This window comes from Penicillium cosmopolitanum (assembly GCF_028827165.1).
Source record: "Penicillium cosmopolitanum strain IBT 29677 chromosome Unknown utg000003l:1.0-3747932.0:1.0-3751027.0, whole genome shotgun sequence".
Classification (NCBI taxonomy): domain Eukaryota; kingdom Fungi; phylum Ascomycota; class Eurotiomycetes; order Eurotiales; family Aspergillaceae; genus Penicillium; species Penicillium cosmopolitanum.
The window spans coordinates 1-124,870 of NW_026622673.1; the positions used below are offsets into that span (position 1 = coordinate 1).

General features: G+C 47.4%; 24 protein-coding genes across 24 annotated transcripts; 11 read left to right on the forward strand and 13 right to left on the reverse strand.

Annotated features, from left to right (window-relative positions):
* Positions 1-4,649: 4,649 nt before the first annotated feature.
* On the forward strand, positions 4,650-5,079 carry N7509_000237 (uncharacterized protein; the record flags this gene model as incomplete). The annotated part of the gene is made up of 3 exons (XM_056624884.1): positions 4,650-4,667; positions 4,707-4,843; positions 4,935-5,079. The coding sequence occupies 3 exons, from the start codon at positions 4,650-4,652 to the stop codon at positions 5,077-5,079; spliced, it is 300 nt and encodes a 99-aa protein (XP_056493466.1).
* A 5,696-nt stretch (positions 5,080-10,775) lies between these two features.
* Positions 10,776-11,511, reverse strand: N7509_000238 (uncharacterized protein; the record flags this gene model as incomplete). The annotated part of the gene is made up of 2 exons (XM_056624885.1): positions 10,776-11,158; positions 11,313-11,511. The coding sequence occupies 2 exons, from the start codon at positions 11,509-11,511 to the stop codon at positions 10,776-10,778; spliced, it is 582 nt and encodes a 193-aa protein (XP_056493467.1).
* Positions 11,512-13,462: 1,951 nt separating this feature from the next.
* Positions 13,463-15,089, reverse strand: N7509_000239 (uncharacterized protein; the record flags this gene model as incomplete). The annotated part of the gene is made up of 2 exons (XM_056624886.1): positions 13,463-14,372; positions 14,584-15,089. 2 exons carry the CDS (start codon positions 15,087-15,089, stop codon positions 13,463-13,465), a joined length of 1,416 nt encoding a protein of 471 aa, XP_056493468.1.
* Positions 15,090-17,714: 2,625 nt separating this feature from the next.
* N7509_000240 (trehalose-6-phosphate synthase) lies at positions 17,715-18,940 on the reverse strand (the record flags this gene model as incomplete). The annotated part of the gene is made up of 4 exons (XM_056624887.1): positions 17,715-17,783; positions 17,873-18,192; positions 18,252-18,622; positions 18,687-18,940. The coding sequence occupies 4 exons, from the start codon at positions 18,938-18,940 to the stop codon at positions 17,715-17,717; spliced, it is 1,014 nt and encodes a 337-aa protein (XP_056493469.1).
* Positions 18,941-20,485: 1,545 nt separating this feature from the next.
* N7509_000241 (oleate hydratase) lies at positions 20,486-22,168 on the forward strand (the record flags this gene model as incomplete). The annotated part of the gene is made up of 3 exons (XM_056624888.1): positions 20,486-21,033; positions 21,092-21,437; positions 21,467-22,168. 3 exons carry the CDS (start codon positions 20,486-20,488, stop codon positions 22,166-22,168), a joined length of 1,596 nt encoding a protein of 531 aa, XP_056493470.1.
* A 2,793-nt stretch (positions 22,169-24,961) lies between these two features.
* Positions 24,962-25,883, forward strand: N7509_000242 (FAD-binding oxidoreductase; the record flags this gene model as incomplete). The annotated part of the gene is made up of 3 exons (XM_056624889.1): positions 24,962-25,099; positions 25,153-25,630; positions 25,651-25,883. 3 exons carry the CDS (start codon positions 24,962-24,964, stop codon positions 25,881-25,883), a joined length of 849 nt encoding a protein of 282 aa, XP_056493471.1.
* An 11-nt stretch (positions 25,884-25,894) lies between these two features.
* N7509_000243 (uncharacterized protein) lies at positions 25,895-26,577 on the forward strand (the record flags this gene model as incomplete). Its single annotated transcript, XM_056624890.1, is given in 2 exon segments — positions 25,895-26,399; positions 26,417-26,577. The coding sequence occupies 2 exon segments, from the start codon at positions 25,895-25,897 to the stop codon at positions 26,575-26,577; spliced, it is 666 nt and encodes a 221-aa protein (XP_056493472.1).
* A 3,842-nt stretch (positions 26,578-30,419) lies between these two features.
* N7509_000244 (BTB domain transcription factor) lies at positions 30,420-31,582 on the reverse strand (the record flags this gene model as incomplete). The annotated part of the gene is made up of 2 exons (XM_056624891.1): positions 30,420-30,660; positions 30,726-31,582. 2 exons carry the CDS (start codon positions 31,580-31,582, stop codon positions 30,420-30,422), a joined length of 1,098 nt encoding a protein of 365 aa, XP_056493473.1.
* Positions 31,583-38,446: 6,864 nt separating this feature from the next.
* N7509_000245 (uncharacterized protein) lies at positions 38,447-39,335 on the forward strand (the record flags this gene model as incomplete). Its single annotated transcript, XM_056624892.1, has 2 exons — positions 38,447-38,871; positions 38,963-39,335. 2 exons carry the CDS (start codon positions 38,447-38,449, stop codon positions 39,333-39,335), a joined length of 798 nt encoding a protein of 265 aa, XP_056493474.1.
* Positions 39,336-42,532: 3,197 nt separating this feature from the next.
* Positions 42,533-42,934, forward strand: N7509_000246 (uncharacterized protein; the record flags this gene model as incomplete). Its single annotated transcript, XM_056624893.1, has 1 exon — positions 42,533-42,934. One exon carries the CDS (start codon positions 42,533-42,535, stop codon positions 42,932-42,934), a length of 402 nt encoding a protein of 133 aa, XP_056493475.1.
* A 4,480-nt stretch (positions 42,935-47,414) lies between these two features.
* N7509_000247 (uncharacterized protein) lies at positions 47,415-48,275 on the reverse strand (the record flags this gene model as incomplete). The annotated part of the gene is made up of 1 exon (XM_056624894.1): positions 47,415-48,275. The coding sequence occupies one exon, from the start codon at positions 48,273-48,275 to the stop codon at positions 47,415-47,417; it is 861 nt and encodes a 286-aa protein (XP_056493476.1).
* Positions 48,276-53,401: 5,126 nt separating this feature from the next.
* Positions 53,402-54,511, reverse strand: N7509_000248 (NAD(P)/FAD-dependent oxidoreductase; the record flags this gene model as incomplete). The annotated part of the gene is made up of 1 exon (XM_056624895.1): positions 53,402-54,511. The coding sequence occupies one exon, from the start codon at positions 54,509-54,511 to the stop codon at positions 53,402-53,404; it is 1,110 nt and encodes a 369-aa protein (XP_056493477.1).
* A 377-nt stretch (positions 54,512-54,888) lies between these two features.
* N7509_000249 (uncharacterized protein) lies at positions 54,889-56,883 on the forward strand (the record flags this gene model as incomplete). Its single annotated transcript, XM_056624896.1, has 4 exons — positions 54,889-55,836; positions 55,896-56,185; positions 56,248-56,373; positions 56,703-56,883. 4 exons carry the CDS (start codon positions 54,889-54,891, stop codon positions 56,881-56,883), a joined length of 1,545 nt encoding a protein of 514 aa, XP_056493478.1.
* A 3,180-nt stretch (positions 56,884-60,063) lies between these two features.
* Positions 60,064-60,270, reverse strand: N7509_000250 (uncharacterized protein; the record flags this gene model as incomplete). The annotated part of the gene is made up of 1 exon (XM_056624897.1): positions 60,064-60,270. One exon carries the CDS (start codon positions 60,268-60,270, stop codon positions 60,064-60,066), a length of 207 nt encoding a protein of 68 aa, XP_056493479.1.
* A 1,026-nt stretch (positions 60,271-61,296) lies between these two features.
* N7509_000251 (uncharacterized protein) lies at positions 61,297-62,129 on the forward strand (the record flags this gene model as incomplete). The annotated part of the gene is made up of 3 exons (XM_056624898.1): positions 61,297-61,498; positions 61,584-61,877; positions 61,924-62,129. The coding sequence occupies 3 exons, from the start codon at positions 61,297-61,299 to the stop codon at positions 62,127-62,129; spliced, it is 702 nt and encodes a 233-aa protein (XP_056493480.1).
* Positions 62,130-64,355: 2,226 nt separating this feature from the next.
* Positions 64,356-65,430, reverse strand: N7509_000252 (uncharacterized protein; the record flags this gene model as incomplete). Its single annotated transcript, XM_056624899.1, has 2 exons — positions 64,356-65,287; positions 65,367-65,430. 2 exons carry the CDS (start codon positions 65,428-65,430, stop codon positions 64,356-64,358), a joined length of 996 nt encoding a protein of 331 aa, XP_056493481.1.
* A 4,564-nt stretch (positions 65,431-69,994) lies between these two features.
* Positions 69,995-71,637, forward strand: N7509_000253 (uncharacterized protein; the record flags this gene model as incomplete). Its single annotated transcript, XM_056624900.1, has 3 exons — positions 69,995-70,316; positions 70,363-70,482; positions 70,535-71,637. The coding sequence occupies 3 exons, from the start codon at positions 69,995-69,997 to the stop codon at positions 71,635-71,637; spliced, it is 1,545 nt and encodes a 514-aa protein (XP_056493482.1).
* Positions 71,638-94,142: 22,505 nt separating this feature from the next.
* Positions 94,143-94,523, reverse strand: N7509_000254 (uncharacterized protein; the record flags this gene model as incomplete). Its single annotated transcript, XM_056624901.1, has 1 exon — positions 94,143-94,523. The coding sequence occupies one exon, from the start codon at positions 94,521-94,523 to the stop codon at positions 94,143-94,145; it is 381 nt and encodes a 126-aa protein (XP_056493483.1).
* A 15-nt stretch (positions 94,524-94,538) lies between these two features.
* On the reverse strand, positions 94,539-96,555 carry N7509_000255 (flavin-containing monooxygenase; the record flags this gene model as incomplete). The annotated part of the gene is made up of 2 exons (XM_056624902.1): positions 94,539-95,554; positions 96,516-96,555. The coding sequence occupies 2 exons, from the start codon at positions 96,553-96,555 to the stop codon at positions 94,539-94,541; spliced, it is 1,056 nt and encodes a 351-aa protein (XP_056493484.1).
* Positions 96,556-97,412: 857 nt separating this feature from the next.
* N7509_000256 (indoleamine 2-3-dioxygenase) lies at positions 97,413-98,897 on the forward strand (the record flags this gene model as incomplete). Its single annotated transcript, XM_056624903.1, has 2 exons — positions 97,413-97,676; positions 97,728-98,897. 2 exons carry the CDS (start codon positions 97,413-97,415, stop codon positions 98,895-98,897), a joined length of 1,434 nt encoding a protein of 477 aa, XP_056493485.1.
* A 2,664-nt stretch (positions 98,898-101,561) lies between these two features.
* N7509_000257 (cytochrome P450) lies at positions 101,562-103,602 on the reverse strand (the record flags this gene model as incomplete). The annotated part of the gene is made up of 7 exons (XM_056624904.1): positions 101,562-101,804; positions 101,860-102,040; positions 102,179-102,282; positions 102,334-103,138; positions 103,199-103,294; positions 103,350-103,389; positions 103,440-103,602. The coding sequence occupies 7 exons, from the start codon at positions 103,600-103,602 to the stop codon at positions 101,562-101,564; spliced, it is 1,632 nt and encodes a 543-aa protein (XP_056493486.1).
* A 9,106-nt stretch (positions 103,603-112,708) lies between these two features.
* N7509_000258 (uncharacterized protein) lies at positions 112,709-113,251 on the forward strand (the record flags this gene model as incomplete). Its single annotated transcript, XM_056624905.1, has 1 exon — positions 112,709-113,251. The coding sequence occupies one exon, from the start codon at positions 112,709-112,711 to the stop codon at positions 113,249-113,251; it is 543 nt and encodes a 180-aa protein (XP_056493487.1).
* Positions 113,252-113,316: 65 nt separating this feature from the next.
* N7509_000259 (uncharacterized protein) lies at positions 113,317-114,408 on the reverse strand (the record flags this gene model as incomplete). Its single annotated transcript, XM_056624906.1, has 1 exon — positions 113,317-114,408. The coding sequence occupies one exon, from the start codon at positions 114,406-114,408 to the stop codon at positions 113,317-113,319; it is 1,092 nt and encodes a 363-aa protein (XP_056493488.1).
* Positions 114,409-118,093: 3,685 nt separating this feature from the next.
* N7509_000260 (uncharacterized protein) lies at positions 118,094-120,989 on the reverse strand (the record flags this gene model as incomplete). The annotated part of the gene is made up of 5 exons (XM_056624907.1): positions 118,094-118,707; positions 118,757-119,501; positions 119,563-120,273; positions 120,331-120,785; positions 120,938-120,989. 5 exons carry the CDS (start codon positions 120,987-120,989, stop codon positions 118,094-118,096), a joined length of 2,577 nt encoding a protein of 858 aa, XP_056493489.1.
* Between the last annotated feature and the right edge of the window lie 3,881 nt (positions 120,990-124,870).

Here is a 124,870-nt window from a genome sequence, read left to right on the forward strand (position 1 = left end):
ACCAAACCACATGGAAGTTGCCTAATGACAAAATTCTTGGGGTATTGTGAGGTCTCGGGTCGAACAAAGGTCAAATACAAGCTGTCAATCCATAACTTGTCAATGCGCATCCAACCTGCCAAAGGACGATTCCATTGAACGTGCCTATGGTCTATATACTATTGTGAATGCTTCGTCAATCAAGTCTTTTCATATATCCTGTTACTATTCATCGCTGTCTGTATGGCCTCGAGATCACAAAGCGAAAGGCGCTTACGAGTGCTTGAGAATTTGATTGATGCCAGGCAAAAGTTGAGATCATGAAACGAAAGTGTGTATTCTCTCCGCAACCTCGACCAGCTCCTTAACTCGGGAATGCCTTTATCCTGTAGACTGCCTACATAGCACATTGGCTGAATTCAATAGTGCATTTGGTGATCAATTTCACCTGGACCAAACCATCCTCGGAACACCACCGAAATAGCGCTCGCGCTTCCGATCGTCAGATAGATGTCCACGTTTCCGACTCGGGTTTAATTCAACAAGTTGAAAATCCTCCAAAGCCGCAGCAATCGCTCACCTGGCCGTTCTGGTTATTTGAAACAAGCACGTATGTCCATACACTTCCCCGTAGCTTCTGATCAGTCTAATAACGTCTAAGCGCTTCGTTTATATTTCGCATACAAAGAGGCTGGGTATTTTGGAGACGATGACACTCATTCTCAGTCGATTAAAAAAAGTGGATTATAGCATTTGCCAGCGCGTGTGCGAAATCATCCGCCAATTATGCGCAGGTAAAAAAGAAAGTGGTTGCGAAGTCAGATAGAACGATGGCCCTGTTGGATAATGAATTTGTGAAAAGATTAATCACTGATCAAACCCTGGATATCCATTTCATACCAATTTCTCGGGGTTTCAATACTGTAGCTAAAAGAGCCCAGCCCCGGGAAATGAGAACAGGGATTTAAAGATTCCAATATTCGAACTCTGACATATCGTCATTATGTTCCAGAGAGTACCGCTTAGAACATGGCAAAAGTAGCAAGGGATTATATATTTTCCAGTACCTCTATGAAAATTACGAAGTCCTGTTACCTCAATTTTCTTGGAGCACTAACACAGTTGGACTTTTCCCCGGCCAAAGAATCACTGATAATATCTTATCATTGCCACTGTTACAGTCTCGCCGACATGGGGACTGCTAGGTTACCCTCGTAGCGGAGACATGTCACCGTTTGCAGGAAAGTTTTATGGTCTCTCTGCTAAAAGGATCATAGACACCACGAACCATTATTGTCAGACAGTTACGCACACCCGGTTGTGATATGAGGCTGGCGCAGATCAGGAACCCAGCCGAACTATCGAAATTAAATTCTAGAGACATCATACGAAGACCAAAGATTGGTTCATCAAATCGGTTCCTTCTTGTCGCGTGAGACAAGCGAATGTTTCCCTTGAGGAAGCGACAACTTCGCGACCTGGAAACATCTCATGACCTCTGACCTCAAAGCGAGGCAAGTCTGGGATGTCGTGTTGGGCGACCTTGAGCGTCCTGACTGCTCATTCAAGTACGCCAAACCCATTACGGCGGATCTACCCGTTGTGGTACCCATTAACGGGGTGGCGCAGGACGCGCGATTGAGGCGCGCCTCGAAGTGGAGGTCGGGATATCCCCAGCGCCACCGTGAATGGTCGCGCCGCGAAGCCGAGGCCTACCACACTATCTTCCGATATCTGTCCCCCCATATCAGTATCCATGTCGCGGGGTGCAGGAGATATCCTGGCCACTCCTGGAATGAACTTGAAGAACGGTATCGGCGAATAGAGCTCGCCATGTTCTGGCGAGCTGCCTTCGCCCAGCTGCGCGAGAGTGCTGGCCGAGCGTTGAGGCAGTGCACGTGAATTCGTCGATCGTGTACGGATGCTAGTCCATCGGTTGAATGCGATCGCCCCTGGGTCCATCGGCGACAGAGCGCACATTGCAATCCTACCGATGCAGATCGGACCGAACACATCCTGATTGGAGTATGCGTATCGAGAATGATAAGGATCCTGCTAAATCCGGCAAATATTGGCAACCGTCCACAAATGCCGAGCAGACGGTGCAGCGAAAGGACGCTGCAACGTTCCCCAGAGAGTCCCCGCGGAACAAGCCACCCCTTCATCAACACGGTGCAGAAAACACCAAGAAATGCAATTACTGCAAGAAGCGCGGTCATGTAGCTGCGGAGTGCTGGAAGAAGCAGCGCGGCACAATAGCCGCCGCTGCCATGTTCTGAAGGCGAAACGAGCGTTTCCGGCTCACCTTAAAATAATTTACAAAATATACCATCAAGCCAGATGGAAGACCGTAGGGCCTGCTACTTCCAAGAGACCGAGGATCAATATCGTGAGGGCGAGGGTGACGACCCTCCTTACCTACGCACCGCAACCCCGGTGGATCCTGGACTCGGCTGCCACCAGCCACACCCCGGCTGGACCGGAGCTGCTTCAGCAGTCTTCGGATCCATCGCGAGATGTTGGACACGGCGGGCGATCCAGTGGAAGCTGAAGGGATCGGTACGGTGAAGCTCACGCTCCGGGGGAAGTTCAACCAACCTCCGGCGCTAAAGAATGGTACACCTCGCGCCACGCGTCGGGATAAACCTGACCCAGCGTACCGAAGCTACTACGAGAACGCTATTCGGTGGTGGCGCACCCGCAGAATGTCTTCGTGCAACGCCGGATACGGACGGTAGGGACCGCCTACCACGCGGAGGAGGATCTACCGGATCCTGCGGTGCCATGTGAGCAGCAGATTCCGACACCAGTTGACCCTCGGACGGGGCCTGAACCCAGTGACCAGGCCGGAGGATCCCTGGAACCGCAGGCGGTGGCCATGGACGTTGATGACTTTGAAAGTCAAGTGACGTAGAATGTACAGTGTGTACCTTTGAATTGGTGGTAAAGCTCGGCCACTCGAAGTAGATGCGGGCACAGGAGGGGGGACTGAAGCTTCGGAAGCGTCGTGATACGCTCGGATGGATATCTGAACCGGGTGAGCCAGGGTGGCCCTCCGGCAGACTGGCACTCCGTACTCGCCCGCTGACGCTGGCGCAGCTGCAGGCAATGTGCAGTGCCCGGCGTGTATGTCGGGTAAGCAGCATCAGAAGAGGAACTCCCGTGTATGACGGCCACGTCCGCATTCAATGGGAGCAATATTCGAATTGATTCATTCGGACATCATGGAGATGCCAATGGCCAAAGATGGCTCCAGGTACGTGATCACCTTTACTGACGATTATCTCCAACCCGTGCATACGCCATGATGGAAGCATGGAGCGCTCTAGAAGTTTCGGGCTTCCAGGCTGGGTGCACCGACAGTTTGGTGCCCGGATAAGAAAGGGTTCTTACCGACAACGGGAGAGAATATTTGCCCATTGCAGCACTTCTTGAATTGAAGGAGTCGAATTTATACCTTGCTGCCTTGACTGCAGGGGCAGAATGGACTGGCCGATCGTATCGAATCGCACCATCAGGAGCGGATCAACACGCCCCTGTCCAATGCGAACCTTCCTCCTTCCTGGTGGACTGAGCTCTTGCATGCGGTGGTCTATCTCGAAGCTGCGCGCTGCAGGCATCGATCTTACAGAAGAAGGCCCCGTATGCAATCACGACACCGGGAGCCGCCGTCACCGCTGCATCTGACGGATCGGCCCCCCTGCATGGGTACCGATACTTAAGGAGCACCGAGCAAAACCCGGGCCCAAATCATCCGACTGCCGATTGCCGGGTTATCTCCGAATCAAACCCGTACAAACTTTATGAAGTTCATTTGCGAAAGACAGTCCTTTCCCATTATGTCGAGTTCGACGAGGAGGATTCCTGAGCATCCACTCCATCGAGGGGAAACAGGTGATAACCTCCCAAAAACTGCTTCTCCATCTGCCGGTCTTTCCAAGAGCGGTCCGGTCGTCATGTACCGAACTAGCGTACTGTCACCTGTAGTGATTCAGAGGAACATTTGTTGTCTCGTTTCAGCGGGCATAGAGAAGGCCAGCAGACTGACTGTTGGTAAACATCTGCACGACCATAAAGGAACACCATCCTAAGCTCAGCCAGTCAGTGGCCATGATGGGCCGCTGTGAACGGTCGAAACCGCTGTGGCACAGCCCTGGCATGGTGGGGCCCTGCTGCGGCCCCTTTTGCTTTGAAATCGATCATCCGAGTGCCGCAACAACGCAGCGTCAGTTACTCAAGCGCTAGGCTCTTTTCATCTCCGTATGGGCAGATACGCTTCAATTGAACCGCGTACTCAGAATAGGGCCAAGTCTGCGTCGCGCAGAGATCCGCCTCGAGATCCGCCGCAGGATCCCTTCCCAGTACGTCGAGTTCAATGAAAATGGAGAATTCGCCCTGCTGCGTTTAAACCTTTCTTCGTATCTGTCCTAGCTAGCTGGCACGGTCTGCCGCGTCCATGGTTTCCCCAAACGCGGGCCGTAGGCCAAGCGGAGTCAGGTGGGGCAGGCGTGAACACTGCCGAGACTGGCCGCACTTCATGGAGGAGATCGGTTTAATAGAGGTTTAGGATGTGATAGGTCTTAAGAATTTCGAAAGAACGAAACATTCTGAGAGGACAATTGTGACTTTTCGACGCATGTGGTGCCCCATTAGAGACAGCCGTCATAAACATGTCACCTCTCCTCTCGGTAAATAGCGCTCATCTCAGGCCCTTTTTCGATCTTTAGATCGTTAATGCTACATTCGTTACTTGCTCAGGCAAACAGTTCCTCCGTTTCAGAACCAGAACCTATCGTGTTGATCATGGCCTCTTCTTGTTGTTCCAGCAACACCTCCATATCCAAATTCAAGATGACGTTGGGAAGTATGACATCCGCATTGAAATGTCGAAACTTTGCCAGGCATCTTCAACCACTCCTTAGTATTCAAGGCGGTATCGTCTGACATATACGTAGCGGCCAGTTTTACAATGAGCAGCGAATACAAATGAGCGATAACCTGACTTCTGACGATGTTGACGACATGATTATTCGACATAACGGCGGTATACGGATGGTCTGCTCCATGTACGGATCTCAAGGAAGAATCGATCCTTGTTGACGATGTAAAGGATATAAGGATTTGTAGTTTATCCTGAAGAGCCTCTACGCAGCCTGGGTCGTCGAATGCATTTGAGAGTTTAACGACGATGCAAGTTACACGAGGTTGAAGTTGGGACGTGGAACGAATCTGGGACTATGGGAGCGGCTCCCGTTACTATCAAGGAGAGATTTTGATCACAATCGCCGTAGCTCTTGTCTCAATAGGCGTTGTGATCATTTCTCGACTTCGAAGGTCCTTGTTGGTACTCGTAGGCTGGGGGGATTCTCGTCTCTCCCGGTAGCACCTCGGGATATGTCTCTCCGTCCATACGGGGGCCGCTTCACGGACAGTCTCCTTCGGGCCATTCTCGCTGCTTTTGTTTCCTTGCTGACGATACTTTGAAATCGTCCTCGTCCTTAGGTCAGATGTCCCACATCTTTTCCTGCGAATTCAATCGAAAGCGGGAAAGTTTTGCGGATTGAAAATGCTCGATCACGACGATATTTGGCTAAGAACTTGTGAAGCTCCATTAGATTACCTGTTGAATACCGCTCGACTAGACAATTCAAATCACGAATTCACCTTCAAAAAAGCGCAACCCCAGATTCATGCTCTGCAGTCCACTTGTACCATCATATTTGGCTGTAGAGATGCAAGATTAAATTTTTTTAATCTGCCATTCTCGATGTGCCTGCTCGTTCTTTCGAGTATGGATGCACGAAACAGTGGCTCGATGCAGGGTCGATGCTCGATCTCAATGATCGAAATTTCGATGGAAACCAGCTTGATCATATTGAATACATAGCCTCATTTTCCCCCTTGAATATTGATCCATCTTCCTTTGAACCATACCCAGCTGCCAATCCCGACCTGGAAGTCTTTCGAAGACATCACTTGATGTTTCACTGAATTGGTCGTGGTGAGCAAGCAGCCCGCATGGACACCTCATGACATTTTGCTTCTACATTTTGCTTCTCCGACAAGCGGCTCATCGCGAGTGAGTTTTTCGTATCGTCTCCACGGAACGCAACCTGTCCGCTGAGCGACCGTGTGGCCTCAATCGGCTACGTTCGACCGCTCGAAGTTCCCTGAGTACCCTCGTATCTGCGTTCAATTAATGAAAAAAAATGATACGTGACCTGATAGAATTCGTCATTCTTCCGAGTCATCTGGTTAAATGGCCAAGACGCAAAAAGATTATTGCCGTGGTTCGGAGGTATGGAAATGATTATTATTACTCGGAGGGAATTTTGAGGGTTTATATACACGATAAGAACAAGTTGATTTTCAATCAACATGTTTCTTCGCGTATAGATATCCCGGGATCAATTCCGACTGTTCGGCTCGGTTCCTGATCTGCACCAGCCTCATATCATAGCAAGACCTTTAACGCTTAGTAATTGTTGATGACCAAACCGTGGAGTCCCGAGCCAACCGATCCCCCGCCCACCGCGATCGACGTGGCAGCTGATCACGGCCAATCCTCGACGCGCAGCTGTCTGACCCAGCTCTTCCCAGATCGCCCCATCCTGAACGGTCACCGTCTTAGACCTTAGATCGGCAAAGAACTTTCACATTGCGGACAGCACGATAATGATGCCCCCACGGGTCGGTAAAAGGGTAATTCCTGTACTGCTGCCTAATTAGCACCGATCGCTTTCAAATGAAACCCCTTTCGCTTACCACAACAATCAGAAATTCAATGGCCCAGACAAATCAAGGGAGCATTTGTCTTTTCATGAGTCGAACTTGATCAAAATAATGCTCATAAGTCTTCAAGATACTTCGCTGCTCTCTTGAGATATTGGTGGGCAGTGAGATATCTCGACCTATCCGGCACCATCTCATTGTATTTGACGAGGATTCTTTTAGGAATATCGAATTCATCAAGCTATTGGATGAGACTTGATCGCAAGAGATGCTGAAGTGATTGGCAGTGTCGGGCGCTGACATAGATAGAGATGGGCGCATCAAGAAAGAACGGCATACATCACAGCAGAAAGGTCCTTGCGATGTTTTGCTGTCGCAGGTCAAGCATATCTCATACCCCAAGGGCATATCTGGAGAGATTATTGGTGGAAATAGAAATGGTCAATATTTTCTCGCACAGTAGCTGTTGCAAAAAGAAGTTTTATTATATCCCTTGGTTACTGACTGCATCATGCATTATAATAGGTAGGGTGGGTTCAAGCGATCATTTTGATTTTATGGGTCTCTGGGTCTTCCTGAAGAGAATGAATCTATGGATGGAATAACGACGGATGACGCTTGGTTCTCTGAGTGCTACGTAAGGACCATTAAATTTCATTGGTCGGAAACGAATGCCAGTAGATTACGACCAGGATGAATATATGAGAAAGTCCACATGAGCCATCTACAGTAGGTGGTTGAAGAGTCCTGAGAAGCGCCCTATTGGAAATGCTATTGGCTGGCTGGTAAGAATGCGGCAGAAGTTTTGTAGAGAATTTGGGTTATTAGAAGTCATGCGATTGGTTGGGTAAATTAGCCGCGCATTCAACAGCTGGGACTAGGCCTCGCTAAACCCGACGTCAGGCCTGCGAATTTCAAAAGCGGCCGATCTCCGTGTCCCATTTTCACCACTTATTTTGAATTCAGGGCCAAGCGGTGTTCAATGTCCCAGAAAGCTTTTCCAGCCAAAACCTGCTTTGCGTCAGTATTATTGGATGCAAATGGAGATCCTTGTGGTACGCATACCGCGGCTAAGGAATTAAAAGGTGGTGGGTATTTCAAAACCTCTTGCAATTTTCTTAGTTCAACTTACTACTAAACTACCAGATTACGACGGCTGGCACATCTTATCCACCTATCGACACCTTATTGACTCAATACATCAAATTATTAAAGATACGCATCTTTCGATCGTGCAAATTCGCTCATTCAATGCTATACCACTGATTTCAATGCCATGGCATCAAACTCGGGAGCACACCAGGAATTTGGGGAAGGTCCCCGCCTACAGGATAATGCTGCCTATCAGGACGACAGTGCGCTGAACATATATGCTCTTCGCTTGGGAGCGTCGAGCCAGGGTAGCATGGAAAGACGCTGATGCAGCAGAGGCACAAGAACAGTGGGAGGACTGGGATTACTATGTCGATCTAGCCGATCTATGTGAAGGGATGGCCTGGAAAGCTCGCTGTCAGATGGAAATCCACGGTATCACCTGAAGGTTCGGTGAATGACGGTCGATCGAACTGAGATTGAATTTGACCTCTGAGATTTAGGATCTTACGTGAGTTTCTGGACTGTTTGGGATAAGATTGGAGTATAAAAGTTTAGGCAGGGAGCTTTGAGATCGGTTATCCTGAATGTTTCTTAAATAGCCCATGCTAAGAACTTGATCATACGGGCGCGATTGCCATATTAAACATGGCCTTCTCTGCGAGCTAGCCAGCATAGTACACCATCTCATTGTTGGGGGCAGGAAACGCCATTTAGAACTCGAAAACGGCTTTTCATCACGAGGATGGCAAATATAAGATGAAAAAGGCCCAAACGCAATTAAGAGATTTTCATAATCTTGGCCACAGGAGAATTCCAGTAAACGCTGGACTTTACAGCGACCATCAATCAAGTTCCGTCCAACGTTCACCTAAAATGGATGTACTTTCTTTGTAGCTCTCCCAAACCATTCTCGCATCACAGCAAATATAAAATGGACTCCCCGGATAAGTTGACTGTGTGTTAATCACCCTTCGCGTGGGTCGTGGGTCAGTCTTCCCAAGTCATTTGCGTGGAGCTTTATTTGGCTCCCAGCTACGACCGTTTGGTAGATTTAAATGACATTGAGCTCACTTGAAACCTAGTTTTCAACCTGATATAGGCCGGAGACATAGAAGACATATGTTTTATGACCGACCATAATCCATGTTTGAAGGCAATGATCGTGAAATACATGGCGACATGGTAGAGGGTGTATTAATTGTGACTTCGAGACCTGGTTGAGGCAAATGGGACTAGTTTATTCCCTTAGCTTCTATAGAAAGATTATTCGATTTACTAGTTGAATATACGATCAAGGTTTCTTAAACTATCCTGCTCGGTTTTCATGGATGCCCACCATACTATCAGTGGTTTGGGTAAGGCTTTCTTGAATTGTGCTAATCTTTGAAATCTGCATTCATCCATCGGGAGTTGGCAAACAGCTCACGTTTCCATATATGGTGATCAAGCGCTCAGAGTCCTGGCGTTCCAGGTTGCTCTATTGCCATTCATTCATTGATAGCGACAAAATTTAGAAAGGTATACTCACAGCACCATATCGACCGTACACATTACAACGATACCGTATAAAGCTGGCAAAAGCAAATGCGTATCTTCACGGGAACCGGAGATTGGCCTGTCCGTTATTAGGTCTCGTATTGGACTTCAAGATAGTAATGCAATCATTTACCGAACTTATTGGAGATACCTATATATTTGCTATAGTATTGTATGATATTTCATCCATTTGGGGAGAAAAATAACCGAAGCTTTAGTATCCGTCGGTTTTCATGGGCTCTAGCGAAAATTGTACACCAGAAATTGGATAATCAGGTGACGAACTAAGGTCATATCTTATTGTCAGCGCATCGAGTGGTATTTTACCACTAGCAAGCGATTGATCACCCAGGAACCCACATTTCTTTGTGTTTTGTATGGTAAATTGGTTCAACTAGCAACCTCGGTGTAATAACCACCGAGTATACGCACATACCGGGGGGGGGGATTTCAACCTGCCTCGATCGCATGCTTATTTCGATTCAACCAATCATTTTATCCTGAATTGGTTCCGCTTGATCTCATTCGTCCTGAATGCATACCAGTCCATACGCTTTTAACAAGTGCTGATAAGCTAAAACTCAAGCTAGGCTACGTATCGCCACGAAGACATAATTGGCCCAGTTCTGGAAACTGTATTTACGGTAATTTTGATGATCTATTAGAAATACATCAAGAAAAATGATGGGATTTTCTTTGACCATATTAGGTTTAGCGCTAACTTTGTGGGGCGCCAGAAAAGAAGGCGCGAGTGTCAAGGGGGTAATCTGCTCTCGAATTTACCGTATACTGATTCGGTCGTTAATTTATCTTATGTCGGAACAGAAGATGTACGTCCAATCAGGTCCATGGATTGTTGTCCGGTTCTCGTTATGTTTGCTCACATACTAATTTGTATGCGACCGACCATGACTAAGACTCTGGCTAAGTTACAATGATACATACTGACCATGCCTTACATATCAATTCCCACTGATACCGACACTTTAATTAATAATAATTAGTACAGATTTTTAACTATACAGTATGGAAAATGGGTCTCATGAACTACACTGAAAAGATGCGAAGACCTATATCCTGATCTGCAAGACTTCGTTAGATTGGATCATATTATTGTACGGTTTACACTCTGACGTCTTAATTGTTGCACTACGGCTAACATACTATAATGTTGCTTTTGTTTCTTTTCTTTCCACTTCTTTTAGATTGTCAAGTTGACATACCATCATACGGAAGCTACCAGTATTAAGGAATGTGTGAGAGTTTCTAAGTGTGGACATTCCGAATTCTTCTCTCGCTGTCTACAGTTACTCCCAAATGCAGTAACGAACGTATTCCACACCAATATATCCAGGCTCTTCCTCGCTTCCTTCACAGCTGCACTCCCAAGTACTTTCTCTCTCATCTACAATCCCAAAGTCAGCCAACTGTTCTCAACCACCAACAAAGGTTAGAAGATATTTCAAGCTCACCTCACTACCCTCCCACCCCAACACACCAACCCACCTCTTCTCCTCTAGATTGAGACTCGTCCCTTGAATACTATCGCCATTCCCATTCACACCACCCGCCTCTGCAACCGCACTAATAAACTTCTCCCATGCTCCCCTCGCCTCCACTACTTTCTCATCCCCCTCCCCGATCTTCACCTGCCACACCTCCGTCAGCGCATTCCCAAACACGACACTCGGCCCGAGATCCGTGTTATAGAGCTGTGGGACTGGCGGGGCAACAGAGTGAGGCTTCACGATGGATTTGAAGTTCTGGAAATTGGCTGATGCGACGAAGGTGTTGAAATGTGAGGCGTCTTCCCACTCTGTCGAAGAATCAGGATCAGTCTATGTTCGAATTTGCGCGAGCGCTGAGAGGAGGGAAAGGATAGAAGTAGGACGGGAATGGAACATGATGACATCAAGAGAAAGGAAAGGAGGAAAGGGAAAGAAACGGGGAAGGAAGAGGAAATGACGAACCAAGCCCAATAGAAAGCCTGAAGTCCCCCTGACACATCATTGCCATTCTCGAGGAGAATCTTCCCGAGTATTTAGACTTAGGAGGAGTGGCATGTGTATCAAGGATTGTGATGAGAATAGGTGCGATCTCGGTGGTGAATGTTGCTTCCGTTACGGGATCTGTCTTCAATGTTGGGACAACCAACTCGGTGAAGGGCATTTTTGCTGTTGTGTTTAATCGGGGAATTAAAGGATGAGAAATTGTATGTGAGATTGAAGAGATTGGAACTGAACTTCTTATATATATTCTTCCTCATCCACTTTCTATCTCCTGCCTCATACTAATCATTCAAAAACCCAACGGCCGAAACTCACAATTCGTCCCAAAACAAGTTATGTATTATGTCATCTTTTAATAAAACCTCGGGCCGAAGCCGAAATCTGCTCGCATTTATAATCCGGTAAGCTCTCATTGTTGAAATTTTCGTGCACTCAGGGTAATTCCAGTAAAATTCCCGCAGCAAGAAAAGCGATCCACCCTTAGCAGCGGGCTTGCTCTATCTAGTTGATGAGAAGTCTGAGGAATCCGCAAACCTTACCCAGACCTTTCTGTCGAGCGGAAAGAGTGGTCAAATACCACTAAGACGCTTTTGGGTGGGATGTTCATTGTCCGCCTAATTCCCCACGTATTCGTGTGGTATTCGGTGTAGACTTGGAGTATGGTGTCGTAACACACCGAAACGAGATGATACAGACTCTTACGAGTGTTCAACCACTCTCATCTTTAATCAATCAATCATATGATTCTATTGGACATGTTCAGTACTAGCCAGTACATCAATTCCTTATCCTGACACTTTCCTCCGTGAGAGTGGCGGTGGTGTGTGTCTGGTAAGTTTCTGAAGGGTGGTATCAGAGAGCAAACTTGTAAAACAGGCCCGCGGCCCCATCAGTCTCGTAATAATTCTCGATGGCTCCTTAGAATCGCTTATAAAGGTGGTTCTTTTGATGAGTGATCAAAACCGTGCTGCGTGCTGGTCCAGTAACAAGCTGGCATAGTAATAAGGAACCGGGAACAAAACAGATCGACGCTAGTTTTTCGGCCTATCTGCCCGGATGAGTGATCATTGATTTATCAGCCGAATACCGCGTATAGTGGTGGGTTTCGCCACTAAACGTCAGATCATATGGGGCAGATGGATTAGTCAGATGAGCACCATCAACTAAGTTAATTAACTCTCACGACAGCGACCAAAATCTCGCCACCACCACTGCGCAGAGTACCAGCATCCGCCTAGAGTAAACATGCAGCGATCCAAGAGTAATAACATGATCAGTGTAAATGTTTCGTCTGCGGAACGAATACCGAAGCGCATTACTGAGGTATCCGTTTCTGGAGATGGGTTTAAGAGAACTCAGACAGTACACTCTTGGCCAGCGGGACCTTGAGAGATTATAGCACCGAAGGCTACAATTACGGCTAGCACAGCGAGCCTATCGCTACTGCACGGAGACGATAACCTTGTCTTTGCAGTACCGACTCGAAAATCTGCAGACACAGATTCAGAATCTACATCGGACATTTCAAGCATTGGCTCCGCAGACAGAAGACAGAAGAGTGTGAGGAAGAAGTTTCAAGTGAGGTTGGCCCTGGGGACGAAGGGGGCGATGGTGACGTTGTTTGAGTTTTCCATGTTTTTGTGCCCTACGTAGCCGAGTTCGTCTCATTTGTAACCCATCATTCTTGAGCGACCATTCAAGGGTTGAAACTAGTCGGCGCTCTGGTGGTGGTCTGGTTGCTTGCTATGCCGTGGATACAATCCCTTGTGACCCCAAGAAACACGGTTAGGCGTAGGGATCCGAAAGGAATATGATTATTCATGAATAGTCATGAACATTTGCGAATATGAATAATATGAATTGAATAATATGAATATGAATAAGCCCTCTATTCATATTCGCAATATTCATGAATATATGAATAATTCATATTTATTCATATAATAAGATACCATACATAACCATTCATTTCATTACATCCCAATACATTAACCAAGCTGCTCCTATACTCTGGTCCATAAAAATTGCATACGAAACTTTACTTCTAAACCACTCAATTTACATGCATGCACCTCTGAAAATCTATGACTGAGACTTTCCTCTTAATAACATCAGCCATCGCATAGTCTCCGCGTCAGACGGTGCCTTCGGAGGCCCAAAACATCTCGAGCATTGCTGAACTCGCGTTCAATCCCGACCTCTGCTGAAGGGATGGGTAGATAATCGCGAGCGGCTTTTGCCATCAGTGGGAAATTAAACGCGTTAGCCTTCCACCACTTTAAGACCCATTCTGCGTCTGCATCGCCGATCATATGATGGGACCAGTTGACCTGCGGGGAATCCAAATATTTATCAATATCCGACAAAGAGACCTCTTTGGATGGCTGGACTTTGCGCAGAGTCTTCCACATTGTTTCTGACATCCCAGGTGGACGTAGATGGTCAACTTCACGCGACACGAATGGCTCTGGAGGGTATTCTTTTTTTAGAAATTCCCGCACTTGAGAGACAATAAGCCCTGAATCTTGCTCGCTCATTCGAGACAAAATCAAAGACGACTTGATGCGCGGATCTAGCACGGAAGCCACATAATAAAGAAGGTTGTCGTCCATTTTTCTAGCGAACTTGTTCATCTTCCGAATCCCTCTTTCCACCGCATCGCGAATTTCAATGTTCACATCTTCAAAATCTCCCTCCGCATTTCGAACGTCATTTAACAAGTCATCCAAGCTCCAGTAAATCGGTAGGCTTTCCACAATTGTTGGGCATGCCTTTGAAACCGAGTTTGTGTGGTCCGAGAACGGCTTCAGAATCTTGGCTACTTGCTGAAGTGTCGACCATTCGTCATCGATAAGCTGGAGGGCCTGAACTTCTGGATGTATCTGCACGAACTGCCCCAGCTCAGTTTGTAGCCGAAGGGCATCTTGAATCATGAGATATGTTGAGTTCCATCGGGTGTCAACGTCATAACTGACTTTTTTGCTTGGTGATACTTCTTTCCATTCTTGGTGGTGCCGTGGGCTACGGGCGATCCATAGCGTCAGCAATCGGATTTTCATAATTGCTCCTTTCGTGCTGTGAAGAGAGTTGAATGCTGGGCTAGTATGAATGGCCATATCGTCCAGTATCGCCTTCGCTTCTCGAGCTGAACCAGCCTTTAAAGAAGCTAATACATCTTTGCAAATTAGATTGAGGACATGGGCAAGGCAAGGAATAAAGCTCTGTCGTCCACGGGAACCGCATCAGAGGCCTGATGCGAAAGCGGTCATCGTCATTATCATACTTCTTGAGGAGCTGGTCATGCAGGCTATCGCAGAGTGTCCCGTTATTGCCCGCATTGTCCCCCGTGATGGTCAGGAGCTTAGGCGCGATGTCTAGCTCGTCGAGCATCTTCAGTACAACTTCCGCAAGGTTCTCTCCAGAATGGGGTCCATTAATTTCGGTGAACTCAAGGAGCTCTTCTCGCTTTTCAAAATCAGGGGATATCCAATGACCAATGATACCCATTATCGCAATCTGATTTTCTGACGTCCACACGTCAAGAGATAATGCGAGTGTCCGGCTACTCCTGGCAAGTTCATTTTTCACGTAAGCCCTACCCGAGTGGAATTCCTCCTTAATTCGGTTAAAGAGAGTATCAGCGGTTTTGATGGGCAAAGAAGTCCTGTTGCTTCGATAAGTGCCCTGAAAGCCGGCTGCTCCACCACTGTGAAAGGCTGTCTTGTTTGAATGACCCATTGGACTAGCATTTCTTCAACGCTAGCCTTCTTTCTCGGTGACGCCAAGAACCGGTCGAGGCTTCCTTCGACCGCGGGTAAGAAGATGGAGTCCGGCCCAGACTTGATACGATGCTTGGTCTGGAGATGCACCAATAAATTCGAAGTGGAACCGTAGCGTGCTGAATCTCTGGAGGACCAGCTGCAACGCTTGCAAATAAGCAGTCGGTCTTTTTTCGGTGGGCCACCCTGCCGACACCAAGTGTTATCCAGATCTGTGGTCCAAAAGTGCTCAATGGTCCAACTAGAATACGACTTGGGTTTTCGTCTTTTATACGGGTGTGGACTACTCGTATTGCTCCTGCTCTCCGAAAACGCAGGATCAAGCGGGGAGGGCGAGGAGCTAAGCAAAGAGTAAGATCGCTTCGAGTGAGGTGTGTCTTCTGGGTCCCTAGATGGGGAGAGCTCAGGAGAGTAAGGGTGTCTTTCACAGGCAGATTCCTCAGATTGCTCTGAAGGCGAAGAAACCAAGCCATTGTGTAGAGCATTACAGTCCCGACGTGGAAGACCGCGCGTCCTCCGCATGGACGGATTGGGTGAAGATGCCATGCTACTATTTCCTGGTATCAGTATATCAAAGTGGTATCGACGGTGATGCATAACATACCTTGAGCTATCTGGGCTGGGGTTAGAAACTGACAGGGGGCTTGAGGATAGGATGATTGTTGACAAGCCCATCATGTTCGCGCTTTATATGCCCTTCTTGACGTGGAAAGTTGATAGGTCTCCTTTGTGTTTTCTGCAACGCGATATCGATGATTTTGAACGTAAACAAAATGCAGCCAGGGTCATCTGAGGCTCTGGCTTGTGAGGCAAACGCGTTTTTCACGTGCCATTTCTCAGGACTACTTTATGGACGGAGTTTGAAATGGATTGAACTTGAACCGGGAGAATGAGCAGATCTATTCAATTCATTGCCCAAGTTGGTTCGCAATTGCACTGTTAGATATATATAACCTTCACGGATCTTTGTGGTCGTGTCAAGTTTCTATGAATAGGCACTTACGAATGAGTATCATATCTCAAAAAGATCAACTACGGCACATCATACCGGTCAAATCCTACATGAGCGGGTTGTACCTTCCAACAGATATTCGCAATGGAGATTCACAGTCCAGCGTTGCTGATGAAGTGATGGCATTGTGAAATCGACATCTAAGCGCATTTTGGTAATACGATAACCGCTTTACCGGACAAAGTATTAATGCGGAGAAATTTCACGATATGAATAATATGAATGCGAATATGAATACGGCGTTTATTCGCGCGAATAAAAAATTCATATATTCATATTCGCGGAGTGCGAATATGAATATGTCGTATATTCGCATTCCTTTATTCCTTTCGGAACCCTAGCTGCATTATTGTCGATATAAGGGGAACTGTGTCGATACCGCATAGAATGCAATCACTATAGGCCCCACATATCAGAATGCATTACGTGCCAACCGGATACCCCCAGCTTGTGTCTGTCTGATTTCGTTGGACCTCACCTGCAGAGTCGATTGCTCGCTGGATTGGTAGCTCGACATCATCAAGGCTTTGTAGGTACTGTAGTACAAGGAGGCACTTCATAACGCACTATTCTCGCAGCCTGTATTGGATTTCCAAGCCTTGGCAAGGTACGTCGATTGGGTTCGTGAGGGAACAGCCGAAACAGGGCTGATCCAAAGTATCTTTCACACCAGCATCGATTCAAGTGACTGACAGCTACTATTACCTACCATAGGCGTTGTTTTTCATTGAGAATAGACAAGCCAGAGGCGGAGCAGCAGGCGTCAGTTCGGTCATAGGTACATATGAGAGTTCAGGCTTAGTCCATAACAGATAAAATGTATGTGGATGTAGGCGCATCATAAATTCTAATGTATATCCTGGTGAAGCGGGGGAGAAACTTATTATATTTTTTGCCCAGGGTGACCAGGGCTGACTAGGGAATGTTTCGAGAGTGGCTTGTTCAGGTGGCAAAAGAGATCTACATGGAATATTTATAGTGCTGCGGCCTGCTTTGTCGCTGGCACAGCTTCGATCACCCTTGAGTATTGTGAGGCCCCAAAAGACTGGCCCTCAGGTTATGCAGTGTATTAATCATTTCACCATTGACATTATTTTGCTTTTGTTGGCACCGCAATTTCGCTCTTAATGATCAATTATGCCAAGGTCGATTTTTTCAGTGTCACCATCGTTTCAACATCCGCGGCACAGTTACCAGAGGTCAACACATCAACGATGCGCCGTGTCAACTTCTATAAACATGGCTCTGAGCTAGGCGAGATACGTGGTTGCCATTTCTACAAGAACCTCCACTGATATCTATTACATATTGATTAGCGCTATGGAAGGGGCCAATAAAGGGATCAGGTGAGAATGAGAACGGTCGGCTGCTCTGGCGTCAGTTCAACCTCGGCTATGGGGTTCAAACCCAGATATAGGGATGTACATATTAAATTGAAAGTATAAAAGTCTCGCACCAAGGAAGTTCCAGCTGAGACAATTCGCTACCTTTAATGATAAGAATATCAGTAGTAACTGACCCAGATTATTCCTTCCTCTCCTCAAAGCACAATGCTCACTCTCTCTGGTTCATCTACCACTTACCACCTATGTTTTTCATGCTTTCTTGAGGCAATCTGTAAACCTTTTGCCCCAATTTGCACTAGTTATTGTGTTAGAAGAGTGCTTGGGTCAGCTAATATCCAGAATACAGAAAAGCATAACACTCACCTAGTGTTTCGCATTACATACCTCTTCTAGCCTCTTAGAGTTTTCGGCTCTTTCTTTCTCTCCCATAGTAAGTGCTATATGAATAGCATCAACAGATTCGTCAATATCCCATGGATTAAAGATAATACTTCCGTCGAGGACCTCCGCCGCACCAGCAAATTCAGATAGTACTAGGCATCCGTGTTTCAAACGTTGGGATGCAATATATTCCAATGATACCAAATTCATACCGTCACGTGTAGATGAGACTAGGCAGACATCTGAGACGGCATAGAGTGCCACGATCTCCTCGAAATCAAGTGAACTGTATAGAAAGTTGACTGGCGAAAATTCAATTGAGCCTTGAGACAGATCAGCGCACTTCACATCCCTTGGGCTCCAGGAACTCAAACGAACTAACCATAGTTTCCATTTAACCTGCCTACTAGTTCATTGACTTCTGTCTGGAGACTCTGAGACTCTCTAACATCTTCTCTTGTTGGCACAGCAACTTGCATCAAAACGAGCTTCCCAACCCATTCAGGATAGCGACTCAAGAAGGTTTCCAACGCGCGCAGTTTCTGTGGCATGCCTTTGATATAGTCCAAACGGTCGACACTGACTATCAATCTCGCCCTTGGTATCTCTGCTGAAAGCATCCGGATTCGATCTTGGACGTTTCCTTTTTGGAGCGTTTCTGCGAAGCGCTCAGGTTGAATACCGATTGGGAAGGCATCCACAGTTACACTCGCTTCGTGAAACTGCACGTAGCCCGCGCAAGTAGGAGTTTCCCTGATAAAAAATAACTGAACATCAGCGAAAATGGATTACGTTGGTGGATGCAGCGGCAACGCACAAGATTTCAGAGCAACTGTTCAGGAAATGCCTTGCGTAACTGGTGGTGTGAAACCCAACAAGATCGCAATGTAACAAGCCTGTGAGGATCTGTTTCCTCATCGGTAGGATTCTAGAGACTTCACTACTTGGGAAAGGGGTATGTAGGAAGAATCCGATTTTGACTTCAACACCTGACTGTCGTGTACCTTCGCGAAGGAACTGCGGAAGGAGCATCAAAGTGGTAATTGTGAATCCAGATGGAATCCCCGTCATGAAGCTGTGGAATGATTACTTTGGCGAAAAGAGGTTAACGTCATAGTAGGCATCCCAGGCAGCCTTTTCAATACGACTCATTTCATGTAGTTGGTAATGAAGAGTGGCCACAAAGTGGAATCTATGCATAAAATGTCAACACAAGCATCTATATAGTTTATGCAGTCGCAATCGTCTAGCAGCTGACGATCTGCTCATATAAACCAGGGAAAAAGTGGAAACTGACTTGAAAATCCGTTGTAGTACTTGTCAGCCAAATCACTATCCAGGAATATGGGTAGCACATTGTATTCCGCTACCTTCTGAGTTACAAGCTCCTCGTCCTTCCGAGGTATCCCAAGCCCTGGCCATCCAAACCAACGGAAGGGCATCGATTTCGTTAGGGCCGCTGCGCCAGTTGATTGAGAGCATTCGTAACTTCCGCTCTCTGAGCTTCTTCATTTTAATGGGTAAACGATTCGAGACAACGATAAGACATGGATGTGAGGACATCTTTCATAATACGCCTTTCATAAATATGGTCCTGTGTGGAAAGCTAACATATACTAATTTCCTGAAATCTTGCTACAGGCTGTCAGGGAATAAAAAGGTGACCTGATGACTCTGGTCATGGCCTTTACATAAATAATCCTGTAAGTTAACTCAGATCTAGGAGAATACGTCATCACTCGCCTACCAACAAAGTACAGATAGTGCGACCAAATATGGGTCCATCCATTAACTAGGCCTGGACATCACGGACAGCTCCGGCTATACTTTCGATCGCGAGTGTTCTCAAGCATCTTCCAGCCATTACCTAATTACCCAGTAAGTGAACAGAGGGATAAGCCACTACTTCATCTGGGATCGATATCAATCCCCCTAGTTGGCTTGGGACGTTGGATATTCGGAAATTTGAGTTTGAGCCGATGGAATGTCAGCCGCCTATGGATAGAATTGAAAATTCGAGATATTTACTTGAATAAAGGCAAGTATAGAGCGGTCTAGTCCCTTCTAATCAGGACTAGGGGGTTAGGGGTTCCTACTTTGAATATCATTGTACTGTCTTTTCGCCCTGTTACGCAGTGGTGTATTTACGTTACAACAATTATAAATACAAATTTCGCCACTTCCTGCTCCATTCGGTGAAAAGCCCAAATTAGAGACCCGAGCTACCATGTTCCCTCTCCATGTTGATATACCTATCCCGTGGTTGACTACAGTCATGTCGCTAACTCAGCCCCTGGTTGCCGCAACATCAAGCGGGGGCTTGAATTCGGGTTGGTTTGAATTCGGATTCATCCACTGAGCGGCTCAGCTTTCGGCTTCGGCAATCCAGGTCGCTTGCTGATGTCACCACCTTCATGTCATGCCACTCCCACAAGTTTAGTAGATTTTGATTTACCTATGGCTTGGTACTAACTGTTCATTGTGATGTAATCGAGGGAGCAGTACAGCTGTATTGAGTAAGCATGGGGCGGGGAGTGGGCATTTTAAATTGTGCCGTGATATACCAGTCATATTGTTTTTATTCAATCCTCCTAGGACCATCACAGCAAAAATACAATGAATGCTAAAAGTTTACCTGTTCGTGACTCTGAAAGTACGCAAGCATGGCTGGTTGGCAGTGGCATCGCTTCACTTACTGCTGCCGTTCATCTTATTCACGATGCGGGGTTACCAGGATGCAACATAAATATTCTTAGCCACCATGGCGAGACAGGAGGAGGAATCAGGAGCTCTGGAGATGCCAATCACGGCTTCGTCCTGCACCCCGGATGTTTACCATACTTCAATGATGAATCGGTAGAGAATTTGTTGTCTCTGGTCCCGAGTGCTCGAGTTTCAGGTAAATCTCTATTGGACGCAGTCGGAGATTTTGAATTGAGTGAAAGATTCTCGCTTGGAATGGAAGCCCAGACTCGTTTTTTGAGAAACAAAGAAGGAAAGTGTGAGCGATCCGGTGGTGCTCACCTCTCGATCGGGCCGTATAATCGGCTTCAGCTCCTCAAAGTCCTGGTGGAAAGCGAAAATTTGTTAGGACATAATCAGATCCAGCACTTCTTCGGTAATGACTTTTTCGCTACTGACTTCTGGGTCTTATGGTCCACTACGTGAGTTTGCTGGGTTATGATGAACAACCTCCATTCACTGACTCACGCTCACTGGTAGATTTTCCTTGCGACCTTCGTACAGTGTCATTGAATTCCAAAGATGTCTTCGCAAACATCTTCCCAATATTCATTCACTCAATGATGTCAGGACATTGGATCGCACTCGGTTTAATCTATACGAATCTATCATCTTGCCAATTTCGACATACCTCAGATCGAAAGGTGTTAATTTTAATTTTAATGCAAAAGTTATCGATATTCGATTTGACATGGACGACAATTCAAGTGAACCAACCACTGTTACTGGTATCGTTATCCGCCAAAATGAGAGAGAACGAATTGTCATTCTGAATCCCAATGATGTTGCGATTGTCACTATTGGGTCACCCCACTCAGGCCACCAGGTGGGAAGCAACTTGGATCCCCCCTTCAGCCTTCTGTTCCAAATGATTTCAACTATGAGGACTGGTCACTATGGATCCATCTCGCGCAGAAGTCTACCAAGTTTGGTGTTCCTTTAAATTTCAATTCGCACCCTCAAGAGTCTACACTAGTTACATTCACTGTAACACTGCATGGCTCAGAGTTTATGCGTCTCTATTGCGTGCTGACCCATGATGTTCCTGGGTCTGGTGCGCTTCTTTTGTTCCCCGATAGCAACTGGCTACTTAGTATCAGTATTCCTCACCAGCCAGTATGTTCGACTCAGCCGCCAAATACTCATGTCATCTGGGGATATGGGCTGCGGCCTGAGAAGATTGGGAATTTTGTTGACAAACCAATGACCAAATGCGCTGGAAGGGATATCATGATTGAGTTGCTCTCCCACCTGAATTTTCCGATCAAGAATCTCCTTCCCAAGTCGATTACCATTCCTTGTTTTTTCCCCTTGGCAACTTCAGCATTATTGCCTAGGTATCCAAAGAATCGACCAGAGGTCATACCGCCTGAAACTACCAACATTGCACTTGTTGGTATATTTGCTGAGATTCCACACGACCCAACCTTCAACTTGGAATACAGTGTACGGGGAGCTCAGACCGCAGTCTACCAATTAATGGGGCTCCCAAAGTCACTGCCTGAAGCAAAGCAAAGTCTTCTCTTGGATGTTTTTGATTTGCTTGTAGATAGCTAAGTGAATTGAATTCAATTTGTTTGTGTTTAGGTGGTGCGGATTGTATCTGCCGAAAACGGTCTCTTTACTCCCATCCATTCTGCCTTTTGTCTCATGTTTGTCTGGCAAAAAGTTCTCCGTGCTCTTTTATTCATCGGCTGAAGAGTCTGCCAGCGCTAATCTAACTGATACAGGTTCTATGTATAGGGCCCAGAGTAAAACCGTTGTCTTTGATCAATTATAAACTGTGGAGCATTCACAGGAAAGATTTACACAAAAGTAATACACTTCATATTATCCTAAACAAGATGCATTCTTGGGCATCCTGGTCCATTTTCAATTAGCCGAACATAATGTCCTAGTCAAGGTTGAGGCTTTTCCTCCAGAGTCCAAAAACAATCGTCAGTCTTGTTGTAGTTCAGAGGTATGGATTGATTGTTGTTATTTCAAATGGAATACGTGAGGCTATATATATTTTGAGAAGATCAAATTGATCATAAATTACAATCAATTAGATACTTCGTATAGATCTCTCGTGAACTAATTCCGATGGTGCGGCTTCGTTCCCGATCTGAACCAGCCTCATATCACAACAATGAATCTCCTTCGAGAATGCTAAGCCCGTGATATTCTTTAGATAATCTTACAGTATCTTTCCAATTTGACTATAATAGAATCACAGATGGCAGAGCCTGATACCGGTACTTCCTGATAACCAAATTCATACTCAAGGTAATCGGCTAGGTAGGCTACATCCCGAATAACGATTGCTATCCTGGGCTGAGAGTTTTCTAAAAGGCCTGACATTCCGACTTATATACACTAAAGTGATGTTAGTGGTTCGAGTTCAGTTACACTGTACTGTACCCACAAAATGGTAACGGTCGAGGTGTTTGTAAGTCGAATTATTGTCCAGGCAGGAATTTGTTCTCAAATGAGGCCGATAACCTGCAACTGTATGTCGAGAAATAAAGCTTTCGTGTGGAGGCGGCTGAAACATATGAAAATTGCGTTAGTCTGTAATGGTATTGAAGCGAAACACTGGAATATATGAGGGAAAGTTTGTGGGGACGGCCGTTCTGAAGCGAAGTTGCATGCAACCCAATTTATAGGGAGAACGATCAAGAACGAGGCCTGTTGTTTGGATATATTGGGTCCAACTTTGCTTACCGTGGAATCAATGAGCGAAGGGTTGGCGACGATGTTCGTGTCTAAAGGTAGAATGTTGCGTGTATTGGGAGGGACAAACGACCGAGACCAGACCTGCTATCTTGATATATGGGATCTAATACCTGCGTCCGTGTTAGAGAAATTTCAGGGTTCTGTTTTTTCTTGTAGTATATGTATGATCATTGTATTGCTGTCAGTCTGCGCAGTCACGACTCAGTAGATATGTATAGTCTAATCCTGATAGTAAGCCTTAACCATTGAAGGTCGGCTAAAATTGAATTCAAGTTATTGACATTATCTATTCCAACCATTGCTACACTGCTACAAATGGAGACGAGTGAGATATTTTTGGCCCATACGGGGCACCTGCAGTCTGAACATGGTGGTGTAGGTCTCCTTGGCAAAAGGCTACAGCGTCGTGAGGGCTGCAGGCGGGCCCGTAGCACTCCGTATATTCTTAGGAGGAAGCAAAACTATGCGGAAGCATACTTAGTACATAATGAGGGGTTCTGCGGTGGGCGGGAAGAAAACCGTTGCGAAGAGAGCGCAACTCCCCCTCGAAAAGGCGATATTCCTTTCGAAGGAGAGGATATACGAGCGATATCTGTGTGCGATCATAAGCACGGAATATCGTGGACCCGACGCAAGGGGGGGGCTCTCCGCAACAATCCCGAATAGAACATATCATTTGACATGTTGAGCGAAACTGGGCCATTGAAAACAGACAGGGACTATCCCTATTGAACTGAATCATATACACGAGGAAAGAAAGAAAAATCTCGATGGCCAATATTAATACAACCAGAGAAAAACATATAGAAGAGCACAAAGTTCTTGGTGTCCATCACGTAGGGGAAAATAATGGTCGCTCTTTAGAAACCGCATGTCTCTTCACTGCCAGCGACAAGTCAGGGCCGACAGAAATTGGATTAATCCTGAGATCAACCAAAATACTTGTTGGACCTGGCTGGAACGTCATGGATCAAACCTTCTGGCGATGCAAATAGGTTATTTAAGTAATCCAGAGCCTTGAGGAACTACCTGAAATTGTCAGTTCCATTTATGCCTTCATGAAAAACCTGTCATCGCTACGTCATTTGTCAGCCATCCCACGGAACTCTTGAGCAACAGTCATACACAATCATAACCCACGTACAATAAGCCCCCTTACCGGATTCAAGGACCTGTTAATTTGATAAAAATCATAAAGGCCTAGTTAATCAACTACCAGTCTCTTAATTAAATAGCACAGCGAATTTTTCAATGAGGTATTATTGTTGGATAACAAGGGCAGGGTGCAAAGGTCATAGGGCCCAGTTCAAGCAGTATTTATGCTTCGACTCCAAAAGGAACTCGCCAGGAAAACAGAAAAAAATAAAAAAATGAAGAAATTCAATAAACAAATGAAAATGAAAATGTATTTTCAAGCAGAGAACGGTTGATTTCCGATTTTTGTCATCACATCACATAGAAACTGTAACCTCAGTGTCATATCGCCTCCTTAACCAACGGCTGGGAACGAACCATGGGATGGTCTTTTTGCCACTCACGTCATTCCGAAATCATCTGATATACCTCACTCCCGCGCAACGAGACTAACAAGCAGTTCGGTCTACCATAATTAAATGCAGATCAATCTTCGTTATGCCCTTCTTACCATTATCTACTATCCTGAGGTTAAGAAAGGAACTGGAAGGAACGGCCGCCGAAATCTTGACGTGGGGAAGTGACGGATACGGTGACGGCATTAAACAATGGAGTGATTCTTGTGATGAACAAGTTGTGAGTTGTCGTTACCAAAATGATACTGAAATGCAATCACTGATACTTTTTAGGGTGCCGTAGTTCGGGTCACATCCGCCGGCGAAGCAGCTGCAGTCGTCCGCTTTGCCGCATGCCATCAAATTCCCTTCGCAGTCAGAGGCGGGGGCTACTCCACCAGCGGAGCCTCCACGACCCGTGGAGGTATCGTCTTGGACCTTTTCTATCTACGAAGGGTCCACGTGGATCCGGTATCGCAAGTACTTACTGCCCAAGGCGGGGCTCTGTGGGAGGATATCGACGTTGCAGCAGCCCAGCACAGGCTAGCAGTTGTCGGAAGTACACTGAACCACATTGGGGCAGCAGGAGCAACATTGGGAGGAGGTTATGGATGGTTGACTGGCCAGTATGGCCTGGCGATTGACAATTTGCTCTCGGCGAAGATGATCCTTGCTGATGGCAGCGTGGTCACCGCTTCAGAAGAGCAACATTCGGACCTCTTTTGGGCTATTAGAGGTGCCGGTCAGAGTTTTGGAGTGGCTATTGAGATGAGTTTCCAAGCCCATCAACAGAACCACCCTGTATTTGCTGGGACTCTTCTTTCTCGGCGGACAAACTACCCAGGATTGTTGATTTTGTGAACCAATTTGAGACTCTCACCGATGGTATGCAGGGCTTCTGGTTTGGGTTCACCTCGTCGCTCTCAATGGGCGAGCGCTCCATCTTGGTGGTTGTCTTCTATAATGGGAATCAAACTGATGCAGAACAATTCTTTTCCCGGTGCTTTCACTGGACCCGATGGTGAACGAGACACAAATGCTTCCTTACGATAGTCTGAACGGAATGTTGAACGCGATGGATACAATGTCGCGCCGCAGAAGCCTTGAGGGATTTGATATTACGTTTCCTGTCGATGAAATAGTGGGTCCTCGGAAAAGCTTGCGAGGATCAAATATCACTCTCCCTCTAGATCCTAATTTTGTCGTATCGATATACCACGAGTTCGACGGCATCTTGAGGGATTTTCCGCTGGCCAGGGACAGCGTATTACTTTTTGAGCTTCTGCCAAATACACAGGTCGCCAAGATTCATAACGATGCCACCGCGTTTGCCAGTCGTGGTCCTTATTATAATGTCAGTTCTCTATTTAGATGGCACGACTCTCATCTGGACAAGAAAATACACTCGCTGCAGACGGATCTGATGAGCCGGATTGGAACACGGGCAGGAATCCGAGTCCGCCCCGATTATAACATAACCAGGCACGGAACAGGAGTATATGCGAACTATGCGGGTATTTTGACGCATCTGGCACAAAAAAGTATCTCAACTAACAAGATCGCAGGAATGATTTGCCCAATGAGGAAATTTTTGGACATAACCTCGCACGACTTAGGGGGCTGAAGAAGAAGTATGATCCTGATAATATATTCAGAAAGTGGCACAACATTAAAGCGCTCTATCGACACTCCAGGATAGCCTCTGAACAGTATGGATAGCATATGGAACATCAAACCGATATGTAAATTACAGTGGGCTTTAGTTAAAGCAGGTATGTGATGCTGGTGTTTATTGGTTCAGGCGTTGAAAGCCAAAACTACCCTTTGTTTCTTTGACCCTGTGTATAATCGGCTCTACGCCAGAATTGAGAGTATGAACAGGGTCGTCCTATGTCATATCGAGTTCTCTGCAGGAAAAGCTGTTCTTTACTATCAGAATGGGTGAATTGCAGCATCTCTCGAAACGGAAAGGTTTAGTAAAAAAAGTCTCCGCCATCTTGGTTGAGAATAATTTTTCTTTTTGGTGTGTCACGTCTGTCTTGACACCAGGAAGATCCATCAGTGTCTCTTGCCTCCGAGATTAAATGCCTATCATGTTTTGAGTCCAAGATCCTAGTTCAGCCCTGCCCAATTGAAGTTGCTCATCGGAGGTTCTCTCTCCTTATAGAGAAGCCACAACCGAACCCATTATATACTCGTTATCCTAAAAGATGTATTTCGCCTACACGGACGGTTGGTATCTGCTGTTATATGTTACCCACAAGTAAACAATAGGCACCGTGATATTAACACTTAAGTACCCTCTGTTATGTCAGCGCAAACCAGCATATTAGACTATACAACACACATAAGCCCGTGAGACATCTAATCGACTGTAGTGACATCCACGGCAGATGGTAGAAACACGAGTGCCTAGGAATTAAAACCAGCAACCATCTGTCGAATAGGAGATATTAAAACACTTCTGACAGCCCCTCGTGGTGCAACTTCCTGTTTCTCCGGTTGGTTCGTTTCTGCTCGCTGTAAGACGTCGAACAGTTCAGCAATGCGGAGGAACAGGTGTGACTGTATCAGACGCTGGTTCATGGGTCGTAAGCTCTCATAAGTTCGGCTGTGCCTCAAGATAAGACGGTCTTGTCGTTTCGATCGGTAGCTGAGATGACAATGTTAACTTATGAGGCTCAAAACGACGGGAGTTTTGCCCTACTTTCCCTTGTACGCGGACTTGGACTGATAAACTGGCCGCCTGCGAAGTTACGGCTCACTTTATAAGATAGAAACATCAACATTAATCCGTGGTTTTCTGATTTCGAAGCTCGGAAAGACACCAGATCCCATCCCAAGGGAAAAAGGATCACCCAATGGAGGCCCAGAAATCCAAGCCATAAGGAGGCTATCCATTGAGGGTGTTCGAATGCTGAGACGCAGACAGTGGTATGTGCTCATTGAGGCGTTGGTCTTGCACTAGGCAGGCACATCGACGCATGACTTGATGCACAAAATCCACTGGGACAAAGGGCCGAGGTAGACAATTTGTATCCACAGGCGACTCATCTTCGATGCCACCAGTAGTCGTGTGGAAGCTATAGACAGCATGCAATCTTGCTCGCTTCGCATTCGACTCGAGTGATAGGAATATGAGGGTGTTCTCCTGTTGTGCGATCCGAGTCAGCAAAGATTGATCCAGTTGGATGAGGTGTTGTACCTTACCTGTACATGAAGAATCCCGCGAGTGTACGCTTGAGACAGATGATCAATTAGGATTGTGATCATACCAGCTTACCAACTATATCTCTTCCAATTCTCTTCGGCAATCTGGGCACCATTCATGCCACGTTGCATCAAGATTCGTCGCACTCTTCGGTTGTTGCTTCGAGGAAGCTGTGCTGGATGCACCACCTTGGTCTAATCTGACTCTGCGGAATAGTTTATAGTTTACTCGCCACAAGAGTTTTCGCGGTTCGTGATGGGTTGCTGCTATAACGGCAGGAGAAGTCGATAGTGTTAGTGCTGTGGCACAGACTCAGCACAAATCATCGGACCTGATGCAGCAGCAGGCGCGATATTCCACTCACTTTATTGTGGAGAACGAACTTCTCGAGCTTATGCGTCCTGTTGTTGGCCCGCGGCCTTGGGTTGCAATATTTAATATAGGACATACTGCATAGGCCTCTTTCAATCGACAGGGCCAGAAATATTGTGTAAGTCGGTTTTGCGCGGAGCACTGACGGCGCCGCTGGTTCTACTATCTCTGGTGCGCTGTCAACGGTTTCCTGCCCGTCATTAGCTTGTAGACCGGAGAGGTATTCCATGACTCACAACACACGGGAAAGGGCTCCGTGGCTTTACGCTGTGTATATTGGACGAAATGCACGGATCTGATTGTTTCGTATAGTTTTTGTAGTTAGTCTAGTTTCGGATAGGGTCGCGCTGAGATCCACCTACCTATGTGAAAAGTCGCCCTTTTGCATCTGGGATAGATCCAGGGGCGGGACAATAGATGAGCCCAGTCGGTTGCTACGGCGGAGAGAGATGTTCGCAAAGAACATACGCTAACCAAGCTTTTTTCTCTTTGATCGGCTGTTATGGGTAGCAGTGGTATAGGGTGGTAATCACATCCTCACGGGTCCTGATTCAGGTCCCCGATGTATCTATTGATGTCAGTGCAAATTCCAGTAGGAGTCCAAGAGAAGAACTTATCAGGTACAGCAAACGCACGGCTTGCTCTCTGCGTAGCCAAATGATAGAATTGTAGAGCAAATTGCCGGGGTAGAGGACGTACTTATTGACTTCTCGGATCATCCTATCACGTACGTGCTCTGCTAGGTAGCAAACGTTGGACACGGTGCCTATCCTAAATGAGGCCTGTTGAAGTATTTGCACCGACATACTTTTAGATGCCCACCGAGAGACGTGTTAAAATTGTGCTGAGAATGAGTGAAGTTGAAACGGTTAAGAAACGTGTTGGCACACTGTCAAACCTACGGTGTTCTATATTGAGACACTGGGAGCTATTCAATCTTTGATTCCTGTTTTGATAATCTCAAGCGTGAATGACCCAACGTTGAATCACCAAAGAGCGTTTACTTCTTTATCCCTGAGAATCATTAAGTTTTTTTTTTTTTTTTTTTTTTTTTTTTTTGCTAGCCTTGCTTGATGTTGGGCTGTCTGAACTGTGTGTGGTCTGCCTGTTCAGACTGTGGAAAACGTCAGGTCGCGGGCGCGGGTACTCAACCCGTCAACCCGTTGAAGCTTGGCTTTTGTCGTTGGCTCCGTCAAATTTTGAACTTGTGACCATCGTTGAGAGATATGGGGTCTTGCTTTCACTTCTCTTTCAATTATTTTGACTTCTAAAACCTTTTAATTGTGGAATTACTGAGGCTTTCAACGAAAATGGAAAAAGTATTGTGATTAAACATGTATCTTCTGAAGGAGTTCACAGTGACCCACGGCATACGAGACACACTAACGATCAACACCGAGAGGCTTGATCACTGTCATCATCAAATAGACTACCAACAGCCCACTGAAAGATACCATTCAGTATACGACTGCTTCAATTGACCGTTAAGGTGATCGTAAAACTGCATACTGAAGTGGGGGATATGTGAGACGTCAAATAGCGGTGTGATATAAGATAGGACATACGCGATGTATTTAGTGCTGGCATTCGCAGAGAAAGCAATTCAGACACCTCTCTCTTCAAAATAACCTCTAGGTGTTCTCTCTCCATTACCTACTACCCCCAGTGGCTGTTCCTGGTTCGCAGACAGGACTGGTCGGGGCCATCGGCCCCTATTTCAGTACCTAATTTGAGGATTGTCAGCAATATCCAGGAAGATTATTTTCCATAACCTTAAAACTTGGATCCACCGTTTGAGTTGAGTAAATCGAAGATATTGATTGAATGATAGCGGACAAATGAGACTATCAGTAAGCCCACGCCGTAGAAATTCTCGGGACGTGAAGGACCTGGAGCCCCAAGTCTCCATAAACTGGATCAACTCCTAGACGAAGCAGACCTTAGTCATTCGGTAATTCAGAGTTGCTCAATAACATTGTTAATGGTCACGAAGATTCAATGAATGGTTACCTCGGAAATCCTTTTCTCTCTCGTCATTCCTGCGCGCCATTTCCTCCAATTCTTGATCCGCTCTCATCCTATCCTCACGTCGCCCTTCAGGTACAACGGAAAAGGCTTCTTTACGAGACCGGCCGATTAGGAGAATTTGGGCATTGGGATAATCGATGAGCTCAGGTTTCAAAGGCACCCAGCGATAGAAACCAAATATTTCTCCAAAGCTGCATGTATGGTCAGGTAAATAGAACGGGAATAGCAGATGGCGCTCTCATAAACCAACACCCACCTTTCAGGACAGTCCGGGCCCTTAGGAAGACTAACGTATGAGGGACTTGACAGTTTCGGATTTTTGGACTGCACAACCCAACTCCCTTGCGCATGGAGACCAAAGTCTTCCTGGACTGGACCAAGCGTTTTAGGATTTGTAAGAATATATGAAAGATGGGAATTCCGCTGCGTCGAGGTGATGGTGTAGACGCCTTTTGCAAACAGCGTCGCGTCCGGTGTGGTTCTTGTACCGTAGGTCTTGGTATTATACTCTTCTCCAGCAATCAAAGTCTTCTCAAGCTCTTCCAGGGTTATCCCAGCCCTCTCAACGAAGCCCATTTCCTTTATCCTGCCTGATGTTGGAAAGACTTTCTTGGGGACCACAAGTAGTCGAAATTCGGTGCCGAACTCCGTTGAGCCGTCGCTTTGAATCGAAGCTGCTTCCGAGGGTGTTGGACGGAGAACAATGAAACTTCTCGCAACATCATTTATGCCACAAGGCCCGAGGACATCAACCCGGGATCGGTAGAAGAAGTAAATTAGGCCCCCCTCAAGGGTTTTGAATGACTTGATATCTTCTCTTCCTTGGTATTTGAGACCCTCTGTTACAGGGATCCTAGCCCTGAGACTTTTGTTTTCGTGTTCTTCCGGAGAGAGCAAGGCCTCTTCGAGTTTAAATGTAGGCTCAGAAGCCTCCTCGTCTTTCTCTTCAAGGTGATTGCTCACGTGTTGGTGAATCATCTTCTGTGAGGATTTCTTGGCTTTCTTCGGTCCAGAGCTTCCCAAGGTCAATCTCTCTCGTTTGGTGCTAGACTCTTGCTCGCTCTTGATATTGGATTTGCCCAGACCAGTGTGATCAAGTCTCCTATTAGCCATCGTCACGATGGAATTTTTGTGAAAAGTTTCCTCTTCCAAGCAATGTCTCTTGGTTAAAACAAATGCGTAAAAAGACCTTTCTGAGTAGAAAATATATCAAGGGGCCAGAGGCTTTGGTCTGGTCTCCAATATAATCCCTGTAGGAGAAGATAAATATTTAGGGAAACAGGCCTAGTGTAGCCGGCTTTGATGAGATGGATTGGAGTTGACGGAGTCAAAGCTCTCTGTTTGGGGATTTATACATTTCATATAATGGCTATTTGTATTCAAAAAACGGTAACGGTAGACCTGGATGTGTCCATGACATTGTCCTAGAGATATCTCCTGGGAGTACCATTGTGGGTAATTACTCTCATCCCTGGATCCTGCGGATATGGCGGAGATAATGGTAGGAAAGTCAGAGCACTACTCCAATGAACAAACTTAAGTTGAGAATATTTTGAAATTACATAGGGCAGATTTGGTGACAATTCCTTTCCTTGTGGAGCAGTAGCTTCACGCGTAAAACTTTGTCCGGTAACTTTGCCACCCACCATGCATCACCTGCAAGGGCTAGGCCGTTCTAGACCCGTAGCTCCCTACCGGACCCCATTATGCATTGGGAATCGGCATGAGTCATTGGCTCTTTACATAATTTATCGTGCCCGGTAGTTTCGTCTGTCATTGCTCGGTTAGAAGCGGTTGCTTGTCTATACCTTGGCAAAAGAATTATATGTGATAATATGTGGGAAGTGTTGATTGCCGTAGGCAAGTCTTGGATTTAGATGTGGGAGAATCATGATCACATTCTAGAAACGTGAAATAACATTGCATAAAACGCATTCGTAGGCATCTCATATAATACAAAATAGTACTATCAGACCGGTATCTCTACGCAGCAGTGTGGTTAACTTGATCTGGAGCATTTAGTTGACATAGAGTATCGGTATGACTGAACTCTGAACCCTATGACCTGAAAGCGTGCTTTTTTAGATCACCTCAAGCTTTGTACCTCAAAACTAGTTTGGCAATTTGCCGTCGCGACCGAAGAACCACTGATCATGACGCTCTGTGGGGGACCTGTAACATGTGGGCGGAAACAGACAGTCGAATATTGGAGAAATGTCGTTTTAGATGTCAAACGTGCGCAGGCTGCGATAAACTTGGATAATTCGGCATGGTACGAATGCAACATGGGGGCAGCATCTCGCTACTGTAGATATTTGAAGGCGACTGCGAGATCAGTTTTTAGCTAATCCTCTTTTCGAAATAACCTCCATTACTTCTGTCTAAAGTATAATTTATCCTTCTTGTGGGCACTGTTATATCCAGACTTCTTGTGAGCGGCCTTGGCGGATATTGAGACATCGTTGGCATCTGAGGGGCCCGGTACTGAGATATTAACTTAATCTATGTGTTTCAAATTCCTAGATTCTGCAAATCATTGCTGCAAGCACTTGGCAGCGGGCTTTTCAAACGCTTGGACTTGATTTGAGTCTCAATAGCTTGAGAGATGCCCGAATATCGCTTAACCTGATGTACTGCTTAAACATTACACGTTCTGGTGATACTGTCTGTCGCATGAGACCCCCTTACACGCGATTACGAGGAACCCGCGAGCAATCAAGCCTGACGCGTTATCTCAGGGGCCTATATTAAACTGATCAGCTGGCCAGAACCGAAATTTAGTTTTCCAGTGGTGTTAAATGGTGATTGATGCTTATGATTTGAAGTGGCATGATGTGCGGGGTAATTGGCAATTCAGCACTGGTCGCTAAAAGTTTCGGAAGGACGAACCCTTTTTTCAACTTTCAGTGGCGACTTTCAATGCAGCGACGCTTCTAGCGCGCTTTTTCCAGCCGGATCCGACTGAACGTCATGATTGCAGGTTGAGACAACCGCGTTTTCATTAAAAAAGCGGAAAACACCCCACATGACAAGAGTTGGACTGGGCAGTACTTCTCTTGGGAAACTATTGTCAGGATAAGGAATTGATGTACTGGCTAGTACTGAACATGTCCCAAAATTAAATAGAAAAAACTCAATCGAGCATATAGGAAGTCATAACCTAAGGAGACTGTAGCCATCATTAGTAGAACAATTACGCCACCCATAGCTCATGTTATTGTTCTCGGTGATTTATAAGATCCGTATACCTCGATGGGGATCTGGACGGCTATGTGATACTTTCAGTGCGATAACTGCGTTCAGGAACCTGCCTTGCTTGTCACTACGAGTGTTCTGCGGGGCTTTTATGCTGCATGCCAAGAGAAAGGAACTCAGCTAGTCCATGTCAAGTTTGCAAATGATTGGCTGGAAAGAATCACAAAAAGCATAGCTCACCGATCAGTGGGTAGTGGGGCCGGGCGTTCGTAGTGATAACACTAAGCCCCACCCAATGCGGTTACGGCAAACTTAAAACGGGGCAATCCGGTCAGCAAAGCTACCAGGAGTCTGTCATTTGTGGAAGGCACTTCCGCAGTCTCTGGTGACTCTGAAGTGGGCTCTGTTCATTTCAAAAACCGGATACGCCAAATCTCAAACTACTGCTGGTTGGTCCATGTGTGGATCTCCAGGGGCATAGCAGGTTCCAGGCTTTCTTAACCTGGGTAGCCTTCTCTTTGCTCCCCGCATATTTGTACATTTTTCATTGCATAGATATACGATCCAGACCAAAGAGTTTCTCTTCGCCATGCCTGGATTTAGCCATTCCAAGCCCCTTCGTCTTTTTGAGTCCGAGTTCATGCGAGGAGGTGTAATATTATGCAACTCGCATTTGACATCACATACTATGTCTCTTCATATACATGACGGTTCATCACGTAGTATATGTATAAAAGGAGAAAGAGGCCGGTCATGCTATATGGGTCCTGTTCGTTCTCTTATCACTTAACGGTCCTGATGAGCAAATTAAGGGGCCGGAAATCACAGATATTACTGCCAATGTTCCATGCAAGGCTCAATAACTTGTACTTTGCTTTCTAGAGGAGCCTACATGTTTTATTTTATTCTTTTATTTCTTGAGCAACTTTCAGGTGGAGACCAGAACGGCAAAAACAATGCCATGGTGTAGTGAACATTCAGGCTGCTTTTCTGGAAACGAAACAAACATGGTGTTCACACTGGAGCCACCCACCACAATCCAACAGGGTGATACTTTCTCTGTTTGTGTGAGTGTGGTTCTGGGTAGTTCATATGATCTTACTGAGACACAAAAGCAAGCATTTGCTGTGAACATATCTCTCGTTGACGAAGACAATCCATGTCCCAGAGATGGACTGAGAGGTAGCTTGACGTCTTGTCTACAGTTTCATCCAGGCTATCCTTCACACGGTTTTGCTGTATTCAATTATATTAGCATCCACCGAATAGGTCTGCACCGTCTCCAAGTTGTACTGGGAGCTCTCTCGCCTACTGGAATGATGATCGAGGCACGTGTGGTGTCTAAAGTTTTCCATTCCAGTTTGGGAACATAAATCCATGCAAATACGGCAGGCCAGGTTCCTTTACCGCCTCGGCTTTGTGCCCGAATTCTGGTATCTGGCACTTCCTCGGCCGATAAAGCCCACACCCTGCATCAGCTCTTGCTAGTACTAAGCTACCTATTCGTCACTGCAATGATTCCTGAGAGTGCAGGTGCCTTAGGGGCCATCATCTACCGCAGAGTCCAGGACTGGGAAAAAAGCTTCTTCCTGCAATATAGTCTGTCGCAGTCCCGGTCCACTGATATCCGCGACGCTTTGACCGATCGCAGGGCTTTGCATGAAATGTCATGTGAATACTTGGAAATTCAGATCATATATACTCTGTTCTTCCTCGGGAAATATGCATCGCAAGAGTCTAGCCTTCTTCGGACATGCTTTAGACAGCCTTGGTTCCCCTGCGGATTGTTTGAGGTAGGAGCCAGCATAGCTCTCCTCTGCTACGCTTTCATGGGCATTGGTGCTAGTCACATACGGGGCTACGAGTCGAAGAAGAACTGGTTACGTGACGGGTTAATGTTCTCTACCGTGCTGGTACAATTAAGAAGGTCCCCGATATTCTCCTCCGACCTCTCAATGGGATAGCTGCAGGCAGTCTTGCTGGACCTTCAAAAGGCATTCCAGAACGAAGAAGTCCGGGTTGCTTCAGTGAAGCCCCAAAGGATAAATGTCAGCAACAGCGCAGAGATGGGAATTATTACACACAGGCATTCCATCATAAGGCCCCTCCTTCTTCCAACAATCTCTCTGGTCGATTTGAGGATCGAGCTTTCCGCCAGCTGTACCATTTATCAATTGGCCACTACCTCTGCAAATGTGCTTTACAACAAGCATCTGATCCAAGATCTAGAAGAGGATTTCAAATGAATCCCTGAAGTTATGCGATCAAAGCCTGATCGTGTCGTGGTCTCAGAAATGTTTCATGTTAAAGCGTGGCAGGAACTTTCTCGGGATGAGAATCCAGAAGAATTTCATATGAATGCCTTTTATGTTGCTCTTGGACCTATGGCAAAATATGTTCTAAGGAGGTGGATCAAATATACTGACTTGATGGTCAGGGACAAGTAGCAAATCCAATCTTTTAATCCGACCAGGAGGAACAATTGGAAGATGTTCGACCGTACCATGGGATATAATAACGGATTAATGCTTTACCGTGCTCAGAGTAATTGTGCAAAAGTAAATATTGTAAGCTGGGTGAGCATTGCTCATCCCACGGCTATAATGAACCCTATCTAACCTGGCAAAGACCCCGAAAAGCTGTTCTTTGGCAGACTGAAAACCTGTTTCCACAATTACAAATGTTTCGAATTCAAGCCTGTCAACTGGGCTTGAGAAAGGCCCGAATTCGGTCATGGATAGCATCGGGTTCTGTACAGGTGATAACTCGTTAGAGCATCAACGGCATAGTTTTGGACAAATGGTGACTGGATGGTCTAAACTTACAGTCCCTCGCCACCACATTTCAGAATTTTATTTGGAAAAATTGCGGCCATTCACGCATGGCTTCCTTTGGGGGTTTCTTCTCTCCATTTAGTTACCTCAATTCTAATTGTCTTAATTTTCTTTTATAAAAGTGCGCTCTCCTTATACAGACCTTTGAACCGCCAGTCTTCCCTTACACAGCCTAAGTGAATTACTCTTCTGGCCGCTTCTGGTACTAATAATTACAAGGAAATGGATCATGATGGCAGGCTATCGTATAGATACTCAAAGCTGACTTGAATCTCTTCCGCAAAAGACCCATTGTTATGTAGTGCATCATTTCTGGCGATTGCGAACGAGAAAGCTAATCCTCAACAAGACAAGCCCCACCTTGCGGAATAACACTCCTCGCAAGTGTTCGTGAACAGGTTTCCTGTCCTTCATTCAAAAACTGAGGAGCTTGTCTGGAAATGGGAGCAGTCAAACCTCTGTGGCCAGAGCATCAATACTACCTTACATTCCACTATCATGCCACAGGATCATCCTTCTAACCGGTCTGACATGGCAGGCAACTTCGCCACTCTTGAGAATGGAAAGCTCAGTACACAGCTTCCAGCACATTTGATGAATCTGAAACCGGAGGATTATCAGGTCGGAGTTCTCCATACAGGAAATTTGACGGATATGAAGATTATTCTCCTTGGCTTGCCAGAATGGAAAAGACCTTCCAAACTCCGGGGAAAGCATGCTTCGCTTTGAAAATTACCTGGCCGGGAAAAGCTTTCCACTTTTCTATAATTGGTCAACCGAATATTGGATCTTAGATTTGGTTGTCATTGATCCAAGGCCAACCGATGAAATCGAGATGATCAATATGGGGAAACGGACAGCAAATTGTCACGACTCGAGGTACCTTTGTGTTTGCCTTCCATCGACCACTATGGGACCCCTTTTTAACATGCTTGTGTCATCATGGAACGCAAACCCAGCCTGCTTTGAGTATTCAATGGAGTTTATTTGGATTTGCGCGGTGATAGATCCGAAGGAATTTGAAATAGAGCTGAACATGTTTTTTGATACATCATGCGATCCCATCGACAACATGTTACAACAAATGAGAGGAAGGTCTTGATTGGTCGAGGCAAAGTTAGCTATGAAGCTTGAGAGGTCGAGCAGAGCGAAGGCTTCCATCTTGGTTCAGATCTTGGGTGTTTCTCGGGTGCGCGTTACTTCTACTCATAACCCAATTTCCCACTAGTAGAATGCGTTTCGGGGTTGATGTCATGCTCATCGTGTGGGATATGCTAATTGTGGCAAGGTGTCTTCTCAAATCCAATCTCTTGTCACGTAAAAGTCAAGCAATAAGGGCTTCCACTATCTGTGAATATGTAGGATATGACATTCTCATGGCTTTGTTGCCATATCAAAAAGGCTTACTGAATGACTGGATTGGTATACAGAATCGTCACCTGAAAAAGCCTGCTAGCTCTGGATAGACGGATATGGTCAATGATGGTCGGAGAGCATGATGCTCGCGTAGGAACCGTCGAAAGTAATCGATGCATACGTTTTCCAATCCTTTCGTATAATTAAGACGTATGATGTGAGCTCACATGTACCTCCATGCGATCTGCAATATCGAACGTCTCAATAGGTAGGTGTATTGGAGAAAAGCCCGTTCACAAGACATGTACTGTACCTGTGGGCAGGTCCTACTGTGTACCAACTGGATAACCACAAATAAAATTGATGTTCCGAGCATTCTATAATCGACAATCGTGGGAAAAGTAAATGATATGTTCTATTCGGGATTGTTGCTGAAAGCCCCCTTCCCCCTGCGTCGGGTCCACAATATTCCGTGCTTATAATTGCATACAGATATTGCTCGTATATCCTCTCCTTCGAAAGGAACATCGCCGTTTCGAAGGCGAGTTGGGATCTCTTCGCAGCGGTTTCCTCTTCAACAGTTCATTTTGCAATGGTGCGACATAGTTCCGAGGTCCCCAGTACCACTCCTGGGGGACAGACCACCCTGGGCTCCTTGTTCCATCCACTGGAGTATATTTGGAATTCCCTCTCTGATACCGAACGCGATTCATTCATGTCCACCGTGTCCGCTTCCCTTGTTGCAGGCGACGGGCAGCGCAAGCGCCCACGTATAGACCTCACCACGGAGGAGGATGTCGACGACGGCAGGGTCCCGTCGCTTGTTGTGCCAGTCCTCCCCTGCTTCCCCGGTCTCGACCGTGCTGCCATTATAGCCGTTTTCGAACACACCTTCCGCCCAAAGAAGGACCTCATAAAACTTCGCAGCCCCGAGTTCAAGGCCACGGCACCGGATGGCGAGTCCTTCGACTTAAAGTCCACATCTCCTCCGCAAGGTAGTTTCAATCAAGGATTGGGGTAATGAGGCATCCCTGTGGGCCCACTGCTTCAGCAATTGTATCGCTATCTGGTGTGATTTCTTCGTTGCCAAGCACTCACTATGCATCAGTGGAATGATCCTTTTACACCGCCGCATTTGTGACCTTGCCAGGGCATATAAGTGGCAGGAGTGTATCCTGCAAATGGCCTTAGACCACCACCAGATGGTCGTCGATAAAGGCGATCTCACCGTTTCTCTTGGTGACTGGGGAATTGGTAAAGCTCTCGAAAGCTCCTACCTACGTCCGGACAACGTACTCCCAGCAAATACGGTTGCCATGGCTGCCCGGGTCGCCTTCGCCGGGTTTCGTCGGGTCGGGGAATTGACAGACTCAGCTGCTGAACAAAGGAATACGCAAATCTTCGTTGCTACTAAGTCAACCTGGGGATATCAGATTCTCCCCTACCATGGACCACATCCTCCTCACTTTAACGAGAAGTAAGACCGACCGAAACCACGAAGGTGTCAATATTGTCCTTGCAGCGACAAACGACGCGGCCTGCCCCGTTGAGGGCCTTTCCAAGCTACTCATCCATGATTCACAACCTTCAACTGCTCCTTTTTTTTACGCTCTCCTCCGGGCTATTCACCTCAGCTGCCTCCCAATGTGCCGTTATCGCCAAGCTCAAACGCTCTGGGGAAGATACCACAGGACTTAAGGGTCATAGTTATAGAAAGGGGCAGCCCAACACGCTCACGATTCGGGCCTGAGAAGTGACCACATCCAAGCTCTCGGAAGGTGGTCTTCCGAAGCTTTCCGTCTTTACTTCACGACGCCCCCAACAACACTGTACACCTGGAACCGTCAGTTCCAGACCGGTCGTCCAACTCCGGTCTCCTCTTTCTCACCATCAGCCCCTCCACCATCCTCATTTGGCCCATCGGGTCATTTGGGTCTTCCATGTCTCAGGACCAGGAAATATTCTCTTATTGTCCAATTACCGGTGGCGATATATCGCCGACGATAATATAATTTGCCGATATCGTATCGACAATTTCTTAAACTGTCGATCGCGATTGCCGATACGATATCGGCAGACTTCGAAGTTGACGATGCCGATTGACGATATGGGAAAACAGTGCCGATATCGTATCGTTAACAGCTCTAGCATCACTTAATAAACCAACAGGCTGGGTTTTCGCGGGCGGGTTTTGGCGAGGCCTAGTTGGTGGATTGATCGTGACATCACGTGACTTTCGTCCGGGTTTTTCGTCCGAGTTTCCATTCGTCCGAGTTTCTATTGGTCGAAAGCAATTCGCCTTCTCTGCCACCAATTTTCAATATTAGAAAAATCAAGGAATTGTTTTAGAGTACGCTGGATGTGAACTTCTCAATGATACTAAATCCATTTCACTTAAATCGTTGTGGTGCTTCAGCTGCTACCCACGTTTTGCCAGATATGAGTGAAGGGCTGAAGCCGATTAGATTTAGCCAAAGTAGGTCACGAACTGTTTACAAAAAGCTTGGAGAAGAGAAGGAGTGGAACAAGCGAAACAGTAATGGGAAGAGCGGTCAAGGGCGGCGGCAGAAGGGGACCATGCGAAGCGATGCCATATCGTAAGAAACAGCTCTTACCCATGCACCTCAGAGTTCTCAGATGTCTGGAGAAGTATACATAGCCTGCCCCTTAGCAGAGTCCATTGCAGCCTCCAGTTGATGAAACGTAGTTGATGGTAAGTTCGCCGTGGTCATTGATGTTGTTGTCACCACTGTTGAAAAAGACAGGGACCGAGCCACAACGGGTGCAGCCGTGATTCACAAGGTCCTGCACGAGCTCGGGATCAAGCTTCCCTGGATACCGCCTGTACCCTGGAGGAATGCACAGAGTCCAGTATGATTTTCAGACTCCCAACAAGCAATTCGTTGCTCATCGAAATACGTTTGATTGGGGTCAATCTTCTGCACGGATGCAAGGATGTCGGTCGACCGTCCGCCTGTATCAGAACACTGAGAGCTGCCTTGGCAGTCGATACCCAAAGCGGAAACGCTAAGAGCGAGAGCAGGAATCAAGCCGAGAGAATAACGCATTCTGCTCTAGAATTTAGACTTCATCTCATGCGATGTGTCTGGATTTTTTACACTATACCTTAATTCTGTTTGAGGACGCTTAAGACGGAGTTGCGGTAGAGATGGAACTGTAACCTATGAGATCTTAGGATTTAAAAAAAAAGATGAATTCTGGAGACATGAGGAAGGGACATTCTCAACATTATATAGGACACCTCGGTGATAAGTCCGCGGGTTCCACTTATCTACTTTTGCCCGTATTTCCTATATCGGAAAATAAGCAAAGTCTACCTTAGACTAAAACAAGGCAAAGCTCAGTGCTGTCGATGGGATTCTCCACCTATACCAGTAATCGAGCTATGGCCACTCGTGTAATCCGTGGCTAGACCTCCCTTTGGGTCGGGTTCATAGTTGAGACCCCAAACCCATACCCGTATACCCGTGGGTACCCTGCGGGTTACCTGCCAAGAGCCCGTTTTAGCATCAATATCCTAATTAAGCCATGTCAAGACGCATAAAATTGCTGATTAGCCTTGATAAATTACTGTTATTTATATATGTTCCGGTCACCTCTGTGGGTCGAACTAATAAATCCCTCTTTTCTCTATGAGAGATTGAGAAATCAGCCTGTTTGCTAATTGATCAATAGAAGTAATATTACATATTTTGCCTTGAGGAATCTGTGATATTGCTGTGGTTGTAAAATTAATATTGATTGAAACTGTCGTTAGGAGTGCGCAAATAAAGGAAAACTGGTTACTCATGCACTCTCTTGCAACTACTAAAACAAGGTGAAGCTCCGTGCTGGCGGTCTTCACCCACACTAGTAATAGAGCTACGACCGCTCGTGTAAGCGGTGGCACTCTCTTGCAACTACTCAAAAAGGCAAAGTGCAATCCTGGCGGTGGTATTCTCCATCCGAACTAGTGTTAGTGGCGTTAGGTTGGCTAGCTAGTTGGTTAAACACGTTAACGACATTAGATAGTCGATATGAATTCGCATTTGCACTTCCGCATGAGTCCGGTAGCCAGTTCTTCGGTAAGCAAATAACATCTTCGGGCGTTTTGACTCCCTAAAAGGAGAGGTGATTTTTGGCGATCATCTCATATAGCTTAAGTTATTCTACCGTTCTACCGTTGGTAGCACGACTATCTTAGACTCGTAAATTATACTGCAGGGTGGATAATGCGGAAGTAGGAGTTCACTGTAATTCTATCTTAGTAGATAATTCATGTCGAAAGAGGGCGTAAAGGGGCGGCTACTAGCGCAACTGAGGGCGGTGTTGGTGATGAGTAGTATTACTGGTCTAGGTGAAGAATCCCATCGACAGCACTGAGCTTTGCCTTGTTTTAGTCTAAGGTAGACTTTGCTTATTTTCCGATATAGGAAATAACGGCAAAAGTAGATAAGTGGAACCCACGGACTTATTGCCGAGGTGTCCTATATAATGTTGAGAATGTCCCTTCCTCATGTCTCCAGAATTCATCTTTTTTTTTAAATCCTAAGATATCATAGGTTACAGGTACCATCTCTACCGCAACTTTGTCTTGAGCGTCCTCAAACAGAATTAAGGTATAGTGTAAAAAATCCAGACACATCGCGTGAGATAAAGTCTAAATTACTAGAGCAGAATGCGTTATTCTCTCGGCTTGATTCCTGCTCTCGCTCTTAGCGTTTCCGCTTTGGGTATCAACTGCCAAGGCAGCTCTCAGTGTGGAAATGTAGATGGACGGTCGACCGACATCCTTGCATCCGTGCAGAAGATCGACCCCAATCGAACGTATTTCAATGGGCAACGAATTGCTTGTTGGAAGGCAGGAGCTGGTGATGGACTCTGTGCATTCCTCCAGGGTACAGGCGGTATCCAGGGAAGCTTGATCCCGGAGCTCGTGCAGGACCTTGTGAATCACGGCTGCACCCGTTGTGGCTCGGTCCCTGTCTTTTTCAACAGTGGTGACAACAACATCAATGACCACGGCGAACTTACCATCAACTACGTTTTATCAACTGGAGGCTGCAATGGACTCTGCTAAGGGGCAGGCTATGCATACTTCTTGAGACATCTGAGAATCCTGAGGTACATGGGTTAGAGCTGTTTTTTACGATATGGCCTCGCTTCGCATGCTCCTCTTCTGCCGCCGCCCTTGACCGCTCTTCCCATTACTGTTTCGCTTGTTCCACTCCTTCTCTTCTCCAAGCTTTTTGTAAACAGTTCGTGACCTAGTTAGGCTAAATCTAATCGGCTTCAGCCCTTCACTGGGAGCGATTTACCGTTTGAGTAGGCCGCTGCTTATTATTACCCAATCAAGACGGTACTCTTGTGTTTTATGTGGATCTTATACGACCTGCTACCACGGGTCCGTTGCTTTTGTAAATCGTGGACGAGACGTAGCCTTTTCCCTAACAGTCGACGGCGAATTGGAATATCGTTAAGGAGCTACTGGACTATAAGGTACGAACGGAGGGAGGTGCTTTAGGAATGGACTATTAGTAATATAGGTAGGTTATGTGGAAACTACGCAGGAAGTGTTAGATGCTATTGAGGAATGTGAGGTACTTAACAGGTATGAAGGGCGTTTCGGGTCTATCTCACGCACGAATCGAGTCATGGTCGAACGGATGGTGATGTCGCTATGACCACCGTCAGGATGAGAAGAAGGGTCCTGTAACGGGCCAGAGCCCACCTTCAAACCATGTGCTACGGCCGTAACTATAGATCACGGTGATGAGATGCGATTGCGAGGGCGGACACCGCCTTAGGCAGAAAGGCCCCCATACCGTTTTACTACAGATATGGAGCCGTTTCTCTTCCTTTCCTCAAGATATGCTTTTAGAAAGTTTCAATCCAGGATAGATTAGGTTGCTGACAAATGCCCAAATTAGATGAAAAGCGCACCATGTGACTTCCATTTTTTCAAGGTAATTTTTTGGCTGTTCAGATCGTTGCCATGTAGGAACCATTCGCATCGATGAGACCCACCTGAAACAACTTCCCCTTTTGGCGAGTAATGATTGTTCTGGCGATTCTTCTTTTACGTTACCTATGGGCAAACCGTCTCAGAAGAGTACTGTTACCGTGACGTCCTCCCAAAGGATGTCCAAGTGACATGCAAAAAGGTTCATCGATTGAATGTTTTTGCATTCCGCAAGATCACCCTTTAAGGAAGTTGTCTCGAGTGGGGCATCAAGACTGGGGCATCTAGACCCACACGTCAACTCTTTACCAATTGCAAAGCTGCGGCAAGATCTGCGATATTGGAGTCACCCTACACGGAGGGAAAGCTCCAGTTGCTATCGAAATATAACCATTGTCGCTCCGAAAGTCCGAATCCGTCTCTGACAGTAATTTATTGTAATTGGTTTCGAAGCGGTATAACTTCATGCTCGTACATCCTAGTGCATGCTAGTGAAACGCGTTTTTCAGTTATGAGGTAAAGACACCCGACCTTACCAGAGCTATTATTTGTGGCGAGAAGCCGGCGCTATGAAGTATGTGCTTGAAGACTTATCGCGACTTGACCTTTCAAAAAGATAGCACTATCTAATCAAGAAAAATTTTGCATTATTTGGTGCATGCAATATGGTCTCTGATATTGAAGTCTGCAACACTTATGAAAGACACAAGGAGGCAGAAAGAACGGTCAGAGGCCGCTATATACCATCACGGCCTTTGCGATTTCATTACGTTGACTTCGGACGCACTCTTAGCAAATGTAGGTACGCAATCACTTCGGTTTGTCCCGTTATCACGAAATCTTTCTTGGTACTCGGAGAAAGTCTTTTGTCACCGCCAGGATCTGAAGTTGAAAATGAATGCCGGCTGCTACTACAAAAAATTCATCGATTACTGCACCATTAGCAAGATGTCATTTGGCCTTGCAGAACATCGCAATACCCCAACAAGGCTGCGCTCATTGAGACTGCCTGTTTAATCTTCGCCGAGGTTAAAACTCTGTCAGTAGAACGTAAAGTTGTCTCCAAGCCTGCTTGCCTACTTCTGTATTCTCCTTTTGGTTTTGGCCCAATATGCTGACGAGTCTTGGTGTTACATATTCTAGCACCCCTGGGAAAGACTTTGAAGAATGATTGAATGCTCAATATGGCCCCGGCAACGAGTACTATGAGAGATTCGCTTCACTCATTTGGAAAGGTCTTGTGGACAATCATGACTGGGTAGCTGTGGGCGAAGTTGATGGCCCCGATATCGCCGAAGCAGGTTATGTTGACCAAGCAACCAAACTCACTGTTTCAGCATCACAACTTTATACACGGACAGTAACGAGGAGCATTCAGACCGATATCACAAGCATCCTTACGGCGAGTTCAACTGCGTTATTCAGATCACCCCTGGATCCGAGCTAAAGGGCATATCAAGCTGACAGAGTGATGGATGGACGTTGCCGGGACCGCGAACACAATTCTTTGCAAGTGAGAAATGGTGCTTTCGTAGCGTCTTTTTCCTACCAGCAGGAAGAATATCGTACTCTTTCCACCCTGTAAAGCCCAGCCTCTTGCGAATTAAGAAGGTCTGAGATGAGCTATTTTGATTCGATGAGGCATTGAATCAGAAGCAAGCTCATTCAGCTTGATTGAAAGAATAGTCTCATCCAGGAATCAAAATCCCCCAAGCATGACGTACCGAATGCCGGCCGAATGTGTACATGAATTCATGATCATGATTCCTTGCCAAAAGTCGATACGGATTGGAGTCGCCGTGGGTTTGCTCAGCTCCATCAAATACCATGCATAAAATAACTTCGACATCCTGGAGACAACATTGAAAAGAAAGGAAATTTACAAGCAGCCGTGCCGACTATGAAACCAGTGGCGAATAAGGGAAGCGAGGCGAAGGGGAGGGGTGTCAGAAAGTCCATACGAATGAATAGAGCCTGCTCATGTTTCTCAGATGTTCGGATTAGTGAAAAAGCCAACCAAAAGAGACCCTTGACATTTGGATGATCTAAGTGGCGGCATTTTGGAGAGGCTATGTTGGCATTTTTGAACAACATCTATATAAAGGGTTATTAAATCGTTACCAGATTTCGCGGTATGCGTTGATCCTTTAAAGTACGCCCTACCATCTTTCCCCCCGGCCAAAATTGGGTTCGCCAGCCGATCAAATGGATAACGCTAGATTACTCTTGTCTCAGTCTGTCAGCCTCCACGACATCGGGTCTACGGAAGAGAACATGACGAAAACTAGGATAAGTTTCGAGTTTTACGGTGGCTTCTTGGCTTTGCGTATTCTGCGAGACACCCTACCCTCATCGTCAACGGAAGCTGCTGCGCCCCAGAATTTAGCTGAGAATATCACGGAAGCTATTATTCGACACCAAGATTTCCGGATACTGGAATATCACGGCTGTAGGTCAATCGCTCCAGCTAGCCACTATTGGTTCGTTGAATATCGGCAAGATCCTCTTTAGGGCTTTGCTACTTTGACTAAAATAGACAACACTTGTCGCTATGCTGAAGTCGTCAATCCCTTTACAATCGAAGAAACTACGAATCATCATCCTCGACAGAAATGGAGCCGCTGCTTTGCAGCTGGACTCCACAGAGAGATCGAATTGAAACCGTGGTCCCATACCACTGCTTTGGGCGAAGGGGCACCGGCAAGGGTACTTGCCAACGAAACAATGGCTGTACAAGTAAGGTCATTTTAGCTCTGATCCTCTTCTCATCACTTTTGCCATACCTTATCAAGTCCTCAAAGACCCCTCATATCTTTACATATCTTCTATCTTAGTACAGCCCATAACGAAAAATTCATTACAATCTATGATCAGATTTACTGTTACTAGATTAGTTTGGCATCTTATCTTTGCTGTGTAAATTCTGGGGTAGAACCCCCCGTTAAAATACTACCGTGTGCACGATATCTATCGAATTTAGGCCCGTACACACTTCCTTGCAAGATCATATCCGGCATCTGCGTGATACCAGTCCGCGGCGGTATAACTCCCCAAAAATGCCAGGTACTGGTCTTCCAGCGGCCTCGCACTGCAAGACGAATGATCTTGTAGCGCTGTAACTTGCCGCTATTTGTTTGGTTGTTTTGTCTGATGCCACCAGGGTGAATGTTAAGATATGCGCTTTGCTCCCGATCATAGGAAAATTCAAAGAGGGCCTTTTTATTGTTCAGGAAGATACCGATAAAAGGAAACCAGAGTACCGGTTTCGAATACAAAACAGAATGTGAATAATAGGCGGGTGTTGATCAGAGTCAATGCTTTGAGATATTGGGCTCTACAATAGGTGGAACTTAGTTGGTCAATGAGGACGTTAGGCCTCATGCCGAAAGCGTAGCATTTTTTTGTATCTTCCAAGCGATTTAAACACTTTTAGGCTTGTTGAGCTTTTCAAGTTTGCAGCTAAGAAATTATTTCTAATAAAGGTTTGCGGGGCCATATTACAGAAGGAATAAGGAGGCGTCCATTTGCGCGAGAGTTGCCTCCAATCAAATCATGTAAATCGCCATCTCTTAGTAAAAAGGAGGCCGTCGCAGCGACTTCACTTTCTAGCCGCGTCACGGCGATCTTTCAGAACAGATGCATAGTTCCCTCTATAGCCAATCTTTTCCATCCATTCTTTAACACTCTTCACTCTTGTTGGCAGGATTTCGTCCAACAGCTGATAATCTCTCTTCGTCAGATCATCTTTCCAAGTATTCCAAAACCCAGAATAGTTCTTCCGAATAGTCATGCAGGAAGAGTCGTCAGGACTGCCGGTAACACCCAGTAGAGCCTCTGGATTCGGCCACATGCCCAGCTGGAAGGATTCATCCAAAGTGAAATCCCGATAGACTGCACCTGTACCCGTTACCGCTGTAAAGACCGCTGCGAGATCTTTCCACGCAATATCTTCGGTGCCCACATGCAATTCAAGACCATTACTTCTTGTGGGGTTGTCGAACAGCCATCGTGCATATAGACCGTAGTCTTCAAGATGAATGAGTGGACACTTTCCGTTTCCTAGAGGCGCTGCAAAGATCATGGTTTCCGGATCCGAGGGATCCGGTAAAGGCCGGAGAAATTCAGAAAGGCCTTCAACATATGGGCACGATGTCAGAATAGACCATCCCGTCGGAGCGGTAGGTTGGCGAGAGATATAATCGACCACTTTCCCTTTACCGTCGAGAATGCTTGTCCGATAGTTAGCGTTGAAATTTCCAAGCTTCGAGGCACACTCTAGACCGGCGTAGACAAAACGCTTCACACGGAACTCCCGAGCGAGCTCGTAAAGGCGAATTCCCCAATATATCTCGGCTTTTTCACCAATGACCAAGCCGTTTGTGTTGACAAAAACCAGCGAGACGTCTTTCAAAGCCTCCCGAAGAGTCGGCTCATGATAGGGCTTGCCCTCCATGACCATCACTCCAGGAAGTCCCGACACTTCCACCCACCTAGAACTGGGGGACCATCTCAGCGCCCAACGGGGGAAGTTGAGTGGTGCGGGCTCAGAAGGGACAAGAGAAACTTCAAGGAATTTCGTCTCGTCTTTTGTAGCGCCAATTACTCGCTATAGCCGTTGCTGAGCCGTACTCCGAAACTTTTCCAGAAGAAGAAAAATCAATGGAGCGCGAGATACTGCTAGTTTGCATTTGATGTTGACATGGCCTGATTTAGCAAGCAAAAAACTTGAGAGGACTGACTCAGTAATTTTTGCCACCTCGATCTAAACAACAGGTGAGCTCCGACTAAGTCTAGTGTAATTCGTCTTCTTAATTCATGATCCGGTGCAATTTCGATATTAGTGGCCCGACGCGTTTTCACTAATCGACGAAAGAAATATTCTTTAATAACCCTCCAGCAATATAGACTCAACAAATATCTTGGATTTTTATGTTATTCAATTCAGAAGCAATATGGAAGCATATTCAGATTGCGATAATTGTCGATACGTGGCAACAATTTCACTGGCATTTTGGCGTTTTCCAAGAGCATTTTCTTTTTAAATCCCCCAGGACAAATATATATCAAAAAGTAAAAATAAAATAAAAACATCAAGACATAAGTCTCAAGGCGATTCGACCCACCCTAAACAACATCTTAGACAGAAAAGTGTCCTGGTGTACATTTCTCGAAATGGTGCCCGAGCCCTCTACTGCGTGGCTTCGTATTATTTTCGGGCTTCTATTGAAACAAATCTGCAATTATCCTGGCCTGTACTTTGTAGCTTTAAAATTTCAAGTATCAAACCCAAAAGACTCTCACTTAACTCTTATTATATCTCAACAATTAGAGATCTACCCCTTTTGGATAGTGGCAAGTTTGATAATTCGTCCTTTTTTTTTCCGAAAGTATCGCGACCGAGCACTCTGCAAGCCAAATAACTCCCCTTCCTTTGCCTCTGACTATCCCCTCTATCTCTTAAGCGCTCTACAGATCCAGCGCAAACCTACGTCATATGCGAAGATATAAATAAAGAGCAATTTGTCGATTGGTGGATTCAGACACAGAGCGGGCACTCTGAGCATCAATCTACTATCTGGGATCGAAAGGGTCAGCGAGCAGGTATATAGGCTGATTTCGAACAGGTTTCCCATTTTGTTACTGGGTAACTTAAGGTGATGTAAAAGCACTGCGGTGCTATTTTGCATCATCCGAACTCTATAGTCCATACCAAAGCAGGGACAGCAGGGAAATGTAACGAACTGGTGTTGTTACCATTCGTGGATGCCTTATGCCTATGGCACCCATCTAGGCATCCATGCTTACGCCTATGTATCTAGCCTTCTGTCTTAGCTTCCTTCTTATTTTCCTCAAGCTATTACTTTCGTCGAACGCTACTATTTCCTTTACCTGCTACGCTACGTCGTATCTCGATCTCTGTGAGTACTTGAGCTCCTCACACACATACAATTTTCTAATGCCCGACAGCTAAACCGAAAGGGCAACTATCACTAATCTACCAATACATATCATAGTATATGCTGTGCCTCCTTAGAGCCCATACATTGTTCCTTTCAGTATATGTCATCTCAGCTATCGATATCGTGGCGGGTCCTCGCGGGTTAGTAATTTAGTTAGTAGGCTGGCTTGAAGGCGCTTCTTCGAGTGTTCAACATACTATTCTCGGCAGTTGAAGCGCATCTCCTGTTCCAGTATGAGGTGGTTGATGTAGGTTAGTTTAGAGGTGGGAGGGGGGTTGTATTCGTCGACATAGCTAAGCGGCGTCGAGTCGGCCTTTGACGATTGCAAACCGTATTAAGGCTCGCACTGCTTCCAAGTTTGTCGTCCAGTTCTGATCATCGGACGGCGATTTTCCGCCCAGGAAGAAGAATCTTTTGCCGCGGTGGGGATGGGTACATTGTAGTATTTCCGTACGGTATGCGGTCCACTTCCGAAATCGAAAGAGGAAAAGCTCAACAGTCTCTCTGGCCTGTTTACATGCACACTGGTCCGTCTTCGTGACGTTGATTCGATGGAGATATTCCTTCAATCTAGCCATGCCAGTCCGGAGTTGGGCCAACACGCTCGCTTCTTTCCACGATAATCGATCACACAGCTACCGGGTGTGTTTTCCTAGAAGAGCTGCATCCACCCGCTTCGCGTGTCTCCCTACGTTTGTGACGGTTCTGAGATACTCACAGAGATCAGGATACGATGTAGTGATATCGGGCAAAGAAATTAGTAGCGGTTTGACGAAATCAATAGCTTGAGGAGAAAGTAGAAGAGGAAGCTGAGACAGAAGGTGAAGGCTTGGATGCCTAAGCCGATGCATTCCGCGCAAGGCATCAGCAACAATGGAAATGACCTATTTCGTTACAACGTTCTCTGGCTAGCCTTTGCTGGCGGCTGCTTGGGATCGTGCGATATTTAGTGTCGTTGACTATTCCGGGTACCTGTACTTGGGGGTGGTATCCTCTTATGTTGCGGCCCTGGCCTGCTCTTTGGCCAGGTCCAACAGTTGATTATCTTCGCTGGTCAGGACCCACCGGATGTTGGTATGGTTTCTGTGTCTCTGTAGTTAGCGTGTTAGTTTGCTTCACTCTAATTTATTCTTGTGAATCTATAGGAAGTATATATTGAGCTAATTTGCCTTCTTCCAGCGGCTTTGCTCTGTATATGTTACTGCCATGGGATACAGGCTGTCTATATGATCTTGTTGATTATGGAGATGCATAGGAGGGTTCGCTGATGCGTAATTCTGGATACAAATGAAGTATATTCCTGGATAAAAATGAAGTATATTCCTAGGCAAGATAATCATTGAAAATATCCCATCATATGAAGCAGTGCTTCTTCAATATCTCCATCGGTGTCGGTCATGTGTGGCAAGAATTCTGACATACCGTAATCAGAATCATCGACTGCCAACGCGGTGCGTGGGCCATAAATAGGGCCCTGGTTACTTTGCAGGTCTTGGAAGAGTATGCCGCTGCTTTCCTCGCCGTTAGAAAAATAAGGGTAATTTCCTGGCCTGGGATTTTGCAGATAAGAAACTGGTTGGTTTTCATGCTGAGTACCCTCCATATCTGCTTGTGACGTATCTTTTGATGATCCATCAAGGCTAACTGGTGAGGTACACCATTCAGATCGAGGCCTTTCGTAGCGGCCATTCGGTGAATACAGCTGTGGCAAAACTTGAAAGCACGTCGAGCTGCCTCTGAAGTATTTCCTAAGCAATGCAGCCAGGAAAGTCCCTTTTTCAAATTGGTCACAACAACCTTGGTTGATTCAACAGGGACTGCAACTTCCTCCGGTCTTGTGGGTGCTGGGCCGATCGAAATGTCTCAGTAAAAGAACAATAGTCGCCTGGGTGAGGATATGTAACAAATCCCACCATTGTACATCTTCATAACATCAATTCAGATCCGGCTCGTCAGGTAACAGCATCAAGACAGCTAAAAAAGCTTGGAGATATGCCAAGGCAGAATTATTGCTAAAACGTGACCGCGCGAGCCGTATGCCGCTATTCTTGTCAAAAGCTGGCCGGTCAAGACAGGGTCGGTTAAGTACAATCCGGGTGCTGTAATAGTGCAACGCGAGAGAGATCTGGAAAGAAGATTTACTTTCTGGCAAGTGATTTAGGTCACTATCTCCGAAGCTGAGCGAAGGATGTAAACTTGTCGCCCACCAATCCATTTTCTTGCTGTAGAAAGATATACGGCTTTCGACGCGACCCTATCCTGTGCGAGAAATGTCGGTCGCATATACCTTATTAGTAATAGCATGGACGATCAATGACAGGTCAGCTATGTAGAAAAAGTAGAGCGATGGACTGGGCATGATGGACTTCAGAAAGTTCCGTTGAGACTCCATCTGCTCTTTGTTTAATTTTATCGCCCATTGTAGGTCCTGCATATGCAATGATGGCTCATTGATTGGGTTGAGGGTACAGAGGCCTGCATGAGAAAAGGCCGACAGGGGAGTTGTGGAGGCGCAGAGCTAGAAGCATCTCGAAGGCAAGAAATTCGCCCAGTCATGACAGAGAGAAGATGCTCTAAGCGAACAACCTACCACCATAAGTTTGTCTGAGCTTCGCGGGACTTTACGTCAAGTGTGTCGTTTTTTTTTAAGATTCATTTCCAATGCGACACCCGAACGTGCGGCAATACCAATGATTTTCCACGACCTAAGAAGAAATTAATTCTGACATATACATGTCGGGGAATCAGAAGAACGCCGCCAAGGATCGAAGGTGATATCATACCTGTTCACCTGCGAGACAATCAATAAGAAAAACGCAATCAGGGCCTCGATTTGCACTTGCTGGCAAATCGTCATGATCATATAGAATAGTGTCAGATACGTTGAGCAATTTAGCTCTTGCAGAAAAGAGTGTTTTGTCGGCCACCTGCTGCGTGTATTGCGAAGAAAGCCGACAAAACGCGCAACTAATGGCCATGATCAGATTGAAGATTGCCAACCATTTATCCCTGGGATTTCGAAAACTCCCATAATAAAAGCGCTCATATTGCTCCACAAAGAGGTCTTGTTGAATGAATGGCAAGGATATCTGGACTTTATTAACAAAGATCTGAAAGAATCGATCTGCTAGCGCTTTGAGAGGCAGATCATAAGCATTGACCATGGCCGGCTCTGAAAGACTTTGGTTTCTGGGTCTACAGTAAGAAGCATTTTTTGGTTTCATGAGGCTGGGAGAGATCAGAAATCACACCGAACCAACGGAATTAATCCCGAGGTATCTATACGAAGAAGTAAGTTGCTTGGAAATCAACATGTCCTTCTTTTATATAGACAACGTAATATTTCCTTCTGAATAGCAATACAATTCATCGCTCTGAAAACACAACTATGTCTGGAGATTCTGGATTTGAAGATACGGTACGAAAATCTTCAAATATACTAAAATGCTAGAATAGATACACGAATAGCAGCCCGAAAAACAAAGATGAAGATGGAAGATGTCTCTCGACGTAGTCAATGAATCTACCCACCTCACCGCTCAGTACTCTTGTGTTGTATTATGCCATGCAATTCTAACCCACAGCTTGCAGCATTTGTTCGAATAGTTGATCAGAGTCGGGCCAATTAGGGTTCGCCAAAGTAAGCGCTTCCTGAGAATCGTCGGGGAGGATAGATCAATTGCTGGTTGATATAACATTTCACTCGCTTTGCTACATCTCCAGTATGCTTGACCTTCCTATCCCAACCGGCAGAGATCACAGCACCCCAGGAGCCAAGGTCCAGACAGCAATTATAGGCGGCTTGGGAGTACTCGATCATCGGTTCGCCCAGAAGGTCCGCAGCCGCATTATGGCCCGACACGCGACCCAGTTGCAGAGCACGCTGGCAGGACATAAGGGCATAATGTCCTTTGGTATCGGCAAGAGCAGACGCAGCATCTCCCGTGGCGAAGGCATTCTCGATTGTAGGAATTCGAAGATACTGGTCGACATGGAGGCGAGACAGCTCATCTTTAGGAGCGGGAAACTGCTGCGTCAGGGGTGTCGCTCTTACCCCGGCAGTCCAAATAGCTGTTTTTGTCTCAATACGCTCACCAGAAGCAAGAGAAACGCCATCGGGGTCAATTTTCGCAACGGGAGACCCAGCCTTGACCTCTATTCCGAGGTCTTCTAAGGCCTGAGTAATGACAGGGCGGGGTCCCGGTCCAAGCGCCAGGCCGATTTGGTCTGCGTTTTCAACCAGAACGACGCGATAATCACTGATATGGCCAAGACGCTTGGGTAGTTCGGTTGCCAGCTCAATGCCCGTGAAACCACCACCGCACACCACGATGGTATTGCGACCCGGGCTTGGTGGAAGGGAAGCGAGATCCCGCAGATGAGTTTCGAGTTTCGTTGCAGATTCCAGCGAATCAATGTCAAATGTGTGTTGCCGGATTCCGGGGATACTCTTTGGCCGGATAACGGCGCTTCCAGCTGCTAGAATGAGGCGGTCGTAGCTGGTAGTCGATTCGGCGCCTGAAGCGGACCGGACGTCCAGAGTTTGCGCATTGTAATTGATAGATCTCACCATGCCTTGAAGAAATTCAATTCTTGCTCCTTCAAAGAGAGCTCCAAGAGGATGGGTCATGTCGGAAGCGTTTGCCTCATAGAGTCGCGGACGAATGACCAAGGAGGGCTCAGGAGCAATGACCAAGATTTCAATGCCTTGATTTTGGCTTCGAAGGTCGAGCATACGCTTGCCGACAGGGCACTCCAGACACCAGCGAATCCAGCACCGATAATGACGATTTTCTTCGTCATTATATTCGAAACTTGGAGTCGGCAAGAGGGTGGTAATAGATGATGTGTTGAGTCAATAGTAACCAAGCGGTATTTTAGGGACAATGTGTGAGGAATATCATCTAGGTCTTTCTGATCCATTTTATAGGTCGCTCGTGAGAAAATCGGCTATCTAGCCAGCTATTCTCCCGATATTATCTGGCGTTCCGGGTTCCCATAGATAGCAGCAATAAGGGTTTCCAGCGGATCCACGGATACCCGAGTGCCCGCGCTTCAACTGTTACCCGTCTTCGTTGACGAGATCTCACGATCTCCTTTTACTTCACCCTCATGGATCCAAAAACGCCAAGACTTAATGGCAGAGCAACACGTTCGTCTCTTGCGTGTCTAGATTGTCGCTCGCGGCACTTGAAATGCGACGGGAAGCGACCGTGCTGCAGTCGCTGTACTGAAGTGGGCAAGCAGTGCCAGTATGCTCCATCGCGCCGTGGTGGGCTAGATCGTGCCGCCCTCGCAGAGCGGCGCAAACGAATAGCCGCTGCAGCCAATACTACGGAGATCGAAGAATTTAGTCCGCAGTACCCGACAGATCTTCAGCTAGCCCAAGGAGTAGGATTGTCTCAATTCCCTGAGGCGGGCACGTTCAATGGCCATCGTCTGCTCGACGGGTTCAGGACTGGGGATGCAACATCCGGCACATCGTCGCCACTGGCCACTCAGGTTTCGCCTTGCAGTCTTTCGAATGATGTCCTGATCAATTCCTATTTCAGGAATTTCCATACATTCCACCCATTCCTGCCTCCACAAAACCACCTGATGAGACTATATCAGGACCAGAGCAAGCAAGATACTCTTATGCCGCTGATAGCTATTATTCGCCTGGTTGGGTATATCTATAGTGCGCGACGATGGTCAGACTTGCTGAAGGACTATGCCGAGTCCTGCTTCTCTCAAGTATCATCAACGGACCCAATCATGGTCCAGTGTCGCCTTCTATATTCAGTTGCTCTATTTTGGTATGACTACAAAGCCGAAGCCAGGAGGCAAATGGACCAGGCGACTCGCTTAGCCATTGACTTGCAGATGAATTGCCAAGAATTTTCCACGACCCAAGGAGCCGGAGACCTCATCTTACAAGAGTGCTGGAGGAGAACATGGTGGACCCTGTACATTCTGGATGCTTACTATGCGGGGACTCAAGGAACCACGAATTTTCAGGTGGTAGATATAGAATCTACCGTGGGCTTGCCTTGCGAAGAGAAAGAATACGAGTCAGGCGTATGTATAACAAATAGGACTTTAAGGCCATTTCCAGTTAACTAGCTGACTTTATCCAGGATATTCCAGAGCCAAAAACCATACAAGATTGGGAAAATCGGGAATTCGCTCCGGATAATTTTGAGTTTTCATCCTTTGCATATCTCATTGGCGCTGTAAGATGTACAGCATTCGCAGTATCCATGGCCCCAAAGATTGCGATGAAGGAAGACTCGATGCTTGTAATTCAAACTGCTGACTCGATCTTGAACGGGTGGCTGCTTTTATTGCCGGAAAGCCGCAAGCAAGTCATGAGCAAAACAGGGGAGGTCAATGAGCTCCTATTCCAAGCCAATTTGCTTATTCATGTGTAAGTGTCTTCGTGATATTTCTCCAAGGGCTGCAAAAAAGGGGCGATTCTAACAATCGCAGAACCGCAATCTGCTTGCACCGACCATTCTCGAACCTCAGATTTAACCCCGTGGAGGACGTCTCAAGCTGTGCTCGAGAGCCACCACCAGATAATCCTAGAACAGATCTCATCAACGTTCACGCTGTGTGCGTTTTACGCTCAGTCGAGGCCCAGATACGTCTCCTAGCGTTGCCGGCCCGGCAGTTCCACCACACGCCCTTTGTCACTTGCATGACTAGCGAAGGCACGCTTGCGTTGTTGTCGGCTTGCAACTTCCTGTTGGAAGGAAGGATATGATGATCGCCAGAAATCAGATCCGAATGACAATTGGATGCCTCAAAGAACTAGGCGAAGTATGGCCGAGAGCGGCGAGAAAATGTGAGAGAGATTCAGACAATCGCCCATCATGTTTTGGGATTGCTATCCAAAGTACCAAGCGTCAGTGAAAAATCCAGCAAAGTACCCCTCTTTCCAGAGGCGAAGGTCAGAGACGTATGAGATCGGAGGCTGATACATTGAGTGAAAATCTGGACATGCTTCCTTACCTGGGGTCTATCGACGACCTGCGCGGGTGGTACGACTTTGGGTACCTTAACCAAAACATTCTGTGTGACATGAGTAACCCTTCATCGTTTCCATGGCGTAACGATAACTAAAGAATTAGTATGTAGTATTATTCAATATCATGAACGGATCCAATGACTTGGAAGTGTCAAAATTGCATGGTTCTTTTCGAATAGAGTATTCTGGAAAGCTTTCAAGATAACGGCTCTATACTCCAACAAAATCAATCGCGACCTTTATCCCCGGTTGCGATTTCGAGCATGCATCTAAGCCTGTTCCGCCCGTCTCTTCGAAAGTCAAGGGCCTGACCACCAAATGCGTTAACAGAGCCTGTATCGATCATCCTAGCTATCTGACCGAGTCTCTCGGCATTAGGAGAGACTATGAAATGCATACACACAGGATTATGTGAGACATCCCGTGACTTGCTCTTTTCGTTGAGTGCTCACCCCTTGCTCCCTGAGCAAAACTGAGCAAGACGCCGTTGTAAGGTAGTGTCATTTAGGGAGCCACGGCCATAATGGCTGGTTTCCCGAGTTTGAGCCAGGTATACTTACACTCATGGAGATATCGATCGGCCTCTTCATATTCGAGGAGCAAGTAAAGCCGCCGTGTTGTAGAGAAACCCGTGATCACGATACGTCTTCTCGTAATAGGCCTTCGGTTTTCGCTTTGCCACGAGCATGGCACCGTATATGTCTCTTTCCAGAGTGCCGTTTTCTTTCCCGGTTTCCGGGCCGATCGTTCAATGTGTTCCAAAAGCTTCCTGCACACGAAAAGACTCTATGGATAGTCAGGTTTTTGGCCTTCATTGGAGCCATGGTGGATTCGAAGAATGTGATTCTGAATTAGCTAATTCATGGTCTCGGCAGTATTCATCAATGCTGTTCCTGAGTACACATTTAATTTCGAGGCATCCAGATATAGCATTAGTTGGTACCGGGTGGGTGAGACAACCGGTTTAAATCAGAAATACCTGCCGTCCATGAACGTTAGATATTTCGGGTCGCAAGAGGTTATGCCCATGATAGACCGTATTGTCAATATGAAACCTATATCAAAACAAATCACTAGGAATACGTTGAATGACTAATCATATATTACGTATCAATTGTGTATATTCACGGGTATCCATTATCCATTCACGGGTAGTTTGGATACCCGTGAAGGTTTTCCACAAGCCCGCGGGCGGGGTTGCGGAGTGAAAACTCGCGTTGGGGCGGGTAGGAAAAATAAAAACCGCCCCGAACCCGCGTTTGGCAAGGTCTAGAATTCCCGGCACTCACACGATCCTTTTGGCAACTTCCCGGAAACAAATTGCTGACTCTTACTTCATTCCGGATCATAGATTTTATGAGCAATTCCGATGGAACATGCCGCCCACGAGGAATGTTGGACATGCCGCAGACGCCGCGTCCAGTGCGATAAGTGCGGTATCCCCTGTTTAAAGTGCCAGAATGCCGGGTTGGACTGTCTCGACAAGAGACCGATTCGGTGGGTTCAAGGTGTAGCCATCCGCGGCAGATGCAGGGCCGGTCATTTGGTGGGTCGCCGGCGACTATCTCATTAGGCCTCAATGCCCCAAATTCGTTGGTAAGGTTTCTCGCTCTTGCGGTTTTCGTGCTTTGTTTGACGTTCAACCATCGTCAGCGTCCTTTTAACCCATCAATTGGCAATATAAAAAGTCATACAGACGGCCTAATAAGCCTGCCAAATGAAATGCAAGATCCGATTCTCAAAGACTTGAATCCTACAAGCCAGGGCTACATCGTTTATTGTGGGTCGTAGCTGAGACAGAAGAGAGGGGAAAATTAACAAGAGTAGAAGACGCTGACGCATTCATCAGATCATGAACGTATTTGCAAGCTACTCATGATACGTGACAGCCCGGAAAATCCATTCAGGAAGCTCGTCCCTTTGTGTTTACAACATAGCTTGCTGCAAAAGGCAATGCTCGCTCTCGCCGCTCGTCACTTTGCGAATACTTTTCGGGCTTTCTCCACTCCCGCAGGTGGAAACATCCCCGGCTTTCACCGCGCGAACCATACCGCGTTTCTTTTCAAACATCAAGCCATAGAGGAACTATCTTTCTCTCTGCAGAATCCAGATCGGTCCGATGTCAACATCACCTTGGCCAGCATTTTCTTTTGACTACTCTTGACCTCTTCGAATCTGGGAACGACAGCTGGGAGACTCATTTGGAGGGTGCGAAAACCCTCATCGCCTCCAATCGTGCCCTCTTAGACACAGAGGCAGCAGATAGCGACAAAATTGTGACCGGGGTGATGGAATACACTCTTGAAGCAAATTCATATGTGAGCTCTTCTATTCAGATTCGCGCTCCAAACTCACTGGTTAATCGATTCAAGGATTGAGGTTCTAGGGGCAACCTTTTCGAGATATGGATCAAGCTGGGGCCCAAAGAGTAATCTATTTTATTGTGCTGAAAAGGCAGAGAAGACCCTAGGCCAAGTATTTGTTGGTTGTCCAGTGGTTTTGGCTCAGGGAATTGGGTTTCTATCCGCTGAAAGAGATATCATCTGCAGACTAGAGTCTTTCGAAGCAGCCTCCGTGCAGGCCCACAAAAGCTATATCACTTCAACATTGGAACTCATTCAAAACTTCGATTCACGTCACTGGGCAATAAGTCTCCGCAGCCGGAGGGCCTTCCTTCGTGCGAAAACGCCATATGCACTTTGTCGGAAGCTTACAGAATCAGTTCTCTCATTTATGGTCAGCGATTGCTACGTACTCTTATGCAAGAGACACGTCCGTTGAACGTTGATCTGATCGACGATCTACTTCGTACTTTTGGTTCTCTGCGCAGCGATCTTGACCTTTTTAAGTGCGCTCTCTGGCCGATTTTTATTGCGGGCCTAGAGTGCAGCTCAGAAAGCCAGAGGGCATTTCTCAGTGAATGTTTGGAGGAGTTCTGGTTGGAAACACATTGTGTGAATGTAATCAATGCCGCCATTATTCTTCAGAACTACTGGCAGCAGAAAGACCACGCAAACTGGACAAATTGGATGTTTGGTATTGGTTCCTCAAGTCGCGCCTGGCTTCTCATTTAGTTTCCGTTGGATGATGAGGATCAAGCCGCTGAGTTTTGTGGCAGCCATTATGAACAAATTCTCGGTCTTGTTGCACTTCTTGAATTAGGGCGTTCATGTTTCAAGAAGATGAGGGTACGTTCGTGCGCAGCTCATTGACACTGTCGAAACAATCCAAGGCATATTTTGAAGCGACAACACTCGACTTGGGTGATTTATACCCTAAGGATCACACCCGTAGTCGGGCTTCAGTGTGGACTTTTCATGGGAGGGCAGATCCTCATTGGATAATTTGAAACAAATCCGAGGTAGCCCTTTGCCAACCTGGCATCCTATCAACTCAGCGCCGGAAGCGAGCGTGATCACAAAGTCCATTTCCTCGTAAGGTTTCTGGTGGTATTGTCCCGAGTATTCCTCATGGCTGTTCATGTAGACTGTCGTAATGCTTAAGAACAAGTCCCGACCAAGGGGGCAGAAAGTTTGCTGCGCTCTATATTCCTACCTATGCAGCTCATCCACCGCAACTTACCCTTCACTCTTCTCAGTCCTATCGAGTGAGCGAGGGAAAGCGATCGTAATAATGAGTTCCTGTCGTATCGTGTATTCATTTAGTTGTCAAATTCCCGGCCAGGCGTCCTGCAAAAAGCTGGTTGAGTGGATTGAAATCTGGTGATGCTATACCACGAATTGGGATTGGCAGACAGATTCTCAACCGCAGCGAAGGAATGACGGGCTACCTGAAAGTTCAAGAGTAAAGTTGAATGTTAAGACATCTCAGCTTTACTTTGAATCGACATAGCGTGACCTGCAGCAGGGGTAGATCATCGCTTCCACGATAGTCCGTAAAAGCTCCGTCACGCTGCGTCGCGAGCAAATGTAGATCGTACGAAGCTGAAATATCGTAAACATTTCTGGTTGCCAATTAGACAACATGCGCTTTTTAAAAAGTCGATCGCACAGACATCAGGCGGCTATGTGTCCATTACTATGTGCATAACAAGATTACCTTGGAAGGACGTTAGCAATCTTTGCCTAGCCCGGTACTGTAAATCTTGTCGTATTCCGTGGCGGGAAATCTTCTACCAATTGGTGGAGTGAGTCATCGATGTAATTAAACAATGGCTACAGAACTAGCCTTTACGCGATCACATGGGCTGTCCGAGAATGGAGTTGTCCGCGGTGGGGCCCGTCTACACAAGGTTGAGCGCATCACTGGAACGTTCTCCAAGTGTTGCCACCACAAGCCATTAACGAAAGATGCCCTTGGGATGATCATGCTGTGGCCTCTATTAAGATTAAGCTTTTGTCAGCATCGGAATCTAGGCCCAGTTAATTTAATTTTGTTATACTACTGTGTAGACAAATAAAAACCGCAATGTTGCCGGTGATCTTGACTGGTATGAACACCATTCATTTATAACTAGTGGGATTACTTCTATATTTGGATCGACCGAAATGGCTCCTGCTTCTGCACCGACTGACATTACCCTTGACTCCGTGTCAGTTTATGGGTTTACCGCTGTCCCTGCATCCGCATCTTTACTGCTCTCAACTACGACCTCGACTGCTGCGCCTTTTATTCCAGTCTCAGAGATTCCAGTCCCGGACACAGCACTCTCTGAGCGTATCAAGAGATACGCGCAATCTGAACCTCCCGGTACCCACATACAACCACTCTCTTCGTGTTTACCATTATGGGTTTGCCATAAAGAAGCACCTATTTCCTTCTTGGGAATTCACAGATGAGGCCTACTTCCTTACATGTCTACTACATGATATCGGTTCTACGGAAGAAAACATAACCAAAACAAAATTAAGTTTTGAATTCTATGGCGGCTTACTAGCATTGAACGTCTTACAAGAGACCTCGAATACATCGGCACCAGAGGCGACCGCCGCTCCTGACCTTGCAGAGAGTGTTGCTGAAGCTATAATTCGGCATCAGGACTTTCGCGATGAAGGAAAGATCACGGCCGTCGGGCAATTGCTACAGCTCGCCACCACCCTGGGAAGGTTGATAAGATTCCGAGCTGGTGGTATTAAGCTTCCCTTTTGTTTCGTATAAAAACTAACGAGCAGTAGACAACGTTGGTGCCCATACCGAACTTGTCCATTCATTGACCATTGAAGATATCTCCCGGCATTTCCCACGACGGGGCTGGAGCCGCTGCTTTGCCGCTACTCTTCGCAAAGAGACCGAGTTGAAGCCATGGTGCCATACTACTGTCTTGGGAGAGGGGGCTTCTGCCAGGGTGCTTGGAAATAAGCTTATGGTGCCGTACGAGTAACCTCAGGCACACCTTACATTGGGAATGTTTAACAGCTACTCTCAAATATAGAGAGATTTCGCAATTTAGTACGTCGCTAGCAGTGCAGGAAAACTGAAACTCACCTCCCGGCTCTTCATTCAAATATTCTGTTTCTAGCAGATGTAAACATCACAAGCTTGTGTTTTATAGACGGAAAAGTTTGCTTAAAGAGAGGAAAAGAGAGGAAAAGGAGACCTTTATATTTACATTTCTGGCATGGATGACTAGTGTTACTTTAAGTAAAGGAGAACAACAAATACTTTCCTTTGATTTGGACAATGACCGATGCACATCTCAATTCTCAATCAAAGACTAATAGACTACTTCTCACAAGCTCAGAATGTGACGAGTGATAATGGAAACAGAAAAAATTGGTACTTAAGCCTTAGGATTTATTCCACTTGATCTCGTCTTGTTGCCTACTCGCCTGAGTGGAGTACTAGCGTATGCTATCTTGGATTGCTCTACAAGTGCACAAGGCACAGCACATCGTGATAAATCATGCCAAATAATGAAAAACCATGACAAAAAGAGCCTGAAGAAGTGGGGAGAACTTCGCGATTGATTTAGTAAGGATGACTATGGCAAGCCCGGGATAGAGGATAAAGCCGTACGAATCCGGACCAAACTTAATACTCAATGAACACTTTGCGCATAAACGCCAGGAATCCTCATTACTCTCACTGTATTTCTCACACTGCTCCTGCTAAATATACCGCGTTATCCCACAATTTGTCTTCCAATCGTCATGTCTCGCCAGAACAAAATACCGAGCAGAGTATTTGCACTAATCTATTACACTGAAGCTGATTATCTACGCGTAGAGACCTTGTCGGTGACGAATTCCAACGAATTCCAATTGCTTCGAAGAGCACCTTATCTTTGGTAGGCGGTTGCTTAACTAATAGAGAACTGAGGTGGCCTGAGCCTGCTTCATGTTCACCTAAAATCGGTCGCTGTGGGGTTTCAGGATCTGTGAAATCCTCCGCTCTGGCGGGATCTCCATTCGCCTCTCTCCGAGGTTTACTCCAGGACATTCCTTGACCGTCAAGAAAATTCCCGTCACTACTCCCTTACGTCGACTCGCGAGTGTGGATACTAGCCAAAGAGTACCGCCGGTCTCAGGCCGCCACCGCCCCTTTATCGCCTTCAACTGCCTGGTAAGCCCTTTTCGTGCGTGATGATCTTGCAACATCAGGAAGAGATACAGCAAATCATACTATAAAACGAACTCTTATGGATATGTGTCAAGAAACATGGCCTCCTCCTCACAGTTGTTATGTTGCAACACGACAAAAGACCACCGTGGCGTTGAGAAGGAAGTTGATGGTCTTCTTCATCGTGGAAACTGATGGGCAACAATCGAGAGATGTTTCTGAGCTACTCAAGAGAGGCGAACATACAAGGTGACCGTGGGTAGTGAGTACATCCCAGAAAATTCAATAGAGGGTTGCGCTAGGTTGCAAGGTGGTCATCTAACTGGGAAAGTCGTGATAGATCTGTGAAGATAGTCAAGAAAAAAATGCCAATGCCTTGTCAGATAACACAGAATAGTGTTAAGCCAAAGACGTGACTGAGATGTCTCCGTTTTTTGTCTGTGGCGCAAGAGGAGGTTCATTTATTCAAGGCCAACTGCCGCCGATAGCCGCAGGAGATGTTGGCCCAAGAGGCCCATTATTTTGGCACGAAAGTCGGAGCTGGAGCTACGTAGAGAAGGGTGCGTTACTCCGTTTTGTTTCAGATGAGTGGGAAACAGTGATCGCACGCTAAACTGCGAGAAGTACTAAAATTTTCCCATATGTAGATTATGACCAAATTTCTCGAATAGGGCCATGAGCCTTACACCCTGGATTTCCTCGGCCATGCACGAAGCGACAAACCTACGCACTAAGAGTATATTTTTTGGCCTTCACGCGCGGACGTTAAGTGCGTTTGTCGACCATGTGAAGTTCGTGTGATCCCTAGAGACATTGCTTGCTCCCAGAACCGATACTGAGTTTCCGAGGGCCTCTGCTATATCCCTAGGAATGCGAGAGCTGATTTCTTTTGGTCACAGTAGACATTCTGGCTCTCAGGGACCGCACCATAGTCTCCTGTAAACCATCCGACCTAAGGAAACATATATGTTGGGGACTAGGAACCACAGATTCGGGGCCGAAATGGACGATTTTATTAAATAACCAAACGCAAGAGTTAAGTACAAGATCATACTTCTTTTTCAATCACACCACGGCGGCTTTTTAAAACAGATGCGTAGTTCCCCCTGTATCCTGTTTTCACCATCCATTCCTTAACGCTCTTCACTCTGGTTGGCAGAATCTCATCCAACAGCTGATAATCCCTCTTCGTCAGATTATCTTTCCAGGTGTTCCAGAACCCAGAAAAGTTCTTCCGAACGGTCATGAAAGAACCATCATCATAACCGGCAGAGTAACCGAGTATGGCATTTGCATCCGGCCAAATGCCAAGCTGAAAGTATTCGTCCAAAGTGACGTCCTTGTAGGCTGCGTTGATGCCCGTCACTGTTGTGAAGACTGCTGCGAGGTCCTTCCACGCAATATCCTCTGTGCCGACGTGTAGTTCTAGACCTCTGCTCTTCGTAAGATTGTCAAACATCCATTGGGAATACTGGCCATAGTCCTCAAGATAGATTAACGGACACTTTCCATTTCCTAGAGGCGCTGTGAAGACCATCGTGCCCGGATCATGTGGGTCTGGTAAAGGCCGCATGAACTCAGAGAGACCTTCCATGTATGGGCAAGATGTCAGAATAGACCACGCCATTGGAGCAGTTGGTTGATGAGAAATAAAATCGACCACTTTCCCTTTGCCGTCTAGATTACCGGTTCGATATTTAGGGTCGAAGTTCCCGAGCTTGGAAGCATACTCAAGACCGGCGTAAAGAAAATGCTTTACCCGGAATTCACGAGCTAGCTCGTAAAGGCGAATGCCCCAGTATATCTCAGCCTTTTCACCAATGGCCAAGCCATTTGTATTGGCGAAGACGTAAGACACGTCTCTTAAGGCCTTCCGAAGGGTGGGTTCGTGGTAGGTCTCTCCCTCAAAGATTATCACTCCAGGAATTGCTGCCAGCTCAGTCGCTTCTTTCGAAGAAGCATTTCTGGCAAGGACGCGAACTGTATATTTGTTACCTGATGCCAATGCTTATGTGTCTCGTTAGCTATTTTCCAGGATTCTTGGAAAGGATTGGAGAACCTTTGACAACGGGTCTTCCCTGGGCACCAGTGCCCCCAATTACCAAGACTATATTGTCCGACATGGAGTAGAATTTCACGGTCGTGATATATCGATAAGCCTCTGGCGTGCTCTTCCGTCCAATTGAAAAGTAAGCTGATGATTAAGTATGTCATGTTCTAATGAGGGACACAACAGGTTACTTATATAGGTTTTCGCTGTCGATGAATCACCACGTCTCTGTGAATCGGGGGAGGGCCATCGATGGTTCTGCCAGTAACGAATTAGCTAATTCCTTCAAACCTTGAGAAGGTTTTTGATCTCGAAAGCATACATTGCGCCGATCCGATTCTAGTCATTTGTCAGCCCACGTCTACCCATCTGACGATTGCACGAAAGAGCAATGACACAGGCGCGATTTGTAATCCACATTCCACTCTCATTCTGCGCTACAGTGAGAGAGCTAACCTTCGTTGATTGAAATATTTCGCTGAGTTACTGAAATGGGATTGGCTTAAACTCCTCTCGGGCTTTGCTGGTGGCGGGATTTCTAACATGCAGCCGTGCCAAGACCACAATCCACTCACAGAGGTTTGGCGTCCCACCGCCACCCGGAAACTCTCATCTACCCGGCATGTGACCTGGCCCATTCCGGATTGAGAAGTTGTGTGATGTGGGCCTTTCCGGTGTGCTTAAAGAGCCAACAAGGCAATAATAGCACGCATCACGCAGGGTCACCAAATGGCACATTCCCATACTTTTCAGACGCGTGTTGTAGTTCAGAGGTATGAATTGTTATTTTTTTAATCATTCACAGGTAACATGAGGCAATATATACAACGAGAAGATCAAGTTGATTGAACTTCAACTCAGTTCTCTATATACTTACTTCGGGATTAATTCCGATGGTTTTGGTTCCTGATCTGACCAGTCTCATATCACAACAACGAGACCTACTTCTTGACGTATGCGAAGCTTCTTCTACTCTAGCTTGGCACTTTCTAGTTCAAGAGACTTCAAATGTGGAGTGTTGTACGACGCGACTGTTGGGTTACGGACACACACAATAAATCAACGCCCGACGGCTAAGCCGAGAGGTCAATTCTCACTGATTTACCATACTTGTCCTGGTACATGCCGAGTCTCCTTATGAGCCCATGCATAATTCTTTTCCGTATATCATCTCAGCTGTCTATATCGTAGCTGTTCCTCGTGGGTAAGTTTTTGTTCAGTAACCTGGCTTGAAGGCGCTTCATCAAGTGCTAAGTATCATATCCCCGACGATTGAAGCGCATCTACGGTCTGAGGCACGAGGTGGTTGATGTGGGTTAGTTTCGAGAGAGGGGTTCGTTTGTATTGGCGGAATCTTCAAGTGGTCCCAGTCCGGCCGTGAACATTGCAATATAGAGGCACGCATTGCTTTCAAATTCGGCGTCCAGCTCTGGTCATCAGGTGGCGATTATCCGCCCAAGAAGAAGGGTAGGATGATATAACAGTTAGTTCATGCCTCTGAGTTGCAATAGAATTGGCACAGTTTAGCAGTGGCGCAAAGGATAGGGCTTGAAAGGCGTAAATCAAGCCAACGTCGTTACGCTTAGTAAATTTTGACGAAATGAAGGACTGATAGAATACCACCATGTCATATCACGCCATAGTTCAAGTATAGGGGCCCTTGAGATTGTTCAATCGATTGGAACGCCCTCGATCAATCATCTAATTCTGTTGGCCATGTTCAATACCAGCCAGTACCCTCAATTCCTCATTTGACACATTTTTTCTCTATTGTTTTATAAGATGAGGGCTATTGGGGGCGAGCTAATGAAAAAGAAAACAAATGACCCCTTAACATTACGACCTCAACTAAAAAATAATTCAGTGAATAATTCTATTTCTAGAACAATTCTACTACCAGAATTGGCCCAAGAAATTTTATGGCTTTCACAGGGTGGTTGCTAGGAAACAGGGAGTAGATATTTCGGGCAAAGATATGTACAAAATGTGTTTGGATCTAAATACACATTTATTGGTGACCTCATGCAGTCAAAGAGGACAAGGAGACAATAGTTTGGCCGTAACGGGTCACCTGTCGCTGCGGTCTTTAGACCATAGCGTCAGATAGGGCCCCGTCCGCGCTCCCTGTTAGGGAGGCAATGTGTCTGTTTTGCAATGGTTTCTATATACAGAGGGAAAGGGGGAGGGACAAATTCGAGCCTTGGTTGCGTGGGTGGTGACGAGATAGCTACAGAAGCAAGAAATTGACTCTCGTGAGGCAGTTGTAGAGAAAGCCCTCAGTAATGTCGGCATATATATCATGTGAGGCAACCCCAATACAACTTCCCCTCGAGTTGTCATAAGCAGGACATAGCCAAGAATCCAATCCAAAAAAAGCCCAACAATTTGAGGCATATTATCTGGAAGCATGTACCACTCACTAGGCCAGCCAGATATTCACAGTAAGCAGCGTACTGCCCTACACTGGAAATTCAGAATAGCTTTCTGCCGCTGCATATGGAACTGAATGTGTTGTGATATGAGGCTGGTGCAGATCAGAACACAAGCCGAATCATCGAAATTATTCCCGAAGTAAATATATAAAGGACCGAGCTGAAGTTCAATCAACTTGATCATCTCGTTGCATATATAGCCTCATGTTACCTCTGGACTGCAACAGAAAGTATTCACTGGGTTCATTAGCATATGAATATTCTTTCAAACTTGTTTCCACGCAAGAGCTGATACTATACGGAAAAGTTTCAATTTCAGACAGCTTACATATCTAAGCTTAGCAAGATTGAGCGCCGACTGGCGATCACCGATCTAGCAAGTGAAAAAGCGGTGGTGAGTATCCGAGTCGAAGAAGTCGCTGCTTTGACTTCCTCAGCGACGTTATTGTCGGCAGGAAAATAGTATGGTTCACCGCCACGTATCGAAGAACAGTTTTCGTTTTATAGCGTCAGTCTTTGGACAAATCGTCATTGTACATTGTTTTTGCAAGGAGCAGGTTTTTGTGTCTTTGACAAGGTTGACTGGGTTTTGTTACATGTAATGAGCATCACAATATAGAAAGTGCCAGTGTAGATCTTGCTTTAACGGTACCTCTAAAGTAAGTCCAAGTGATTTAGTCGAAGGTCCGGGTACAATCTCAGAAAGAAAGGTTCCGGCGCTTACTGTATCTAGATTAAGAAGCTCTTTCGAGTGGGTCGGTATCGACGGTAGAGCTGTATCTTGTTGTTTTGTATTGAAGCAACGTCGGTCCTAGGATACTAAAAAGGAAGCCGTCTTGACAGATACCAATTAGAATGTCGCTATGCATTGGCTACCATTGGTATTATATTTGACTCTCTGTTGCTTCTGAATGCAAGAGATTCAAACCGCACGGGTTCCAGTTAGTCTTTATTGCTGTATGATTTATAAGCAATTTTTCATATGCCGAGTGGAGAATTGAGTCGGCTTACTGTTCTTGAGAGTAATCCAACTAGTTATGATTCTTAGGGAACGAATTAGTAGTTCAAACATAGAAATTAAAGTTCCGCGATGAAGTATTGACATTCAACTATGTCGATAATTTATGTAATTCATACACCCAGGATAGGGCAAAAGCTGTGTTAAGAGCTCAACGCTGTGGCACGCCTTGGAGTACCTTTTCTGTGATGTAATAGTGTCTCCTTAGCTTGGAAAAGTTCGATCGACCCACATGAAACCAACGTCCACAGGTGAATGCGCCCAGCCAATGCACAAAATTCCAAGGCTCATACCAGTTTTGTACTTCCAAAAGAGTAAAATGGTTAAGAGTCCAACGCAGAGAGAAGATTCGCCTATTCTTTTGTTAGTATCTCAATGAAGATATCCAGTCGGTGTATTTCAAGGCCGTCTGACACTATGCTTCGCGGGCAAAGTATCCGATAATAGACTTTTCGTCGATTTAATAGAGTTCATCCTTTCCAGGAAGAGAAGTTGTCTGGAGTGGATCAATGATTAGTCATTCTCAGTGCTAGATCAGGAACAAATTTAGATATCCATGGTTTCTTCACGTACTTAAAGACATTTGGCAGTGGATCTAGATGTCGCTTAGAGGCCACTGGACAACTTGCCCACGGGCCGTCATGCATAGTTACTCCGAAGGCTAACATATACAGAAGTTAATATTCTCCCTGTATCATTTTCCAAAAAGGGAAGTTATTTGGTGAAGTTCTTACAAGGTTCTATGAATCCAAAGCTGCACTGAGTTGCCACCACACAATTTTGGTAGATAAATGAATACTTACATGTTACATAATGGATTGTCTCCAGTGGTGAGTATGTTACGGGATCTTATTGAAAGCGTTTTGGGCTACCTGTATGGTGTCATGAGCGTATTTCAAGCACTCTGACCGGGGGGGGTGGGGGGAGGGAGGAGGGAAGCTTCAGAGACAGTAGAAAAAGCGACCTTATATTCTTAACGCCGACGATATTTTCAGTTTGGCAGAAATCACGAGTTGCTCATCTTCCGCGTTCTTGCCAGTTACACGGTCTAAATTTCATATATAAAGCCTGTCCCCAATCTCATTTTACATCCCTAATCTACATAACTTCCTATCCATTTCTACTTTGGCTCATAGCCCTATTACTCGAATATCCCTTTCAACAACCCACACAACCATAGTCTAAATATGTCCTCGTTTCCGAGAGGAGGCACAGCTGCCCGCAACAAAGCCTCAAAGCTCCTCAGAGGAGGAGTCGTTCTAGTTCATGGCGAGAAGGACAATGTATTACCCTATTTGGCTGATATCCTTATTGAAGGGGACAGAATATCTAAGATAGAGGCCTGCATACCTTTGCCCCCCGGATGTCTTGTCATAGACTGTACTGATAAGGTCATCTCCCCTGGATTTGTGGATACACACCGCCATGTTTGGCAGTCGCCTCTCAAGGGGTTCTTCGGGGAACGCAGCTCTCTTTCCGTACCTTGCAATCAGTTCGTGCCCTCAAATGGTAATCGAAGCGATAAACTACTAATAATAAGCAGTAATTGCCGCAGGGATGGAACTCAAAGCAGAAGATATGTTTTGGGCGAATCTAGCTGGGAGCATGGAATCTATCGATGCCGGAACAACCACCACTCTGGACCATGCTCATTTGAACTGGTCAAAAGATCACAGTAAGTGCAGCAGTCCCCTATGAGATATTCCAATTCTCATTTCGGCTTCAAGGCTGGTCCGCAATAGCCGGGACAATTTCTTCAGGCGTCCGATCAATCTTTGGCTTTACTCCGGTTTACATTGTTGCAAGTACAAAGCCGAAGATTGAATTTTTGCCCGAGCCTTTGCCTAATTGGCTTATGGAAACCTTTGAACAACTTGCCACATCGCAACCACTCAACGACCCCGGTTGTCGTGTCAGATTGGGGTTCGGGTTTGACTTTTATCATCTTCCCAAAGACGTTGTCTTGGGGGTTTTCCAGAAAGTCAAATCCTTGGGCACGAAGATAATTACATCACATTTCATCCAAAACTTCGTCAAGGATAGTGAGAGTCTACCTGCCTTGTTAAAGTCTTATGGCCTGTTACAGAAAGGCATAGTACTTTCCCATGGTGGTGGAGCTACCTCTGAAGATGTCAAGTTACTGAACGATGCAAACTGCTTTGTCTCTGCTATGCCGAATACCGAACTTGCTATGGCGGTTGGACCTCCAGTCTGCTTCCGGAAAGATCTTCCCGGTATCGATAGAGTATGCTCTCTAGGTGTTGACTGTCACTCAGCAACAAGCGGCAGCATGGTAAATGAGATGCGGATGGCATTACAGACAGCAAGAGGGATTGAAAGTGAAACTCACATCCAAAGCGGAATATGGCCCAGAGATGTAACACACAAAACTTCTCATGCCTTCAACTTGGGCACTATCAATGGTGCCCGTGCCCTTGCCATGGAGCATGACATTGGTAGCATTGAAGTGGGCAAAAAGGCGGATCTAGTGATATTTGATGCTCTCAGTCCCGCTATGATTGGTGTTGCTCAGCGGGATCCTGTCATGGCTATTGTGCTACATTCCACAATACGCGATGTCAAAACTGTAATTGTGGATGGAGAAGTGAGAAAGGAAAATGGCGAACTATGTCCAGTCAAGGGTACTGAGTGGAATGAAAAGAGTGGTTTCTTAGAAACAAACCAGGACATCCACTGGCACGAGGTGGCAGATCGAATTTTGGCTATACAAAAGAGGCTAGTGTCTAAAATCCCGGGCCCTCTTCTCTTGCAGATCGAAGATCATGTTCGCGAGGTCTTTGGCCATAAGCCCAGAGCTTCCAAAGCTTGATCAATACATAACCCTCGAAATTCATTGAATATCAAGCTATTCCTTCAAGGTTGGCCATGGGAAGATGGGCAAGCTGATCTGATTGATTGGTAAATATCTCTTTTCTTCTGGTAAGCTTCTGTTGTGGATAGCACCGGAATCTCGTCGTTGAGCTCTATACTACCTCTGCCCCCTCCTCCATCGTGAGGTTTACGTACATTACAGGCTTGAGTGGGCTGAAATTTGGATTGGCATTACAATCGAGAATATCCAACGTAGAGAAAGATGGTGGCGATATGTCTTTCAGGGAGCATAGAGTGAACCAATACGAACAAAATATATACTTTGTACGATCCAAACATCTTTCTTTAGGAATCAACAGGTTTATTTTGTCACTTATCCTAGAGAAGCACCCCATTCTGAATTGATCTCCCAAATACTAGTGGTACCATCTTGGGCCATAAGTTTGAAGACACCGCCTAATCGGGTAATTCTGCCATTTTACCCACCTACATTCAAATATATATATTGCATGCAATATGCAATATTATTGCACCAAATTTTGCTATAATATAGAATAACCAGCTACAAAGTATATAACAAAATTTCAATTACTAAAACCGAGTATAGTAGTCACGTGCCTTGCGAGTCTCGCTTACACGCTGAGGCATCGATCTAATTATACTATCAATTTTATTTTGATCTAGCGCATCCCAGGCCTCTGATATACACTCCTAAATAGCTTCCAATCTGCCTCAGATGTACCACAATGTAATAGATTAGGATAGAGCTCATATAATTTACGTTTGAGCATACGCCATACAGGTTCAATAGGGTTAAGATCTGGCGAGCGTGGCGGCCATTCCATTACGTGTATACCATGACGTTCAAACCATCGCTGAGCAACGTAGGAGCGGTGGATTTTAGCGTTATCTTGCTGAAATATAGTTCCAGGTTCATAGTGTTCAATGAACCCTTCTTCAAGCGCTTTCAAGTAGGATTTCGTTGTATAACCCCCTCCGCGACCTCGCTGTCCTTCTGAAAAGTCACGCTCCATAATCACAAGTTTTGTACGCCCTCCGAGCCATATTCCAGCCCAAACCATTTGACAAATATCCTTCACATGAACCTTAACTTGCACCATTCCCTGCCGGTAAGCTTCTCCTCTAAGCCGGGTAACGTATTGGCCGTTTAAATTAGGGATACGTTGAGCGCTGCATTCGTCGGAAAAGATGAAGGTTTGTAGTTGGGAATTGTAGCGTTCAGCCCTCCAATTTCGGCAAAATCGGACTCTTTGCGGGCGTTCTCTCTTGAAATTGGGATACAACGTCTTGCTCGATAGCGCTGGAGGAATTTTGAACGTAGGAATCGCTTGATTGTTGATCGAGATGGATGGCTGGGTATACGGGCGCTCAGCTCACTAAGGCTTAGCCAAGGCTCACGGCGTGCAAGTAAACAGGTGTATTTGATAGTAGAGTACCTATAGACTTTAGGAGCACCTGAACGAGGCAGTGATTTAAGCGTTTGGTGCTCTCGGAATCGTTTGATTGTAGAGTATATACTTGAGCGTGCGACGTTGAACTCAGCAGCCATTTTAGTGGGCGATACACCACATTCATGAGCGTATATAATAGCTGCGCGGGCCTCAGATGAAAGCTCACCCCCTGGCCTTCGATTCCCACTTATTTCAGTGCCAAACCGACGCATTTTGGTGGTGTAGGGGGTATGAAGAAGATGGGTGGGGGGTGACGCAAATCGCGCTAAAAAAATAGCGCGATGTCTTCAAACTTCTGGACCGCCTTTGTATCATGGAGGTCACTTTGGTCTCCCGCAACGGGGTTTAACACCGGACACCACGAGAAGGTATGAATCCATTGTCCCAACAGCCTGGCGAGGACTGTCGCCCAGTGCGAGCTCACTGGGGGCCCGGTCATACACTCGAATTCGAAATTGGCTTCCATATTTTACACAGATAAACTATCTCAGACCCTAAAATTGGGCCATTAAGAGAGGAGGTTATACCTATTTGAGCGTGACTGTGGAGTCTAACCTTTGGTTTTATTTGCCGTGATTGGATCATCAATCTTGGCAGAGGGTTCCGGAACACAAGTATGTGTACTTCTCATGGAAGCCAATTTTGAATCCGTGTGTAACCCATGGAGGACCGTATACTGAGGTTGACGAGGCAAACAGAGGTGATTTGTTGAAGCCGAACGTATATAAAATCATTGTTGTGTGTGCCGAGCGGGCGCTAGCGGTGAACGGATGGCGGACCCACCCACGGGGCCTCCCGAGCCCCTTCCAACCAGGAACACGCGACGGTCGGCGGCGATCGACGCAGGAGAAAACTCTGAACCAAGGGACGCCCCTCGTACCAGGAGGCAAACACGCCTAGAAGAAGACAACAGCCATGTGACTTGGACTACTACAGAGCCGGAAAGCGCAGTGACCAGCAGTGGACGTGTGACAACCAAAGAGATTCGACAAATTATTGAACAACTGCAACACACCATTGACAAGCAAAGCGTGCTGATCCAGGCTACCAGAAACGAGCTTCGCGAAGTGAAACACAGCCAGAGCGAGCTACAGACCCAGAATGAGACGCTACGGGAAGAGATCCAAGCGCTGCGAACACAGGTCGAAAGCCTAAAGACACCGCCTTCGGGCCGATCGTGGGCGGCGGTTGCTGCAGACGTCAACAATTCGGACCCTCATGAGAACAGTCGACACAGAAAGAAAGAAAAGAACTGCGTCCGAATCAGCACTCGCCAGACATCAACCGACGCACTTGAATCAGAAGACAACGAAAACACCTTTGGACGATACCTACCTACCACGGAAGCGAACACCCACATCCGGAACGCACTATCAAACGACCCATCCACGCAAGATGTACAAGTCGCGGGAGTCGGCACCACTCGAACGGGATACATCATTCGATTTAAGGACTCGGAGTCGGCAGAGGCGGCCCGCTGCAACACTGAATGGCTAAGGGACCTAGGAAACGAGACCAGGCTGGTGAGACCACGGCACGGAGTAGTTGTGCATCACCTCCCTACCCACGGATTGGACCTCGAGAAGGATAAAGCAGGTGCTATCAAGAAACTCACAAACGAGAACGATCTCGCTGCTCGCGACTTCCGAATCGAAGATATCGCGTGGCTCAAGAAACGGGACAAGAACCTGGGGACGTTCGCCTCCATAGGCATTTGGTTTGATTCGGCAGAGGCCGCGGAATGGATGGTTGACAATGGACTGCTGATTGACCGGCGGTACATTGGGCGCATAGAGAGATACAAGGCTAAAGAAGGACGATGCTTCCGATGCCAACGGTTTGGCCACCAGGCGTGGTCCTGCAAAGAAAAAGCAGCGCGGTGCGGACACTGCGGTGGCCCTCACGAACGATCAAGATGCCCACCCGGAGTCAGAGCACGGTGCTTAGAATGTAGTGGTGAACACCCAACCGGGGATTCCTGTGCCCAACGCCAACCGGCCCTCTCGCCCCGCAATGTTAGGGAAACCTCTCCGAATCCTACAATTGAACATCATGAAATCGAGAGCGGGCATGGAGGCCCTCATAAACGACCACCAGAGCGAAAATCTAGACATCCTCCTAATTCAGGAACCACCAATCACTGCATATCGAACACATGTGAACCACAGCGCATGGCGACTATACAAACCAACAATCGAAGACGGCTCAGCTCGACTGCGAAGCCTCATCTATGTGAACCGTAGGCTCTCAACGGCCTCTCACCAACAAGTGCAATGCGACCACCCAGACCTAACAGCAATTAAGATCTGGACGGCCGAACTCCAGATCCTGGTCTTTTCGGTCTATATCCCACCCGTACCGATGCACAATCCCGACGGAACATCGGCAGAGACGACTCTATCCGCGATCCACCACACGATTCAGGAAAATACTCAAAACAACAGAAGGCCCACCTGTCTTATCCTATCTGGAGATTTCAACCGCCATCATCCGGCATGGGGGAACAACAACATCCAACCCCGCTTCGTTGAGGAAGCCGGCGAACTGATCAATTTCTTCCACGAACATGGTCTGCAGGGATGTCTCCCTCGAGGAGTCTCAACCTACTGGTCGCTGAGCCACCCGGGAAGAAGGTCCACGATTGACCAGACAGTGACGGATAAATCTGAGTTACTGCTCAAGTGTCATCTTTACCACGATAACTACGGCTCGGACCACCGGGCCACATACTCAGAGTGGAGCCTCCAGATACATCGCAACAACAATAAACCTCCAAGAAAGGCCTACGACCGCGCAGACTGGGGGAAAATTGGGAACGAGGTCATAAATCTCATGGGGAAACAGACCGAGATGCACCTCAACCCACGCACTCGATATGGCCGTGGAAAACCTCACTAAGACCACTGCGATCGCTGTCGACAGACACACGCCCGATCAGCGACCCTCCCCTTACGCTAAACGATGGTTCACGGCCGATCTCAAGGAGCAACAGAACAAAGTAAACCGCTTGCGACGCAGATGGCAGGCGAGATGTGCGGAAGCAGGACGAAACGATCCCCACAGCATGGCACTTTTCCAGGACATGCGCCAGTCGCGGCGGGCGTGGACCCGGACGATCGAAGAAGCAAAAGCATCACACTGGAAACAATTCCTTGATGAGGCCGGCGAAGGGAAGTTATGGAAGGCCGCGTCGTACATGAAACCACGGCAGGCGTGGGGTTGCGTCCCAACGCTCCGGGTCGGCGACAGGGAGGTGGCTGATAATCCAGAAAAGGCGCAAGCTTTCATGGACGCATTCTTCCCGTCGATGGCGCCGCCGAAGACGAACAGCTGCCTAGACCCCCAGCCGAAATCCCATGGCAACCGATCTCAGAGATCGAGATCTACCGATCGCTCAGTACTGCAAAACCATCAACAGCGCCAGGTGAAGACGGTCTTCCCATGTTAGTCTGGAAACGTCTCTGGGATTACCTCGGGAGCATCACCTTACCAAGATTTTCACGGTGTCGATCGAACTAGGATATCACCCCCAGGGTGGAGATGCGCCCAGATCGTAGTTCTGCGGAAACCAGGGAAAGCCAGACTACTCGCAACCAGGAGCCTACCGCCCCATCTCGCTCCTCAACACGCTTGGAAAGTTATTGGAAGCAGTGGTCGCCCGACGGTTGTCCTTCTACGCGGAGCAGTACGGGCTACTACCGGACACTCAGTTTGGAGGCCGACCAGGACGCACCACCGAGCAAGCCCTTCTAGTACTTGCCAACGCAATCGACAAAGCGTGGTACAAACAAAAAGTGGTGACGCTAGTCGCCTTCGACCTAAAAGGGGCGTTCAACGGAGTCAACCAGACAAGCCTGGACGCTCGTCTCCAATCCAAGGGCATCCCTTTGGTTGCCCGACGATGGATCGCGAGCTTTATGAGCGGACGCCAAGCCAGTATCCGGTTCGATGACTACCAGACCGAGGTAGCACCGCTAGACAATGCCGGGCTGGCGCAGGGCTCTCCACTCTCGCCCATTCTGTTCACGCTCTTCAATAATGATCTGGTGGACCAGCCCGTAGATTCCAAAGCGGAGCTTCGGCCTTCATCGACGACTATTTTCGCTGGCGAGTTGGCTGGAGTGCAGAGGAGAACCTAGCCAGAATCCAGTTTGAAGACATACCACGCATCGAAGCATGGGCCCGGCAGACCGGATCCTGCTTCGCGGCCGAGAAAACTGAACTTATCCACATCACTCGCAAGAGAAAGGAACAGTGCCAAGGGGAACTGATCATGAATGGCAAAGCAGTCAAACCATCCACAACGGCCAAACTACTGGGAATTATCTTCGACCATGAGCTACGATGGAAACCACACGTACAGCAGGCGGTCAAACGAGCTACAAAGGTCAACCTCGCTCTTGGTGGACTACGGCATTTACGCCCAGAGCAGATGCGTCAGCTCTACGAAGCGTGTGTCGCACCGGTCATTGACTATGCGTCTACCGTCTGGCATGACCCACTCCGAGATAAGACGCATCTTCGGCACTTACGCACCGTACAGCGGACTGCGCTCATCCGCGTTCTATCGGCATTTCGAACGGTGGCCACAGCTGCGCTGGATGTAGAAGCACATGTCCGGCCAATCCATCTTCGACTACGCTTCCGTGCACAGAATACCATTACAAGACTCCACACCCTGCCCCAAAAACATCCTATCTGGAGCACCCTTCTTCGGGCCCAGAGAAGGCGGGACAATATTGGATCATACGCCAGGTTCCCTCTAGCAGAGGCGTTGAAAACAATGAACTTGGAGAGACTGAGAGAAATCGAGATGATTGACCCGACCCCGCTCCCTCCATGGAGACCGGAGGGGTTCGCCAGAATCGAAAATAGAACCTGATCGAGAGGTCGCAATAGAGAAAGCGGAAACGGTACGATCCATCTCGGACGTGATGATCTACTCAGACGCCTCGGGCGACAAGGTCATCTGGGAGCTGCAGCCGTCGCGATCGACGAGAGGCAGCAGACAACTGACAGGATACAAATACAGGTGGGCAGTATGGACCGCTGGTCGGTCCATGCGGCAGAGCTCATTGGGATTCTATACGCTATCAATATCATCAATCAAGTCGCGGTTCGACGTTGGACAGCATCGCACGCGCGGGTGAGATCCGCCACGATCTTCAGCGACAGTATGTCGGCACTGCAAGCTATTCGAAGACCGGGAACAAGTCGGGACAGCAGATCATCCACGCCATCCTACGAGCAGCCGAAACCACCAAGAACCATGGTACAATGATTCGACTACAATGGATCCCCGGTCACTGCGAAATACCGGGAACGAGATCGCCGATCAGCTTGCTAAAGAAGCCGCCATCCCGGGCAAGACACACCCGTTCAGTCCCTTGATATCACGCGAGAGAGCACATATCAGGCAAGTTATTCAGGACCAATGGGCAGAGGAATGGAAAGGGTCGAAGACTGGCAGCCACCTGCGCCGGATTGACAACACCTTGCCAGCCAAGTACACACGTGGCCTCTACGGTTCCCTCCCGAGGAACCGGGCTTATCTACTCACCCAATTGCGAACTGGCCACTGCTGGCTATCAACATATGCAAAGACGTTTCGCTTCCGCGACAATGACCTATGTGTCTGTGGCGAACGCGAGAGTGTAAGCCATGTTCTGCTAGACTGTCCAGAGCTGAGAGCACTTCGGCGAGAGCTCCGAGAAAAGGTCGGCGAGGCGTTCAACAGCATTTCAACCCTACTAGGAGGGTCTGGAGGAGAGGAGAGAGGTAAGGTTAGCCATGCTTCGAAGGCGAAGACGGTGGAAGCCGTCTTGGACTTCGCTGAAGCATCACAACGGTTTCAAAGCCGAGCACCATGAAGACAACATGAGAACGAAGGGCTAGGGAGCCACGAAAGGCTTCGGCGAGGCATTAAGGTCGCTTAGGAAATTAGACACGGCAATTACGAAGAGACACATGTATATAGTTGTTGAATCCTGCATATCGTTCGCGAGGGGTCGGGTAAATGAAATCATCCATCCATCCATCCATCCGTGTGTAACCCATGCCCCCAGTGAGCTCGCACTGGGCGACAGTCCTCGCCAGGCTGTTGGGACAATGGATTCATACCTTCTCGTGGTGTCCGGTGTTAATCCCCGTTGGGGAGACCAAAGTGAATCCGACGTGGTTGTGCGGTCCGGCCCGGCGCGGTGGGCGCGGGGCACGACCGCACATTCACACCAAAAATCAGGGAAAACGGCATATGAAAACCATCCGACTTCTTCTTACCCGACTCGCACTCGGGGCCCAGACGCTGGTCTTGCATTACCAGTTGAAGTGGTGTCGCCCTAGGAAGAAGACAGGACACCCCTGAGCTTGCATACGGTCTGGGATCGCATCGTGCGAGATGCGGCGAGGCGGTAGTGAACCAGTGGCGCAGGCAGTCAAGCTAACATCGGACAGACCTCATTCAAGGCCCAGAGGCCTCGTTAAGACTCGAACTCGTTAAGGCTCGGAGACGTCGATTACTGGAGACCTCGTTAAGGCGAAGCCACGGGCAAGCTCTGGTGCGGCTGTCCTTCGAGATACGGGCACCGCCGAGACACGGGCAACCCTCTTGGAGACACACGGGCAATCTGGAAGATATTGGTGGTTGACTGATGGCAACTGATGAACCTCGTTAAGGCTGTGCCACGGGTAAATCATCGGCCCTGTCCAGTCACTGGGGACCAAGCTTGGTTAGTAGAGAGCAACCGACATACACTGCCGGCTGGAGCGTATACGAGGGCTCTCTGCAAGACACGGTCGGCCTGAGTGGAGGGAGACCTCCCCAGGTAACGCGAAACGAGAGCAACAGCTCTCGCGGGCGTGGTGTACAATGGCAGCCACTGTGGCAGGGCTGGGTCCTGCCAAGAGACTGTTTGTATAGCCCGAGAGGACGGATGCGCGTGTCGGTGTACAAAGAGACGGGAGTCAACTACCTCACTCGCACTGGGGGCCTGAGACTGACCTAGGTCGGTTGAAGCGGTGTCGTCCTAGTTGGCCTGCCCATGATGTATGCCTTAAGGAGCAAACTAAGAGACACCCAGGGTGAGAGGCCTGGTGAACCTCAAGAGTCCAGAAACCTCAATTATCGGGTGAAAAACTGGGGTAGTGGTCTATGCAAGTAGGCCTGTCAAAGCTACTTAATGTCTTTTGGGCGGACCCACCACGGGGCCTCCCGAGCCCCTTCCAACCAGGAACACGCGACGGTCGGCGGCGATCGACGCAGGAGAAAACTCTGAACCAAGGGACGCCCCTCGTACCAGGAGGCAAACACGCCTAGAAGAAGACAACAGCCATGTGACTTGGACTACTACAGAGCCGGAAAGCGCAGTGACCAGCAGTGGACGTGTGACAACCAAAGAGATTCGACAAATTATTGAACAACTGCAACACACCATTGACAAGCAAAGCGTGCTGATCCAGGCTACCAGAAACGAGCTTCGCGAAGTGAAACACAGCCAGAGCGAGCTACAGACCCAGAATGAGACGCTACGGGAAGAGATCCAAGCGCTGCGAACACAGGTCGAAAGCCTAAAGACACCGCCTTCGGGCCGATCGTGGGCGGCGGTTGCTGCAGACGTCAACAATTCGGACCCTCATGAGAACAGTCGACACAGAAAGAAAGAAAAGAACTGCGTCCGAATCAGCACTCGCCAGACATCAACCGACGCACTTGAATCAGAAGACAACGAAAACACCTTTGGACGATACCTACCTACCACGGAAGCGAACACCCACATCCGGAACGCACTATCAAACGACCCATCCACGCAAGATGTACAAGTCGCGGGAGTCGGCACCACTCGAACTGGATACATCATTTGATTTAAGGACTCGGAGTCGGCAGAGGCGGCCCGCTGCAACACTGAATGGCTAAGGGACCTAGGAAACGAGACCAGGCTGGTGAGACCACGGCACGGAGTAGTTGTGCATCACCTCCCTACCCACGGATTGGACCTCGAGAAGGATAAAGCAGGTGCTATCAAGAAACTCACAAACGAGAACGATCTCGCTGCTCGCGACTTCCGAATCGAAGATATCGCGTGGCTCAAGAAACGGGACAGGAACCTGGGGACGTTCGCCTCCATAGGCATTTGGTTTGATTCGGCAGAGGCCGCGGAATGGATGATTGACAATGGACTGCTGATTGACCGGCGGTACATTGGGCGCATAGAGAGATACAAGGCTAAAGAAGGACGATGCTTCCGATGCCAACGGTTTGGCCACCAGGCGTGGTCCTGCAAAGAAAAAGCAGCGCGGTGCGGACACTGCGGTGGCCCTCACGAACGATCAAGATGCCCACCCGGAGTCAGAGCACGGTGCTTAGAATGTAGTGGTGAACACCCAACCGGGGATTCCCTGTGCCCAACGCCAACCGGCCCTCTCGCCCGCAATGTTAGGGAAACCTCTCCGAATCCTGACAATTGAACATCATGAAATCGAGAGCGGGCATGGAGGCCCTCATAAACGACCACCAGAGCGAAAACCCAGACATCCTCCTAATTCAGGAACCACCAATCACTGCATATCGAACACATGTGAACCACAGCGCATGGCGACTATACAAACCAACAATAGAAGACGGCTCAGCTCGACTGCGAAGCCTCATCTATGTGAACCGGAGGCTCTCAACGGCCTCTCACCAACAAGTGCAATGCGACCACCCAGACCTAACAGCAATTAAGATCTGGACGGCCGAACTCCAGATCCTGGTCTTTTCGGTCTATATCCCACCCGTACCGATGCACAATCCCGACGGAATATCGGCAGAGACGACTCTATCCGCGATCCACCACACGATTCAGGAAAATACTCAAAACAACAGAAGGCCCACCTGTCTTATCCTGATCTGGAGATTTCAACCACCATCATCCGGCATGGGGGAACAACAACATCCAACCCCGCTTCGTTGAGGAAGCCGGCGAACTGATCAATTTCTTCCACGAACATGGCCTGCAGGGATGTCTCCTCGAGGAGTCTCAACCTACTGGTCGCTGAGCCACCCGGGAAGAAGGTCCACGATTGACCAGACAGTGACGGATAAATCTGAGCTACTGCTCAAGTGTCATCTTTACCACGATAACTACGGCTCGGACCACCGGGCCACATACTCAGAGTGGAGCCTCCAGATACATCGCAACAACAATAAACCTCCAAGAAAGGCCTACGACCGCGCAGACTGGGGGGAAAATTGGGAACGAGGTCATAAGTCTCATGGGAAACAGACCGAGATGCACTCAACCCACGCACTCGATATGGCCGTGGAAAACCTCACTAAGACCACTGCGATCGCTGTCGACAGATACACGCCCGATCAGCGACCCTCCCCTTACGCTAAACGATGGTTCACGGCCGATCTCAAGGAGCAACAGAACAAAGTAAACCGCTTGCGACGCAGATGGCAGGCGAGATGTGCGGAAGCAGGACGAAACGATCCCCACAGCATGGCACTTTTCCAGGACATGCGCCAGTCGCGGCGGGCGTGGACCCGGACGATCGAAGAAGCAAAAGCATCACACTGGAAACAATTCCTTGATGAGGCCGGCGAAGGGAAATTATGGAAGGCCGCGTCGTACATGAAACCACGGGAGGCGTGGGGTTGCGTCCCAACGCTCCGGGTCGGCGACAGGGAGGTGGCTGATAATCCAGAAAAGGCGCAAGCTTTCATGGACGCATTCTTCCCGTCGATGGCGCCCGCCGAAGACGAACAGCTGCCTAGACCCCCAGCCGAAATCCCATGGCAACCGATCTCAGAGATCGAGATCTACCGATCGCTCAGTACTGCAAAACCATCAACAGCGCCAGGTGAAGACGGTCTTCCCATGTTAGTCTGGAAACGTCTCTGGATTACCTCGGGAGCATCATTACCAAGATTTTCACGGTGTCGATCGAACTAGGATATCACCCCCAGGGGTGGAGATGCGCCCAGATCGTAGTTCTGCGGAAACCAGGAAAGCCAGACTACTCGCAACCAGGAGCCTACCGCCCCATCTCGCTCCTCAACACGCTTGGAAAGTTATTGGAAGCAGTGGTCGCCCGACGGTTGTCCTTCTACGCGGAGCAGTACGGGCTACTACCGGACACTCAGTTTGGAGGCCGACCAGGACGCACCACCGAGCAAGCCCTTCTAGTACTTGCCAACGCAATCGACAAAGCGTGGTACAAACAAAAAGTGGTGACGCTAGTCGCCTTCGACCTAAAAGGGGCGTTCAACGGAGTCAACCAGACAAGCCTGGACGCTCGTCTTCAATCCAAGGGCATCCCTTTGGTTGCCCGACGATGGATCGCGAGCTTTATGAGCGGACGCCAAGCCAGTATCCGGTTCGATGACTACCAGACCGAGGTAGCACCGCTAGACAATGCCGGGCTGGCGCAGGGCTCTCCACTCTCGCCCATTCTGTTCACGCTCTTCAATAATGATCTGGTGGACCAGCCCGTAGATTCCAAAGGCGGAGCTTCGGCCTTCATCGACGACTATTTTCGCTGGCGAGTTGGCTGGAGTGCAGAGGAGAACCTAGCCAGAATCCAGTTTGAAGACATACCACGCATCGAAGCATGGGCCCGCAGAACCGGATCCTGCTTCGCGGCCGAGAAAACTGAACTTATCCACATCACTCGCAAGAGAAAGGAACAGTGCCAAGGGGAACTGATCATGAATGGCAAAGCAGTCAAACCATCCACAACGGCCAAACTACTGGGAATTATCTTCGACCATGAGCTACGATGGAAACCACACGTACAGCAGGCGGCCAAACGAGCTACAAAGGTCAACCTCGCTCTTGGTGGACTACGGCATTTACGCCCAGAGCAGATGCGTCAGCTCTACGAAGCGTGTGTCGCACCGGTCATTGACTATGCGTCTACCGTCTGGCATGACCCACTCCGAGATAAGACGCATCTTCGGCACTTACGCACCGTACAGCGGACTGCGCTCATCCGCGTTCTATCGGCATTTCGAACGGTGGCCACAGCTGCGCTGGATGTAGAAGCACACGTCCGGCCAATCCATCTTCGACTACGCTTCCGTGCACAGAATACCATTACAAGACTCCACACCCTGCCCCAAAAACATCCTATCTGGAGCACCCTTCTTCGGGCCCAGAGAAGGCGGGACAATATTGGATCATACGCCAGGTTCCCTCTAGCAGAGGCGTTGAAAACAATGAACTTGGAGAGACTGAGAGAAATCGAGATGATTGACCCGACCCCGCTCCCTCCATGGAGACCGGAGGGGTTCGCCAGAATCGAAATAGAACCTGATCGAGAGGTCGCAATAGAGAAAGCGGAAACGGTACGATCCATCTCGGACGTGATGATCTACTCAGACGCCTCGGGGCGACAAGGTCATCTGGGAGCTGCAGCCGTCGCGATCGACGAGAGGCAGCAGACAACTGACAGGATACAAATACAGGTGGGCAGTATGGACCGCTGGTCGGTCCATGCGGCAGAGCTCATTGGGATTCTATACGCTATCAATATCATCAATCAAGTCGCGGTTCGACGTTGGACAGCATCGCACGCGCGGGTGAGATCCGCCACGATCTTCAGCGACAGTATGTCGGCACTGCAAGCTATTCGAAGACCGGGGAACAAGTCGGGACAGCAGATCATCCACGCCATCCTACGAGCAGCCGAAACCACCAAGAACCATGGTACAATGATTCGACTACAATGGATCCCCGGTCACTGCGAAATACCGGGGAACGAGATCGCCGATCAGCTTGCTAAAGAAGCCGCCATCCCGGGCAAGACACACCCGTTCAGTCCCTTGATATCACGCGAGAGAGCACATATCAGGCAAGTTATTCAGGACCAATGGGCAGAGGAATGGAAAGGGTCGAAGACTGGCAGCCACCTGCGCCGGATTGACAACACCTTGCCAGCCAAGTACACACGTGGCCTCTACGGTTCCCTCCCGAGGAACCGGGCTTATCTACTCACCCAATTGCGAACTGGCCACTGCTGGCTATCAACATATGCAAAGACGTTTCGCTTCCGCGACAATGACCTATGTGTCTGTGGCGAACGCGAGAGTGTAAGCCATGTTCTGCTAGACTGTCCAGAGCTGAGAGCACTTCGGCGAGAGCTCCGAGAAAAGGTCGGCGAGGCGTTCAACAGCATTTCAACCCTACTAGGAGGGTCTGGAGGAGAGGAGAGAGGTAAGGTTAGCCATGCTTCGAAGGCGAAGACGGTGGAAGCCGTCTTGGACTTCGCTGAAGCATCACAACGGTTTCAAAGCCGAGCACCATGAAGACAACATGAGAACGAAGGGCTAGGGAGCCACGAAAGGCTTCGGCGAGGCATTAAGGTCGCTTAGGAAATTAGACACGGCAATTACGAAGAGACACATGTATATAGTTGTTGAATCCTGCATATCGTTCGCGAGGGGTTGGGGTAAATGAAATCATCCATCCATCCATCCATCCGTGTGTAACCCATGCCCCCAGTGAGCTCGCACTGGGCGACAGTCCTCGCCAGGCTGTTGGGACAATGGATTCATACCTTCTCGTGGTGTCCGGTGTTAATCCCCGTTGGGGAGACCAAAGTGAATCCGACGTGGTTGTGCGGTCCGGCCCGGCGCGGTGGGCGCGGGGCACGACCGCACATTCACACCAAAAATCAGGGGAAAACGGCATATGAAAACCATCCGACTTCTTCTTACCCGACTCGCACTCGGGCCCAGACGCTGGTCTTGCATTACCAGTTGAAGTGGTGTCGCCCTAGGAAGAAGACAGGACACCCCTGAGCTTGCATACGGTCTGGGATCGCATCGTGCGAGATGCGGCGAGGCGGTAGTGAACCAGTGGCGCAGGCAGTCAAGCTAACATCGGACAGACCTCATTCAAGGCCCAGAGGCCTCGTTAAGACTCGAACTCGTTAAGGCTCGGAGACGTCGATTACTGGAGACCTCGTTAAGGCGAAGCCACGGGCAAGCTCTGGTGCGGCTGTCCTTCGAGACACGGGCACCGCCGAGACACGGGCAACCCTCTTGGGAGACACACGGGCAATCTGGAAGATATTGGTGGTTGACTGATGGCAACTGATGAACCTCGTTAAGGCTGTGCCACGGGTAAATCATCGGCCCTGTCCAGTCACTGGGGACCAAGCTTGGTTAGTAGAGAGCAACCGACATACACTGCCGGCTGGAGCGTATACGAGGGCTCTCTGCAAGACACGGTCGGCCTAGTGGAGGGAGACCTCCCTAGGTAACGCGAAACGAGAGCAACAGCTCTCGCGGGCGTGGTGTACAATGGCAGCCACTGTGGCAGGGCTGGGTCCTGCCAAGAGACTGTTTGTATAGCCCGAGAGGACGGATGCGCGTGTCGGTGTACAAAGAGACGGGAGTCAACTACCTCACTCGCACTGGGGGCCTGAGACTGACCTAGGTCGGTTGAAGCGGTGTCGTCCTAGTTGGCCTGCCCATGATGTATGCTTAAGGAGCAAACTAAGAGACACCCAGGGTGAGAGGCCTGGTGAACCTCAAGAGTCCAGAAACCTCAATTATCGGGTGAAAAACTGGGGTAGTGGTCTATGCAAGTAGGCCTGTCAAAGCTACTTAATGTCTTTTGGGGCGGACCCACCCACGGGGCCTCCCGAGCCCCTTCCAACCAGGAACACGCGACGGTCGGCGGCGATCGACGCAGGAGAAAACTCTGAACCAAGGGACGCCCCTCGTACCAGGAGGCAAACACGCCTAGAAGAAGACAACAGCCATGTGACTTGGACTACTACAGAGCCGGAAAGCGCAGTGACCAGCAGTGGACGTGTGACAACCAAAGAGATTCGACAAATTATTGAACAACTGCAACACACCATTGACAAGCAAAGCGTGCTGATCCAGGCTACCAGAAACGAGCTTCGCGAAGTGAAACACAGCCAGAGCGAGCTACAGACCCAGAATGAGACGCTACGGGAAGAGATCCAAGCGCTGCGAACACAGGTCGAAAGCCTAAAGACACCGCCTTCGGGCCGATCGTGGGCGGCGGTTGCTGCAGACGTCAACAATTCGGACCCTCATGAGAACAGTCGACACAGAAAGAAAGAAAAGAACTGCGTCCGAATCAGCACTCGCCAGACATCAACCGACGCACTTGAATCAGAAGACAACGAAAACACCTTTGGACGATACCTACCTACCACGGAAGCGAACACCCACATCCGGAACGCACTATCAAACGACCCATCCACGCAAGATGTACAAGTCGCGGGAGTCGGCACCACTCGAACTGGATACATCATTCGATTTAAGGACTCGGAGTCGGCAGAGGCGGCCCGCTGCAACACTGAATGGCTAAGGGACCTAGGAAACGAGACCAGGCTGGTGAGACCACGGCACGGAGTAGTTGTGCATCACCTCCCTACCCACGGATTGGACCTCGAGAAGGATAAAGCAGGTGCTATCAAGAAACTCACAAACGAGAACGATCTCGCTGCTCGCGACTTCCGAATCGAAGATATCGCGTGGCTCAAGAAACGGGACAGGAACCTGGGGACGTTCGCCTCCATAGGCATTTGGTTTGATTCGGCAGAGGCCGCGGAATGGATGATTGACAATGGACTGCTGATTGACCGGCGGTACATTGGGCGCATAGAGAGATACAAGGCTAAAGAAGGACGATGCTTCCGATGCCAACGGTTTGGCCACCAGGCGTGGTCCTGCAAAGAAAAAGCAGCGCGGTGCGGACACTGCGGTGGCCCTCACGAACGATCAAGATGCCCACCCGGAGTCAGAGCACGGTGCTTAGAATGTAGTGGTGAACACCCAACCGGGGATTCCCTGTGCCCAACGCCAACCGGCCCTCTCGCCCCGCAATGTTAGGGAAACCTCTCCGAATCCTACAATTGAACATCATGAAATCGAGAGCGGGCATGGAGGCCCTCATAAACGACCACCAGAGCGAAAATCTAGACATCCTCCTAATTCAGGAACCACCAATCACTGCATATCGAACACATGTGAACCACAGCGCATGGCGACTATACAAACCAACAATAGAAGACGGCTCAGCTCGACTGCGAAGCCTCATCTATGTGAACCGTAGGCTCTCAACGGCCTCTCACCAACAAGTGCAATGCGACCACCCAGACCTAACAGCAATTAAGATCTGGACGGCCGAACTCCAGATCCTGGTCTTTTCGGTCTATATCCCACCCGTACCGATGCACAATCCCGACGGAATATCGGCAGAGACGACTCTATCCGCGATCCACCACACGATTCAGGAAAATACTCAAAACAACAGAAGGCCCACCTGTCTTATCCTATCTGGAGATTTCAACCACCATCATCCGGCATGGGGGAACAACAACATCCAACCCCGCTTCGTTGAGGAAGCCGGCGAACTGATCAATTTCTTCCACGAACATGGCCTGCAGGGATGTCTCCCTCGAGGAGTCTCAACCTACTGGTCGCTGAGCCACCCGGGAAGAAGGTCCACGATTGACCAGACAGTGACGGATAAATCTGAGCTACTGCTCAAGTGTCATCTTTACCACGATAACTACGGCTCGGACCACCGGGCCACATACTCAGAGTGGAGCCTCCAGATACATCGCAACAACAATAAACCTCCAAGAAAGGCCTACGACCGCGCAGACTGGGGGAAAATTGGGAACGAGGTCATAAGTCTCATGGGGAAACAGACCGAGATGCACTCAACCCACGCACTCGATATGGCCGTGGAAAACCTCACTAAGACCACTGCGATCGCTGTCGACAGATACACGCCCGATCAGCGACCCTCCCCTTACGCTAAACGATGGTTCACGGCCGATCTCAAGGAGCAACAGAACAAAGTAAACCGCTTGCGACGCAGATGGCAGGCGAGATGTGCGGAAGCAGGACGAAACGATCCCCACAGCATGGCACTTTTCCAGGACATGCGCCAGTCGCGGCGGGCGTGGACCCGGACGATCGAAGAAGCAAAAGCATCACACTGGAAACAATTCCTTGATGAGGCCGGCGAAGGGAAATTATGGAAGGCCGCGTCGTACATGAAACCACGGGAGGCGTGGGGTTGCGTCCCAACGCTCCGGGTCGGCGACAGGGAGGTGGCTGATAATCCAGAAAAGGCGCAAGCTTTCATGGACGCATTCTTCCCGTCGATGGCGCCCGCCGAAGACGAACAGCTGCCTAGACCCCCAGCCGAAATCCCATGGCAACCGATCTCAGAGATCGAGATCTACCGATCGCTCAGTACTGCAAAACCATCAACAGCGCCAGGTGAAGACGGTCTTCCCATGTTAGTCTGGAAACGTCTCTGGGATTACCTCGGGAGCATCATTACCAAGATTTTCACGGTGTCGATCGAACTAGGATATCACCCCCAGGGTGGAGATGCGCCCAGATCGTAGTTCTGCGGAAACCAGGAAAGCCAGACTACTCGCAACCAGGAGCCTACCGCCCCATCTCGCTCCTCAACACGCTTGGAAAGTTATTGGAAGCAGTGGTCGCCCGACGGTTGTCCTTCTACGCGGAGCAGTACGGGCTACTACCGGACACTCAGTTTGGAGGCCGACCAGGACGCACCACCGAGCAAGCCCTTCTAGTACTTGCCAACGCAATCGACAAAGCGTGGTACAAACAAAAAGTGGTGACGCTAGTCGCCTTCGACCTAAAAGGGGCGTTCAACGGAGTCAACCAGACAAGCCTGGACGCTCGTCTCCAATCCAAGGGCATCCCTTTGGTTGCCCGACGATGGATCGCGAGCTTTATGAGCGGACGCCAAGCCAGTATCCGGTTCGATGACTACCAGACCGAGGTAGCACCGCTAGACAATGCCGGGCTGGCGCAGGGCTCTCCACTCTCGCCCATTCTGTTCACGCTCTTCAATAATGATCTGGTGGACCAGCCCGTAGATTCCAAAGGCGGAGCTTCGGCCTTCATCGACGACTATTTTCGCTGGCGAGTTGGCTGGAGTGCAGAGGAGAACCTAGCCAGAATCCAGTTTGAAGACATACCACGCATCGAAGCATGGGCCCGGAGAACCGGATCCTGCTTCGCGGCCGAGAAAACTGAACTTATCCACATCACTCGCAAGAGAAAGGAACAGTGCCAAGGGGAACTGATCATGAATGGCAAAGCAGTCAAACCATCCACAACGGCCAAACTACTGGGAATTATCTTCGACCATGAGCTACGATGGAAACCACACGTACAGCAGGCGGCCAAACGAGCTACAAAGGTCAACCTCGCTCTTGGTGGACTACGGCATTTACGCCCAGAGCAGATGCGTCAGCTCTACGAAGCGTGTGTCGCACCGGTCATTGACTATGCGTCTACCGTCTGGCATGACCCACTCCGAGATAAGACGCATCTTCGGCACTTACGCACCGTACAGCGGACTGCGCTCATCCGCGTTCTATCGGCATTTCGAACGGTGGCCACAGCTGCGCTGGATGTAGAAGCACACGTCCGGCCAATCCATCTTCGACTACGCTTCCGTGCACAGAATACCATTACAAGACTCCACACCCTGCCCCAAAAACATCCTATCTGGAGCACCCTTCTTCGGGCCCAGAGAAGGCGGGACAATATTGGATCATACGCCAGGTTCCCTCTAGCAGAGGCGTTGAAAACAATGAACTTGGAGAGACTGAGAGAAATCGAGATGATTGACCCGACCCCGCTCCCTCCATGGAGACCGGAGGGGTTCGCCAGAATCGAAATAGAACCTGATCGAGAGGTCGCAATAGAGAAAGCGGAAACGGTACGATCCATCTCGGACGTGATGATCTACTCAGACGCCTCGGGGCGACAAGGTCATCTGGGGAGCTGCAGCCGTCGCGATCGACGAGAGGCAGCAGACAACTGACAGGATACAAATACAGGTGGGCAGTATGGACCGCTGGTCGGTCCATGCGGCAGAGCTCATTGGGATCTCTATACGCTATCAATATCATCAATCAAGTCGCGGTTCGACGTTGGACAGCATCGCACGCGCGGGTGAGATCCGCCACGATCTTCAGCGACAGTATGTCGGCACTGCAAGCTATTCGAAGACCGGGGAACAAGTCGGGACAGCAGATCATCCACGCCATCCTACGAGCAGCCGAAACCACCAAGAACCATGGTACAATGATTCGACTACAATGGATCCCCGGTCACTGCGAAATACCGGGGAACGAGATCGCCGATCAGCTTGCTAAAGAAGCCGCCATCCCGGGCAAGACACACCCGTTCAGTCCCTTGATATCACGCGAGAGAGCACATATCAGGCAAGTTATTCAGGACCAATGGGCAGAGGAATGGAAAGGGTCGAAGACTGGCAGCCACCTGCGCCGGATTGACAACACCTTGCCAGCCAAGTACACACGTGGCCTCTACGGTTCCCTCCCGAGGAACCGGGCTTATCTACTCACCCAATTGCGAACTGGCCACTGCTGGCTATCAACATATGCAAAGACGTTTCGCTTCCGCGACAATGACCTATGTGTCTGTGGCGAACGCGAGAGTGTAAGCCATGTTCTGCTAGACTGTCCAGAGCTGAGAGCACTTCGGCGAGAGCTCCGAGAAAAGGTCGGCGAGGCGTTCAACAGCATTTCAACCCTACTAGGAGGGTCTGGAGGAGAGGAGAGAGGTAAGGTTAGCCATGCTTCGAAGGCGAAGACGGTGGAAGCCGTCTTGGACTTCGCTGAAGCATCACAACGGTTTCAAAGCCGAGTACCATGAAGACAACATGAGAACGAAGGGCTAGGGAGCCACGAAAGGCTTCGGCGAGGCATTAAGGTCGCTTAGGAAATTAGACACGGCAATTACGAAGAGACACATGTATATAGTTGTTGAATCCTGCATATCGTTCGCGAGGGGTCGGGGTAAATGAAATCATCCATCCATCCATCCGTGTGTAACCCATGGAAGCATCTAGCGGCACTGCGCGAAACATTGAGTGCCAATCGGATAAGGATACGGCAGCAAGCTATATGCCGAATCTATCCATCGCAAAAGCTGACGTATAAATCAGCGCGATCAACGCGTTTTCATTTGATGGTCGCCTGAAGCACCGAATGAAGTGTCTAGCGACAAGGCCTGAAGCAATACTGCCAAAAACTGGGATTTTACAATGGCAACAAGAACTTTGAAAGAGATTCAGTAAAGGCGGCAAGTCAGAACTGGCGCAGGCAAGTCACTTTCGGACTTGAAGACCGTCCAGCGAATTCGGAGAATGTGAAGCATCAGGCAAGTGGTATTGATGAGGACGTCACTGTAATAATCAACTCAACCACAACTTGAGACAAGCCAAGTGGACAATCTTGTGCTGAGATCTACATAATGGCTACCTAATGAACATAACCATGAAGTGCTACATATTATTAGTAGGTTTCCGGGTGGCGGTGGGATGCCAAAACGCTGTGAGTGGACTGTGGTCTTGGCACGGCTACATGTTAGAATCCCGCCACCAGCAAAGCCCGAGAGGAGTTTAAGCCAATCCCATTTAATTAGCTCAGCGAATATCTCAATCAACCAAGGTTAGCTCTCTCTCTCGGTAGCGCAGAAGGAAAGTGGAATGTGAATTACAAATTCCGCCTGTGTCATTGGCCTTCGGAGCCGTCAGAAGAGTAGTCGTGGGCCGACTGCCGCTCCGCACGAACTTTAGAGCTATTCGAACAATCTCAACAAATCGAATAGAATTTGAACCTTGAATTTCGGGCTTCGAATCTACGGGCGATTCGATTCGACAAAAATCGTGAGTTTCGAACAGGTTCGCGAACTATTTTCTAGTATTCAAGCAGGGGTTTGCTCATGCGAACAGCCATAACCTCAACAACCCTGGCCACTGCATCCATTGAATTCGCACATAAGAAGGGTGTTCTAGGTACGACTCATAATTTTTTATTCTACGCTGTAAAAAATTTAACTATGTAACTATTCAGATTTCCAACGTTCAGCATCTTTCAGCCTTAATAAGGTCCCAAGCGCCTTATCTCTCGATATCTACCTCTGCTGCTGGTATAGCAAGGTGATCTTGTGGTACTTGTGCCATACAGGTAAATTCAAGCCTGTTGATCTTCCACCAGTTTCGTTTCATCTCGCCTTCACCACCTGTGTCCCCTTTTAAATTCATTTTCTAACAAAACTTTCTCCCTTTAACTTCGAATCCAGAGGAATTATAGCCAGTGGCTCGTAATAGTGTGCTCTCCTTCAAGATTTGGCCAGACCAGTGTTCCTTGGCAACGATAAATTTTCTTCGTTTTCAACAGAGCCTGATTTAGTGTCAACTAGGGTTGTCAATGCCGCACAAGTTTCCTTCGCTGCATGTTGCCTCGCCATCGCCACCGGAAACTTTTAACCGTCTTGGAATAGGTAATACTTTGACAATCAGCGGAAGGACCATTCAAATCACTCCTGATTAGAGGTGAGATAGAAGATTAGAGTAGCAACAAACTTGAGCGACATCTTGCAAGCCATGAAGAAAACTACTTTGAGATAGTCTGAATCAAAGACCCCTTGACGGTCCATCTGGAGCCCTCGCAGTGTGAAGAAGAAGAGATGCCATTGACTAGAAAGGGCCGAGGCATGGTTTGAAACATAGGTTCCACATTCAAGTAGGTAGTCCAAGTCTGCTTCTATTTAATTCTCTGCTCTGTTCGTTTCACCCTTTGTTTCCTTCGAATAATTCTTTTCTCGCGGACTGGTGGCTGGAAAAATGTTTCATTCTCTAGAGCCAGTGGGCTGCATTTGTAAAGTGCTTTCGGTTCCCCTAATTGGAGCCGTTGTTGAACAGATGCTGAATAATGCTCAGAATATCTGTCGTTATCGCCAGGAAAATTTTACAAGCATCGAAATTCAAGAGCTAATGATGTCCCCATGTTCTTCGAAATTCGATACGGAACATAAGGAAGATGCATTTTACGGAAAGGTTGGTCATATTTTGAGAAAAGAAGCAAAAGAAGCAAGAGCTTGTACGCATAGTCGGGTTGATGTAAATCCCTTAAGTAGTACAATAAATAATAATCATTGATGTCATCCATTAATTCAAGAAAATGTTTTATGGGATCATAATTCCTTGTGCAAGCCACATCTCTCAACATAATCTCCGATATTTAATTTCCTTGTCTTCCACCAGTAATATCGCTGCGGCCAAGGCCAGAAGAATGTGTTCTGTCCCTTAGAATTGAGGTAGTAGAATGCAGGTCCATATTTGGGGCTGGTGGCCAGCTTTTCGAGCTCTGGCTGCATCGACTCCGTCCATCCAATCTCTTTCTCTGGTCGAGGCTCTATCGTGTAGCTAGGATCTTTTTTCGAGCTCTTGCGTATGTGTCGGATAATTTTGCGGTTGACCCTTGCCTGATGTTCGAGGCTCCGTATCAGGCTGCCCCAAGGAGTCGTTGTATTCGGACTATTGACCAGAACGAGGTTTGGAAAATCGGATGTCATAGTGCCTGTCATAGCTTAACGCGGGCTCCACGGATGTAGATGGAGAGTGTACGTACCAAAGAGCGTCTTTGGGGAGTCTTTCCAGTGTTCGCTGAGCAGTTTACCTTCACGGCCTAAAGTCGGCACCGCTCCACCCCATCCCTGCATCTGGAATCCGGTGCCCCAGATGATTACATCTGCCTTTATATGTGTGCCTCCAACCTTCGGTCTTTCTGTGGAGACGCTGGAAACACTGCTGTCTGCGTCATCTATCTGAATGACTGCATCATTTGTCATGGGTGTTTCTGTGGTGATGCCAGCTTCGTCCACGGCCATGATTGGATTGCTGACCACATTAACGTTCTCTTTCTGGAGAACATCGAAGAATCCGGAGAGGGAAACCAGCGGTCGTTTTGACCCGAATCGACCGGTAGGGCTCAGCTTTTTCCGGAGATCCGGATCAGGAACCTGTTTCTCTAAAACCCTGCGGCAATAATGCTCCGTGTATCTTGCAAGCCACGTTTCGGGCCTAAAGGCAAAGTAGGCCCAAGGGGCGAAGAGCGACGCGACAATGAGGGAATACAGAGCAAGTAGGCCGGGAATCCACCGGAACGCCCATTTTACCCAACCTGGGTACTTAATATTTGTGAATGGGTGGCAGTATGTCATACTTCTGCAGAACACGCTGACCTCTTTCGCTTGTGCTTGAATGTAAGGAAGGACCTGGACGGATGTTGGTCCAGTGCCTACATATGCCACACTCTTCCCCGCGAAATAGTAGTTCTCTGGCCAGTCAGAAGCATGCCACATCTCCCCCTTGAACAAATGCATGCCAGGGTAATTCGGGACGGATTTGCGATTGTAGGTGCCGGCCGCCTGGATCAAGACACGGCAGGTCCAACGTGCCCGACTCCCGGAGTGAACATCCTCCAGGTCTACTACCCACAAAGACTTCTCCGCGGACCACGTGGCCTTTACAACATTTTGGCCAAAGGTTGTGACCTGGGGGAGACGATAGTGCTCCGCAAATCGCCTGTAATACTGGATGAGCTCTGAGCCAGTAGGAAAGAGGGAATCCCAATCTTAGCAAAACAGACGTTAGCCAGTAGGTTTAGCTGTGATAGAGGACGATGAAACATGTGCCAATAAAATCAACACCCAGCTCTCGATTGTAACGCACCTGGGTTTCGATGCCAGCTAATCTGGTACGTGCAACTGAATACGTCGCACGCCGCTCCGGGATAAGTCGCCGCCTTCCAGACTCCACCGTAGTCGCTGTCCCGCTCGAAAATTTGCAAATCGTGTATTGTCAAAACCTTCTTCCGAACCAGCTCCGCAGCTTGTATCAGTCCCCCCTACGCCGGCACCAACGATGATGCAGAACTTGTGAGTTTCTAGCGGGATACCCATTTTCTGTGTGTGCTGCTGCTGCCGAGGAGGTACTGCTAGTAGTGTTTTGGTGGCTGAAAGTTGGCTGGTTGCTTTCCGTATGGTAGTGGACCGTTCAAGAAGAGTTTCGCCGATATATATCACGTTGCCAATTTAAGTTGTGTGCAAGTTGTGTGGGGAACACAGATGGTGCTTCTGTAGGGAGGAATGTTAAGAATGTGGCTATGGTATGGGGCTATGTTGGTGGGGCCGCATTAACATCATTTTACCTAGAAAGGAAGTTAAGCTGGGTGGGTCCATGCATGTCCACCAAAGCATCCTCTTTCGTTTGAAAACGACATGCAGCGCCCATAGAAGACTGCTTATTGTTGTCTGTTTTACTTTATAACGCCCTTCATGAGTCATACAACGTAATGAGTTTTCTAAAAATTAGTGGGCGATATAATCATGTGAAGATTGGCCGTCTTATACCTGGCGATCAGTGCGGGCTAAGCCCGGGCCGGCCTTTGGAAAGGGGCAGCGGGTACGCTTCCCTACCCGGATGATGTCTCCTGATTCGCCTTCATTTCTTAATCCTGTACCTTCGTCTTTCGACTCGAATGGCTGAACTTAGTCCGTTTTTACTTCGCAGTGCATGTCGGTCTGTATTCCGCCACTCCAGCATTTTGTAATTTGTGATTGAAATGAGCTATCAAGAAAGCATTTAATGATTGCTGCTCCGGCAGCTTCCAGAAAATATTCAAGATGTGGATTGGGAGTGACGGGGCTCAAAAATGGTCCTATTCTAGGAGGATTAGATTTAACCCGTTCAAGAAGTTATCAGAGGTGGGTCCTATTATGAGTCCACTTTAAGGCAGGGTGTTCTGTAGTTAGGTGGATATAGCTTCCCAACAAAGAAGTTGAACGGAGTGAGGTGTCACCAGACACAATGCCTACATACCTGCCATACTTGTCTAAAAGGAGGATGAGAATCCGAAGTGCTATTAGAGCTAACAAACGCGGCGACCTATCTTTTGTCTCTCTGAGACAGCTGACTGCTTCGTGTTCTTACTGGCCGAATCTCAGCGCCTAGAACCTACGGCTAGGTATATCCTCTCTTTAGCAGCTTACATGGATGGCCTGGTTATTTGATGTCAACAGATTTTTGTCAATATCCCTTCAAGTCTTCTCGTCATAGACAAAATTCGAAACAGGTAGGCCCGTAGATCGAGACCGCTCCATCGACATGCTTGGTGCCGATAGTTGCCGAATATGATTATAAATGGCACAAACCTCTTTCGGGGTATATATATACCTTGGGATGATCTTAGAGCTATTCTTTACGACAGCACTCACGACTGACCCCATAATTGCAGTAAGCCATAACCTGCGGTCGACTTTGAGCAATTCGCCGTTGCTATTCACCATTCGTGTTTTACCTAACGACGCCTTGAGCAGAGCAATCGATAGTTCTGCAACTTATCTCGCAACAAGTTACTTTCGAAAGATAAATACATCTTTTGAAGTTTTGACCTTAGAACTATGTATCATCCCAACCAGTCGCGCAAGGAAATCAATGCGCACACAGCCACTCCTGAATATTTCTATGTGGACCACCGAACCGGATTTGTGCCGCCACGGATGCCTCTGTGCAGGCTTTCTGCTGAATGGGAAGCATGGGAGGTTACTTTAGAATTTGCAAAGGCACAGAAACTCAAGACGACTGAACAGGCCTTATCGTTGGATCCTCAACAGAAAACAGTCGAGGAGGAGAAAGCTCGAGCATGGAGGAAGACCGTTGAGAAGGTACGGACGGTAGTTTAATCAATTAGCACATGTCTGACTGGTCTTTGCCAGATGCCAGTTTTATCTGTCAAAAATTTTAAAGGATGCGAAAGAGAGCTGAGACGAGCACATCTTGTCCTTGCTTTTATGGTTCAGTTCTATACACATACCACTCCCTCAAGGGAGCCCATCACCGTTCCTCGGTCGCTCACCGTCCCTCTCCTCCGAGTCTCTAGGCAACTTCAGCACGCCCCTTATATTACCTATTCTGATCACGCTCTTCATAACTGGTCTCACAGAGAACCACGCGAAGAAGGAGCCCTTCCGACAAGCGATAACCTCCAGACCCAGACCACGTTTACTGGTACCCCTGATGAGAACGAGTTTCATATGACAGACATTCGCATAGAACTGAAAGGCGCCGAAGCTGTTGAGTTGATGAGGTTAGCCATGGATGAGATTGTAGGTAACGATGATCCGGATGTTGGGCGAATTACGAGGTACCTCAAAGGAGCGGCTGCTGTTATTGAGCAGATGAAAGATGTTCTGATGAGTACTAAAAAACTAGTGAGACCTGAAGTATTCTACGAGGAAATCAGTCCTTGGCTTACGGGGGCTGACGTTGATCCTTACAACCGAAAATGGGCGTGGGAAGGTAGCGAGGAAGTTGAGGGCTCGGCAGAAATGCTGACAAATATCAGTGGCCCGACTGCAGCCCAGAGCCCCCTGGTCCCCACTCTAGACGCATATCTCGGTTTAGTGGAGGACGAGAGCAAGAGCGCTTTCCTGGATCGCGTTCGGATTTACATGAATCACAACCATCAGGCGTTTCTTCAGCACCTTCGATCAAATGGTCGTCCAGTTCGTTCCTTCGTTCAGAGAATATCTAGGGAGCAGGGTGCGGATTCGCCTGCTGTGGCCGCATATGATGCTGCTATCAACGCGATGAAGGGTTTTAGAGATGCACACCTCATTATCGTGACATTGTATGTCATAATTCCTGCCAGACAAGCCAAAGCGAGGGCTGGAAACTCTGGGATGAGTGTCACTATGTCAGCTGAACCATCTGGTACCGACGCTGGGCCAGTGGGGAAGATGCAAGACGAAAGGTCGGCGAATGGTGTTCCCGGAAAAGGTGGCAGATCAACTGGGAAGGCAGCAGCGAAAGATAGTCAAGGGTTCCAGCTGATGAAATTTTTGAAGGGATTTAGGGACCAGACATATCGTGGTCGTGTCGGTTAATCTTCTGGTGGATCTCTTTTCGCAAAACCCTCATTAAGAATTGGAATCCCTACAGGTCACATACAGGGATCTTACCACACCCCTTATCTCCTAGTCTTTCCAGTTGTGAACTATTGATGTCATTAGTCAGTTGTTAGTTAGTTCACCCTTAAATTGTTGGCATTCTCAGATTTGGGAGAATCAGAGATTTATTCCTTAGTGAATTGGATTTCTATGTGGGACCGCCGTACGTCTACATTTTGAAAGGATCCCTATAATATAAGGTGGGTACATCGCCATAGCGAACGACATATTTCCAACTCACACTGAGAGTCTTCGTACAATTCTGTCATAATAAAACCCCGAGGACTCTCTATGTAATTCTGAATAAGCCAGCTTGTCCATTAGCCCTGTATATTCTACACGTACAAATTGCTAGTGTAAGGCCAGTTTCATCAAAGTTGTAGATATTCTTGGCCGGAATACGCTTTATTAAAGGTTCTAAGCGCTCATACCACGCTGTCAATACACCAATATCCTCAGCAGTAACTTGATTTTGGTCTGCAGGCTTCTGTCGCGACCAATTGAGGTGAGATGGTAGACGATTAGCCGCGTAGTCGTATATCCAGACTTTGCCGAGTGGAGCGGCAATTGAATTTGTTCTGCGTAACATTGCATTTGCACTTACTACGACCATATTAGCAGTAGGCGGTATATGTAGACTACCAAGACTGTCGATTCAGGACTCCAATGCACGCATCTGAACCTTATTCAGACGTGTATAGGCCGATCAGAACGTCATATTCGCGCGCCAATGCTGCAGAATTTGCCTTTTGGCAGTTCTAGCAACTGAGCAAGCAGTTGAAATACGTCGTTCGACATCAAAATAGACCTGAGACATGGTGGTGTTGGTAGCTATAATATGGAAAAAAAGCTTCGTTGACAAGCGAACTCCGTCAACCTTGGGTTTCAGGTACCAAAGGTCCGCCGCTAAAAGGTGACTGTCATACCTTTGTAACATGTGCTAGCACCAGTTAATGTGATAATGTAGGTGAATGAGAAAGAAAGCTGCAGATACGCAAGTGACTAGATGGAGCTAGAAACAGAGCCATATGCGAAACCATTCTTCCACGCTATTTTATCTTTATTATGCCTTTTGGTTGCGTTGTGCCGATTTCTTCTTTCATGTGGCGTCTTTCAATTGACCAAGAAGCTGTTCTGTGTTGAGCTGGATCATAAATACAAGGCATGCCACTTGGGTGAAATTTATATTGTAGTCTGCCTACCGACACCGGAAAGATCTAGAAGATTTTGGATATGTTCTTGAAGTCAGATGACTAGTCATGGTTCCCATATCGTCGGCCGTGAGTTGAAAGTAGGATGTGAGTCTGGCATGCAGTAGTTTCGGACAGAGTTAATGTTTTGTTTCTTATCCAATTCTGATAGCTCAGAATCATTACTTTAGCCATAGACAACTTTGTCTCCTTATCACTTTCATGAAGTTCCTTATATTATCGGGATCATCGGCCAAAGCCCATGACACTGGGGCGAATAGTGTATAGTTTTTATTTGGATATCTCCTTGCGAAGCCGATGGATATGGCGTATAACCTATGTTTTCCTAAAAACCACCCCATTCCATGCTGATGGCATCATACTGCGGGTGCAAATGCTTATAGTTTTGAAATGGTAAACTGTCCAATGGCTTCGACCGATGTTTAGGCTTTGCGAGAAAGCATTAAGAAGTAACCCGGGGATTCTGGGAGTATCTAGAGAAGTCAAAGATTAAATAGATGTTGGTGGTTCCCACGCAGCAGAAAATGGAGTTTTGTGAAAGATTTAGAGAATTAAAGCGCAAAAAGAGCAAATTGATAATAATTTTGCAAACTTTGAAATAGCCCCTGAGTTCCAGGGTGATAATTATACCCTGTAGAAGTTGTGATAACGATATGAACATGACACCAATTCTCCATCTGGACTAGGCCCTGGAAGACAAAGAAGGGTGTCTTTACCCAGCCATCTGCGGCGATGCCTTTCCTTCCAGTAGCGCTTTCCGCAATTTCGTCTGTGGGGGAAAATCAATGCTGATACTTGTGAGACCCGATGATATTCTCCCAGGGTAAGTTGAAAGCCATATTGTAACTCACAAGCTAGCTGATCAGCCCCTCCCCCCCCCCCCCAACGCCCTAACGCGCGACTGTGTTTTCCGAACAGAGCCACTAATCATCTACCATGCCACTAATTCGCTCTAAATTGGGTTAAGTCGAACAGGATGGATGAATCAACGGATATCTTGTTAGCATATGCAAATGAAGATTCGATATGACGTCACATATTAATAGGCTAGTCCCCCAAAGGGCTTTACGCCACGTCTGACCGGAAAAAGCCCTCCTTCAGCCTTTGCATGAATGGTCATATCGGATTTCAATTCCCTCATGGCTAGATACTAACGTCTCTGAAACTGGATTTTGAGAAGTGTACAATATAGCACTAAGACATAACTTGTTTTTTAACCATGCTGAATAGGGCCGCGGCCAGGATCGAATTACTTTTTCAATTTGGCACTGACCGAACATACGGCCATGGGCAAATAAAGTACATGGTCGTCACAATAGATCCTCAAAATTTTGATACTTTCGAAGCTCTTTTGGCGAAGGTCTTGATTAAGTAATCCCGTATAGGGCGATTAATCTTCATAAGTCTCAAAGATATCCTGAGCTTCTTGAAGTTCCCGGTGAATCACCGCACCATGATCATTCGAACGTAGAGACAAAATGACGGGAAATGGTTTTGGTGCTGTGAGAAAGCCATCTGTCCATCTGGTTCGAATATCGTCGTCAACATCTTCCACGTTCAGGTGTAATCCAGTTCGAGTATCTTTGCCAGCGCGAATATCGAATGCCCAAATAACTTTAGCAATGTTAATTTGCTGTACTTGATTAGCACGAGACACCTGGTACTCATGTATAAGCTAGGAGATATACCAGAGAGTTCTCGGCGAGGTGAGATCCAGGGCAAATCCGCCTCCCTGCGCCAAAACCGTACGTCTTTCTAATACCATCGGTTTCGTTTAGGCCTGGTTTGAGTCCGAGCTCATTTTGCTCAAATCTCTCGGGAATAAACCTATCAGGGTCATCATAACATTCTGGGTCATGGTGAATAGCCCTGGGACATTAGTCCACAGACATTAGCTCTCTGTTATTCAAACCACGGAGAGATTGCTATACCATGTGTTTGCCAGGAATGTAGTCCCTCTGGGGAAATGATATCCTTGATACTCATCATCTATCTTTGTGAGCACACTCCCATCGTTCTCTTTGCTTCAAACATTCGAAAGGAGCCATAACTGTACTTTGAATCAAGGTGTGCGGAATGCCGCCTGCGGCTACAGGTCTCCAGCGCAAAACCTACTCAAATCGATTAAATGACGAGCAAGTACAAAAGGGGAGGGAACAGACCTCGGAGACGCAGCATTTGATGTAAGGTAACCGTGCGAGATCCTCAAAATTGGGAGATCTTTGCGTCCCACAAAGCGCATCTATATGATTCTGTGCTTTCTGTAGCACGTGGGGATACTTCACCATGGCCAGAAGAAACGAAAGCAGAGTCGACGACGTGGTGTCCGATCCACCTTCCATGAGCACTCCGCCAATATATGCAATATGCTCATCGTCCAGAGAATACTTTTGTCGGAAGGATTCATCAAGTAGCTGGTCCATAAAGCAGTTCCGTTTAATGCCTCGCTTCCGGCGGTCTTTGACATCTTGCAGAAGCTCAAAATAAAGTTGTCGCTGCTCGGTTCGAATTCGGTACGCCCATCGACGCCAAGGGGATAGGAAGTTTGGCAGGCTCTTCAGGATGGAGAAGACATCAACTGGTGGTGTTGCAGCTGTATCGAGAATCGCTGTGAATTGATCCTGAACCTTGTAGAGGCGCGTGATATTCCGATGATGAAATTTTGGTCCGCGGACCCCAAAGACCGAGGAGAGTATCACCGCCGTGGAGTACCGACGGACATGATCGTAGTACTGCTCTGGTGATTGGCTTAGTTGGTGGAGTGTCAAGACTGCTTCTGCTGCCTGTAGCGGTCGGAGGGATCCCACGGCCGTAATGCTGAGAATGGCTTGATAAATTCTTCTCTGCTCCCGCCATGCCTGACCGTAAGGCATGAGCAGTAAATGAACATCATCACGTGTGATGACTTCGGTGCCAATGTGATTTGCGGGTCGGCTCGAATAGATGGCGCCCCGTTTATCGAATAATCTAGAATTACCGATCGTGTCAACGTTGAGTGCTAAACAGAACGAAAACGAGATTGCTCACTCTCTAACGTCTTTTGCTTTATTGAGGATGACCATGTCGGTAGGTCCCATCTTAACGGAAACGATCGCGCCGTGTTTCCTTCCCCATTCTTGAAACCTGGACGTTGGTCAGTATCAATCGATAGGTTACAAACAGCATCTCAGATACGTACTTTAAAAACGCCTTCTTGGACGGGACTTGGTGCAAATTTCCTAATTACGGGTTAGTTCATTGCACTCGGAAAACAATGAGCCCATCTTACCTAGGAATGGTACTACTGGAGGTCCAGGAGGGAGGAATGGTGAGCGCTGGGTGGAGAGAGCAAATCGCAGGGTCTTCCAAGCGACCCAGACAACCCCGAAGCATAGCAGCCAAGGGACTAACTTGATGAAGTTTCCGTCCGCCATATCATCGAACTGATACATTCTGTGGATACTTTGCCCCATAACAGGACTTCTGGTACATAAATACTTCCACCCTGCTACTGGATGCGGAAATCCCCCACACGAACCGCTGTGGGATGGCGGGGTGAAGGTGGATACCGAATGCGGGGTATGGGCGCACCCCGAAGAACCACTTAGTTGACAAAACTTTCCGCGGGGGATCTCCAAATTTTCCACCTACATTATTAGCCGATACCTACATTTACGAAGCTAGTCCATTAGCTTGGCCCGGAGGGGTGGGATGAGTGATATATCAAATTATATGTCTTTTTGTTTGCTATTGTGATCTTTCTGATTTCCTCTCAGTGCCTAGCCCTCGCTGCCTTTTGCCTATTGTGTAGAATTGGCCCACACTTCAGGCGATCATAGTTCAAGTTAATATCAAGGATTTGCATATCTCCGCTAGCAATCCAAAGGCGAACAGTCAATATGAAATCCAGATATATTGTTTTTCCTTTCACTTGCTATGGAGCAATTAAGATCTAGAATCTCTAAGCTGCGTTGACATCCCTTAGGTTGACAACGGTCATGTCAAACAATGATATAGATGCTTAATATTCGCAATATAGATCATGCAGATGGTTGGAACCGTCATGAGAAAAGGAGAATCTGCCCTCGTTTGTGTAAGAGAAACACTTATTCAGTATCGAAACCTGTTATTTACCAGATTTAGCAATGCCGCAGTTTCGTCCTTTTCAAATTTGCGGGGTGCCCGCAGATAATCAAGTCTTGGCGAGTTATCAGCACTTGCTAAAATCGTATGGACTAGTATGCATTCAGGACGAATGAGATCAAGCGGAACCAATTCAGGATAAAAGTGATTGACTGATTGAATCGAAATAAGCGTGCGATCGAGGGCAGGTTGAAATACCCCCGTATGTGCGTATACTCGGTGGTTATTACACCGAGGTTGCTAGTTGAACCAATTTACCATACAAAACACAAAGAAATGTGGGTTCCTGGGTAATCAATCGCTTGCTAGTGGTAAAATACCAACCGTTGTTGAGCTCCCCTGCGTATTTATTAATCACGTCTAGGAAAGTTACGGTTGATTGTGCAGCCTCAGGACAGTGTATAAAGTATGAATCGAAGTCTTAATGGTCCCCAGGATGTGTAGAGAAATTCAGCAAGTGTTTTGGAGACTCCTGAGTGTTACGTACCGATCTACTGTGTGAGCGTGGAGAAGGATGTGGAGTCCTTGGTCCTGTGTCGTAGCAGTCAGGAAAGAACCCCAGGCATAATAAAGGTATTTTCGTGGTATATATCGGATTGTCCTGGGCCGCAGGAGAAACAGACTATAGTTGGTATATCTTGTTGCTCTATGTCGTCTGATTGAGCGTCTTTCTCAGGAATATTGAGAGAAATGCGAAGTTGTAAAGCGACTCCCTTTCCACGTCGTGCCGGGTCTTGTTCGACTTGTTGGATGAAGTCCCGAATATGTAAAATTGCAGGAAAGCTCTTATTTAATGACATATGGAAGATCGACATAGAAATAAAGCGGAAAGGCGAATGTAGGATTTGTTTCTTAGTATGGGTGTAAGAAGAAAAAGTGAGGAACATTCAAGGCGTTATAATACGGAAGGCAAGTAATGGGTGTGTTCATAGCTAATAAGGGATTTTGTTAGATACAGTCGTACAAATATAAAAGGTCTCAAATATCACTGATTGCTTAGAGATGGAACCCACAAAAGACGGGAGTACTTAAAGAAAAGGAAGCATCCAAGTACCAGGGGGACGGGTCCAAAAGAAAAACCAGATCCCTCTTTGAGAAGAAAATCACGACCCAAGATCTCGGAGCTGACGGTTCGGAACAATACATGATTTTTCAATGTAATTTAGTTATAATTTAGTAATATTTAACATCTAAATTATTGGAGATATATCACAGACTATTCTAATTAAAATCGTTGGGGTGTGGAAAAATGCTCCGTTGGGATCTGTCGACGATAAATCAATCGGTAAGGTCTCGTAGTAGCAATGGATTATCACCAAACAGCTGTTCTTCTAAGTACATCCGTCCTACTCAGACTCAGGGCTTGCTTCTTAGTGAGCTTCTCTTGTGGATCCTGTCCAAAACGGGTTTAGTGGTAAATTACCACTGGCAATATTTAATAGGTCAATTCAACAGCAAGAACTAATTTGGCGCCAGATCTTATTGGTCACCGCTTATTTTTCTAGTTACACTATGAATTACGCTTTTTCTACAAGTAGTCTCTCTTTCCATGATTCTCCTTGAATCTTGAATGAAGGCCAAAAACATAATCTCAACACCCTCGAATAGAGAAGAAACAATGGTCTCAACTTTTCGTCCGGTTCTGCAGCAAACCATAAATCATGCGCTGCGGTATCTTGAAAGCCTTGATCACGCACCTGTTGGCGCGACGGCCACTCTTCCAGAACTCCGCCATCGACTTGCGCGGCCGCTTCCCGATGTCGGAACGGATGCAACACAAGTGATTGATGAGTTGGTGGCAGATACGAGTGGTGGAATTCTGGGTAACGCTGGTGGCCGCTTCTTCGGGTGGGTGATTGGTGGGACCCTTCCTGCTGCTCTAGCCGCCGACTGGCTCACGACTACCTGGAATCAGACAGTCTCTTGACAAGGGCCCACCCCTGCCACAGTGGCTGCCATTGTACACCACGCCCCGCGAAAGCTTGCGCTGAAAGCTTGCGCTGAAAGCTTGCGCTCTCGTTTCGCGTTACCTAGGGAGGTCTCCCTCCACTAGGCCGACCGTGTCTTGCAGAGAGCCCTCGTATACACTCCAGCCGGCAGTGTATGTCGGTCGCTCCCTACTAACCAAGCTTGGTCCCCAGCGACTGAACAGGGCTGGTGATTTACCCGTGGCACAGCCTTAACGAGCTTCATCAGTTGCCATCAGCCAACCACCAATATCTTCCAGATTGCCCGTGTGTCTCCCAAGAGGGTTGCCCGTGTCTCGGCGGTGCCCGTGTCTCGCAGAACAGCCGTGCTAGAGCTTACCCGTAGCTTCGCCTTAACGAGGTCTCCAGCGAACGACGTCTCCGAGCCTTAACGAGTTCGAGTCTTAACGAGGCCTCTGGGCCTTGAACGAGGTCTGTCCGATGTTAGCTTGACTGCCTGCGTCGCTGGTTCACTACCGCCTCGCCGCATCTCGCACGATGCGATCCCAGACCGTATACAAGCTCAGGGGTGTCCTGTCTTCTTCCTGAGGGCGACACCACTTCGACTGGTAATGCAAGACCAGCGTCTGGGCCCGAGTGCGAGTCGGGTAAGAAGAAGTCGGATGGTTTTCATATCCCGTTTTCCCCTGATTTTGGTGTGGTTGTGTGGTCGTGCCCCGCACACAGCGCGCCGGGCCGGACCGCACAACCACGACGGATTCACTTTGGTCTCCCGCAACGGGGATTAACACCGGACACCACGAGAAGGTATGAATCCATTGTCCCAACAGCCTGGCGAGGACTGTCGCCCAGTGCGAGCTCACTGGGGGGCTCGGGGTGGTTTGATCGCTATTGATGAGAAAGTCTGAATCGATCACCGAGGGAGGATAGCGAAACCAGATTCTGGACTCAGGACTTCAAAATACTCTTTCTCGCTCTCTCTCACTCTCTTTTTCTCTCTCTTTTCTCTCTTCCTTGGCGATTGTGTCTGCACCGCAACAAAATGTTATCGAATGTGCTCGGTGCTAAGTACAAGGCAAATGTGCGTGCATTGAAACGTATTTCTTGTATGCTGCATACTACCTTTGCGGGTAGATTTATCTTTCAGGCCAAAAATTGATTCGTTGCCCGCTTTTGTATGAGGGTTATGATAAACTTTGCGAGGGTTCAGCGCAAATTAAACCCTCCATCAATGCGGCTGTATGGACTGGGAAATGGACTATTATTGAAATTTGTTCTGTGCAAAATTTAGGCACTACGGCAGACACTTAAAATACTTATTGACTCGACCATAGTCTTGATATGCAGTATGGATGGATGGATGGATGGATGTTTTCATTACCCTGACCCCTCGCGAGTTGGTTTATCCAACTAGACCAAAAACGAATCCGTTCTCAGCCTAGTGGATGAGGTTTATAATCAACTTCGCGAACGATATGCAGGATTTAACAGCTACGTGCTTATGAGGCACAGAATCCTTCTTAAAAAAATGGATCAATTTATGAACTGCACAAATAAATGAGCTCTGCTCTCGCGATTGGTTCAATTTTCATCGGTCAGAGCTCCCCAGGTCGCTATCGAAGTGTTCAAAGGTTTAGACAGGTCGCTCGAGGTTTTTATTATCTCGTAGTCCATTTCTCGATTCTTTTGTATGAGACCCAATAAATATTTTATTCTAGTGTAGTGTTCGAATTCGGACATGAAAATTCCCCGTCCCATTGGCTACACGTACTATAGCGGCCCGAAAAGCGGAATAAGTTGCTTGTTTTACGACACTTTGAATATTACAAAAGCTATAAGATCTTGAACGCGGACTTCATTAGGATGGAAAACGTCTGCCCTAAGAAGTAAAAAAACTGGGGTGCCCGTTTACTCCTTCACCCTGAACCAAAAATGAAAATCAGTTTCAACCCATTCATACACAAGAAGTGGGTGAAAATGAACACAGTTCTCGGACGAGATAGACGAGGTCCCTAGTGCTTGGGATGCGCTCGGCAATGAGTGACTGCTACAGAAGCTTCAGAATCCATGCAGTTCTAACTTGAGAAAACGATCAGAGCTCTGTGGAAACAAATAGCTTACCGCCTGAAGAAAACCGATAGTCTTTGCCGATAAGGAGGCTTGGAAAAATTTGACGGCAGCTGAATCCGTCGGCCAGCGAGCAGGAATATCGATCGCTGTCAAGGCGCTACTTTGCAGGCACTTTTGCATAAGCCCCATCATGATATAAGGTATTGCTCTCAGGTATTGGGTTTCTGCTTGATCTTGTGGATATTCCATGCAAAACTCTAAACAACCTGGATGAGAGTTAGACAAGCCTCAAGCGCTGCGCTAACTTCTTGGGTCCCACCAATTTTTAAAGCCCCATCCATACAGAGTAGGATCTCACGACATGTCAGAAACTGGTGTGTAAAACCTAGATTGCTCAGAAAACCAATGCCAGCCAGTAGCTTGCTTGATTAGCTGTAATGCTTAAAGGGGTCTGTGTTGGCTTTGAGGCGCGGTACCTGGGACATTATTGAAGCAAGCACCGCCTCAGTTGGAAAAAGACCAGGATGTTTCACGAGCTGCTCAAGAGAAACTGGCGCTATTTCAAATATTCCATATGTCAAGTTTCCGGCCAGGTAGATTTCCCGAGGTGATAGAAGGTTGGGATGTTGATAAAGTCGAAAACGGAAAATCAATTCGTTAGTTCTATTATTGGAAATTTGTCGAATAGCTACCCTTTTGTGTGAACTTGAGCGACGAGAGGCAATAATCACAGGCCCGGCAAGCTCGTTCTTCGTCAATTCTCGGTAGGTTTCCCATGACGATTCAGTCCGTACGATCAACCCGGAAGTGATCTTCTTTTCTCCGGCAATCTGGGGTAGGCCAAGGTCTTTCAAAGAGCCGTGAATAATCTTTCTGTCCTTTTTCATGGGATCTTCATTGGACTCTATGGTCTGCCCCGGTAGGCCATCATTCATACTTGAATTCAATCCAGATGTTGGGCGCAAGGACTGGGTATAGCTGAGTTTTCAAGTCAAAGAGAGGATTCCAATGTTTCAATGTTGACAGTATCTTCTATGGTGAGATATCGAAGTAAATCGGGCCCGCAATGAGTTCTGGCTAGAGATTTTCAAAATCCAATTAAGTGAAAGTGTACTATGAAAAAAGGAATTTATCGGTTTATGACTCTCTTTGGAATTCCTGTGGTGCCAAAGCCATTCCCTGTACTCGGAGACAAACAGTGCATTTACGATTCGAGCCATACTAAACAAAAAAAAATCTCCTAGTGTCTGACTGCACGGAGTTTATATTCATCTTATGAGTGTTTCGGTTTAAGTAACATGTTAATGTGAATCAAAAGCATTGGGCCAAGGGTGTGGAAATCCTTTCAATATAACACAGCCGTTCTCGGAATCGTCTTGGCCAGCACGCACTTTCTTGATTTGGCCTTGGAGCGGACGTCAATAAGAATGAATATTGGTGAGTGATGGAACACACAAAGCATAGATAGTTTCAAATTTCTTAGTATGACATCCCGGTTGGCGAAGTGTATTCTGCAGAAGTAGTTCTCTGGATTCGAGACTGTTTATCATTTTGCACCAAAACACAGCATGTGCAGCAGGCAGAAGCCACGCAGTCTCCGCAGGCTGAGCCTTTGATATGAAAGTGCCTCTTGATTTTATTTCGTTGCAGCATAAGTGGTAACCAGTGTATCGCGCAAGTCCCAAGTATCAAAAATAAACAACACTAGGGGTACTGTATCAGTAACACTTCTGGCCTTGAGGGAGGTTGTATTTCTTCATGTTACATCAAAGTTGCAATAGCTCTCTTTCTGCTTTTTCTTGAATCGCGAGGTTGTTTTGCCAAAAAGACAGCACGGAAAGAGACATGCACAACAACCTATTGGGACATTTTGAGCCGGTGTTCTCAATGATGACAACTGGCCACTTACAAGCTTTTGCTGGGTTGCAGCAGGCCCAGAGCGAGTAGCTCCAATCATAGCTAACAGAGTTATTGGAATCGGAAGTTGTCATTCTATCAAAGGGTGGCTGTAGAGTGGCTTGACCATAGTCCTCAGCGGCAGGAGGGTGAAAATCGTCTTTATTATAGGGGTGGCATCCTAAATTGCTCAGTTGCCTGACTGTCAAAGGGACTGAACAATTTAGAATGGCTTACATTGTTATGACAAGAATAATTTGATATCATTCGTGAGAATCAAGAAGAAGTTCATAAACGTCTGGTAGCACAACTACCTGATAATTCCAAGGCGACTTTTCGACGCCCGAGCATCACAATTACTTTCGATGTTTCAATTTTATCCTTTTATTCATTTACAGACTAAATAGGAGGGCCTGTTGCACATTTGGTTCACATAATCAGAAAAATTGAAGTTTAAATCTTCCAAAATTGGTTACGTTTAAAATTTTTGAGTTTTAATACTGTTCAAAATACCGAGAACGATATTTCCGGGCATATTTCATGACTGTCAGGTTCCGTTCGTAAATCTACTTGTAAAATTTTTACTGGTTATTTTTCTCGGCCACTCATATGCGTTGTGCGCGTTTATGCATTACAAAAGCTAGGCCCTTCGTTTTTGAGTCTTGGAAAGATAGATACATGCCTTTCGGTGCGGGTGTATCGTATAAACAAAACGTATGTATTACATTACATTACACAGCAAAATTTACAGGCTCGGAACTAAAAAGAATGTGGCTGTGCAGCAGCCGTCAAGAAACGGTAAGCTCAATACTCATTAAATACGTCGTAATGAAGAGGGTCAAGGTCTAAAAGCCTTCGGCCGGGATAAACCCTTTTCCTACAAAATGCTGCAAACACGCCCTCAACAGATAATTGCCTTCATGAGATACCCTCACTTCCATTTCTTGCATAGCGTATAATCTATCTAAGAGTCAAGGGTCATGCTTTCTTTCCAAAAGAAGCCGGTCTACAAGAGCCATGATATCTGTTATTATATGTCGAGCGGAAAGAGTGGTCAAATACCACTAAGACGCTTTTGGGTGGGATGTTCATCGTCCGCCCAATTCCCCACGTATTCGTGTGGTATTCGGTGTAGACTCGGAGTATGGTGTCGTAACACACCGAAACTAGATGATACAGACTCTCACGAGTGTTCAACCACTCTCATCTTTAATCAATCATATGATTCTATGGGACATGTTCAGTACTAGCCAGTACATCAATTCCTTATCCTGACACTATCTACCGAATATTACAATCACGTTCCTAAATACAACATATGACAAAACAAAGCTCCACATATTCCGACATTACTAAGCTCGGACCAGTCTTCAATCGTCCTTCAATCGTCCTTCAATCGTCCTTCAATCGTCCTTCAATCGTCCCCCAATCGTCCCCCAATCGTCCCCCAATCGTCCCCCAATCGTCCCCATCCTCTCCCGCTCCAGCTCCATGGAATATGAGCAGAAATTACATCCTGGTTGCCACTGCATTTCACATCAAGAGGTCTATCGCCATTGGCTCCGAGAAAATGCCCGAATACGAGTGTCTTCTTGCATGCGCATCTGCCCTTATTGCGGAAACCTATTTTCAAACGCCAGCCGGCTTCGAAAACATCTTCGGCAGGACAAGTACCGGAGAAAAAAACATATTCATTGAGCCGCATCGTGCAGGTGCGGCTGGTATAAGGTACCGTATCGTTTGACTTCGAACAGTAAACATTTCTGACAAAACGCGGATCACCATTCTGTCTCCCAATTTTATCAGATTCTTCGATTTCCAGGCCACCAGTGAGCCCCAGAAATCATTCCCCGTTGGCGCTACAGCGGCCTACCGCCACCTCGCAAAGAAATTTGGAACCAATGCTCCGAGAAGTTTTGCATGACTTCGGCTCCAGCTCTGGGATTAACTCGATATCGGAACCATGTACCTTGGAAACAATGACAGAGAAAACCCGGTCGCTCTGGCTTTCATCGACATCATTCATACCACATCTGGTTGATTCCTCCCAGAGCTGGAGGGATCGAGCACCCTTCATTCGTGAATTGGTCATGGCAACATTACAAAAAATACAGGCCGGTGATCATGCTGCAACGGCCCACAAACCCGAAACCCAATTCCACGTGAATTATCAAGGGGAGGTTGACAAGACCGTTGACCCTTTAATTGTGGTGTCTCAGCTTGTGGACCCTGACCCGAATAAGCCTGCCTTCCTGACCGGTTTGCGGTTACCAACCATAGATGATTTAGGGCTGCGTGTTCCTCACAGTGTTTGCAAATTTTTCGAGCCATTCCACGAGTCAAATGAACAAGCCAACTTAACGCCGCGATATTCCTTTGTTGACTTACACATTGGTAAGTCGTATTTTCGTGGCAACGACAGGGCTAACGATGGACAGACTACGGAGCAGACGGACTTTCCGTTCCAATTGGAGATTGTCGCAAAATATGGTTGCTTTATCCTCCCACTATCCATAACTTGATGGCTATGAAGGCCGTTGATGGCCAGCGTGGACGATTGGTCCGACTTGTGCAGCAGCTGGAAGGTTGCGTGGTCGTGGAAACGAATTCATCGCATGCAATACACATTCCCGCAGCATCTATCCATGCGACCTTCACTTTACAAGGCGGATTTCTCATAGCGAAGGATTTTACTACATCAAAGTCCTTGATGGCGATTTCGGAATTCCTGGCCAACGGCCTGGATGAATGTCTGCCCGTTGATGCACGTTCGGTATGTTTTGAATGGTTCGAGCGTTCATTGGACATATCCCTTGCCCATTCCAAGACACGGGAAGCAGTGTACGCGTGGCACAGAGCAGAGACCAAATTAGCATCCTGGGCATCTGTTCAGCGTGCGTGGCGAGTCAGCGTTCAGCGTCTTTGGGAGCAAGCTCTTGTTCATGACTTTACATATCACTGCCCCTGTGGTAACCAAGGACGCAAAACTTCATTCACGAACCATTTTCGCTCTGCTCATCTTTCCTTCTTATTCTCATCAACCCAGCTACGTCGACGTTGTTGATAATTGAATTTTGAAATGAGTATTTTACAATATAAGACAGAAATTCATTGGGTTTATGGTATTCATCATTCTCTGGTGTCTTCCAGTCGAGGCTCATGAGGCTCATGGATGAGGATCCTCTTCATCCACTTGTACCGTGGATTCTCAATACTCCAGATCCTCCGCGAAGTAGGCGTTGTGCTGTAGATTGCACTGCAACAGAGGTTGGTAGTCATTTCCTCTGAAGCCTGGCCGATGGCCGTATCCCAAAGAGTTACTGTTCGGTTAGTGCTCAGCATGTATCTATAGCGATTTCCCAAAGGCCACCTTTTATCGAGGTACGCTCGATCACGCGTGGATAATTTGCCATCAACTTCAAATTCTTCCGCTATTTCGTCTCTTGTGTAGAGCCAGGTATACACAACGATATAGCGTCCATCGTCCAGGCATCGAATATCAGATACTTTGGCCAGGGAAGTGCCGTATCCAGTATCTACATTGACAATGAATCCGCGTTGCAATGTCCAAGACTCCAGAGGCGCGGAGTCCGTCTTCTGAAGATCCTTCCACGGCTTTGCACCATTCAATGGAAGCGGTTGAAAGTCTTCAACACCTTCTCGTGACACATAGTACAGCTCCTGCGCTGGACTGGCTAGCCATTTTCGGCGAACGACGGTCCCGAAGCATGAGAAGAGCAATGTCTCAAAGAGAATCCATTCACAACAGATCCGGAGTAAATTAAGCCCTCCCGGGCCTTGGACCGCATTAGAGGGGAGAGCAGATGAAAGTCGTTTGAATTTTACACAGACGAGGTTCAAAAACCCTGTGATAGGATCATCTCCATCTTTGATTTCCCCGGCATGGCCATTCTTCTTTGAAAGATCTGATTCATGGTCCAATATGCAGATAAAAGCCTTACCAAGAGGAGAGACCATAGCCCCGTTTTCCACGAGTCTTGTGTGCATTTGGTCCAGAGACTCTTCAATAAGTGTTTTGATATGCTCGACTTTGTTAGAGTTTAGCGGTAGCTCTGGCGAGTTAGATTCGCCATGGGAATTCTTTGTAGCATCTGAGGCTGGTGCTCCCGCTTGATCACATGAATTGGATGTTGCCTGTTCTTCAAACGTGGAGGCACTTGCTTTCGAGCCGGTGGGCGGCTCGATTCCGTCTATTTCCATTGGCTCAACGGGGGGAGTCATCAAAATTTATCCATGGGGAGAAATTCATGTCGTATGGGAAAGAGCAGGGAGGGTGAGATGGATTGGCACCTTTCAATCAGAGTCAGAAAAATTTCTTGCTCCGCCAAGGGTCCACGAACACAATGTAAATTGAATATCCACTGAAAGACAAGTCCGTTTGCCGCAATGGAACCATTTCTGGGGGTCTATGTGACGAACCTATATTGAAGAGACTCGCAGGCACGGGGGCCTCGAGGTCAGTTTGCTTGATTGAACCCTGCCCCTTGATCTCGCAGGAGAGAACGGCGGGCGCTGCATCGATTATTTTCTCCCTTTCTAATTTTCCAAGGCTTGCGAATGCGGCGAGATGCATGGCGAATGATTGCGCGAACTAAAAGTCATCAGTATATAGATGTCGAATTGGGGGCATAATGCACCCACACTCGAGGAGGTAGCATAGCGGCGGTATACGTGAGATTGGTTGGGAAAAATCTGGTGGAGCAGAAACTATCAGCATCATCTTTGGCCCGCCTGGCAGTAAACTGTACATACCAGTACATCAGCAGAAAACAAAACTGACGACGCAGACATTATTTTGGGAATAGCAGACTCTTAGATGCGAAAGCAGAATAGAACCCATCGCACTTTAGGCAGACGACCGTTTTTAAGTTGTATCCAGTCGATAACTTGAGCCACAATGCGAAGTAACTGGTCTGGTTAGGTGAAGAAAGATCCTAACCATTGATATTTCGATGTGATCACAGGCTCCAGCCTATATTTTTGGTCCCCATATTTCAAGTTCGAAATATCGCACTAGTCCGATTCTTGATCAACATTCCCCTCGGCTCTCGTAAGACTACAGAAATTGCCGGCCTCAGGAATGAACAGTTATGTACTGACCCTGCAACACCGCACCTAGCTAAGGGGCCTCAACTTACTGACAGGCCATTACGGCTCGGGGTCCTCCACCCGCTCCGAAGTCTAAAATTCTTACTTCAACGTTGAATCAACCGCCTCAACGCCCGGCGAAAATGCGGCCGTCCCTACGAATGGCGAGTGGAAATCTCTGGGTCCGGCAAGATGTACGCAAGTAGTCGCTGCCGAAAAACGTACCCGAAATGGCATTAAAAACGCACCTTTCCTGTCGAGAAGAAAAACAGGACTTTCCTCCTCACACTCCCGAGCCACTCGGGTGTTCTTTGCAAGATAAGATCTGCGATATCAAGTGTTCTTCGCAGGACGGGCTCTGCGTTATCAAGTGTGCCTCGCAGTCGCCATCTGCGATGACAAAATACCCGCAGGGGGACGCTGCGTTACCAATTGAGACCCGCAGGAGAATCCTGCGTCAGCAAGTTCTCCCTCACAGACGATGAGCCCTGTGACTGTAAAAACGTGCTCCCTCACAGCCCATGAGCCCTGTGATTGTAAAAATGTGCTCCCTCACAGCACTGAGACCTGCGTTGTAAAAATGTGCTCCGCAGGGACATCTGTGATATGAAGAGCCTCCGCAGGAGACCGCTGCGACACCAAGTTCTCCCTCACAGCACTGAGCCCTGTGATTGTATAATTTTGAGCTTCCATGCAGCCTTGAGCCCTGCGTTATCAAATTTGTGCTTGTTAGGCGACCCGTGGCGCCGCGGTCCTCGTCCTGATCCTCTGGCGATTGCAGGCACCTCTTCGTGGTGTCAGAGACTAGTATTCGGGTCTGTCTGAGACCTCGAAGAAGCCAAGACCTGCTCCAAACAACCAATAGGAATTAAGAGTCCAACAATACATGGTGTAAAATGACTTCAGTATTGTACGTAAGTGCCACCGTACATGGCTCTGGTTCGAAAGTTGCACTTTGTAGCGCTCAATCACGCCCTGAGCTTCGAGAATGGGCATTCTCTTCCACGTAGTGTGAATTAGAGCATCGAGTCATGGCTGATAGCGGGGTGGCCAATCTGGGTGGCGGCTGAAATCCAAAGTAGTCCATTGGTGTGAATGCTTGTCTCTATTGGCTGGCAGTGGCAGCAGAATTTGTCCGGATGTAGGGAGATGCGGGGTTTCGACGGTGAGTAGGTGGTGTGTTGGCGTGTTGATTGTGAGGGCGTGTTGATGGTCAGTACGGGAGACTCCCGGGCGGTGAAGTAGCGGCCAACGGTAAACACCCATCCCGTCATAGTGAGGGTCTTTGTTCCTTACGCAAAAATTGATAAACAGTGCGAAACGGTGATTTCTACATATTAGATTCGATATGGTAGTACATACTCCGGTCGGTCTTCTGTGTGACATTCTCTCGGCTCGAGCATCGTCGCGTGCTCTTTGGCGATATCCTGTATCTGAGGTAGTGTCGCTATATGTCAGTTTAATATCAAATATATATATCCCTAGACCAGTCCTATTGTATACACTATCGGCGGTAAAACCGGGAACAAACCACCATAATAACAGCGATAGAGAACTTGATTCTTCGGAACATATTTCAGTTATCACTTCGTGTCGGCCTGATCGAATGAAATACACTTGTGAAGCGGTACAGGGAAATTCGAAAACAGTTTCCCCTCTGGGCATATGCGTGTTGATTCTCGGGTTTTTTAATCCGTTTATCCGTGACGGGGCTAAACCGTAATAGGACTCCCGGTGGGGCAATAACCAATAATTTGCAGAATAGATTATGGCTGGATCATTCTATTGTAAGTTTTGTTTAAATTACAGTCTGCGAGAGAATGTCTCAGTCTCTGGAGGGGAAATTGTTTTCGAATTCCTCTGTAAACGCTGATCTTGCTGGATATGTGCCCGGAGGAATGGCGGATATGATTATTTGGAAAATTGTGGGTATGATTGAGCAAAATTCTTGCCAGGGCACCTCTCCCTGTGTGGTCTAATGGAATTTGCTGCATTGGTTTTCCAATAACGGCCCGGGTTCGATTCCTGCAGGATAAATTCAGATGACCTTTCATCAGAAAGACGGATCAAAACCCGCTTGATTTCCCGGGTGATTTCGTGTTTTCTACGGTTGATTTTTACCTCTTGACCACTTCGTGATTATAATGAACCCCCTTTCCTGTAGTCACTTGCGCATGCCGACCCAAGGCAGCATCCGGCGGCATTCGGACGTGTGCCACGGGCGACGAGGCCGTGCACTGACGCGTCGCAGCGTCTCGCGTCGGGCACACGTGACATTCCCACTGACAGAAATATGACTGCTACTTTCGAAGTCAACAATTACGTCTTATCCACGAGTTATCACAATCTGACCTGGCATCTTTCGAGTCATAATTGAGCAATTGTAACCGTTGCGGCAATCGAGTGGCATTACTTTACGAGGCTGCTTCTGCTGATGAGTTCATGGCGTTCGGTGACGACTAGGCCTCGACAGAAGTCGCGATTCTCCAGGTCCGGTCCGGCTCCAGAACCGCCAAGGCCCGGTTCCGGTTCTGGGTTCTTAGAACCGCGATTCCACTACTTAAAAGTTAGAACCGACCCTGGCGGTTCTTTAGGAACCTGCAGGTTCCTCAAAGATCACAAATTTGGTAAACCCCGTGACTTACATGTTTTATGCAGTTTTGGTCTGTATTTTTGAAGTACTTATTTAAAGCTCTACTTGAAAAGAAGAATTAGACGTGAAGCGAATTAGATATACCTAAACGCAAGAAAATTCATTTTTTTTAAAAAATAAGAAAAAAAAAAACTTTATTTGTTTCTATGGCTTTTGATATTCATATAAGTCTTCATCCCTTCGTATACGCTTCGGAACCCGCCCAGATGTACGCCTTTGGGTACTGCTATTCTCTGGAAGAGGCGGCTCATCTTGTTCACCTTCACCATCTTCTAGTTGAATAGGCGGCGCCTGGGTACTAAGTAGGTCTGTTGGTGTTGTTCCTACTCTTGGTCTCTTACCAAGGATGCTCTCGCCAACTAGCTGGGTCGGCTTAGATGTTGCATCATCAGTGGAATCCTCTTCTTCCTCCTCATCATCACTAATCAAATCGAACACCTCCTCCTTCTTTTTCTGAGCCTCCTTCTCTTCCGTTTTCTCATGGATCTCTTGAGTAGAGAGATACTCATCAATAAAGGCCAACTTCTCCGATTCAACGTCAAAGCGAGTTGTACACATCATCATCATAAGATCTTGGATGGGTTTTGGCTTCAGTGATCCTCGACGGAAGTGACAGATATCCCGAGCACAATTAAACAACCGCTCAACACCTGCACCGGATGCAGGAGTAGAAAGAACATCTCGCGCGAGGCTTGCAAGGATAGGAAGTTCATTCTCATGGTCCTTCCAGAACAAACGTGGATTGATGAGACGAGTACCTATCAGTAGGTCAGTATATATGAAGTAAGAGATAAAGCGTTTACTTACTACTACCTAGATAACGCCTCAGCTCATCATCAACGCTCGTCTGAGACTCGCTAGATTGGGCGGTTGATACCATCAATTCTAGGTTGGAGACCTGTGCTGCGGAAGGTACACTATCACGCATAGGCTGGGACTCCAAGTAACGCTTTTCGTATGGGATAAGGTACTTCTCGAGGCTCTTGCGGTATCGAGGAGCCCACTTTGGCTCCCACTCTGGCTTCTGGAAGAATTCAATCTTATTCTGAGGCGCCATGATTGTAGCAATCTGATAGAGATCGTCGCCAACGTCATCTGTCGCCCTGCGATACTGCGAAAGCTTCTTCCTTGCATAAACAAGTTCTTTAAGCATCGCAGTCTTCCAATTGACCTTTTTTCGCACTAGCTGTCTCTTTGACTTCTCCAGGTGAGCAAAGAGGGCGTTGTAGATGCCAAAGACGGTATGGATAGTGATATCCTTACTCTTTGAGACCTCATTGGTAAAGCTAAAAAATGGCTGGGTGATTGAAAGAAGATATTCAACCTGGCGCCATTCCTCTTCGCTCAGTTGAAGATCCACGTGGTTATATACCCGGCAGAACTCATCGAACGTTGACTGTAGCCGCTTCGCTCGTCGGAGCATCAGAAAAGTTGAGTTCCAGCGGGTTTTGACATCTTGCATCGGCACAAGCTTTGGCTCTTTGGTTTGGAGCCCCAAGAAATGCTCTCGGCGCTGGGGACTTCTGTTGATGTGGACAGCAAGCTTTCGGACCTAGTAGATAGAAGTCTGTTAGTAACGATAGTCAGAAAAGGTTAGTAAGAGATAAGCTTACCTTATTCAACGTGTAGATTATCTCGTGATTCTCTCGGCGAGAGGAAACCGTTCCTCCAGTAAAATCCATCTCTTCTCTCTCATTCTTCGGATTAGCTTCCATCTGGCCAAGAAGCTCTTTCAGACTAAGCTGAATAACATGTGCAATACATGGCATGCGGATAATGGGTATATTGCTTGGTAGCTTGAGCCCCTGAATAGATCCCTTAAGACTCTCTACCAGCGTTGAGTTATTAGACGCGTTATCAGTAGCAACGATCAATACGCGATCCTCAATCCCATGCTTCTGTAGTAGTGGAAAGAGAACTGCGCCAAGATTGATGCCAGTATGCGACCCATGAACAGGCTCAAAGCCAAGTAGTATCTCGCGGTAGTTCCAGTCGTGCTCGATAAAATACCCAGTAACTGCCATAAATGCCTGGCGAAAGGGTGACGTCCAGGAATCTAATGCAATAGAGAGCTTCCCACCCTCAGGTAGCGTTTGAAGGAGACCCTGCTGCCGTTCTTTAACGATTACCTGTAGCCGGCGACGGATAGTAATGGATGTGGGTATTTCTGGCATGCTTGGGGCAAGACGAATTGTTTCAACTAGAGCGCGAAACTGGGGATGTTCAACAAGCTGGAATGGCAGTTGTAAGCTTGACAGGAAGATGAGAATCCTCTCAATCCAGGCATCGTTTGTAAAGACAGACTTTTGCGGTGCGAGATGTGCCTAATGTAAACAGATATCGGTATGTGTCTAATAAGGAAACTAAAGTTGTCAACTTACTCCTTTTTGGATGAGTTTCCGAATATCCTTTGAATGTGGTGTCTTCTTTCGACATTTAACACTCCCCTGGTAGTGTTTATTCATAGAAGATGTTCCTCGGTGACCATCTGCCGGGTTTGTAAGGGTGTGATCGCATGTTTTACACATAACCCTCGGTTCCCCATCTGAAATAGCAGCAACTTGGTGAAAATGCTTCCAACATTCTGCTGTTTGTGCCCCACGCTTATCCTCGAAGAGATTGCGGTTGATGCGGCTACCAAACTCAGTTTTCAACCACCATGCAACGAATTCATCGTTCACCATCTCCGTCCACAGTACAAAGCTCTTCTTTCTCAAAGGTCCAACGTGCTCAAAGATCTTCGGCGGGGATATTGATTGGGACCGGATAAAGCTGATATCAGCTGTAGAGCCAGAAGTATTGCTGTGTAGAGCATCAGGGGGGGAAGGATTGGACGCTATCGGATGGAAGGAAAGGGAGATTATATAGAGGTGTGTCCTCGAAGATAGATGAAGAATAGTGATCGGAAAACTGAGAGAGTTGACTCTGTGACATAATGAATAAGAGAATGTGGATATAAGAGAGAGTAGATGAAGAGAAAAGACTTACAAGAAGCCCTATATCTATCAAGGACAGGTCTTAATAGAAAAGTGTAGGACATAGCGATCGCGAGCTGAATGGACAAAGTGGATATATCTATTTGAATATAGACTAGGTCTACTGTCGGGCGCTTGATAATTGGCTACTAGAACCCACTCCGCCAGGTTCTCTCAGGTTCCTCCCGGGTGGAACTGCGCGGAACCTGGCGGTTAACCTGGCGGTTAACCTGGCAGTACCCGGCAGACCCGGAGGTTATAGCATTACCGCAGAAATCGGCCGACCGAAGACTTCAGCATAAATGAGACGACCGGCCAGTTCAACATACTTTAAGAGGCAAAATAACTTATTCCAAGGGGCAATTCGAATTTAAAAAGCTAGGGTTATTTCTTAGAGCTATCCATTTCATTTGAGTTTAGTTGTAGCTTCTTCGATCAAGATTCTAGGTGTGTATAAATTTTAGAGTCCTATAGAAGAATGGTGGGGTTGCGTTGGAAGAAAATATATGTTTCCCTGTCACATACTTCTATCTCTATAGTACACTATCTCCCTACCCACAAAGAGTAATGAGATGGAGTTTAAAAGTCTAATGAAATTTATTGCCGAATATCTGATATACGAGACAATTTCACATAGTTTCATATACAGGATAGTTACATTCGAAGACTGATCGAGGTCGGGACCAAAACAGACGGAAATAACAGTAACTAACAAAAAAGGATGAATCAGCAATATATGCGTCCAAAATAGGAAACTTCTTGGCAAATTTATGCACCCCAGGTTCCAACAAGTGCGAACTGGGAAGAACCTGCAGGATCGTTGGTCCGGTTCCGGTTCTGAAAGTCGGAACCGGGGACCCGTATGGTCCGACTCCAGGTTCCGACGTTTAGAACCGGAACCGGACAATGTCGAGGCCTACGTAGGGCACATCGGCCACGACACCCACATTGAAAGAAACATCAGCAACCACGTTTGGGGTCAACAAGTAACGTGTTTTATAAGCGAGCCGCGCAGCCAAAGCGAGCCGCTCACCCGTCACCACACCCCATTACATTTATACAAATATATCAACCACCACCAATTATATTGCAAAAAACTACGTAGTATTAACAAGTGGGCACCTATTTCACTTATGCCCTGGATCCCTGCAATTACCACAGCGCTATGGTGGCCTCTCACTCGCTGCTCTTGGCACACGCGGGGGTGCCGATGATGTAGCCATATTGGCTTCCCTCTCAATTTGTAGGCGTACCAGCATGTCCTCAGCGCCAATACCGCCATCATATGGCATTTAACTATTCAGTAATGCTATTTTCTAAATTTGATGGGCATTTTCAGCACGTAGGGCCTGGTTTTCGGCATATAAAATAGCGTTTTGGTGGAACGCTTTTTCAGTGCCGTGAGCAAGTTGTAGTACTTGCTTAATAGCCTCTGCCGGTGCAGTATATGAATGCTGTGTTAAAAGCTGTTGAATTGATCTTATTTGTCGTCGGACACTGCTTAGTTTGTATGGCGTTTGTGGTATAAATTCACGGCTGCTAGTGCTACCACGAGATGGTGGTGGTGTAGGTGTTCGGAGGCGTATATTTAGCTTGTCGAGTACTTTCTCAGGCGAATGAGGTATACTACCAGCACTCGCAAAGCTATTTGCAATATTCAGAGGCTTATATACCTCTGCACGAATGCTGGTGTAAACTGACAAGAAATCAACCTTATCAATATAGGTTACACCTTGTTGAGCTTTTGCCTGGATAGTATTGCCATAAATCCGTTTCAAGCTTGCAAAACAACCAACATCAAGAGGTTGTAATAGATGTGATGAATGCGATGGCATACAAATTCCAATAATCTTATATTGCTTGCAAATATCATCAAATTGAGAGGTAAGATGACTCCCATGACCATCCATTACCAAGAGTATCCAAGCACCCTTCTGACGCTTTGTAGCATATGGAATAAAGCTTTTTTCAAGCCATTGGATACCAATTTCATCAGTCGTCCATCCATTATCACTAACCTCAAGACGCCAGTCTCGTGGAATAGTATAAAACTAGTGCTCCATGAAGTTTTTGCCTTTGAAGATAATGGTCGGTGGTAGAACCTCATGAATATTGATACACTCAATTACTGTAACCCACTCACGGTTACCAGGCTGTAGGAGCTTACGCCTCCCGTAGTAGTCTCTTCGAGTAATAACCTTTGAAGTGCTTGCAACCCCCATTGCGAATCCAGTTTCATCAAAATTGTAGATATCATCATCAAGAATACCATACTCGGCAACTGTATTGCAAAAAAGATCAAACCAAGGCTTTATAATCTTTGGGTCTTCGCATAGCGCACGTTGATTGTTATATCGGCGTGAAAAGCGTGTTTTTAAGCAATCTTGACGTTGAACGAAGTTGGAAACCCAATTCCTGCCAACTGGAGTAACATGGTGATTATTTCGCTTTGCAAGCAATAAATTGGCCATTTGTTGCACCATAATACGCTGAGGGGCCTGTCCACGCTCGTCCATAGATAGAATCCATTTTAAAAGCGAATCCTCCTCAGTTTCAGTCAACTTTCGACTATTTGCAGGTGCAATCGGCCGATGAATAGCACCCTTTAGGCGATCGCGTAGCGTTGTGAGTGGTACATCAAAAACACGCGAGGCTTCACGAATAGTGGCGAGTCGTCATTTTTCAAGGCTTGAATAGCAAATTCCATTCTGCCCTCTTGTTCTACCAATTTTTGGCGCTTTGTATTGCGTATTGGTGGCATGATGATGGTTTGAAAAAGGAGAGTTGCAACACGCGACGCGTTTTGGTGGGGTCTGAGCGGCTCGCTTGGCTGCGCGACTCGCTTATTAAACACGTTAGGACTTGTACGTCTGGGATAGAAATCTAGTCTTATACCTTTTGAATCATGGAAGAAAAATTGTCACACTATGAGCTTCGCGAGGCTGTTTCTGCTGGCTAGTTCGTGTCGCTCAATGTGACATCGAGGAGGGAGTATTCGATTGACTCGCGGCTGCATTTGGGAGGAAACAGTCATCTTCATATTAGCGAATTGGCAGCATTGTCAGTTGGATACCCAAAACTTTCAGTGATGACAATGTAGTTGCCAACTTCGTTCATGAGATAGGCCATGGTGGCAACCTTGCATCACCGTCTGCATTCAAACAAGACAAAAGCAATTTGCCCTTGGATACACTCGATCTAGCACCAATTGTGAGCAACTGGCGCAAGTTGGTTGTTCGCCACTCACAGTGTTCGCGGCCTAGATGAGAATCCCAATACCAGCCACAATACAATATCCCGATCGGACTTGTGTGAACGGCCGAACCAGTGTTATGTTTCACTGCCTCTCTATATCAGCATGACTGAGGGTGACTGAGGGTTGTAGAGACTTGCTGTTAATGTAGTCTGGTATCAGCGAAGGCCAACCAAAGGTGTAGCGGGCTCAGCTCGATTATGCGTGGACGAGGGCCCAGGATCACTGCGTATCGCTGGAAACGGACGACGACATTATCCTCCAACGCATAGCTGTTTATCGGGTAGTAGGTAAATCTTCAAACATTTCAGCACAATGTCCGCTTGAAGAAGAGAATCGTGGTGTTCTGTCCCGGGTAGACAAGGAACTGACCTGAAACGACTGCTCTCGTGGCGAGAGATCTGGGGTAGATCGAGCGCTGCGGTCTGCATCGTCACTTGCACAGCTGCAACCAGGGCTCGACGGACTATCCTTCGACTATCAGACTATGGCCAAAAGCTCGATTCATTGCTGATTGATGCTATTCTCGGAGAAGCCGTGGTATATATCGGTGGTCGTCGATGTTACGCTTCCCTTTGTTGTCGCCGGATGCTGCGATCACTCAGTCGGCCTGGCATAGCATAGACTGGATCATGCATGTCGGAATACAAAAGATTTCTAATGCAGTGACAGTTAACCTTTGGTCGGAAAGGA